General features: G+C 40.5%; 2 protein-coding genes across 3 annotated transcripts; both read left to right on the top strand.

The window, feature by feature from the left end:
* The first annotated feature begins 2,485 nt into the window (after positions 1-2,485).
* ACSL6 (acyl-CoA synthetase long chain family member 6) lies at positions 2,486-80,454 on the top strand. 2 transcript variants are annotated; one of them, XM_054976140.1, is made up of 21 exons: positions 2,486-2,505; positions 23,172-23,392; positions 36,542-36,656; positions 41,632-41,696; positions 44,038-44,139; positions 44,235-44,334; positions 45,689-45,867; positions 46,211-46,243; positions 50,394-50,445; positions 54,097-54,170; positions 58,283-58,360; positions 60,081-60,215; positions 64,276-64,410; positions 64,865-64,960; positions 67,272-67,344; positions 68,247-68,335; positions 69,729-69,845; positions 70,916-71,059; positions 72,137-72,238; positions 73,620-73,691; positions 78,526-80,454. In XM_054976140.1, the coding sequence occupies exons 2-21, from the start codon at positions 23,186-23,188 to the stop codon at positions 78,664-78,666; spliced, it is 2,109 nt and encodes a 702-aa protein (XP_054832115.1). In that variant the 5' UTR covers positions 2,486-2,505; positions 23,172-23,185; the 3' UTR covers positions 78,667-80,454. The 2 variants fall into 2 exon arrangements, with proteins under 2 accessions (XP_054832115.1, XP_054832114.1); XM_054976139.1 differs by lacking the exons at positions 2,486-2,505; positions 58,283-58,360 and adding an exon at positions 58,422-58,499.
* A 12,315-nt stretch (positions 80,455-92,769) lies between these two features.
* Positions 92,770-100,936, top strand: MEIKIN (meiotic kinetochore factor). The gene is made up of 7 exons (XM_054976351.1): positions 92,770-92,944; positions 94,742-94,823; positions 95,138-95,216; positions 95,819-95,879; positions 96,939-97,068; positions 100,313-100,437; positions 100,896-100,936. Exons 1-7 carry the CDS (start codon positions 92,770-92,772, stop codon positions 100,934-100,936), a joined length of 693 nt encoding a protein of 230 aa, XP_054832326.1.
* The last annotated feature ends 35,101 nt before the right edge of the window (positions 100,937-136,037 follow it).

Here is a 136,037-nt window from a genome sequence, read left to right on the forward strand (position 1 = left end):
ATGCGGACTTCATGTCCCGCATGTTTGAGTCTGACCCTGACCCCCACAACTCAAAGCTAAGCGGGGGTGTGTGTCCGGGGTCTGGGTCCCAGCCCCCAGACTTGGTAGGAGGGAACAGCAGGTCAGCCGGGCTGACGGGCAAACAGAGGGGGCAGCCAGCAGACAGCAGGTCAACTGGTCAGCCAGCTGACAGCAGGTCAACCTGTCTGACTGGCAGGCAGAGGGGGCAGCTGGGGGACAGCAGGTCAACCCCTCCCACAGGCAAATGGAGCCAGAACCTGCCGGTGCCAGGGGCAAGGAGCAAAAGCCCAGGGCCTCAGGAGGCAGGGGGAGACAGAGAGAGGCCAGCGAGTCCCACTCCCCTAGGGAGGGAAAGGGGGCTAGGCAAGGCGGAAGGGGGCAAGGGCAGAGGGATTGGGAGCCCAGCAGTCACCCACCCAAAGACCTTACCTGAGGAGGAGAAGCAGCAGCAGCCCCAACAACCCAAAGCCATGCCCCAGCTAGAAAATAGTAGCCTGGCCCAGGAGTTGCCAAAAGCCAAGCCACTCCAGGTGGGGCTATTGGAGGCACTCTGCAGGAAGCCCTGGGCAACCAGCCAAGGAGCCGCAGCTGGACCCACCTTCAGCCATCAGCTCTGCCAGGGAGGCTGGGCTGCTAGCCAGGGGACTGCAGCTGGACATGCCTTCAGCAATCAGCCAAGGCAGGGAGGCTGGGCAGCCAGAGAACAAGGCACAGCTGGTGCTGGTCAGTGGGGCCAGATCAGCTACCCCAGCTGCAACTGCTTGGTGCAGCCCAAGGCCAGGCTGGAAGAGGGGTGGGGCAGTAGAAGGAAGCCCTATAAAAGCTGGCTGGGAAGAGCCCTGTGGTGGTGGGTGTGAGTGAGGAGTGATGATGTGGAGTGAGAGCAGTAAGATGCAAGGGTGGAGGTTTGGAGGAGAGTTCTGGAGGGAGGAGATGAAGGAGGACGCAGAGGGTAAGCAGGCCAGGTTGAGCAGGCCAGCGAGTGGACTGAGAGGGAGTCTGGGTGAGGTATACCGCCCCTCCTTCCACAGAGCAGGGTCCTGCAGAATCCCTGGCCCCCCTGTGACGTCAGGAGCAGACCGCCCAGTGCCACGCCCAGCGGCAGCGGCGGCAAGCCCTGACAGAGTGCATTACAATAGTCTAGTCTCAGTGTTCCCATGGCCTGGATCCAGGTGGCCAGATAAACCATGTTGACACAGGGGGCCAGCTTCCAAGCTAAACTGCATTGGTAGAAGGCATATTTTATAACTGCATTCACTTGCTTCTCTAGTAACAGTGCTGGATCCAGCATAACCCTTAGGTTTTTAACCAAGTCCACAAGGGTCAGCTGATCCCCATTGAAAGTAGGGAGTGCAGTGCCCTTCAAGATCTCCGCTTTTCCAACCAGCATCACTTCCATCTTGTCTGGGTTCAGTTTCAGTTTGTTCACTTTCAGCCATTTGATCACAGCTGTCAGGCAGAGGGTTTGATTTCCCACTCTGCCATGGAAGTTCACTGGATGACACACACTCTCAGCCCAAGCCCAACCTATCTCGCAGAGTTTGTTGTGAGAGGAAAAAAAAACAGAGGAGAGTGGAACATAAATTTAGTAAATGAACAATTAACAATGTTGTAGGATTTTTTTTGTATTGCCAGAATGTAAATGTCAGCAGTCATCATATTCTGGACACTTACTGTAATACAGACCTTTAAAGAAATTTCCATGTGAAAATAAGTATGCCTTTCCGATGATCTCTGCACATCTAGAGAGGCAGAAACAGCAAATGTGTCAACTGTTTACTTGTTTATTGTTGCACAATCATACCTTTGTGCTAATTACTGAAGACAACACAAGGAGACACACATTTTACAATCCAAAATCAAGACAAGAATGAGGAGGTTTAGGATTTTTTAAATTTTAGTTATTAATTTCATTAATTTGACAAATATGTTGTTAAATATTATTACATATTTTGGTTATTTTCTCTTTTTGGAATTTGATTCTAAATAAAAGGCATTGTTTTGTTTGCTGTGGACGTAGAATTTATTTCCAGAAGAGCATTCTCTATAGTCAGTACTCCTCAAGTAGGCAAAAAAATTCAAAATTGGATCCACTGAAGCTAACAGAAGCCTTTTCTGTGCTCGGCAGAGCTTGCCGTTTGGAAGGGGTGTGTGTGGAGATTGGAAGTAGATTCAGTGTATTTCCAGAAGGGAACAGTGGACTCAGAGAATGATGTCAGGACCTCTGTTCCCAGGGAGAACTGGATGTATCAAAGAGGTGATCCCGTAAGCCTTTCATGGACTTGGGAGGGTGGAGCTTCTGTTGTTCTTTCGAGTCTTAGTAACAGCGGACTGATGTTGCAGTCCTGAAGGAACTTGCTTGTCCGCTCAGCTCTGCAGCTGTCTTGCTGCTGCTACTGTTCCGTTATGGGATTGAGGAAAAGGTAGCTCTGAGTCAAAGGATATGTTTGGGTGTGGAAATCCTACAAGCCCTTTTTGGACCAAGTAAGTAACTGCATTTACTCTGTGTGCGTTTTGCAGGCAGCTAAGGACTGAATACATGATCTCTTATACTTGAATGCTAAAGCTATTGCATTGAAAAAATAAAAAGCCTAATCTAGGTTATTAGGAACAAATCTTTTTAAGAAAAAAGAGATGAGGACAAAGTCCTTTTTCTTCTGAGAGGGCACATGTTGTTAATGCCTAGGAGCTGTTCCTAGAAAAATCTTACCTCAAAATGCTCTTGTGTTAGTATTTATCGCCAAGTGTGAGGGACGCACACTGAAACACTTGAGAGGCTGGGAAGGCTTCCATTGGGTATTATTCAGCACGGAAAGTTCCAGGATTCTATTGAAGCACTGTGATGTGTTGTGCATAGTTTTTCTGAAAGGAAAAGAAGATAATATAATCTATAGATGGAGATTGTAAGACATGCGAACGTTAAAAGTAAGTGGTCTTGAATGAATAAATAACTTGCATTAATGGAAAAGGATTCAAGTAGATAGTTTATTTATTTGCCCTACTTTTGGAAAATGTAGTGATAATAGCTAAAAGATCCTGAATGTCCTGTTAATCTTCATCTCTGTTTCCCAGCCACATGCTGAGAGACCTCTATGTATATAAACAATAACTTGAGGGACTGATGCTAAGAACAAACTCCAATTATAACAATGGAGTCAAGCAAATATTCATATTGGCAATACTATTGGTAGCAATAAAATAATATTTTTCCTGCTGCTGCAGCTTGTATTTTTTTTCTCCCTTACAGACCAACACAGTTGTTTATATAGATTTTGCTAACTGGATATTTACTCTTAACTCAGCAAAGTAGTATCAGGCCGTAGCTTTTAAGGATTTGAAAAGCTTAAGCTGAAGTCGAACGTTTCAGCAAGCCAGAGGGCTTCTGGCCCTGACCCCTTAGCCTGAGATGTTTGAAGGCAATAAACACTTTGTTTCCTAAGCTCTACTATATTCAAACATAAATGAATAAATGCCATTGTAGATCAGGGCAGTCTTTTCATGTTTATGCAGCAAAGTGGACTTTGACTTTCTATTGTGTACCACAGGAAAGACTCTGAAGCTTTAGTTGGGAATCTGTGGCAGTACAGAGATTTTTTTAAAGAAATATTTCACCTTGGGGGGGATTGTTCTTCCTAAAAAAAATTGTAAAGTTACAGTTGGTAGGTCAGCATTGCCCAGTAAATCCTGGTTAACAATGGAAAACATTTGAGTGCACTTTATTTAGCGAGCGGCAAAGGCATATTGAGGCATTAGAGTTCTTAATTGAAGTTTGTTCACCATGAAGAATCTGCTCCGGTTTGCCCACAAATATAGGATGTCAGAGAAATAGGATTAGAAATGCCTATTTCGAGATTCATTTTTGAAATAATGTTCCTTTTCACACCAAAATATAAAATAGTATAAGAGAGTTTGTGGGACCTTCTCTTTCAATTGTTTGCAGTTGTTTCACATTCTGTTGGCTCCATTGAGGTTTCTCCTTAACACAATAAGAAGATGGTTGAATTTACATAACAAACTGCTGGCCCCAAGAGTATCCTGGGGGAAGACTGGCTGCAGTGTTATTCAAAATCTGCTTCCCCATCACTGATTCCTTGATTGGTTCATCAATTGAACATGACTTTGAAGGCAGCTTTTGGAGCCAACAAAGGAGTGACCTTCCAAAGTAGCTTTTGTTTAACCTCACAGCTCTGTGCCTGGCCTGCTTTGACAGGGAATAGTCATGAGAACCATCCGGTGAAACTAGATGTTTGCACCTTGCTTGTCCATGAGCCTCTTGCTGCATGTAAAAAAAAAAAGCAGGGATGTGTCCCAGCAAAGTATTTGAGTCCCACTGATTTCCATGAGAGAAATTTAGACTTGCTTACATTTTCTATTGAAATAATGTGGTTTAAAAGTGCTTAACTTTGGCTTGATCATGTGCCAACTTTGGAGTCTCAAGTGTGTTTAAAATTGAGAATAATGTCTAACATCAAAAGTGCACGTTAATGGTGACACTCTACAGGGAAGTTTTAAATGTCTAGGCTATATCTCTTAAGGTTTCTTGTTTAGATACTTAATAGCCTAATCTTAAACGTGTTTGTTTGGAAGTAACTTCTGTTGATTTTTGCAAGGTTAGGAGTGTTTAGGATAGCTGTCTTTGTTTACAGCAACAAAATTCATCCATGGGGGAAAAAAACCCATCACCAACAACTTCCACATAGTACCAAACCGTGTAATGTCAATTCAAGCATACGTTGAATGAACAAAAATTCCAGAAATTAATGTATTTGACCAAGTTTTAAAATTGCATATGTTACAAGCAACCAGTAGATGGCATTACAGAAAACTGGGATTTCCCTGCTTAATATTCAGTCTGGGTGCAGGAAAAAGCCTTTGTATGTACTATTTTATAGCAAAGTATAATGTATATTTGCAGAAAGCTAATATAAATCATATAGGGGATATTCTGGGTAACTTTATGTGGCACCCATCCCATCTAATCAAACTGGTCTGTTCTTTTACATCCTGATGCCCTCCCTTGTAACACCCCACCCACCTTTGGCTGGGATATATAGGCTCAGGGACCTCTTATTTCTGCTCATGTCTGAAGAAGGAAACTCTGACTCTCGAAAGCTTACACTCTGAAAATTCTTTTGTTGGTCTCTAAGAGCCAAGCTAGAAGTGATGAATTACACTTGAATGGCAAGTGAACAGACTCACATGTATTCCTTCCTGTTCATTTGCACTCCACTCGATCTGAGTGGAGCGCAAGTGAACAGGGAGGAATACATGTGAGTCTGTTCACTTGCCATTCAAGTGTAATTTATCACTTCTAGCTTGGCTCTGAGGTGCCACTGGATACAAATCCTGCTTTTGGATAACATAGCAAGACTTCCATGATGTTTAATATTCAAATTTATATCCATGACTGTGATGTTGGAATGTGATTGTGCACCTTTTATGCTGAACGATTCACCACTTTTCCAGGGAAGCCTGCTGGGTAACCTGGAGCCAGTTACACCTTTTCAGCATAACTGGGGGTACAGGGTACCATTCCAAGTCTTTCCAGGTTCCTTATTGCACAACTGGGACTGGCCCTGTGGCCAGCACTACCCTACTGGGCCATACTGTTTCCAAGAAAAGCCTGCCAGGGAGAGAGAATGAGGGAAATCTGAAGATGAGGAAATAAAGGTAGATTGGCTAGTGGGCAGAAAGGAAAAGCAGGAAAAGGGGAGATGATATTGGGTTTTCAGGGAAGGAGGAAAAGGAAAAGTTAATTTCATTTCTCTGCTTCATCCAGCAGCTGCTCTCTCCTTCCTTGACCTGGAGAGAATTCTTTTGATACTGTAATTGTGGCCTGTGTTCCAAAATAGGGCTGCTGACTCTAGGCATTCAAGCTACCTTTGGATATAAAGTCAAGATTAACCTTTACATGTGCCCAGTCAGATAATCTGTGAATTACTGAAATGAAGAAAACAAATTTAATCATATACAATGGAGATGACCTGAAAACTATTTAGAAAGATTCAGTTTTTTTAAAGAGTGGGGGAGGGATGGAATATGAAGTAGTCTCTATGAGATGTCAGAAGTACTCTGTTGTATACCCAATTTTCTCTAAGCTGTCAAAAGTCATCTTCTACCTTTATCTGTGTATACAATTCAAGCTGTTTACTGTATAGATTCTTTGCCAAAATACGTATTTTCATACATCATATCAAAAATTTATTCATAACTGCATTTGTTCAGACAAATTATCCTCTTTTGGTTCCTCTACCCAGCCACCAGTTTGATCAGTAATTGGACAGTATTTCAAACCCCTTATGGAAATCTTAGCTATTCTTTACTTGGTGGATATCACTACTTTACCTTACCTGGCATATTTGGTAATTTTTCTTCCTACATCTATGTAATAGCATTACATCAGAGTAGTAGTTTTAAAGAGTGTTTGATAACAAACTTCTTTCAGATGCAGGCACCCTGTCCAGGGAATATTGTACCCTAAATTGCGAGATACAAATGTTCCTGAATTTGGATGTTTTTATTTTATTTATGTTACTTATACCTTTCTCACTTATACCTTTCTCACTGAGTCAAGGTGGATTACATAGAGCAGAACCACAAGTGACAAAAGGCACAGATTGGACACTTGTCAGCTTCCCTCAAGTTTTGATGGGAAATGTAGGCAGCTTGGTGGAATGTTGGACAAGTGACAGTTGAAAAGTCCATTGGACAGCAGTCAGAGAGCGAAGCTGCGAGACCAGGATGCCTACATTTCCCATCAAAACTTGAGGGAAGCAGACAAGTGTCCAATCTGTGCCTTTTGTCACTTGTGGTTCTGCTCATAGTGTGAGATTAGTACAGTCAATATCAAGGGCATTTCCATAAACAGTGCCATTGGGTAAATAAATACAAGTTTACGAAGAATCCAATACAGAGTTGAAGAAATGCTGAAACAGAACACAAGCAATTCTAGAACTGACATTAAACAACATGAACAGTTTTTGTCCTAAAACTAGAGTGGTTCCAGCAGGCCCCTGCAGTTCCAGCAATCCCCTGCTGGTTACGGGGGGCGGGGAATGAACTTGGCAACCCAAGACATATAATTATGAAATAAGAAATTTTATTATATGGGCCCATCTCTGTGGTTACTTCTAACCAATATATCCTTTAATGCAATGTTTACATCAAGTTGCTAATAGCTGTTTTTGCTTCCAAGGGTTTAAGAAATTTTCAAAGTGCATAGTTAAATCATTACTGCCAAGGAAAGGAAGGAAGCGGCATACTGCAATACATATAACAATTTCAGTAGGAAGAGCTAATATGTTCTCCGCCACTCCACCGATTCTGATTTTTAGCTTATTCTTCTTGAGGTGCCTATTAGCCAGAGCACCTGTGTGCTTCCTGTCATCAAATGGAACAGGACGTAAATAGTGGTCACTTAAACTGTAATTTATAAAACAGGCTGAAGCTTACTGCTAAGTAATGGCTGGTCATGGGTGGTTAAGGTAAATAACAAAACTTCATAAGTTCATCTTAATGTTTGATTGTGTCCTGTGGTATAGATTCTAGCTGATAGATCTTGCCAGTTAAAAAGAAATTCTTCTGTGGGCTGTATTAATATTTGTTTTACAATGTATCATCCATCAACAGATGCTGCATATTGTTCTTGTTTACACAAACTCTGTGGCTTCATTAATATTGAATCTGTATAATAGAAATGTATTGTATGCAATAAAAGAATCTCCCTCACACTTCAGTTTTACTTCACCCATTTCTTTAAAAGAATGAAACTTTATACATAATGCCCTGTAATGTGAAAATATAGAACCAAGAAAATGCATCTTGATAAGTTCAAAACAAATATTTTTTATAACCTGAGATGTGAGTGGAATACCCTCTTACTATATATTTTATATTGGAGTTCTGATACTCAGATACAAAATTCACATGTCCAGTTTCAGTAAAGAAGGGAGCTATGTGTATTACATGGGTCCCCAGCATGGCTGCCATAGGTGCTATGATGCCTACCAACACCTTTCCTGGCTCGTGCCAAGCATGTTTAGAAAGCAGACAGGGCCTGATGGGGATTTCACTCAACAGGGCATCTGATTGGCTGAGCAGATTTTTAAGACGTTCCTTCAATAAAAGCTACTAACACAGCACAATAATCTTCACTATGTTACTTTGTGTGTGTGTGCACGCAAGAAAATGTTTTTAAATGTTGAATAGTTACTGTTAGAGTTATGTATAACCTTGCTCCTTGACATTTTGTGGTTGGTTCTGCTTCCTGCAACAGCCATTTTGTGGTTGTACCCACTACCTTGTATCAAGATAGTCATGTTAGTCTGTCTGTAGCAGTAGAAAAGAGCAAGAGTCCAGTAGCACCTATAAGACTAACAAAATTTGTGGTAGGGTATGAGCTTTCATGAGTCATAGCTTACTTCTTATCTGAAGAAGCGAGGTGTGACTCATGAAAGCTCATACTCTACCACAAATTTTGTTAGTCTTATAGGTGCTACTGGACTCTTGCTCATTTCTACTACCCTGTGTCAGAATTCCAAAGTTGCCCTCTGGTTTGAGAAGATTGATGTATAATGTCTAGTTCCTTTCAAAACATTTTGATGTAGTGAATGAGAGTAGTTTAAGTTCCCACTGGCAAATATTTGCAAAAGAAAATCTGAAAATGAGATTGATATATTTAATTCTCAACGTTATGAAATCTGTAGATACTTAAATCCAGATACTGATACCATGAACAGACAAGACACATTTTTCTACAAACCTGAGAAAGGCCCCAGGTTTACAATTTTTTAAAATAAAAAAGTGGAGTTAACCACCCCCAAATAATAGAAGCGTCACCTGTAGCTTTAAGAAACCAATGCCCTCAGTGGCCATTGCTAAGCAACCACAACAGTATTGTCAGTACTGAGGGAAGGAGGAAAACCTGAAGACTGGGGCAGGTAGATAAGTTGTCTGATGGGTGAGAAAGAGAGAAGGAAACACAAAAGGAGGAGAGCCTGTGGGAACTTTCAGGGGAGATTTTTAGTGTGTGATCTTGGCCCAGCACTCTATCTCCCCTGAAAGTTCCCACAGTTTTGTGACTGAGATGGGATTTGAATCTGAGTCTTCCTGATTTGTAATCTTACTTTCGAACTTCTATATCGCATGGTTCTTGGCAGCCACTGTATATATATCTTTTCTGGTTATAAAATGCTTCTTAGACATACTATACTTCATGTAGTTCTTGTTGCTGTAGGTCTTTGATTCATAAGCAATGTGTGGTCATGCTTAGTTTGTGTTGGTACTTATAAAATCAAAGTGTGTCCATGGACAGGCTGTGCACATGTCACCTAATTCCTGCAAGAGCTGACCATTTCTCATTTCTCTTGTTTATATGTTGGATTGGTTCAAGCCTTTGTATTATGTCCCTTTTCTCACAGTGTCAAATGTGAATAAGGAACTTTGTCACACACCAGCTTTTATTCTAGGGTTCAGCTATTGACTGAGTTCAGTATCCCAGTGATAGTGATAGAGTGGATAAGAGTGGCTGAGTTCAGTATCCCAGTGATAGTGATGGATAAGAGTTCCTGTGGCTGTACCATTTCAGGCTGTAGGCATTTTGGGATGCAGAACTGTTTGAATGTTTGCCTATATTAAAACTATCACTGAGGTGTGAAAACTAGCAGGATGACAGTAAGCGGGGTTCCACATGGGCGCACATCTCTGCCTGGATCCACTGCCACCTCGGAGCAAGCATGCCTCGACAGCCCTCGACTGAGCATGTCCCTGCTGTGCATCACCCTCATGATTCTCCCCAAAAAGGATCCATGTCCAATGCCAAAATTGTCACAAGAGCCACAAAATGGGTGCAGTGTTAGGAGCTTTGGCAGGAGAAGGAGCCCACACCGAAACTCATCCTGAATGCACCTTAGCCAAACATCCCATCCCCAGCTGGACAGATTCACCAGGATAGAAATGCCACCAGCCTACATGAAGCATCTGAGTGAGGGATCGCCGTGCCCCTGGTGGGTTCCGCAAAGCACCCCACAGACTTGGCCACCTCTCTGAGGTCAACATCCACCCCATCTGGGCAAGCTGCCCCAGGCCAGGCACATCTTTCAGCAAGTCCGCCCACAAGAGCTGCATCCAAGAAGAGACCCCAGCTCAGAGAAAATAGAATGTATTAAGTCTAATCTAGAGATGGGTGTGAACCGGGAAAATTCTGAACTGTGCGGTTCATGTTTTGTCATGTTTCACGAACTATGAACTTTTACGAACTTGCCCCGGTTCGCAAACTGGTTTGTTTAGTTCATGAAAACATCACTTCTGGGTCAGCAGAAGGTCTGCAGAGAGCCCATTCTCCCTGTTGTCTAGGAAACTGATTGATCAGAGCCAGGCTGTCTGCAGTAACAAACTGAAATATAAACCAAACAAACTGGGCTAAAATTTGTCACAGTTTGTGAGAAATGAGCTTCCATGAACCACTCGTGATGAACGGTTCATATTTTGGTTCATGCATACCTTTAGTCTAATCCCCTCCAGTGGCCCATCTCATTCTCCATCAGCTGGAGAACCAAGGCATCTGAGCGGGGGTGGGGGGGTGGGGCGGAGATTACCAGGCATGATGAAGAATCATAAGCAGTATCCTCCTGACACTGAACCATGACATGGTGATGGCACCCTCCCAAGCCGGAGGTCACCCTCATCCTGATGCTGCTGCATAGCACCACGGCATGATACTGTCCCCTCTGTGTCCAAACCAAATTGTGCAGACCTACAAAGACTATAGAATGGGAGAATTATAGAGGAGATCCAACTGTGGATGAATGGAAGATCTGTATGATCCCAATTTCCCTCTGCCCATGGTCTTTATGAATGAAGGGAGGAAGCTGAGCTTCATGGTGACAGAGACTGCCCCACTTCAGGATAGTAGCCCTACATATAGAACATCAAAGCCTAGACCTGTAGAGTTGAGAGACACCCAGAACAACCCCTGGCTACCTCCTTCCACACCTCTCAGTAACTCCTGCACTGTGACCAGAGGAAGGCAAAAAACTCCAGGATCCTAGAGCCAATCTGACCTGGAGAAAAATTACGTCCTGACCCCAAAGTGGCAATCTATGTTGCTCTGGTCACATAAGGAAGGGCCATGTGAGTCAAGCCTGGCTCACCCCTCCCTATCCTTTAATAGCAGAAGTCCAAGTGGTTGGGATGGGCTTGAGAACATTCTTGGGAGTGAAGTTCCACTCCCCAAGGTGGTCAAGTGGTGCAAGGCATGGTCTTGGACATCAGCCCAGAGGCTCTACACCAGAGCTAGCCATGAAAGCCAAAAATTAGCAGCAGTACCATGTGCCTGCAAGGTGGCAGTAGCGAATTATCTGGGTGCCTCCTGCATTACATGCTCCAGGCACTCCACAGCTCCTCTGGAAGCAGGGAGACCTGGTGTGCAGCTCATATCTGGGGCCAAGCAAACTTCTCTAGCTGGAATATGTGATGCTGTTACTTGTGCTTGCTACCTGTCTGGCTAAATGAGATGTTAGCAGACAAAGAAACCAACCAACCCAGACTTGTATATGTGCCACATGACCTGCTCTTAGTGTAAATACTGCCTGTTTGAGACCAGATTATTCTTTCTTTTCTCCCTTTTCTCCCCACCCAGTTTTTTTACTGTTTTAACTTTGCCCCCTTGGGGACCCTATTTGTGCAGAAAGACAGCACACAAAGTTTTCAGGTAAATAATAATTAAAATAGCATAAGGCAGGTGAGCCAGCAGTATTACTGTGATTAACTCAGTTCCAGTAGGCAAAATTAGCAACCAAGACAATCCCTAGTGTATAGCTGGCTTCGTGCAATCGCCTTATATGAAGAACACTGCTGTCTATAGTTGTTCAGTGTGAAAACACACCATGCTTTATTGCTTCATTGCTATTGAAACAAAATCTGAAAGACCCCTCAGGCTTAACTCCCCTTTGCTGCTCAGGAATTGCAAATCAGGAAAACTGCATCAAACTGTAGCTGGACGTCTCATCAGAAGTGCACTAAATGCACTCAACCTTTATAGTCCATCCTCCTGGCTGCAGACCAGGATCTCAAACCAAGACCAACTGTACAATCTCAAGAACACTTTCCTGAAAGTAAGCCCCATTGAATAGGGCCCAAGTAGGTTTCTGATTGGATTCTCCTCGGGTTTGTCTCCAAACGTTGGTCCTGAATCAAAACCCACAGGCAGGACAGCTTGCTCTTTCTCCAGTTCCAATGAAACAAGGAATTTTGGGTTGTTGGGAATGTAGAAATCCTCAAGTAAGCAGCATTGAAAGGAGAGCCTGTTAGGCCGACTCTTTCTATAGCTCCAATTTCAAGCCCTGCTTTGATTTAAATCTGAATGCCCAAAATGAAATTGTTTGCATGAAATACCTCACTGGCCACAGGAGAAACGGGGAGATGTCCAATGCCCTGCATCTGTGCATAGTCATTCACTGTTTGATACACAGTTCCATCCTTCAAATGCCATTCTTGATACAGTTATGGAAGTAACACAATGCTTTAACATTAATGACAGAGCTATAACAACAGATATTCTCAAGACAGAATGAAATTCCTGGAGCAAGGATATCATTTGATGGGTGCTGAAGGACATTGTAAGGCCAAACTGTCCAGGATTATAATAAGGATCTTAAGCATTCACCTCTTAGGATTTAGGGAAGTGTATGTACTAAACCAAGTAAAAATGATACTTAAATGTATCTTATTTCCAAAGTCCCTTGCAGCTGGAGAATCCCCCACAGGAGCAGCTATTTACAGAATGCTGATGATTTGCTCACCAACTCACTTATAGAAATATTCTTCAGTGAATAAGAATGTGCTTTAAGCAGCTCTGAATCTTAAACCAAACTAGCCTAATAAGTAGTGCAAGAGCTCCCACAGACAGTGATGATGAAAATGAATTCGACCCCTTCTCTGACCAAAGTGTGTTGAAACTAAGTTGACAAATAGCCAACAGTAGAGGGAAATAGCATAAAACCTAGGCTATGTTCTCAATAGCTAGGAAGTAGAACACACTGCCACCTATGCATCGGCAATATATTGTAGCTTGAGGTGAACTCCAATTGTTGTAAACCACTTTGGGAAATAAATGAGTGTCATGAGTACGTTGTTGGGTGTACTAGCCAACCTGTCAATAGCTTTCAGAACTTTTACTTTTTTATGATTATTATTTTATTTAGCCAGGTGTCTCATTATGTATTAACGTTTCCATATGCTCCTGGATTTCCGCAAACAGTGCAAAACTGAATTATTCAAAAAGGCTTTTTTCTCAGATAGGAGGGCAGTATTGTAGGAAGGGGAGTCTCATGTTTCGCTAATGAGTTGGGAACCATAGACTTCACCATTATGTTGCCTTACATATTATCTGTTGCTTTAAATATGTACTCCTATATACTACCTGTGCTTCATGTTGTTTAATGTCAGTCCTAGAACTGATTATGTTCTGTTTCAGAAATTTTTCAACCCTGTATTGGATCCTTGCTAATGCTATGTCATTGCAAACTTGTATTCATTTACCCTATAACATTGTTTATGGAAATGTTCTTGACACTGTATGGAAATGCCTGCCCTTGTCCTTACTACTGGTTGTACTAATCTCACACTATGTAATCTGCCTTGAGTCTCAGTGAGAAAAGTGGACTATAAATGACAAATAATTTTTTAAAAAAATATTCCATTAAATTTAACTTCCATATAAAACTTTAAATTTGTTTCAATAGCTACCATAACGTGTTTATTACTCATTATTATTTTAATAAATCAAATTTCAGTGGTTTTGTAGCTTCTGGGAATTAGTTACAGTGTATAAGTCAACAGTTTGTTGAGTGTCACCACTGCTTCAGAGAGGAGAGACCAACAGACACCAGGGTTAACCCACAAAACAAGATTTGTTAGCTATGACTGGCTAACTTGAGTATTTCTACTCAAGCTGCAGTTTTCTGATCCAGGTGGTAGCTGGAGAGCTCCCAGAACCACCACTGATTTCAGGCCACAGATACCGCCTCCCTGAGAGAAAATGTCTGCTTTGGAGGGTGGGTTCCATGGCATTACACCCCGCAGAGGTCTCCCCTCCCCTTTTCTAGCCTCTCCAGGAATTTCCCAGCCTGGGCTGGCAGCCCATTTTCTGGCATGAGTCTCCAACAGGTAACCAGACGAGTTCCTGGGAGCCCACCTGGATCAAAAAGAAGACTTAGAAAAAGATGAGTAAGGGACAGGAGAAAATCTGTCTTATCCCTTTAACATTCTGTTTCCAGGACAGAATAAAACTAGATAAGTACCTGGGAGGGAGACTAGCCCAGAAGCTTCTCAAAAGAGAGGATCCATGACCCCCATTCCAAGGGGATGCTGGAATGCAACCATGCCGTAAATCTCCTGAAGAGGATGGCAGGTCCATTCTTCCATTAAACTTGCTGCAGACCATGGCATTACCAAAACCAAATGGCAAGGCACTTGGAATTGAGAGCCCATACATACCCCTCAGCACATGGGTGCTGAAACAGGTCATTTCCACTTTCCTGTGCCTCCCTTGCTCACGCTCCCTGGATTCACAGGCAGTTGCCCAGTGCAGCCAGCCCTGAAACTTTCCTCAGCTAGGACTGCCCCCCGCCCCCGCCGTTCCTCTAGGCACTGAAGCAGCAGCCAATTTCCCACCTGAAGCTGCTCACCATTTTGTCTCCTCTGGGGCCATCAGGCAGGCTACCCCTGAGCCAGCAGTGGGGCCCAGGCTAGCTCTCCCCAGGAGTATCTTCCGCTTACTCATACTCAGCCTTGCTTCACTTGCATCCTACAAATCATAGGTAGATTGCTCAGGCCCTGATCAGCAGCAGAGGTCTGGCCACTGGGTCAACTGCTAGCGCAGCAGTGCCAAGTCTGCCTCTCCACCAGCTGGGCACCTGCTGTCAATGGTCTTCCTGGGCTGAGGTAGCCAATGCCATCTGCAGTGAGACTGGAGCGAACCCAGGACGGAAGGGGAAGGAGAAGAAGAGGGGGGAGAAAGATGCTGGAAAAAGAGAGAGCAAGCAAACGAACAAGCAAGCTGACTGACAGCCAAGTGCCAAGAAGGGCCTGGCCGGCTCCTGAATATAGACCCAACCAGCGGACCAGAGGGAAGACTGTGTCTTTTTGGTCCACTGGCTGAAGGGCACCCTCCAGTACAAGCCCAGCCAACATGCTGCTGATTGGCTGGCAGGGCATTTGAATCACTGGCTGCCTGCACAGTCTTGACGAAGCTGTTGGGCCACATACAATAATGGCAGCCACCATGCTCTGTACCCCTCCACCACCATGAGCCCACAAACTAGGCCCCAGGTAAATCTGGGCCAGGGCTCTTGTGATATAGGCTTCATGTAAAATAAACCTGTTGGCTTTGCGTATTGATTCTGATATCAAGGTGAATATTGATACTGAAGAATTCCTGGGATAGGACAAACAAACTTAACCGCTATGTGTTAAATAACTGCATTCAGTCTTATTGGTGGCTGGTAATGCTTTGTTAAGATATATTTAGTTGCTAAGGCAGGTACACTTAGTTCATTCATAAAATATAATCTCTATGATGAGACTCCTGACATTAGTTATTAGATAGATATTTATGGCCATTAACAATTTAGTTGGCTGCAGTCTTAAATGCAGTTGAATCGGAGACATGATGGGAAGGACCAGACTGAAAGGGTTACCGTTTAAGACCAGTTGTCATCAGTGTGGGTTTGGGTAGGTTTTCCTCAGGGCACAGTCCTGCCCCCCCCATGCTATTCAATCTCTATGTAAAACCTTTCGGAAAAACCATTCATAGTTTTGGAATTGGGTATCATCAATATGCTGATGACGCCTAGTTCTGTATCACTGTATCCAAATCTCCTGGTGATGCAGCAGAAGTCTTGAGCCACTTCTTGACTTCTGTGGTTAAATGGCTAAGAATGAATAAATTGAAACTGACAGGATGGGGATAATGCTGGTTGGGTAGGCTGAGGTCTTGAAGGACACTGTGCTTTCCACCTTTGATGAGGTTCAGCTGACTGACTGTTGCTGTCTCGGTTATGCTGAGCCTAGGGTTTATGCTGGATGTGGTATTACTACCAGAAAAACAAGTTAACGCAGCTGCAAAAAACACTTTCTTCCAACTTCATTTATCCATGAAGATGGCCCTCTATCTTGATTCAGCTGATCTGGACACCTGGATCCACGCCAAAATAACATTAAGACTAGACAATGGGTAATGCATTCTACAGAGTTCTGCCCTTAAAGTCTCCAGTTGGTACCTGGTTTTTATCAGAAGCTAGATGGAGCGGGCATAGTACACCCATTCTGTAGTCATTCCATTGGCTGCTCATCAATTACTGGGTTCAATTCAAAGCCCTTTAAGGCCTTGGGCCCTTCTGACAATAAGGCAGCCTCTCTTGCTATGCTCTGTCTACCATGACATCTCATATGAGCAGGACCTGCAAACTGGCAAGAACAGCAGCAGTCTCTACACATACATTTTCCATTGTGGCTCCCACCTTATGGAATTGTCTGTCTTGAGATGGTCAGAAAGGCTCCCACATTTCTGTCATTCTGCAAACTGTGTAAATCAGGGCATTTTAATAAAGAGAATAAGGTTATTATTACAAAACCATTCAGGAAGGTGCTTTTATATAAGGACAGGACTGTGAACTATTCCGCTGTGTATAGTATGTATGATTTGCTGTATGTATGATTTGCTTTGCTTTTATATATATATATAAAATACCTTCTACATTGTTTAACTTATCATGTCTAACACTTTATGCTTTATTTCAAACTGCTGTAATCCTGATCCTATTACATTGCTTATTAGATGCTTCATCCTATTGATTGCATTTACACTGTGTAATCCACCTTGTGTCTCCACGAGAAATAAAGTGAGAAAACAAATAAATAATGAAAATACGATGACTCATCAAAGATTCAGTTAGATTACACTTTTGCTAGGCCCCTAGGTACAAAATTGAAGTTTTCAAACAAGACAGATTTTGTGGCTGGTGATTGTATTTGGCTTACAAATTGTGTCAGGTTGATAATCAGTAATAAAAAAGTGAAAAGTAATTTACAGGTACTAGTCAATTAGGGATATATATTCCCGGTACTGAATTTCGTGTATGACTTAGCAAAATACAAACTACCTGAAATCTTGATGAACATGTTTCTCAGAATTATTTGTTTTGTTTTCAGACATACTTCTTACCACCACATTTGTAATGTATATCTTGAAAGTGTGACTGTAGGCTGAATCCTGATCAGTGTTTCTCAAAAGCATCACTGTGGGTGCCTCTTAATACAAGGGGATGCTGCCATGGAAACAGGGTGTTACTCAACAAGCATCCATTTGGTCTGCAAAACAGAGAAGGGTTTTGAATATAGAAGAGAGTAACACCCAGCAGAAGCTGCCAGAAGGCACATGGCTGCTGGAAATGGCTACAGACTGGGAGGGGGGGGCAGCTAAAAAGCTTGGTGTAGGGTATCTGTCAGGAAAAGAAGGGGAGTGTCCTTGTATCAGGAGACACTGGTTGGAAGAATAGTTGCAGAAGGACAAAAGGGTAAGAAGCAAAGAGTCTGTGGGTAGCATAGACCTATGAAAATCAAAGGGAGAAATGCATGGGTAGGTGAGACGCTGGGTGTACAAAGGGCAGAAGTGGAAATGGGAGCATGATTGGCAACGATATGGTGGCTAAGAGGCTTTGGATGTGATGATGTTGGCATCATTGAGGATGGCACTGTTAGAGTATGAAACTTAGCTATGACCTTTCTTGACATGCCAAATGGCTTGAATATGATAGGCTTATAAAAGCAAACAGTGAGGATTTTTTCCTCCTTTGTTGCTGTAAAAAGTATACTTTAAAGGTACCATTGCTGGTGTTCTAACATGTTTTCCTTTCACCAAGGATTTCTGCTTGTCAATAAGATGTGTGATCTGTTCCACAGTGTATCAGGAGTTTGTATGTGTCATGATAATAAAAGAGTGTTATGTTGTGGATGTTACAGAGAAGCATAAGGTACAGGTAGCACAAACCACTTGCATTAGCTGTTTCTTCAGCATCTGGACCATCTGAAGCAATCTTGGAGAATCCTTGAAAAACTTATTCTCTTCCATGAGCAAGTATCTTACTTGTGATCACTCCTTGTTGGAATTTTTGCAAGTGTCCTATGCTCAGTCATGAAAGAGTTAAATTGTTGTTCTGTTTGTTTAGTCAGATAGCTAGTTAGCATAGGACCACTTAGGCGTCTTCCCCCCAGAGAAAGTGGGTGTCTTTAGTCCTAATGAGGGAATCCAGGATTGTCTATTGGATGAGCCAGTTTATTGGGGGGCAATTAGCTAGCAACATATACTAAGGTTTTATTGCTCTTTGTTCACTACAGTCTACTACTACTACTACTGCTACTACTACTAATACTACTACTACTACTTCACTAGACCGTGCAGTCTATGCTTTTCTCTCTCTAGTACCTAGTTGAGACTATCAAGATGTAGTCAGAAACTTTGTTGTTTTTCCTACCAAATGTACCGTTTTTACCCTATTACATAGTAAAGTATTTTTATAGAGCTAGAATCACAGAGGTCTGTCTGCTTATTTCCAGTGCGCTATTATCAAACTCTGCTATTCTGCAAATCTCATTGCTGCTGTAACCCCCAACACTCCTAAATGAAGTGGAGGGTCCAAAACATGCATAGGGAGCATGTGAGCTTCTTAATAAATTGACATAGTCACTTATACAAATGAGAGTTTGAATATCTGTAGATGGGCAATGGTTCCAGTGCCTGCCTGCCATTTGTGTCTACACCAAAGGAAGCATCTACACATAGTAAAATTGTAAGAACTATACAGTCAGGCCTTGCTATAAAATGTGCATCAGTGTACTGGATATTTATTTCCCTGAGCTACCCACTCTCTCACACACATGTAAGGATTTCTGTTTTATTTAGTGAGCGCTGTTGGCTACAAAGTGACTTTAGTTGGAGAAAGATAAAAATAAGGCAATTGACAACTGTAAAAATCATTACTCCAGAAAAAATTAATTATTGTATACTAGATTGTATGCATATCTTGAATTAATCAATAAAGCATAGCTATTTTTAATTTAATGCAATAAATGTTCAGCAGTTAATTGAAATGCTTTTCCTGTGTAGTGCTAAAATGCATGATTGCAGTGCCATGTATAGCTAACAAGAATAGCATGAAAAAACTCCAGGTTATACAAAACATAACAAACAGTCTTTCGGCTTAACTCATGAACACACAAAGCTGCCTTATACCGAGTCAGATAATTAGTCCATCAAGGTCAATATTATCTACTCAGACTGGCAGCAGCTCTGCACAGCCTCAGGTAGAGAGGTGTTTTGCACCCTCTACTACCTGATCCTTTTAAACTCAAGGTTAAGGTGACACCTTCTGCATACTAAGTAGATGCTCTTATATCGTTGTCCCAACCCCAAAGAGATTATCTCTTCAGAGGTATTCGGAGCTCTCCTTTGATCGTGCTGTTATATTATTATCATTTCTTCAATTCCATATGTTTGAAAATGAAACCTGTTCATTGGTATTGAAGCAGGCTTTGCGGGGCAAGCTCAAAGGCAGGGTCCTAGTGCGAGAAATAATTACGCAACAGCTTTGTTGGATAAAAATAGGCCACCACTTTATTGGTTACAGGAAGGGAAAAGGAGCGTTGGCAGCGTAGGGCACGGATCCCAGCATTGGGTGACCCGCCTGCCAGCCGATGACTCTCTCACCCCCTCAGCACGCCTGCTGAAGGGGGACACCCCGGGATGACGTTTTGCGGGGTCCACACCGGGCGGAAGCCTCTGGGTGGTTCCCCCATCACCAGAAGCAGGCATGCCCCGGCAGCCCCCCGAGCCGGACCTGCCACTGCCATGCCTGGTCCAAGATCCCTTATGGGGATCCCCATCTATGGGAAATAGTGCCAGCAGGCCCTGATTTCCCCCAAAGGGATCGGTGCCCAACGCCCAGCCGCCTAACTCAAAGTTGTGACAATTTTAACAGGGAGACTGTTCCAAAGAGTCTCTTCAGTTAACACAAATCAAACATTATCCCAAACCATTAACAGAGTACGCTAACCGTATGCTAATACAAAGCCAAACCTGACTACCATGTGTCTTAAGACGCTAACACAGATGTAAATAAGCGGAGGGTGGGAGGGGTTCGCAGTTCCGGAGCCGACTGAAAGAGACGCGCTTGGCCCCAGCATAAATAATTTATGTGAGGACCTGAGGGAAAACCTCTTCCCTCAGGTCCAGCAACGGCCCTCACTTGAATTTCCCAGCCAGCCACTGATTGGCTGGCTAGGAATTGCTTTCGCGCGGCTCGGATTAGAGCCGCGCGTCGTGGAGCCGGGGACGAGGAAGACGCACACCTGCTCGTCTTCCCCTGCCTGCAAGCCCCGCAAACGCCGAGCCCCGGTAAGAGCGGGGCTGGGGGCTTATAGTCGCTGGATTTAAGTTTTTGCGTTTTCTTCACAAGCAAGGCTGTGGCTTGTAGCGTAAAAGGTTGTGAATCTTGGATTTTGTGGATCTTTGTATGTTTCTTTTGATTACATTTCTTTTTTGTGGCCTCTCAATAATAACAACAACAACAACAATAAACATTTGATTTATATACCACCCTTCAGGACACCTTAATGCCCACTCAGATCGGTTTACAAAGTATGTTATTTTTATTCCCACAACAATCACCCTTAAGATGGGGGGGGGGGGCTGAGAGAACTCTGGAAGAGCTAGAGGAGTTAGCCGTGTTAGTCTGTAGTAGCAAAATAAAAAAGAGTCCAGTAGCACCTTTAAGACTAACCAATTTTATTGGAGCATAAGCTTTCAAGAATTACAGTTCTCTTCATCATCTGACGAAGAGAACTGTGATTCTTGAAAGCTTATGCTACAATAAAATTGGTTAGTCTTAAGGGTGCTACTGGACTCTTTTTGATTCTGGAAGAGCTGTGGCTGACCCAAGGTCACCCAGCTGGCTTCCAGTGAAGGAGTGGGAAATCAAACCTCAGTTCTCCAGATTAGAGTCTTAACCACTACACATTGGTGTAATGTACTGGTGTAATGTACTGTAGAGATTGGTGTAATGTACTGTAGAGCTGCTATTCTGTGCAGCCTATTTGTTGTTTTATAGGAAATCCTGTATTATAGAGCCTGTGGTTCATATGTGTTGCGTATTCATCTGAATAATGGAACTGAATCACCTAATGCATCTCTCTTTTGGTTTATACAGGCTGATTCTTCCCACAATGAAGAAAACTATAATCATATAAGGTTTTTCTGCCTGTTGGTAGAAAATGAAACTGGGGCTTTATTAGCCAGTTTGGTGTAGTGGTTAAGAGTGTGGAACTCTAATCTGGAGAACCAGTTTGATTCCCCACTCCTCCACTTGAAGCCAGCTGGATGACCTTGGGTTAGTCACAGCTTCTAGGAGCTCTCTCAGCCCCACCCACCTCAAAGGGTGTTTGTTTTGGGGATAATTATGACATACTTTGTAATAAACCACTCTGAGTGGGTGTTAAGTTGTCCTGAAGGGCGATATATAAATCGAATATTGTTGTTATTAAAATTTGCTTGCTGTAAATATATCAGGAGTGTTTAGATTAGAACCAAATAAATATGTGGCATTACCTGAAGGTAGAACTTTTAAATATCCTCAAGGATGTACAAGCAAGTTAAAACTGCTTTGGTTTTAGGGTACCTCCTAATAATGCAGAGAAAAAATAACCAACGTGGGTCTGTAATTATCTAGAGATGGGCATGAACTGGGAAAATTCTGAACTGTGCAGTTCACGGTTTATTGTTTCATGAACCACAAACTTCCACAAATTTTCCCCGGTTCATGAATTGATTCGTTCAGTTTCTGAAAACTGATTTTTTGGCGCCAGACTGTCTGCAGTGATGAACTGAAATACGAACCAAATGAACCAGGCTAAAATTCGTCACTGTCACGGTTCATAAGAAATGAGCTCCCATGAACCACTGGTTTGTGCACCACGAACTGGCCCAGTTTGTAACGAACTTTGGTTCATATTACAGTTCATGCCCACCTCTATTTTTATCTTGTTCAAATGGCATATTACTGGAAATAATTGTTGATTTTATATTCCTGCTGTAACTGTTTATATTTGATTTTCTGCTGCCACAAGGTAATTTAAATTATTTTTAGTTTGCCTTTGTAATTAGGAAATACCTTCTTTAATATTTAGCAATAAATTCTAAGATCCATGTTGGTTATTTTTTAAAATGAGTTATACCCAGGGCCTCATCTTTTTTGTACAATATGGATATTTATGTTCTTTTCTCGGCTCTAATTCTGTGTATAAATGTTAGTATCTTTTTCTGTTGCGTATTGTCAATTTATTGGCATCAGTTTCATTATTATTCTTTAGTTATTTGGTTGGTTGCACATTTTCTTTGTTACGGTATTTATGGTAGCGCACAATTTTTATGAATATATATCTTACCTAATGATTATTTATATTGAGTTATTTGCCCTTTTCTAAGGGTTCTTAATGTTTTTTTCTTTTTTAATAGTCTGAGGACCTCTCCCTCTGGTTGTAGGCATTGCTAGGTGACAAGAGCTTGTTACTAGGCCTTAATAATATTTCAAATTTAAAAAGACTAAATAAACAGTGAGAACTTCTTTTCTCAGGAAGGGAATGTTGAACGGGCTACACAGTTCCTTCTCTTAGTAAGGGTCTATTTTCAGCAGCATGACTGTTTCAGTGTCTCAGGCACAGCAAACTTGAGATGGTCTATATGTAAACCTTTTACCACAAGGATGCAGTTAGAAATTTCCCACTCCACTCCTGGATAAAGTGTAAAGGGGTATTAAGTCCATCAAATAGTGAGTGTCTTTGTGCCTCCCCAATCCTTGTCAGAGGCATTTGTTTGAGGGGGCAAGGAATGGTGAGTTGGAGATATGAATATCGTGGGACCATTTCATGTTGAAAGTAAAGGCTGGTCAGCTCCTTGACTTCTCTTAAACTACTACTAATTTTACTTTCAGTTGTTCATGGCATTATTGCACTAAAATGCAGGACTATTACATGAAGTCAACTAGGTAGGTCACTGTAAAAATTCTAACAGATGACTTCCTCGTTTCTCCATTCTGCAGAGGTTGCCATTTCAATGTTTGAAAAGATGCAAGCACATGAAATCCTAAGGAACCTGCGGCTTCCAGAATTTGATGACTTCAGCCAGTTTTTCAGAAGTTTGCCTGCTACCACCTTGGTAGGCATTGGTGCCTTTGCAGCTGTTGTTGCATACTGGCTGGCTAGCCGGCCAAAAGCAGTGAAACCCCCATGTGACCTCCTGGTGCAATCGGAAGAAGTTGAGGTGAGACTAATGTTCTTTGCAAAGAACAAAGTGAAATGTTATGATGAATGATGATGTTTATGCTGTGGTTTCTTATTAATAGATAACACGTTGCTTAATTTCATTATCTTCTGTAATATTCATAAGTAACAATCTAAAAACTATGAGAGTACAATTAATATACAATTGACTATAATATTTTCAATGAATTTTCTCTGGACCAGAACAGTTGGCTATCTTCCAAAGGTAAAAATTGATTTCTAAAAATTCAGTGTATGGTAGGTTGTACTTGAATATCTAGACAAACGGTAGTTTCGTGTGGGTAGCCATACTTGTCTGTAATAGAAGAGCAAGATTTGAGTCCAGTAGCACCTTAAAGGCCTACTAGATTTCCAGGGTATGATCTTTTGAGAGTCAGAGCTCCCTTTGTCAGATACAGGAAGCGGATAAAAGAAGAGGTCCTTATAAACTGGGCAGAGAGTGGAGGGTATTGTAAATTAGAGTGTCAGGAAGCTAGCAATAATACATGTTGTAGCTAGTTTGCTAGAGCCTGGATGCAAAGTGCATAAAATTAGCATCTGTAGTGTGAGGAAAAATCTAGTGTCTTGAGTCAACCCTGGAGGGGGGTTGGGGAGTGTCATTGTTCCCAATTTACAAATAAACTCAGCTTCAGCAATCTTGCATTGTAATTTTCCTTTGAAGTTTCTGTGCTTGGGAACTGCTACTGTTAGGTCAGGTACAACATTGGGGAACAAAATGTGGAATAAGAGTCACAGGTGGCATGTCAAATAGCCACATGTGGCTTTCATTTCCAGTTGTAGTGTATGAGATACAAATTAGAATCTGTGGCTATACAGATAATTAGATTCTATAATAACATGCAGGCATTGGAAGATCCAGGGAATAGGGGAAAGTTAAATCTGGATATGAACTGAGGAAGAGAGTATGTGCACAAGTTTTAACATAAGGGGAACAATTCAAGTATGGCCATCTGCCCAAAAAAGTCAATTCTGCTTATAGACTGCTTCTGTGAATGGAATAACATATCTTGCATCTAGTGGAACATTTCTGTGTCTGGAAGGATTTCTGCCCACAGAGCATGAATTTCTTGCCTCCCTCTCCTACTGCAGCCTAAAATGGCATCAAAAATGCCACAGGAGCAGCATGGGGGTACTTTGGGGGCTGCAGCATAAGTGGGGAGGCAAGAAAGATGTGCTCTGCAGACAGAAATCTTTCTGCCTGCAGAGATGCTCAGCTAGATCCAAGCCCATGTTTGAATATAATCCCGTGGTCTGAATCTTGGTATGGATGGCACAAAGCAGATTTGTCCTGTTTTGAGTATGTAGTAAAACCCAGGCTCCATTTCATTAACCTCTTGTCATCTCAGTGGGCTGAAACCCAGTCTGATACTTTTCTCATGCTGCCTTTTGCACATACACTGTGCAAAACAAATTTTGTGGTGAAGTGCAGAAAATCATTCAAAATTTACTTTGAAACTGACTGGTTAAAATTTCCTTGGTGTAAATTTTGAATTTGTATACTAGTTTCTGATTGGCCCAAGAAGGGCCTGTCCATATAGAAGATTGGGGGTGGGGGGGTATTTTGTTTTAGCTCACTTTCATCACACTTGGCAATGAAAAGGACACAACCTGTTTCTCAAGACGGAAAGATGCTTTATATTGGAATTATAAGTAGTTAGCAACTGTGTTTCACCTGTCTAGAGATATAGCCAAAATATCTATGTTTAGTTTGTATGCTTGGAAAATAAAAAATATTAAATATGTATACCTGGCCTAAAAAAAGAATTCCTGGAAAATACTTACTTATGTGTCAGCTGCTCAGTTATTGCTTAGTCTGTTGTTCAGCTGCTCAGTCCTGAGGCAAAGAGAATAGTAACAGCATGTATACATACATAGAAAGATATTACAGTGAATACGTTAACTTGGAGTAGTTTGTCCAGTATTGAGATATTTCTCATATTGATATGAAATACTAATATGTTCTCCAAGTGGTGGCAATAGAAAAACTACAAGAGATTCCTGGGTTTAGGAGTGCAGTGGTATCCATTACAGGATTAGGTAGTGTCTAGTGTTAGAGATTCATCACAAATGTTACCCATTTTAAAAATCGGAGAGATGACTTTAGACCGCCCTTATCATGACTGCCATGTTCATAAAGAACGGCAACTGCATAATATTTGTTCTTGCAGTAAACAGTTCCTTAATACAAATAATAATTGAATATGTTGTGTTGTCTACAATGCAGTCCTAAAGAGAGTTACACCTGTGAAGTGCAATATACTTAAAAGAATGTGACTCTGTTTACGATAGTGTAGGCTGTTTGCCTATTAACAATTAGTGAAAATATATTTCTGAAAGAAATACATTTAGATTCATTTCAGTTTGTATATGAAGTCTAATGCTGTAAAGCAAAATAATTTTCATGCACCACTTACCATTCATTATATTCCACAAGAAAAAAACACAGATATATAGCTGGCCAGATATAATTAAATTTTAAAAAATATTTATTTTATGAAAACATGAATGACGCAGTGAAATTCTCCTGAGCTTGTCCTTGTTTGTAACATACTTTGTGATCCTTGGAGATATATTTGTAAAAGAATAAGGATGGCTAATTATACTATTGAGATTCCATTTATGATTATACCAATTCACACCTCCATCCTTCTTTGTGTATGGTGAGCAGGTGATTTGCTGAAATGTGTCTGTGAGATTTGTAATTTTATTGTTCTGTATTTTTTATCTACTATTGTAACCCACCGTGAGCCTGCTTGTGGGGAGGGCAGGCTATAAATTAAACAAACAAACAAATAAATAATAAAAACCCTTATTATTATTATTTAAAATCTTACTGTTTAAAATGTTTATCAAAAAACCTTCCTATGGAAATGGTGGACTTGTATCCCTGAGGCTTTTAAGGGTTACTTAGTGTTATCCAAATATATAATTTTCTGGTGAACCAAATCAAAAATTCTTAGGTGTTTTAACTGATTATAGGTTAATGGGTATGTGCAGTATTACTGAGTCAAGTGGAGGTTTTCATCAGGCATTTTCCTCTACCAAGAGAACTCACTAGGAAACCACACAGGAAATTTAGAAAGATCTACGAGAAAGAGGAGTTAAGGAAGAGAATACTGAAGAAACAGAAGTGCATGCATTCAGAACAATTTATGTCATGTATTTCTGTCTTGACTACTGCTCTGCTGTATGTTCATAATGTGACCTCATCTGTTCAGGCAGATTAACAAAAAAACCAAACACACAAAACTCAGTATCACCTTCAATTGACTTTGAAAAGCAGAATTACGAATCTCAAAATGTATAGTCTGATTGCTGAAATTGCAGTTTGGCACCTTAATCCCATTATCTGTTCCAGCATGATTTGAGGTGCCTGAATTTAAGTGTTTTTAATCTCCCGTCCTGCTGTGCCCAACCACTGCTGTACTTAGGAAATGAAATAAGGAGTTAAAACAGCCCTGTGGGGGAAAGCATGTGACTGGACCCAGCATGTACTCTTGATCAGGTTGTGGCAGGTCAGAGCACAAAACTTTGCAAGGTACTAGTGTCTGATTCTCACCACCTTTCATTAAGGAGCTCAGGAATGCATGAATGGTTCTTTCCTCTTTCATTTTGCCTTCACAAAAACCTTATGAGGTAGGCTTGGCTAAGAGATGACTGGCCAAAAGTTACCCACTTTGCTTCATGACTAAATGGAGATTTGAACCTTGGATTCCCAAGGCCTAGTTCAACATTGTAACTAGTACAACATAGTATAAAACTTGAGTTTTTGGAAAGATGTGCTTCTGCTATCAAAAGTTCTCAAAGATGACCCTGCCTTGGAAAGTAAGTGTGCTCCAAGGAGTAGATATGCATACAATTGCTGCAAGATGGCCTGATGCCATATAGAATACTTGTAGTCTCAGCTGACTACACATGACTTGGTTATGCAAGGATGAGGAAGATGATTTGCTTTAAGAACCTCTCACTGTTTCTAAGCCAGGCCAAGACTCTGCTGGGAGAAGCTTGGAGTGCATGACACTGAAACTGGGAGAGGCAGCCTAGGTTCCGTTCTTCCTTATCCTTCTTCCATATATACCAACTTCCAAAACCCACAATGTCGGAACAAATGGGTGGGTTGGTTCATGTTGGTTCTTTATATAAGAGTTATCATTTTGAGAAAGATGAAGAGCTCAGCAACCATGACTGCAGGCTCCATTCTCCCTCTGAGGCGGAGGACATCTTGGGGTGTTTCCCACCGTCCAATCGGGGAGGCAGGAAGTTAAACTTTCTTCCTCTTCCTTTGGTGTGTGGGACCACCCTCTCTCCTCAGTTCTTTTCCTGCCTCAGGGGAGAGCAGTGCCTTTTAGGATAGCTTAGCTACCCTGTTCAATCTATTCATCTGTTATTTTCTTCGTGACCTAGTGTCTTAGTCTTCTTGTTACCTTCCCTTTGTCTGTCCTCTCCTGTTTTTTCCTCTCCAGTCTTTGTCTGTTTATTTAAAAAAAAAAAATAGAGAGAGAGAGAGGGAGAGAGAGAGAGAGGATAAAGACTTCCCCAAGAAGTCCGGACATAATGGAGGGACGAGCACGGGAGTCCTCCGACTCTGAAGACTCCTTCCTGGAAAGGGCTGAGGGCTGTTCCCTGGAGGCCGTCCTTCCGACAGCGGGAACATGCCCAGCCGGGTCCGACTCGCCTCAGAGGCTTGCTCGGCCCCCCGGCAGAAGAGTGCCTGAGAAGGGGAAACAGCCCGCCAAAAAACGGCCCCGTCTGTCGCAGACGGTGCCGGGAGCAGCCGCACAGCAACACGAAGACCAAGGAACGAGTGCAGCTGCTCGGAGCCCAGTTTCGGCGGGAAGAGCCGCAGCGGCCGCTTTCCCCGCCAAACCGCGACGACGCGGTTGCCAACCTCCCGACTGGAGAGACGCAGTTTCCTTCATCCATCCAGACACAGGGCTCCGTTTCTGGCACTCTGGAGGGACACGTAAGTGATTACCCCCCCAATCTTCCCCCGGAGATTTTGGCAGCAATCAGATGGTCCCTAAGGAAAGAGCTTTGGTCCATCTGCCAAGCCGGGAGTCCGGGTCCCTCCCCCGCTATTCCAGCCACAACCCCAGACACCGCCCAGGTACTGGATGGCCGACCCGCAGCCTGGCCAACCAAGGCGGCCAAAAAGCAGCAGAGTAAAACGCCTGCCTGGGTTGAGGGGGATTCCTCAGGTGACGAGGACTCTGGAGAGGGGGATTTTCTCTCAGAAGAGGAACATGAGTTAGCCTCGGCATCCTCTGATCAATCTAATAGGCTATTCCAGATGGAAGATCTCAGTTATTTACTGTCCAAAACCCTGTCAGCATTGGACCTAAACGAATCTGATAAAAGGGAGGAGGAGGAAACTGCCCCAAAGGGGGCCAGTTCAAGACCAAAGGGGAATAAGGAATTTTTTCCCAGGGCTGATAACAACCCCAGAGTTTTTCCCTTCCCCGATTTCTTTGAAAGGCAGCTTAAAGCAGAATGGTCACTGCCTGCAGCCACCAAGCAGGTCCCCAATGTTATGAAAAAGCTGTATACATTGCCTAATTTTGCTGACGAGCTCTTGCAGGTGCCGGTCATAGATGCTCCAGTGGCGGCACTCCAGTCACAAGGTCTCCTTTCTGAGGATGGACAAGGCATGATTAAAGATGGTCTCGACAAAAAAGGTGAGGCGATTCTAAAGCGCGCGCATGAGGCCATGGCCACGTCCATAAAGGCCTCAGCCATAGCTTCGGTGGTATCTAGGGCAGCTGTAGTGTGGACCAGAAGGCTGATCCAGTTATTGCCTCAGAACAACAGCAGGTTGTTAGAAGGGGCCAACAGAATACTTAAAGCCTGCACCTTTCTGGCCGACGCAACATTAGACTCAATGTCCATGACTTCCAGAGCAATGGCGTCCTCCACAGCCACGCGACGCATGTTATGGCTTCGGGTTTGGCAAGCTGACCTCCAAGCCAAACTGATCCTGATGTCTTACCCCTTTCAGGGAGGCAAGCTCTTCGGGGACCAACTAGAAAAGATCTTAGTAGAGACTAAGGACAAAAAGAAGGCGCTCCCAAAATCCATCAAAAGACCAGAGAGAAGGTACTTCGGCTACCAACCCTTTAGATCACATCACACATTACCTAGGAACAGACAGGATCAGAAGCGCAACTGGACGCTTCCCCGAACCCAAGCACGCAGGGGTCCCTTTCATTCCAAATTCAACAAGCAACAGGGACACCGCGGTGGCAGGCAGGACTCCGAGGACAAGGGGCAGAGACCCTGACTCGCACGACGCTCCGGTGGGGGGACGACTGCTCGGGTTCCATCAAGCCTGGGTAGAGTCCAAGGCGGATGCCTGGGCATTAGAGATTGTCTCCAAAGGCTATGCGATAGAATTTGCTACCTTTCCTCCGGAGCGATTCCTCCTTTCACCGCTCAAGAAAGACCCCCGCAAGAGGAACATCACAATCCAGGCCATGCAACACCTACTCAACATAGGAGCCGTCGAGCCTGTTCCCGAGGAGGAAAGGGGACAGGGAGTTTATTCCATCTTCTTTACGGTTCCCAAAAGAAATGGCGACTGGAGGTCCATTCTGGATCTCAAGTACGTGAACAAGTTCATCAAGTTGAGAAGGTTTCGCATGGAAACTCTTCGGTCCATTGCAGAAGCACTTCAACAAGGCGAATTTCTAACATCAATAGATCTGACGGAGGCTTACCTACACGTACCGATTGCTCCAGCTCATCGGAGATTCCTAAGATTCTGTATACAAGACAATCACCTTCAGTTCAGGGCGATGCCCTTCGGACTGGCAACGGCCCCCAGGGTATTTACCAAGCTGTTGGTGACACCTATAGTCTGGCTCCGGGAGAGGGGTTACCAACTACATCCGTACCTGGACGACATTCTAATACGATCCCCTTCGCGAGAAGCCGCAGTCAGGGAAACAACGTTCGTTATTCAAGTCTTGGAGAGGCACGGTTTCCTAATCAACAGAAACAAATGCTCTCTACAGCCGTCGCAACGCCTAGAACACTTGGGACTTATACTCGACACCAAGGAGGGCTCTCTGTTCCTTCCGAAGGAAAAGCGGACAAAGCTCATCCGGCTAGCCTCAGAAGTAATCAGGCAACAATCATCATCACTCATGGACCTGTCCAAATTAATGGGGCTGCTGGTAGCTCACTCGGAAGCCATCTACTGGGGCCGGTATCACCTTCGGCCTCTGCAATCGGCGCTCCGACCGTTCCAACTTCAAATAGCACGCAAATCCAACTTGAAAATACAGCTCCCTCTAACAGTCAGGGAGAGCATGAGATGGTGGACCATAGAGAGCAACCTGCGCCAGGGCAAGAGTTTCCTGTCTCCTCGATTTGTCCAGATTTTCACGGACGCGAGCCTGCTAGGTTGGGGAGCGACGATAGAGGGACATCCAGCCCAGGGGGAATGGTCCGACACAGAACGGAAACTCCCGATCAATGTACTGGAGATGAGGGCGATCCTTCTTGCCTTGACGTACTTCAGGGATCGGATAGTCCACAGTCATGTCCTGATTCGAACGGACAACATTTCCGCAAAGGCGTACATCAACAAACAAGGAGGAACCAAGTCCTCGCGTCTTCAACGAGAAGCCAACAAGATCATCGGATGGGCAGAACTCAACCTACGGTCACTACAGGCAGAGCACATCAGGGGAGTCCTCAACGTCCAAGCCGATTGGCTGAGCAGAGAAGCTCTTCATCCAGGGGAGTGGGCCCTGAAGAGAGAGGTCTTCCTCATGGTGTCGGAATACTTCGGCCAGCCGAAGGTGGATTTGTTCGCCTCACATCTGAACAACCAACTGCCGAGATTTCTGTCCCGGTACTATCATCCTCGAGCAGAGGGGACGGACGCACTCCACTCTCAGTGGCCACCAGGTCTTCTGTACGCTTTTCCACCACTACCAATGATTCCGAAGGTCCTGAGGAAGATGAGGGAACAACGAGCGACAATAATTTTAATCGCACCATGGTGGCCACGAAGGCCTTGGTTTGCCACTCTGCATCGTATGTCTGTAGCACCTCCTCTCAAATTACCAATTCATCCGGACTTGCTTCAGCAGGGACCCATATGGCACCCCAAGCCGGTGTGGTGGTCTCTGACCGCCTGGAAATTGAGCGGAGGCGCTTCCTGCTAGAAGGCTATCCGACGGAGATAATAACTACTCTCTTGGCATCTAGAAAGAGATCTACTATCAGGATCTACAACTCGGCATGGAAAGCATTTACTCGCTGGTGTCGGCGCAAGAAGCTTGACCCTACTCAGCCTTCCAAAACTACAGTGTTGGGTTTTCTGCAGGAAGGACTAGATAGAGGTCTGCGTCCCGCTACACTGAAGAAGCAGGTCGCTGCCATAGGTACCGTATTACCGACGTTAGAAGGTATTTCACTGGCCTCACATCCTCACGTTCAAAGATTCCTCAGAGGGGCTACTCTGCTGAATCCGCCAACGGTGCATAGGTTCCCGACTTGGCGCCTGAACGTAGTGCTGTCGGCTCTCACGAGACCTCCTTTTGAACCCATTAGAGACATTGCGCTGCGATGGCTAAAGTTGAAGACCATCTTCCTCGTTGCCATTACTTCGGCACGTCGTATCTCAGAGTTGGGCGCCCTTTCAATTCGGCCGGAACTGTGTATTTTTCATAGGGACAAGGTGGTCCTCAGAACGGATCCTACCTTCGTGCCCAAGGCATACTCGAGATTCCACAGGTCTCAGGAGATTAACCTCCCATCCTTCTGTCCGAATCCCACTCACAAAAAGGAGAGGGAATGGCATAACCTGGACGTGAGACGGGCTCTCAAGGCGTACATAATCAGGACTGAGTCGATACGCCACTCCGATTCTCTTTTCGTTAACATCTCACGTCCTAAGATGGGTCTTCGCATGTCATCTGCCGCTATTGCCTACAGTATAAAGTCTTGCATTCAGGAGGCTTACAAAGCCATGAAGATGGAAGTGCCGTCGGGGATCACGGCACATTCGGCAAGGAGCGCGGCTGCTAACGCAGCCCTCAGAAAGAATGCCTCACTAGAGGACATATGTAAGGCCGCCACGTGGTCTTCGTCTTCTACCTTTATCAAACATTACCACTTGCACACGTATGCTTCGGCAGATGCCGCCTTCGGCCGTAGGGTACTTCAACACGTAGTAGAGGACGAAGGATCCATCCCACCCAGGACATAGGAAACTGCTTTGGGAGCACCCAAGATGTCCTCCGCCTCAGAGGGAGAACGGCCCCTTGGATACTCACCGAGAAGGGTCCTTCTCCTCTGAGGAAAGGAGGACATCTTGCCCTCCCAGGATCCTCGTACCATCTGTGTTAGTTCCGTGTTTTGTACTCTATATGTTCCCTTACAGTTCAGTGTGTTATACACTGTTGTATCTGTCTTGTTTTTTGGCTAGTTTTCAACTGTTTGATGTCGTTAGTTGATGGTGTTCCTTTTTACCTTTTGTTCACTGTGTTCTCATCTTCACCTTAAGAGTGATAGTTGTTTCCAACAGTTTAGGAATTGTGAGAAGGAATACTGCTGAGGGGAGTCACCCGAACTGAGGAGAGAGGGTGGTCCCACACACCAAAGGAAGAGGAAGAAAGTTTAACTTCCTGCCTCCCCGATTGGACGGTGGGAAACACCCCAAGATGTCCTCCTTTCCTCAGAGGAGAAGGACCCTTCTCGGTGAGTATCCAAGGGGCCGATCTTCTGTTTAATTGGAGTGAGCTGAGAAAAAGTATAGAAAAGGGTAACCAAAATTATCATGGGGTTGGAATCCCTTCCTTATAACATAAGGTTAAATTATCTGGGCTTTTTAATTTAGGTAGAAAGACTACTGTGGTGTGATACAATTATACATAGTAAAAAGGAAGTAGAGAAAAATTTTCTCTGGAAGCTGATTCAAATCATACAAAAGGAGGTACTATTTAATACAACGAGGAGTTGACTTGTGGAACTCACTGCCCTGAGATGTGGTGATGGGCTTGCCAAAAAGAGGAGGGGGCTGGAGTTTTTCCAGAATAACGTTGGATCTCCAGACTGCAGAGATCAGTTCCCCAAGAGAAAACGACAGCTTCAGAGGGTGCCGTCTGTGGCATCACATGCTTGTGAGTTCCTCCTCAGTTACCACCACCCAATCTCCAGGAATTTCCCAAGCCAGAGTTGGCAACCCTACAACTGACTTGGGTGAATATAATGGGGAGGGGTCAGATTTGTAGAGGGTAAGTCTTATTATTAGCCATTATAGTTAAGTAGTATCTTTGTGTTCATAGGCATATCTGACTTTCAGTTGAATGGGACCAGGCAAGGGCTTATGTCAGTGGGGCTTTTCTGACTGGCAACTGATGGTGGAATAGACCATTGGTCTGATCCTCTTTTGGTGAGTTGTGTCTGGGTTCCCCTGACTCAACTTGTGTTCCCTGAAGTCACACAAGCAGCTGCAGGGTGTGCCATTTTATATATTATAAGGAGCCCTTTTAGACTTGGAACTGGTGGGGAGGGGTGGCTCCTGCCTTCCTCCACTGTTTTCAGAAGTTGAAATGACCTCCCCAGAGAGGGTTATTTAGATAACTTTTGAACAGCCATGGATATGCCCAGTCCTTTCAGCTTCTCAAAAAAAGTGGCATAGCAGGGAGATGGGCCACAGTTCCAAGCAGAAGACTTGGAACTCCTCCAACATTCCCTGCAGGGAAAATGAATAGGGTCGAAGAACCTAGCACAGCACACCAAAAAACGTAACGTCTAGTTTGGCACTTTCATTTGTCATTGCTTTCATTTGTCCTGCACTAGAAAATTGGAGCTATGTAGTAGGAATGTGGGGGCAGGCAAGTCAGGACAACGTGAAATGTCCTGTCAATTCACAGTCATGTAGTTGCATGATTGAGCTCAGTAGGTTTCCCAGGTCCAGTTTGGAAATTCCTGGAGATTTGGAGGTGGAGCCTGGGGGAAGTTGGAGTTTGGGTGTGAGAGGAGCCTCAGCAGGATATAATGGTGCAGAAAGCCACAGCTCTTTTTTATTGGGAGCTGGGCAGGCCATACATATTACTCTTATTCTGCAGTCACTCCACTGGCTGTGACTATCAAACTAAGCTGTTCAGGGAAAGGAAAATCCATATTGAATGCAATGAACTGCCCATTTATTATCTGTTAACATTTCAGTTTTGCCTCGATAGGCATACAGATAATTTAAAACCTGTAAAGTAAAACTACAGTGTAGACAAGTGTGCCTCAGAGCCATCTAAAAACAGTTCTGTAGCCCATCTTGAGCAGTCTTCACCAGCTATCAAAAGAGTCAGTGAAGAGTAAGCTTGGCAGGCTTTCTTGAATTCCACAATGAAGGGCTAATGGCCCGAAAAGCCAAATTTCTTCTAGTCACCCACCTCACTGTAAAAAGGGAGTGCACTTTGAGCAGCTCTTGCTTGGAAGATTGTGACAGGCCCTGCAGAAAATGAGAATAAAGGAAGCATACAGTCAGGAGTACCTTAGAAGTCAAAATTTATGTACTGTAAAAGATAATTGCTGAAAATTTCTGCTTATGCTCTATTATGTATAAGAACATTCAGAACATTTTAACTTTATTGATTTTTCTGAATACTTGTTTTGTACCTTATGTCTCCAAAATATTCTCATTGCTGGCTGCAGAAATGCGCCCTGTGGATTCTGGTATGGAATTAAATGTATATTTCATGAGTCTTGCTGCATCATTGATGTTATTGAAAAAGCAAATCCCTGGGAAAAAAATAATTGTTCTATACACAGCTGCATGCCTCAGCATTCAGACAGTTATTTTTTCCTACTAACCATCACCATATCTCTTTATACTTTTTACAAAACAAATTTTATAATACTCCTATCTCTTTAATGTCTAGTGGATATTTTAATGGTCTCCTCATTTTATATGTCAGCCAGCTTTTTTCTGAACTAACTAAATAAAACTACTGGATTATTCTTAAGATTCAAGTCCAGTGGCACTTTAAAGATTCTCAGGGTATAAACTTTCGAGAGTCAAAGTTCCCTTGGGGAGATACGAGTAGGAATGGAGATTCCTGAGCCTTTTTATCTCACTCAGGAAGGATGTGGGAGGGGTGTAGCAAAGAAGGGAATCAAGATGCAAAGTTCCGATGGTACAATGCAGCTTGATTAGAGTAGAAATTAGCATCTGAAGTGAGATGAGAATTCTTTGCTTTATTCAGGCCCCAGGGAGGTGGGATGGGATCTAATTTTTTTAAAATTTGTGAATGAACTCAGGTTCAGCAATCAAACATTATAATCTGCCTTCTCTACTTGAGTACTGCCACTTTTAAGTCAGCAGTGAAATGTCCTGGAAGATATTTGTTGAATATAGAGAGTGGAAGGGCATTGCTAACACTTGATAGCATATATAATGTTGGAAGATAAACAAGTGAATGATCCTGAAATGGTATCACTGGTGTTGTTAGGTCCAGTGATTGCATTGTTAGAGTGAATATAGGATTAGAGTTGGCATGTTGGTTTATTGAATGCTCCGGTCTCAAGGTCCATGTCTGTTTATTATTGTGAGTTGGTTTTTAAGGCGTCACTGGACTTGAATATTACTGTTCTACTGCAGACCAACAAAGCTACTGGGTTATCCTTGTTTTTTAATGTTGGGGAAAGGGTGTTTTTTTGTCTAAATAAAAATAAGGAAGAATGATCTTTTTGGTCTTTTAGAATCAGTGCCTTCTATCCAACAATTTCTGAAGATTTAAGGGAACTTACATTTTCTTAAGAGAGTGATTTACACTGATTCCTCTTTCCAGTGGAAACTCCAAGTTTGCTCCTTATACTCTTCCATATATGATAATTAATTGACACCCTCAGGAATAGACATGGATTGTAAACTCTCTTTCTAGGTATGGTTAACACTTCTGCTCACGGATGAGGAGAGGATAATTTTTTGCCAGTCCTCCCCTCTCTGCAGCTCCCTCTCTGCAAGCTAAGGGGTTAATCAGCATAACTTCATTGTCTTGTCCTTGAGTCCACAATTTGAAGGCTTTTGTAACTTTGTCTAAATAGACTACAAGGATCATGCTTTAGGCAGTCTCCTTATGAAATTTCTGATCTCTCTCTCTGTCTTGTTTCTCTCTAGGGGTGGGATGGTGCTCGAAGATCTGTTATAGGTGACACCTCACAATTGTTGACGCACTATTATGACGATGCAAGGACCATGTATGAGGTTTTTAGAAGGGGTTTCAATATATCTGGTAAGTATTTGAAAATGTGTTGGGTCATATATCAAAGTGTTAATTTAATATTTTATAATCCCACTAGCATGTTTGCCTCAATTTCCTTGAAAGGACTGTTGGAAGTTTTTTACTAAAAAGTGGATATAGCTCATTGCTGGTGCATTCCTTTGGGCTGTGAACTCATTTACTCTTTGCCATTGGCCAACATTAGGCCAATCCCCATGATGTCCTTGAGTAATAGTAACATAAAACTAAAGCAGCAGATGATAGTTTTGTATCTAGAAAGACCAGGGGCTTTCCCTAAATTAGAGGAGGCGTGTTATTTCCATCCAAGAATAATACAATGGAATGTAGAGTTGCCAGGCCTGACAATCAGTGGAAGACCCAGGGTGAGGGGACATGGGGGGCTGCAAGCAGTGACAGCATGACACCATGTCGGGGTTCTCCCCAGAAGTGATATCACACTGTTGGCCATTTTTTATTTTTCTCCCACAACTGCTTGGAGCAGCAGTGGGAAGGAAGAGCAACCCTAATGGAATAACATTTTAGGAGAAATATTAAGAGAACCTTCTCTTCCTTTATTAGAGCCTGTAGTCAGCACTGCCACCACACCCCTTACATCAGTTTTCTTCTTCTTCTTCTGTGCCCTTTTCTTTTTAAGGAAAGACTCCCTCACAGTTTCTTACAATGCCTGTTCCCTCATTCCTCTTCCATTACTGTTTAACAAAGAATTGCACATTATATGTAGTTCCGCAATAAACAGGATCTGCCTGTGATTGGTGAGAATGGTGGGAAGTGAGATGGCTATTTTCCCTCTTAATATCTCTACTCAAACTGCTTTTACCCATGCTGGGAAAAAATAGTACTTCCCATGAGTACAAGAAATTTAGGGGGGTACAATTTCATGAGGGGAAAAAGCATTAGAAGAGAGAGTTAAACAGGCCCACTTTCTTCCCCTTTTAGTCACAGCTCAGTTCCGTTAAAAAAAAAAACTGTCAAGAAAAATAATCACCGAAGTACAAGCAGCATCTCTTCCTACTTCAACAGTTTTCAGTGTTTTCCCTTGAGCAAAATTGATAGGAATCTAGCGGCTTCTTAAAGTTTAATGGAATTTATTACAGCATACATTTTGGCAAGTCAGAACTCTCTTTATCAGCTGAATTAAGTATTTCTTCATTAATGTTTATACTAAAAGCCATAAACAACTTAAAGAAACGGAAAAAGGGGGGGGGAGATGTTAAAATAAAAAGTTAGCGTAAAACAAGATAAATCAAATGGGTAATCAGTAAATTTAGTCTAGACCACTCCCAACTGTTGATAGACCAGCAAAGTAAGATGAACATAAATAAAATTGAATCCGGGAAAATGTGGGGTGAAACATGAACAGAACTAATTAAAAATATATAGAAGTACAACTGTAACTAGTTGTGGGATGTTAGCACCACTTGTGTGTGCAAAATCCCGTGATTTTGTTCATATCAGGGAAGGGCAGGGAAATAGAATGATTTGGAAATGAGGGTATGGTGTGCTCATTTAAACAGGCTTTCACCAGACTTTTCAGAATCAATAATATAGTAATAAAGAACAAAATGCAGCAGAACATATGCAGAGTGCATTTTCCCTTTTGCTGAGTAAAGAAAACAAATTTAAAAGTTATTCAGTGATAATAAGCATTTAAGCTCTTTAGTGCTAAACTGTTGTATGGTTCTACTAGCTAATGTAGCATTCTCGGTAAATGCTTTCCATAGCAAGTAGCTCAATATTTGAGATGTTTGAGTGTTGGATGGTGCTTTTTTAGATCAAACATTATAGAAGAAGGTAGGCAATGGAAAAATTATATGCATACTTGATAAAATAAATACAAGAGAACAAGCACACAACGTTTTTTCAGAGCTGCAAACTTTTACAATTTGTTCAGAGACATTAACTGTGTCCTGGAAAGTGCACTGTGTTTGAAACTGAATTCATGCACATCTCATTATGGTGAACATAACCAGCCAAAGGTAGGACTTTGTTTCTGTTTATTTTTCCAAAGCATAACCCTTCATTTTGAAGTGGTTGGATAGGAAGCCTGTCAGCATGGTTCAGATATAATGACAATCTATTGTGTGTCCAGGCTATTAAACCATAGTTTGAGACAGTACTCTTGAAATCATCTGACCACAGATAACATACTGTATGCAGTATGTAAGCAGTATGTAAGCAGAAAATGAAACTGCTCTTGCTGGCAATTTCCTTTCACTTCCAGACTGGCCACAGCTTTATCCCCACTCCCACTACTATCTTCAAGTTAAAGAAAAGGCTACCTAGCCATCAAGTCAGAGGGATGGGAGAAGAAGGGGCAGATCTGAGCAGCTTGGGACATCATTTGAGATGAGCAAGAAGGCAAGGAGTACAAACCGTGGCTTGTTGCATTTATGTTGGAGACAAACCCATAGTACGGAACCCAAACTCTACTTGGCTTCTACCTGGTTGCTTACGTTCAGACAATATGAAGATGAGCTTCTTGTTCCCAGTATGCTAGTGATCCAGATTTAGCTTGTGGCAGCATATGGGGAAAATGCCAAAGAGGTGCATTTCTTCTTTCCTTTTTGTAGGGAAATAGTATTGGCAGAACGATGTGGTGGTCCTGATTGGGCAGAACATTAGCATATAAATTCTGTAAATAAATAAATAAAACAACATACCATGCTGAAGAAGGTCCTCCCCCCTCCCCCCGGTGAATTCAAAATTGGGGGAAATAACTGGTTTCTGGCTAATAACAACTGGCTAATCTAGTGGATAATTTTTTTTACCAGTTCATCTAATTGAAAAGGGTTTTTACTGGTCTCATCAGTGAAGGTCTAGCGCAGAAATTCTTGGCCTTTTCTCTGAATTTGCCTGTTTCATTTAATGCAGCATAACTCAGCAGTAGTCCTTAATGCTTAGGTAAGCCCTGAACAGGTAATAGTGTCTCAGAGCATGTGAAGAGCTCCTTTGTGTTCACTACTGAGTAATGGCAATCAGTTCAACAGACTCTTGGAATCAGGAGTCTCCATTTCCAGGTAATGGATTATAAGTAGATCTGAGTCATGGAGACTCTTTCCGGGATATTAAATGCTGAAATTATGGCCTTACCTCTAATGTGCTTCATGGCTCCTCTTTGTCAACATTTTTCTTCATGGAAGCCCAAGAACTGAGATCTGTGGCAACTCACTGATAAATATTATTGGCCTTACATATTTTCCTAATGCTTTCATTCCACGGCTTATATATGTCAGGAGGATGCTTAACTGCTTGTAAGTCATGCTGGATGTGTTTGCACAGTGGATCACTATGAAACTTGTAAGTAGTTATAATGTATATATCTACTGTTCATATTATAATCTAGCTTTAGAAGCTGCAAAAATGGCCTCTAATTAATCCTTTTTTTCCCTTGAAGCTAGAAAAGCTTCTGTTCCACTTTGAATTTTATTTGACTTTGCTTTTTTGGATGAACAATAATCTGACTACCATGAAAATTCACTTTTATCCTAGATCAACAAAATAGGTAAATATGCACGAAGACTTGAGACAATATTATTAACTCCAGGCAGGAGGAATCAGCATTAAAATAATGCTATAATTTATTAATTTAACAATCTGATGACCCAGCAGTCTTGGACAGAACCGGTCTTACTGTGGAGGATCCCACCTGGAATCATGGGTCAGAGGAAGCCTACCCAGGGTCCACCTGTCCAAACAAATAGTAGCCTGCCACTAGTTCTCTTCTAAGTCTAGATACTGGGGTGGGAACCAACCTCAGGCATAACTGGACAGCAAGTTGAATCCCAACCAAAAATTATAAATGGTAGCACGTGCCAAAGTGGCCAAACAAGGTAAGAGGGATTGACCTATCAGAATACAGCAGTGGCATAAATGCTTGATTCTCTGCAGCTGAACCAAGTCCTCACACCAGCGCCCTTCCTCCAGTGAGAATCAAGGTGTTTCAAGATAAGCTAATGAGATGTAATGTGACATGGCCATGGTGACTCACTTTCTTAGCCGTTTCAAGGGGGCTTTGTAGCTGGCACTGATAATACTAACACGGCTCAAGATGCCACAGACTCAGACCAATGTTTTTTGCCCAAGAAGCTCTGCAAACTCTGGTCAAGCAGGCATAAATTAAACCTGCAACAGGGCTGTTCACCACGCTTACAAATACCACCTCTGCTTCCATCCTCACATAGAAGACACTGCTGCCAGAAATTTAGGCACCACCAAAGTAATGCCAGAATCAATATCAGCTAGCAGGAAAGACACAGGAAGAAACAAAGAAGATACCACTACCTGTATCCACAGATCTCTAAAAAGGGTGACCAACACACAATCAAAGAAAATATATGATAAATTTCAGTTGTCCCTGATAATGCTATAATAATTCTAGCAACTGGGGAAGGTGGACAAGTCTGATACAATAAAGCCACCTTTAAGCCACATCTCCTATAATTCTTCCTCCTTGTAGAGAAGAATGTTGGTTTGTACTTGTCTCCCACTTCTCCTAAAAACAAACACAAGTTGATGATGACTATGAGGACAATGATAACAACAATAAATTCACTCTTCTGGTACAAAAGGAAAACCAAACCAAAGGGGTGGGATAATTTGAATGGAAAGTATTGATCTAACAATGGTACTCACAAAATTAGAACTAAGATATGTTAATAAGGGACTGGAAGTGCTTAATGTCATGATCACTTTCTGATATTTAAATAAAAGCTCCAAATGACTCTTGAGAGAACTTATAAAATGTGACTTTCCATTAGGCAAGATAGCTTCCCTTTTAATTTGATGACCCGGGTGTGAACTCTTCTTGCATTGCAGAAGCACACACTGCTTTGATAACAACAATGGGCTTATTTTTAAGCATGCTGTCCTACTGGGGAGCACTCAAGGTGTCTGAGGAAATGCATTATTAACCATCTTTTGGGAAAGGATTAGGTACTTATCATTCCTGTTGTGTCTTTTTCTTCAGAGAATGGTCCCTGCTTAGGATTCAGGAAACCCAAACAGCCTTACCAGTGGTTGTCCTACAAAGAGGTGAGGTTCATGTTGTTGTTTTCTCATTGGAACAACACAAAGAAAAAAGGAATAATTTTAGAATAATTCTTCTGGCAGTAGATGAGGGCTGTTGTGGTGTGCTCTTATGAAACACAAAATCCACACCAAGAAAGCCCAGTTTTCCCAGTTAGAGTGAGCCATGCAAACTGAGCAAATCTGCATCTGTTTCTCTTGTGTATAATAAGATGTCCTCCTTGCCAGGTGCTTGTGAAGCAGTGCATGCTGCTATTCTTTGCTACTGGCTTCACCTTTTGAGCTGCTTCCACATGGGGAGTGTGAAAAGGTGCCCCTGTAGAAGTGTACCCCATCATTTTGCCCCCTGCCACTGTCCCTTCCCACTTCCATCTCTGTCCCTCCATCACATGGGAGTACCTGTGTCCCAGGAACCCGTTTCTACTTGAACCATGGTTAAAGGTGCACCATGGGTCAGCTGGGAGTAGAAAAAAGGCCGGGGCCGGGGGAGAGTGGAGCTTGGCTCTGTCATTTTGAAGGTGGAACATAGTTCCTTCTGTCTCCCTGAATTAGCTATGGATAGAGACTCTACATGTCCTGCTCTGCAGCTAGTCCTTACTTCCTTCTTTGAATTAGATCCTATTTAAAGAAGAAAGCCCTGGGAGTTCTATGAGTCTTGCTTGGAATAGCATGTAGAAGCGCCAAGAAATGTGGGTGTATTCTGCATTCCAAATGTGGGGAAAGCCCTGTGTCAAAATAGTCCTTGTTTCCTGAAAAGCTTTGACGCTTCTAGGATTAAAACCATTTATGGATGTTGGTGCTTTGCAGTACTTACATTAATCTAGAAAGTTTTCCTTTTTCATATCATATGCATACTTGAATTGATGCAACCAAGTTTTGACCTTAAATCATGGGAAAAGACCATATTCTAGCTGTTTGGAGGAACAGAGCAGTTTGAAGGACACAGGAGAAACTGTTTGAATGCAATTATCTAATCCATTTACTGTCTTTGAAAGACTACCACTTAGAGTCTCTCTGCACAAAACATCTAGGTGTGTGTTCGTCAAGTGCCAGGAGTTGCGATGTTAGCCAGGAAGCTTAGTTTTAAATGACAGAGCTAGCAGAGATCTCTCCAGAAGGGATAGATTCTCTCAAAGCCCTCCACCGCGTCTCGCATGCTGGATGGTCTCCCCTTCTGGATTCTTTGCCCTTCTGCCCTCACTGCTTAAAACTTTGAATTAACCGGGCCTCAGTTTATAGCCTTTCTCACTGAGACTAAAGGCGGATTATACAGTGTAAGTAAATATGGTCAACAGCTAGGACCTTAGATGAACAATACAAAAATTTGAAAACATCCAATTACAGAGATGAAACAATCCTGAAACAAAGCATTCGTAATTAAACATGACATATTTAACCATGTGGAAACCCAGTAGGAGCATACTTACCATCAACAGACACTATCCACTAATATAGTCCACAGTTCCTGTCCCTTTAATAAATGATTTCTCTGAGTTATTTCTTACAGCACAGCCCATTTTTCTGAGCAAAAAAAAATCCCTCCTGAATAATTCAGTTTTATATAATTTGCCAAAATCAAGAGAGTGGGAGGTTTCCTGATCTCTTCAGGGAGGCTATTCCATAAGTTGGGAACCACCACAGAGAAAGTGCATGCATGGGCACATTGATTTAGCCCAACTGCAGGGTGGTACCTGCAGAAGGCCTTGTTCAGATGGTGGAGCATAGGGAAAGAGGTGCTCCTGCAGATATGAAGGGCTTTGTATGTGATAGTCAAATCCTTGAATTGAGCCTGGTAACTGATGGGTAGCCAATGGAGTTATTGCAGACTGGGAGTAATATGCATGCTCCCTCTAGCTCCTGATAATAAATGAGCTGAAGCATTCTGCACCAGCTGGAGTCTCCAATTTTGGGAGAGACCTTTGTAGAGTACATTAAGATAGTTTAGTCTCAGTGTTACCATGGCGTGAATCCAAGTTTTCAGATCAGCTGTGTCAAGGTACGGGCCATCTTCCAGGTGCATCTGAGATGGGAGAAGGCCTTTTTTGTTGTTGCATTTACCTGTTTCCCTAACAGCAGTGCTGGATCCACTAAAATCCATAGGCTCTAAACCAAGTCAGTCAGGATTAACTGAAGTCCATCAGAATTGGGGGGCACAATGTCCTTCCAGATTTCTGCTTTCCCAACCAGCACCACTTCCTTATTGTCTGGGTTCACTTTCCCTAAGGGTGCCTAAGAGTTCAGCAACTTGAGAAGCACTGGTGAGAAGGAGCGGTAATGTGGGCTTATTCCAGTCTGTTGTTGTTTGTGGGAAGGACTGTCACTGCAGTAGGTTTTCTTTCACTTTCAGGTTGCTGAAAGAGCAGAAGCATTGGGCTCGGGTTTACTCCAACAGGGCTGTAAACCATCACCGAGTCAGTTTATTGGTGTCTTTGCACAGAATCGGCCAGAAGTGAGTTTTTTTTTAAATGTAGTTTAATTCCAACATCAGATTTTGTTCATGTTTATTGCAAACTGTGACTTATTCTTTTCATAATCTCCTTCCAGTGGATCATTTCTGAGCTGGCTTGCTATACCTATTCCATGGTTGTGGTTCCGCTGTATGATACTTTAGGCCCTGGAGCCATTCGTTATATTATCAACACAGGTAAAATAATGTATATTCATTTGAGAAGAAATAGTTTCTTAGAGAGCTGTTCTTGCTTTGTGAAACAAAAGTTCATTTGGCTATTCAAAAAAAAATTAACTCAGAAATGAAAATCCCTTCACTTTTGAATCTCTCGTTCTAGAGTAGTGCTAGAAGATGGAATCAGAGTACCTTGCCCCAATAAATTTTGATTCATTGTCTCTAGATGGCTGCACCTCATACCTGGTAATCTCTTGAGGCCCCAAATGTTTTTGAGCCTGTGGGCACATTTGGAATTCTGACACAGTGTGATGGGTGCAGCAACAAAATGACTGCCACAAAATGGCTGCTGCAGGAGACAGAGCAAGTTACAAAATGGATGCTTCAGCTTACTTTCAGTCACACTGTGAATATCCTTGTGCTGTGGAAGCAGCTTCTGCCAAAGCAATGTTTTTAAAATATGCCCAGCCAATCAAATCTCCAGTGGCCAACCAGAAGCCATGCCTGGGAAAAGCCATATGGCCCACCTACTTTCTAAAAACACTTAATGGGCACCATAAAAGGTATTGGCAGGTACAGTTGTGTCCATAGGCACCACATTGGGGACTCCTGCTCTAGGTGCTCGCTAGGTTATCAAACCACAGTCAAGATAGATTATATTTGAAAGATACCTTTAAAATACATTTTGCTAAATACCAAGTAATAATTTTCTATTAAAATTGTTATAATTTCTGCAGGAAAATCAGATCTAAACATACAAAAACCCATATATCCAACAGAATTCACCTCAGAAGATATCCAAGATGGAACACTAGTTCAATATTAAACTGTTATATATGGTCTCTAGTTTTAGCTTTGTATAGTGTTTATAGGTTCAGGATAACTCTTGATCTGTAGTCGTCTACTGGCAATATGGTACCAGAAAAGTCCACGTTTACATTATGTATTGGCTTTCTGCTTGCAACAATAATTTTATATCAAATAAGATCAATTTCTGTCTTTTTTTCTAAAATGCTATAACAATTGAAACTGCCAGCCAGCATTTCAGGTGAAAACAGTAATAAACAGTTACACTATTTAGAATTTATTTTTGATTTCTGTTCTTCTGTGCTGCTGAAGTTCCCAAATCAACTTTCTTTATAGTAAAATTCCATCCTGAAGTCTTATAAACCAAAAAAAAAGGTACCCATAAAATACCAAACACATGCACAAACTGAGGCTGTGTTGGAAAGGAATAAGGAATTCAAGAATTATTTTCCAGGGCTTTTAAAAAATATATAATTGTCACAAAGAAATGTCAGTTGAGATCAATTATTATTTTAAGATAAGTGTATTAGATTTAAATTAAATACTGGATTTTTGTTTGTTTGTTTAGCTGATATCTCAATGGTACTTTGCGATAAGCCTGAAAAAGCCAAAGTTCTATTAGAGCATGTAGAGAAAAAAGAAACCCCAGGCTTGAAATACATTATTTTGATGGACCCTTTTGAGAAGGATATCAAAGAAAGAGGACAAAGATGTGGAGTTCGTATCCAGTCTATGCAAGAAGTAGAGGTGAGATTCTTTCGTGTTGCTTTAATGTATTTTATCTTATAACTTGTGCACGAACAGCTAACTGTGTTGCACAGAATAAGCATTACACAGTATAAGCAAAAATTATTGCTGTTTTTTCATATTTTTCATTTTTTGTATAAAGTGAAAGCTAATGCAACTCATCTACAATACTGTTGGTTCCATCATACTAACAATGGACCATCAATGATGGCCAAAATAACAAGAAGTAGGTGGTAATTTTTATTACAGTTCTGATGCACGACAGCTCTTCTCTCATTTACCTTTGTTGCTATTATGATGTGACAAGTCATTAAATTGTTACCATTTTATTACATTCTTTTAGGATTGTGGTCGAGAATGTCAACAAGTTCCTGTAGTGAGTATAACTGTATTTTTTCCACCTTGAGCATGTGTTAAACATTTGGCATTGTGGTCACATCTGGGTACTTGTGCATGCCCTGTCTATTTTAATGTGGTATTTGCAGGAATCTTGGCAGCTTTATGTGTCAAGTAGTTTCCAATATTTGCCCATGAAGTAGGTCCTTCTGACAATAGTTGTCATAGATCCCAGTGTTGGAATGGATAGATGGATGGATGACAGCTTCTCAAGAACAGGGTTAAGGAATCAGCATCTTTGGCCATAATCCATCATATTCTTAATGCATGTTTGATGCACTGGAATTCTTTTCAGCATAATTCTGCTTCAGCTCTCATCACCTATCTGAAAAAGCACAAAAGAGTTTAAATGTGTTTACTTGAATGAGATAAAACCCCTCTGATCTACCAGAGACCTTTGCTACCATTGTCTACATTTTGTTGTATTGTTTTTGGAGTACACTCTGTGTAGAAGTCAGATGTTCATTTGTGCTGAGGACCCAGAGAGGCTAAATATGAAATTATTGGCTGTTATTGGAAGATCATGGATTGCTTGTGTCATGTGTACTTTGGCCCTGCATCAGTGCTAATTACATAACGCAGTAGTCAATTAAGAAAATCTGCTGTGCAATAACCAAAATGCCAGCATTGCTTGTAGTATATCAACTTGCTTAGAGAAGGTAAACTTGTAGTCTAAGATGTTCAGTTCCAGGAAACTATTACTATTGCTGCAGCAAGCACTCAAATAAAAAGAGGGAGGGGAAAAGGATATCTGACTTGGGGGGCAGATGACAAGTCAGGCAGCAAATACTGGCTGTTATGAGAAAGCTCAGAGCCAAACTGTGCTTGACTGTGTAGTCACATGTAATACTATCCTAGTGACATCTTCTCCATTGTATGCTCCTTTGCAGCAAACAAGAGATGGGAGAAGGAGGATATTCTTCCCTTGTCAGCTATTTTCCCCCTTGAAATTCATCCTTCCTCCTTTCCCTCTTGCTTTAGAGTTTGGAGAGTATGATGCAGATGAACTGGGGCCAGTCAGAGAATAGAAACATTGTGCAAGTTAAAGGCTGTTAGAGTTGCCACAAGCATGCAAATCAAGGATCTCCATTTTTTCAAAATTAAATTTCTGAATATAACAACATTTACACTCTATCTTATATTCAGTAGTTTAATTTTTTTTAAAAAAAACTGTATACATCATCAATATATCTAATTCTGAACATGGCCAAACCTAAGGCCCTCAGTGGACATTGCTAGGCAACCATGCGAATACTGCCAGCCTTTAAGCCTTGGTTTCTGTGAGTAAAAGGCAGGGACAGACAGGACCCTTTGCAGTGCTGTTTTGCCCTTTAAAGGAAGACTGATTAGGGCCATGCCAGGCAGCAACTATATGGTACCTTGATACCACACAATCTGCATAACTCACCAGGACTGGATGCTTGCTGCTGTCCAACAGTAGGCATCTCACAAAAGCCAGTCTGGTATAGTGGTTAAAGTTTCAGACTAGAATCTGTGAGACACAGGTTTGAAACCACACTCTGCTGTGGAAGGTCACTGGGTGACTTTGGGCCAGTCAAACATTCTCAGCTTAACCTATTTCACAGGATTATTGTGAGGGTAAAATGCAGGAGAAGAGAATGATGTGAGTTGCGTTGGGTCCCCACTGTGAAGAAAGGCAAAATGACATAAAGAAGTATCTCAGTCAGTCTTTATAATCTTGCTATTTTATATAATCTTGCTATAACCAACATTCTTGCTGCAGAAACCTAGTATCATACCTCTATAAACTTTAGGGATATGTTTTATTAAAAGCCCCAACAATAACAAACATCCTAGGTCTTCTGCGACTTCATATCTGTTATTTTCGTGATTTCCTCAATTACTGTTCCCCAAAATTGTTTAAACTAGTGGACATTGACAAAACATAAGTTTAAAATTCTCTTCTAGACACACTTCCTAATTGCTAAATTCTGTTTAGTCTATGTGGTATCGAATACCTGTTTTCTTATAAAAATTCTCATTCATTTTAATACATACTGCTCAAGCATCAACCATTCCTTTATGGAAATTGTTTCATCTACCATATTTTTCCATTTCTTTAGTGTTACAATTTACTTCTAATTAGTTATGCAGCAAAGACAAATAAATGGCTGATAATAAGCTTTTTTGACTGCCATTTGTATACATTAATCTTTCAAATGTAAATTTTGTGCATAGTTGTTGTATTGCTTTTTTAATAAGATTATGTATTTGAAGATATTAAAACCATGTATCTGCTGCATTTTTGTGTAATTTCCATATATGATAAACTCCATTAGAGATAACATACATTAATCTTGTAGTTTTCATTAAGCCAACTGGTCCATGAAGCCATGATAGTATACAAATATTGTATTCAAAAGACTATAACAAGGAGATTTCTGGGCTCAGAAGGTTTCTTGTACTGCTGCAGACATCAGTAGCTCCTTCAGTTAAAGTGTTATTGTAAAGCAAAACATTATAGTTACGAACTCTTTTTATCTTTTTTTTTTTAAAAAAATTTTATTGGATGGTTAACATAACATACATAATGTTATTACATCTTACTTACTAATTATCCCCTACAGATATAGTGTATGCTCCCCACCCCTCCCCTCCCCCTTTCCTCTATTGACTTCCAATAGCACTACAACCCCCGTTTCTTGTTACAAATACTATCTCTTAGTTGTCATTTTAAACTTAATGGTAAAGATTTACATTATGTCTTATCTTACTTAATAACACTCAGAAGACCTTAATTGTCCTTTAACATCCCATCTTTTTTCTAAGTATTTTTTCAATTTCCCCGTCCTCAAAAAATTCCTTTGGATTTTGCTCTCTCAGTTTCCTTGTTAATTTGTCCATTTCCGCCATATATAACATTTTTTGTATCCACTCTTCAGTTTTCAGTATTTCTTGTTTCTTCCAATATTGTGCATACAAAGTTCTTGTCACCGTTATCATATAGTACAGTATTACTCTATCCCTTCTATTAATGTCCTCTAAATGCAAGGATAACAATAACATTTCTGGATTCTCAACTACATTATTTTGGAGTATTAAAGACATTTCAGTACATATTTTAGACCAAAAGTCTCTAGCCTTATCACAAGTCCACCACATATGAAATAGAGAGCCTTCATGCTCTTTACATTTCCAACACTTGTTGGATAGCTGCTTATTAGCAATGGCTAACTTTTTCGGTGTTAAATACCATCTATATATCATTTTATAGCCATTCTCTTTAATACTGGTACATGTTGAAATTTTTAAAGTATTTTTCCACAACTGTTCCCATACATCCATCATAATCTCATTATTACAATTTATTGCCCATTTTACCATTTGAACCTTATTCGTCTCATCTTCACTATACCATTTTAACAATAATTTATACATTTTAGAAATTATTTTATTATTATCCCCAATAAAAGTTCTAATTCTGAGTTTTTATTTCTAAAGCCTGCCTTCCTTTGATCTGATTCAAATAAGTCTTTAATTTGTCGATATTACAGCCAACCGTATTTAAATGGTAATTCTTCATTCGATTTAAATTTCAACTCATTGGTTTTGGTTTTTAATAATTCTTTATAAGTAAGCCATTCATCTCCTTTATATTCCAAATTCGAGTTAATTACTTCTGCTGGAACAATCCACATTGGTTTCTCTTGCTCTATAAATTTTTTGTATTTTAACCAAGTTGACAATAGATTTTTGTTATCTTAACACATTTTTTATTATCTTAAATTTTAATTAATACCTCAGTTTTTATACATTCTTTTTAAAAAAGTTATATGCTTAGTTGTAAATATGTAAGAATTACTATTGCTTAGGGCCAATCTTGATGTTATGTTTGAAATGTGACTGCTACAGAGGGTCTTAAAGTCAGACAACGGCTGTAAGTTTCCCGTGGGAACTGAGTTTCAAAGTGTACAAATTTGTATTCTGCTTTTCTCCCTGGGTAGGAACTGGAAGCAGCTTTTCACATCGTTCTGCCTTCCTTCACTTAACCTTCACAACAGCAACCTTGAGAGGGTAGATTAGTCTGAGAGATTGTGACAAGCCCAAGGTCATCCACTGTGCAAATAAACTCAGTAACAGGTTATTAACTTTTCTTGTGATTTCTCTAGCCTCCCCAACCAGAAGATCTATCAATTGTCTGTTTTACCAGTGGCACTACAGGTAAATCTTAATGTTTTGTGACACTTTCCCTTGTGCAGAATGCTATTTTAGTTCTATTAAAATATGTGAACAGATATCGCATTCATGTAAATGGAAGGAATAATGTATACATTTTATTTTTATATGATCTAATGCATACCACAGGAGGTTTGAAAGACAATTTATATGCAGATTAAAAATTGTGGTGCACTGGAATTTGTACTGAACATCAAGATCAATTTATAAAAAATGCATGTCTGGTTTGTTTGCTTAAATGCATGCATTAGGTTTTGGAAATGAATCAAAATGTTTATAATTACTACTCTGACAATGCCACCCTTTTGGTTTAAGTCAACTTTATTAAATTTTAAATTATTTTAAATATTATGAGCTATAAATTTGCTCATTTTTAAAAAGTCAACCCGGCAGACCATTCCAGCTACTGACAGTTTGTTTTTTGCAGGTTTTATTTTATAATGTTTATTGATCTACATTGCACATGTTGTTTGAGGTGCTGATTGGTGTCAACTATGTGACAAAGTTGTATAAAAATATATAGAAAAAATGTCCAGCCTGGCAGAATGGACACTAGTGTCATATTGCCTACTGAAAATGGATGCCACTAACCAAAGTAACACCACTGGGATACTATGCTTCCTCAAAAACAAAATCGAAAACAAAATAATGGTAATTGAAAACTAGTGATAAAAAAGCACAGTGACAGCCTATTCTGGAGTATTCCTGGTAATTTTGTCACCATCCACCAGTCACCAATGATGCTTTCACATTGGCTCTCAATGAAAGTAATCAATAATATATGGCAATGGCAGGAACCCTGAGATGACAACATTTAATCTATTTCACACTCATTCTTGCACCAAGTACACAAACAGGCTGCCAGGGAGTTCCCATAGCATCTTCCCTTTTACAGAATTCTGTAGCCCAGTACTCAGGAGGCTGCCTATAGGTTACATATTTCCTAGGAGAACAGTTTGTTCTTACTGTTGAACAAAAGCTTTCACATAGCTAATGTTTATAATGCTGTCCAAAACCTATTACTGGTACAATTATGCCTATTATTCCAATGGTCAGCAGACAAAGATACGCGCCCCCCCCCCTATGTCAAACTTGCCTCAGATGTCTTCCCAACAGAAGGGGACAGCCAGACACCAGAGCATCACACCAGACTGTCTGGCCCACTGTCTTATCTCATGAGCATCTTAAGGGTGGTAAGACAAACCCCAACAGCTGAATGTCTTCCTGATGTTCACCATAGCTTCTGATATTGTGATGAGCCAGTCTGTTGTATCCAGTGCAGGGGAATCAATCATAAAGAAAACAGGACTGTGGGATTAATCAGCGGATACTGTCAAGCAACCAAATGAACATGGAAGATATGTTTTGATGAACAAAATTGATTTCAAAACTCTGTGTTTTGGATATTAAATAAGGTTTTATTTTTAAAAAAATATTGCTAAAGCATTCTAGTTTAAAGATAGGTCAGGACTAGTTCAATATTCAGGCCCGTTGAGCATCTAGAGTCCTCCCCAGGCATATGTATTGTGTCCCAGTTTTGATTTGAAGCTGATGCAAGGTAAAGTATCCAGATGGCAGGCTGCCACCATCTGTGCTGCAAATGGAGCCGTGTCAGCGTGCTGTGCTCTTCTTTGCTCTTTTTTGAGATGTATTGTGATGTGCTTTGTTGAAGTAGCAGCGCTGGAAAATGCAGATCCAGTGTAAATCTGCATCACATGGAAGTCAGTGGCTAAATTCCTGTGGATTTTCCATGGATTTAGATTAACCTATAAGGTTTAAAGGCTTGTAAGGAGTTGAGTCACTATTTACTAATGTTACTTAAAATATGTTACACATATTCACACACACCCCACAAGAACTTTTTGTTGTAAACTTTTTGTTTTATTTCAGTAAATAAATTAGGAAACTGATAGGTGCTTGGCCTGCTGCATATAAAAAGTTGGATGAAAATGGTATATATTGGGTTTAAGGGAACAGAGTGCCTTCAGCTTTGTACAGTATTGCCTTTTTAAACCTTGATCTGTGACTGCTACTGGAAATATTTACTACAAAATGTCACCATAATTTCCACATCTCTTCACTTTGATGTATATCACTTTCAATCAAATGGGTTGCAAAATGTCAGAGACATACAATCAACATGCCTGATACCTGTAAGCCAGTATGGACCCCTGGTTCCACCATTTTGATTGCTGATAGTCTGAATGGTGTCTGGGGGCTTGCAAAATTAAGGCAGGACAGCCAAATTGTTGACTATGGATCCAAGTCCCTGAGCTAATTGGTAGTTCGTGGAGATGCTTTCTCCTCACTTTGGTTTATGCCACAGTTGCTTACTGGCAAGTTGTTGCCTTAGTTATCATAGTATCTCATGATCATCTCAGCAAATTCTCTTTGCTGCCACTGTGTTTACTGCTGTGAAACTGAATACCTCTGAACAGCCAGATTTTGGGCTAGTTGCTGCTGCATTTGCACTGTATCTGTGTGTGTCCTAAGCTGTACTGTAACAATACTTCGAGTTAATTTATAGAAATGTCACATAAATCAACTGAACATTATGTCTTTAAAGCATTAAGGGCCAAATTATGTTTTCCAACAGCACTGGGTTCAGACACCAGGAAAAGTTGCAGGGGGGGAGACCTTTTTCCAAAAAAAACCCTCGTCCACTTGTAATAATCCAAAAAAGAGGCAGCAGATCTGATTATAGAGCTCCAGTGACTCACCTACACTTCTCTGGGTAGTTTTGAGCAAGTGTGCTAATATGGTAAAATACTGTAAGTTTATACCTTAAATACTTCCAAATGAACTGCTCACAGGAAATACTACTATCATAGCATGTTTGAGCACTGTATAAAAAGTATTCACAGGGGAACAGCAAGTGTTAGGTTGAAGGTACCTTTGGTATTTACTTGAAAGGATTCTTTGTTTCCTCCTTAAATGAGAAATATTCTCTTTAAAGCAATTTTAATGAAAGCATTTTAAATTGTTTCAAAATACAAATAAGTACTAAACAAAATCTCATTTTTAATTGGACACCTTCTAATCCAGAGATGATTATGCTGCTGTTTTCTGTGTCATTTTTTCCATGTAACACCTACTCCACACTACTACATGTATCTGCTCTGGAAGAACCACTGTGTGGAATATCAAATTTATGTTATGTGTTGCTTTTAATTATTTATATGTAAATATATGATATTTTTATTTTTGCATAGTTGTAAGTTAATTGATTAGATGTAGTGTTTTTAAATGTTTTAAATGGTATGCGATGTTTGTATTTCTGTTATCCGCCCTGAGCCTGCGAAAGCGGGGAGGGCGGAATACAAATGTAATAAATTAAATTAAATTAAATTAAATACATTTATTTTCCTCTTTTCACTGAATCGCAAACTTTTTTGAGAAATTTGTATTCAGTTGGCGCATAGAACATTTTCCTATATTTAGAAATTCAGAGACATAGATATTCTGCTTTGACTACACTTGCATCAGTATTGTATTTTAAATAAATGTAACAGTTTTCCATCCCTCAGGACTATGTTACAGTCTAGAATGGGAAAAGCAAAGAATTTCTAATTCTGTGGCTTGAGAAAATATGAAGTGTTGCTTTGATGTGTTTTTTTTTCCCCTTCAATTTTCTAGGTAACCCAAAAGGTGCTATGCTGACGCATGGGAATGTGGTAGCTGATTTTTCAGGCTTTTTGAAAGTAACAGAGGTGAATATTCTATATTTTTAGCAAAAAAAAATGACAGAAGCCTGTTTCGCATGAGGTATACATTTTGACGCAGAAACTGCTACAAGATGGGTGATATATTTCTTAGGGGCCAGCCTGTTCCAGTGAATGCAGTGGTACTCTTGTGTGATTACAAAATCTACCTTTGCTCTTCCTCACTTGCACCAAAATTACAGTGAAACTCCAGTACAACTGAGGAACTGGCTAAATGAATTGAGAAAAGGAACAGTTTATAGTCCTGGTCTCAACATTACTAAAGACGATTGGAAGTACTATATTTCAGATGGGTTCTTACGATCACTGTAATTTTGATCTGCCAACCACTTAGCACACTTTAACCATCCTTTTATTTAAAAGGGTAGGTATATATCTACTACTCTTCAGCACATTTGTTGTTATGGGCATACGATTTTACGACTGTTGATGTTCTACTTTAATCCTGTTTGAGAGTCCTTGTGACTAATGTGGATTAAAATCACAATATATTTTGAACAAAAGAGAAGACAGTAAGACAAAAGGAAGACTGTTTCTTCTAAAACACTTTGTGATCAGGACAGGACAAGTTTATTAGCTAACAGGATATATTGTTTAAACTAAATGACTAAAATTTTAATAGGCATCTACAACCTCAAGACTGCAAGATTAGTTCATGAGATTTTCAGTTGTTTATAGTTAAATTCTTGTGCTCTTAAACAGCTGTTTGATACTCTGTCCATGGAGAATCATGTATACAGATGATTTTCTAGCATGTCTGGGGAATTTTTATGGTGGCTTAGGCTTAGGCATTGGGAAATGACCCAAGCAATGGATATGATCACTCTGAGATACCCTTTTAGATTAAAGAAGAGTTTAAACAGCGTTTGGTTTACTGAGAAGCTGGGGGGGGGGGGGGCTGAAACAGCAAGGATAACAGCTTCAGTATTGATTCCCCCCCCCTCCAAAAAACCTGTCAAGACAAATCCAACAGAGCTCATATTAGAGTCTGCTCTGTAGCAGAGATGGCAGAAAAGAAACTGTTTTGTATGGTTAGAGGCCTGTTGCATTCTGCCCACAGGAGGGGAGAGAGAAATCACTGATAGCTCACTGTGACTGTTTTGCAAAGGATTTTGCAGATAAAATTGCTCTTATTTCAACTTTGATTCCATATTGGTTAAAATATGTGGGTCCGATTTTCTCTTTGATTTTTTATTTATTCATTGGATACTTTTCAGTTTGTATAGCTGAAAGAATGTGGACAGAATCCTTGGGGAGCTTCTTGAATGGTTGATACTTGTCGTTCCTGGCTGGTTTTAAATTACTCCATAGGGCAGGTGGTAGTTCTTGTAGACTTGAGAGAAGCCTCGGTGAGAATTCCTTGAAAAAGCTTGCTTGATCCATATATTGTAACATATAGTTGTTAAATAGCTTGTGGGACAAGATGGGACTTAGCAGTACCCTGTTTACCACAAGCAGCAGGTTAGAGCAATCATTCCTGAAACAGTACCTTTTGAGATTTACCTTCCAGAAAGGACCACTGCAAAACTATGCTCTCCAGCTCTCATGCAGACCAGAATCATAGCTAATGGTATCAAAAGTCGCTGAGTTCAAAAGAACCAACATGGATGTACCTCTCCTGTCTGTTTGCTGCTCCCCCATCACTCTTGAAAGCTTATACACTGAAAAATCTTGTTAGACTTTAAGGTTCCATGGACTTAAATCCTGCTGCCACTATATGCAGCTGAAACACCTTGTGCAGCTATGGAATACTGAAGGCCAGTAAATATTAATCCCATTGACAGGCCACCAGAGGCCATCAATAAGTTGATGACACTCTGTGCACTTCCCATTTATTTCCCTTTCTCATTTCCATCTGATCCTAGAGTAGGTGGCATGGAAGTCCTCATCTAGAGCCTGAAATCAGCGATGAACTGGGTTGGCATGAACAAACTGAAGTTTAATGCAGATAAATTTGTTTAATATGATAGTAGGTATCAGCGTGTTGAGGGGCGGAACGGCCTTTATCTCCGCCCCTACAGCGTTCCCCAGATGCCTGGGAAAGCCCTGCTGCTGCCACCTCCTTCGGAGAGGCAAATCCCACCCCCCAGCTAAGTGGCTATTGCTGCATTGTCTGTGTTGGATTGGGTTATGAGGGGTCACTCTTGAATTCATTGTTGTTCCTCTATAACCAGGCAGTGCCTTTTCTGGCTTGATTAGTCTATAAGCTTGTTTAAGCCTTTCTTAGTCAGAGTAGTCAGGCCTCAGACATCTTAGAGAAGATTATTGTATGCAGTGTATGTGAAGCTGCCTTTAAAGACCTTTTGGAAGCTGCAGTTGGTCCAGAATGTCAGCCAGGATGCTGAATTATTTGAGGCATATAACTACAAATTTGTATCAATTGCATTGGCTTACAGTAAGCCAGGGAATAGCCCCATGGTGCAGAGTGGTAAGCGGCAGTACTGCAGCCTGAGCTCTGCTCACGACCTGAGTTCGATCCTGATGGAAGCCAGGTTCAGGTAGCCAGCTCAAGGTTGACTCAGCTGTCCAGCCTTCCGAGGTCGGTAAAATGAGTACCCAGGTTCCTGGGGGTAAAGTGTAGATGACTGGGGAAGGCAATGGCAAACCGCCCGGTAAAAAGTCTGCCAAGAAAACGTTGTGATGCGACGTCCCCCCATGGGTCAGGAATGACTCGGTGCTTGCACAGGGGACTACCTTTACCTTTTACAGTAAGCCAAATTAATTTCTGACTCCAGCTGAAACTACTGTTTTTGAACAGCATTTTTACAAAGCCCTAAACTGTCTGGGACCAGAATATCTCAAGAACTGCTTTTTCTCACACAAATCTATCAGGGTGTTTATGTCATCCTCAGAGGTTCTGCATATGAAGGGCCTTGTTTTGCATTGCCATGTCTATAGAATGTTCTGCCAAGGAATGATTGTCTCTCTTTCTCAGTATTTGTGTTTGGATATTAGATTAAAATGTATCTGTGTACATTTATATCCCCTTCTCTCCCTATCAGGGGACTCAAAGCAGCTTACAAAGTAATGCAAAAAGACATACAGGCAAACACACATGATGTTCCAACATCCTGGGTAGTTCTGGTTTCAGTAGCCTCGCTCATTCTGAGCCGCAGGTGAGATGAGCTATGGGACAAGAGCTCTAAAGTATCCTGCTAAAGGATCAGGCCTCTGGCCCTGTCCAGGCTAAATACCTGTAACAGGAGAAAACAGCCCTGGTCTTCTTCAGCTGGCCCAAAGGATGTTCCCAACAATCCTCCTCTGCCCTTTTGGACCTGCTTGCTGCTGTTGTCTGACATAATTTTCACTGTGGTCTGGTTTTCTTCATTGTGATTTGTACTTTCTGCCTCTCGTTTATATGTTTTTTATTGTACTGGCTTGCTTTACTCTTTGATTGTTTGATTCCTCAGATAGAAGGGTGGAATAAAAATATGTTAAAAAGTGTCCAGAAAGGTATCTCCTGCTATATTTCCATTTATTAAACAGGTGTGTAATGGCATTGGAAGCCTCTGTGGAGTGGACAGGAGGGGGGGAGCTGGCAAGCTTATGATCTAATCTTGTATTCTTGTGAGTGCCTTCTAATGCTTTCAAACCTACTTGGACATCATGGTAAAGCCATAGGCATATGGAGCTTGCAAATCTATGTAGGGTTAGGCACATTTGAATGCCTGGAGATTGGACACCTCTGCTGGAGACACCTTAAGTCAATGAACTATGCCTTGTTTTGGAACATCACTGTCCAACAGAGGTGTCAAGGACAGACACCATAATGCTACCTGGAATGGAAATTTTGATTTGGCAGCCCCAGCACATCGGTGAAAGGGCTTACTCATAGCCCAGCTCTCAGAACACACATTATATGTGATGGAGAGGGCTCTCTACATACATCCTTGTGTTTCTCACCACTCCTGCTAACATAGTTCCATTGGTGTTGTGGCCTAACGCATTACTTCAAACACTGTTCTCTTTTCTCGCTTAATAATCTTTACCCCTTTTGCTCCTCTTGGTGCCATTTTTCTTTTTATTGTTTTATGACTTTCTTGTTGTGTCTTCCTGTCAGTGTTTCTTTCCTTTCTGTCTCCCATGCCCTTCATCTGCAGAAAGTGATCTTTCCGAGACAGGACGATGTGCTCATCTCCTTCCTGCCTTTGGCTCACATGTTTGAAAGAGTGATACAGGTAAGAAACCTGTCTGGACTGACCCGGGCCTTGCGGGGCTCCTTGTTGTTTTTTTTTCCAGAGTCAGTGGTCTCCTACATATGAGGATGTACACATATCCTATTTGCCTTTAGCACACATGTTTGAGAGAATGGTACAGGTAAGGTCTCAGTGTCAGTGGAAGTCAACTTTTTATCCACTGATAAATAAATCTATGACACTACTATAAAAATAGAACAACTTGTACTTTACAAGTTCAATGGCCTTTATATTCCTTTTAAGTTTCTACATGGGAGGGGGACTATTCATGTCATAGGCATAATATTTCTTTATAGTACTAAAACAAAGTACTTGCCTGCTAGAGACAGTCTTCCTTAAACATATAGTTCTATAACAGGGCTACACCAACTTCTGCAGCTCCCAAATGGCCTGCTAGACCTGTAAGGGGCTTCACAGGTTGGATGTCATCTTGCTGTCCCACAGATTTCAACTAGTAGTGAAATTTCATGTGGAACAATCCTTTTCCCCTCTAAATGATGTCAATAGAAAATAGAACCTTAGCCCATTTAATGGTATCTAGTGTAATTCCAAAACTATATACAAATAGAATTGTGTGTGGAGCTTTGTGTAGTCTTTTGATTAGTCCAATCTGGGTATGGTCCAATCTTATTAAACAGTGAATACATTTCTGAGGAAAAAGTATTGAAACTGAATAATTTTAGATGAAGAATTCAAACTTTCACATAGCTCACATTTTTGTTTAAGTCGATATTCTGTTGAGGGATACACTCTGATGCCCTGTCTGCCAAATACACAGTTTTCTTCAGTAAATATATTTATTTATTTATTTATTTATTTATTTATTTTATAGCCTGCCTGTCTTGTTGAGATAACAGGCCATATGATATCAGACAGCATAAGACAGCCAATAAACAATGTATTAGGACTTGGATTACAACAATTAGAAAAACATTTACCATGGTTCTTATATACAAACATGGAATATAGGCAAGATGGTTGTATCAGACATTGCCTATGAAGTGTTCCTTGGCAGCAAGTATCACATGATTGTACAGATTGGTCCACTGACATAATAAGGGCACATTTATTCTGTAAATGTCATTGGAAATTTGACAGTGTTGTTTAATTCAATATTTTGTTTTGTTTGACATTGTTTCCAGCGTCATTGGAAAATCCAAGCCTTTCAATACTAATATGTTGTATTTCCATAAATACTACCCAGGACTCATTCTGCTCCCTCTGCAACAGCTAGCACAGTAAATCAACTTCATAGAAAGCCTCCTTCTTCCCAGTCTACTCAAGTATATGGTCTAGGAGGACCAATATAGGCTGAATCACCCTGCACATCTGGAATGTGGGGATCAAGAATGCTGAAGCATTATTCTGAATCTCTAAATTAAATCTATAATGTATTTCCGTATAATGCTTTCATTGCCACAGACTACTTACGTGCAGAAGCCTTTGGGCATGTACATAACAGTTACTGTACATAATCTTGGTGGTGCTTTTACCAGACGCCAAGTGTGTCCATAAATCTCCTTTTCATAGGCTACATTATCTACACAAATGTGTTTATGAGGAAGGGGGGGAGCTTTTACTGAATTGTAAGTAACTGAGAGATTAATAAATAACTGTATCGTTAAGAATATGGGCAAGAGGAATTGTAGCAATATATGTAATTAAAGCCCAGAAATGAATTTCTTTTCCTTCTGCATCACAGTCTGTAGTATATTGCCATGGTGGAAGAATTGGATTTTTCCAAGGGGACATTCGTCTCTTGTCTGATGATATGAAAGCTCTGCGTCCAACTATCTTTCCAGTTGTACCAAGACTACTAAACAGGATGTATGACAAGGTAAGCTTTATTATTGGTGATTACAAGACTCAGTGACAATCTAAAGAAATTACCTGTATAGAGAAATGTGTTTTGGAAAACTTTCATTTTTGCTGTGTGACTTCCTGTGGTGCTGTGTTCCATAAACCAGAGAGAAGCTTGTTCAGTACTGAATGTTACATCTGAAATGCACAATGAGCAGATACACTGTAGCTAATTTGCACATACTTTCTACACATAGTAAAATAGATTATGGTAACTGGCTGGTTGGAGAGGTTAAATGTATGACATAGCCCAAGGAAAAACTGATGTCTGGGTTCAGAAATCACAAGAGTGAGAAAAGAAATAATTAATTCGGTCTCCATCATATTCACTTCTTAAATTAAGAAAATGGACAAGGATTCTTGAAGTTTTCTGAGAACAAAAAAAAGCTTGGTCATCTGATTCATCTTAATAAGTGGAACAAAGATTTTACTATATGTCAGGTACAGACGTGTCACAAAATGTGCAATAAACTAGTCATCTCAGTTCACATATTTGTGGGCAACATACAAATGCTTTGAGAGTCATACTTGTCCCTGGCCCATATGGTGTCACTGCCTTTGTCTAAATTTAATTCTAAGTTTGGACAGAATAAAATAACACAGACTGTGGGACCTGTGGATTCATCTTCTGTTGTGTTCAAATTCTGTGAGTTTAGAGCCTTATTATACTTTGGGAGGGTATAACACTCATAGTCTGATTGTAATTGCTGAAAAGTCATGGTCTGATAGTATACTCACGTATTTATTTAAAAAGAAGGTAACTTGGTAACAATTATACTATCCAGAAGTTACCCGGCTGAGCTGACCATGTTGTAGGGGGTCAGATACATTGGAAAGTATCAACATCTTGTTTGTTACCTTGCCACTGGATCACCATCAAAGGGTATCAGGGCATACATAGCAGCTTAGGCATGCTAAGCCTGTACTTCTCCACTGAACTGTGATTCCCAACAGGACCTGTTTGGAGCAGGCCTATTGAATTGGGATCCCTGGGATTCCATGCATGATGCAGGAGAAGAGAGAAAGGGAAACATGTCACAGGACTGATATAACCAAAGCCTGTGGCGGTGAGGTCAGGGTATTGCTCTGTTTGGTAAGATGCTTGTGGTTCAAGTCCTTTCCCTTTTTTATATAAAGTGGAAGGCAGTAGGAAAAGAGGAAGACCCAAAATGAGATGGCTGGACTCAATAAAAAAGCCACGTCTTCCAGTTTGCAAGATCCGAGCAAGTCTGTTGATGATAGGACATTTTGGAGGTGTTTCATTCATAGGGTTGCCATACATCAGAGGCGACTTGACAGCACATAACACACAAATATACAGAATGTATCGGTACCTGCAGAAGCCTCAATATGTAACCTTCCGCTCCCTTGCAAAAAGAACCAATGTGACAATGTTTGCATTCTCTTTGTTCAATCATTGGTTTTCCAGCAGGATTCAGAGCAATCTGGGTGGCCAGTTGTTGTATAGGCAATCCCCTCTACTGCTGGGTCTTGGGTGGCCTCTGATGTTGGGAGGTGGAATCATTCCTGGGAGCATGATTGTTCCTTGTATGGAGAAGGGGTGTGTTCATGAGCTGGATAAGGTGACATCATTCCTTTGGTCTACTATCACATGTCGATTAGTGCCTTTATATAATGTCTCCAGATTCATCCAAGGTTAGATGGCAAATGATACAGGCATCTCACTGAAGCAAAGGAAGATTGAAGGACTTTGTCCTATGGAAAATGGTGTTAATGGTTGATACACTTTAGAAGTGTTTTTGAATTTCAGTGGATATTGTTGTGCCTTTGAATGAGCTATATTGTCCTAAATGGAATCGTGGATAAAGGCTTATAGTTGAAATGAGGAGTAACCCAGGGCTACCCATTAACTGAACAAATTGGACAGAAACTGAACAGAAGTTCTAAACAACAGAAGTTCAAGACTGAAGACAATTTATACTGAAGTTGGAATTTACAAGTTATCTGCTTTAGATTATTATGGACCTTCTTATTCTTTGTGTGTGGCTATTGTAAATATTGGATATAGAACACTTTATCCTATTTTGTTATTGTGTCTTAAAATTGTTATAATTATCTACTTGTGTAGGAGATATTGTATAAAAGACTTTGTTTAAGCTTTGGTTCTAATTAGTCTGTTTTCACAGTGGTTTGATTATTTTGCTACTACTGCATTGTGTATCCTGTTGGTTATTAGTCGACCCTGTGATAACAACAAGAAGTGTCCCTATTCTGGAAGCAGCTGAGAAGAACTGCTGGCTTCCAGGTAGCTCAACGCGCAGCCTCTTTCAACCCAGATTTAAAGGAATCCTTACTTACAGTTAGAGCCAGTGAACGAGACGTGGTTCAATCAGAAGCAAGATACATCTTTATTGGTCCAGATTTATTCGTAGACTAGCGGTGAATTCATAATAGCTGTTGCATCCTTGCTTGAGGGGGTAAGATGCCGAACAAAGGGAGGAAGAGGACCATCAACTTTTAACACCTTCACAGGAAGCCTACAATAAACTTCTATATTGGAGGGGGGACTACAATTCCCATGAGTACCAATTGTTAAATTGGTACCAATTCTGACTACGCAGATACTGAGGCTTTCTAAGCTGTGGTTACAGTACAGTCCCTGTTTGTAATAAGCCCCGGCTCAAGACTTACCTATGGCCATTGTTTGAGGCTTGCAGGGAGTTGTATTTTATATCATATTTATTGTACTGACTGATGTTGTTGTAACCTGCCCTGAGCCTGCTTTTGGGGAGGACAAGCTAAATATATAATTTATTATTTTTTTAAAAAATGGCAGGGTGGCCACCATTGCCAGGTCTTGGCAGCTCCCAGCAGCCTCTGGACAGGACAGTGTGAGGGCCTTCATTTAAAGCAGCCAGCTGCGTAGTTAAGGCTTTCCTAATGCCCGGAAGGTAGGCCAGGAAGGTACAGTCTTCCTTTGGCTGCCAGCTGGGAATAAAAGAGCCTCTGGTTCTTAGCTCCTCACTTGTAATAATAGCAACAGCAGTTCATTTGTATACCATTATTCTGGACAGATTAGTGCCCATTCAGAGTGGTGAACAAAGTGTTGCGATCCCCACAATGCAGCTGTGGAGCTGGGGCTGAGATAAGTGGCTTACCCAAGGCCACCTGGTGAGTTCGCAGTGGTAGTGAGATTTGAACCAGCAAAGTGCTGCATCACAGCTCACTATCAAACTACAATGCTACACCAACTCTTAATATGTCATATCAACATGCTTATGTTGTGTTTCAGCATTTTTTTCAGCATTGTATCAGATTTTTGCTTGTTTAGTTTCAGCATTGCTTTTTAAGCTGTGTATCAGTTTTTTGCTTGTTTTCAAATTTGTTATCCTTACCCTATTATATTGTTCATTGAATGTGCCAGCTGTTGATTGTATTGACTTATTCCATGTAATCTGCCTTGAGTCACAGTGAGAAAGGCAGGCTATAAATAATGTAAATAAATAATAAATTAAAAATGTGAACGGTCTTTCTGCACCTGTTCCCCCCTGCCCATTCTTGTATAGTTGGCTTGACTTGGGTATCTGCTATATATAAAATGCTGCATTTTGTATTTAAAATATAAACATAATTTATTAAAGAACTAGGCATTTCTCATCAGATGTTACTGTTAAAAAATAGTTGTTCCATCGTTAAAATAGCCCTAAGAATGTTTTTTAGATAGATAGGTAGGTAGGTAGGTAGGTAGGTAGGTAGGTACACACACACACACACACACACACACACCCCAAGCTAATTGCACAATGTAAACTCTCTGGATACTGTAATTTCTAAAGGCTTTTAAGTATTTTGTTTTCTTGTTCACATTTCCCTTAGGAGGGAGGAAAAGAGAAAACAATTTGAAATGAATTGTAGCCAAAGAGCTTTTGTTAGCACATAGTGTTGTAGTTATGATTAATTCAGACAATTAATTATAATGCTGGCATCTGTGGAGCCATTTCTGCTTGTGCTAGTGATAAATTTATCTCCTTCCTTTTAGCTGTGTAATCTTTCCTCATCATCTTGTATTCTATTAGATCTTTAGCCAAGCAGACACCCCACTGAAACGCTGGCTCCTGGAATTTGCTGCCAAGCGTAAAAAGGCAGAAGTTCAAAGTGGGATCATTAGAAATGACAGTCTGTGGGATAAACTGTTCTTTAACAAAATACAGGTAAGGATCTGGAAAAAAACTGATTGTTGTGTGGTAAAACTGACTCTGGAGGTTTTGTAGGGTGTTTTAAAAGACTGTGCAGCTTCTGTGAAATATGTTAAAGCTGTTAGCAGCACCATCCCTGAACAAAAAATAAAGGACCTGTGGGAAACTGTTCTCTGTGACATTCTCTATGCAATGACATCAACATGTTTTATGGACCTAGGATAAATCATCAATATATCTAATTCTCACATTGCTTCATCTGCAGAGAACTTAAATCTGTGGATGTGTGTTCATGTGTGTGTGTTGAGGTGAAATATATGTTTCAGGGGCTCAGATCTTAAAAGAAAATCCATGTATTTGAATCTTGACTGGGCCTTTCTGGTGGGTTGATAGAAAATGCATCATGTGGATCTATACAGTATGTCATTGTTTCATTTTGCTGCATTTTAAAATACTGCTTATGTCACAGGCAAGCCTTGGTGGTTGTGTGAGGATGATTGTAACAGGAGCAGCTCCTGCTTCTCCCACTGTTCTAGGCTTCCTTCGAGCAGCCCTTGGATGTCAGGTATGTTGCACCTGTACTATTCTTTAGAGATATTTTCTCTGCAGGTAGAAATTTACTTTTTTTAAAGAAAAGCCAGATGTGAAATTCTTTCATCAAACATTATAGCTTATTTGAGACTAAGGACCAAAGATGTAAGAAATGGAAACAGTCAAACAGCTATATAAATGCCAGAGCCCATAACAATAAGTATTTCATATTCAACAATATCAGTCCCTTATACAAGTACTAAGCTAAGGATAAGTATCAGTCTGTATCAATATAACTTTTAGCTAAGATTTGTGGAGATGAGCATCAAATAATTAAAGGGACTTATAATCTACCTACCAATTTGAAAGGAGTCCCCATAATTAGATGTCCCTCCTGAATGCATCTTTTTTCCGAGTGTGACGTCATTCTTGTTCTAGGGAACATCCTGAGTCTCTCCTCCCATTTTATTCTGTCAGTAAAAGTTTCCTGCAGCACTGGGAGGAGCACTATAGGACCATAAGCTGTAATAGGCCCTTGCTAAGGCTTTTACTGAGTTACATGCTTCTAAATTTGTTGAATAGAGTTACATGCTTTAAAGTGTTGGCAGAGTATCTACACAAAAATAGCCACACAAAATGATTAAAGAGTAAAGAAAGTTTATTTAGGAACTAACATACTTGATAGTAAAGTGGAGAGACAGAGCTAGATGTCTAGCTATCTATCTAACTGAGAGGGTCTGAGAAGAAGCAGGCTATTGCCCTGGGAATGTCAATCTGGAGACAAGACAAAGAAATTACACTCAATAGAAAGAGATGTGCTGACCTCACATTCCTATCTAACTAGCCCTTGTTGCCCCCTGTAGGGTCTTCTTCTCTTTCTCTTTGTACACCAGACAACATAAAGATCACTAAGTCAATGGCTTAGAAGGATGTTAACTTTGGTTAGGATGGCACTGTTGATGTCTTTCCCAAGCCCTCTATTTTTCATTCTTCTTAATCAACATGCTCTTTCATTCATACAACAATTAATTTGCTACTGTTTGCTATGCCTTGACTATTTCAAATGTTTTCAGATCTGGCCAGGCACCTTGCCCCCTATCTCTCAACCCATGACCTAACGACAGTGATCCATGCAGTGGTCACCTCCAGATTAGATTACTGTAACTCGCTCTATGCAGGGCTTCCCTTGGGCCTGACCTGGAAACTGCAGCGGGTCCAAAATGCTGCTGCTCGTGTCCTTACAGGAATTTCTTTCAGGGCACATGTGACTCCAACTCTGCAGCAGCTGCATTGGCTCCCCGTGGAATTCCGGATCAGGTTCAAGGCTCTGGTTCTGACCTATAAAACCCTAAACGGATTGGGACCAGCATACCTGAGGGACCTCCTCATATGTACCTGAGGGGCCTCTCCCCATATGTACCTCACAGAGCTCTTAGATCTGCAAGTAAACACCTACTGGTGGTCCCTGGACCCAGGGAGGCTCAGCTGGCCTCGACCAGGGCCAGGGCATTTTCTGTCCTGGCCCCAACCTGGTGGAATTCTCTGTCGGAAGACACTTGGGCCTGCCAAGATCTTGTATCTTTTTTGCGGGCCTGTAAGACAGAGATGTTCCGCCAGGCATATGGTTGAGGCCAGCACTGGATCCATCTAATTAGCCTCCCTGCTGGTCTCCTGCCATTGGGGGGGGGAGCATATGGTCCATCTGCTTCCCCATGCTTGAGGAGTTAGAGGTTCACCAACCCACACTTCCACCCTTTTCTTCCCTTGTGTATGGTGGGCAGGGGAAGGGAGAAGGGTGCCCCATCTGGATGTGGATATCCATGTTTGCACTGAGATGCTATTTTATTGGTTTTACCTATTGTATCTGAGAGCAGAACCACAAGTGACAAAAGGCACAGATTGGATACTTGTCAGCTTCCCTCAAGTTTTGATGGGAAATGTAGGCAGCTTGGCGGAATGTTGGACAAGTGACAGTTGAAAAGTCCATTGGTCAGCAGTCAGAAAGCGAAGCTGCGAGACCAGGATGCCTACATTTCCCATCAAAACTTGAGGGAAGCAGACAAGTGTCCAATCTGTGCCTTTTGTCACTTGTGGTTCTGCTCTTATTTATGATTGTAACCCGCCCTGAGCCTGCTTGAGGGGAGGGAGGGCTAAAAATCCAATAAATAAATAAATATCAAAATGTCTAGACATTATCCACAGGATCACAGAACTCATCAAATTTTGTTTGCAAATTATGCACACTGACATTACATACCTGCTGAGCTTATTGTTTATAAGTCTTCCAAGTTCAAATAAAATTCTAAACTATGTGCCATTTTTAAAAAATGATGTATGTCTGACAGGTTTACGAAGGTTATGGTCAAACAGAATGCACAGCTGGTTGTACCTTCACTACTCCAGGAGATTGGACATCAGGTACTAACTAAATGGGATGCATAACTTAATTTTAAAATGCATGTTAACTAAGTGATATAAACTTCAGTGCAGTTGGACACTTAGGCTACAGCAGTAAGAATTTATATGTACTTGTGTTGGAGAACTCCACGTACATACAAAGCTTGTGTTTAATGGTCTTGGAGCAGTAGTGTCCTTTTTTTCTTTTTTCCCTTTAAATGTTTTTAAAATTAATTTTCCAAACAACAACAAAAAAGTCAGCCACCATCTAAATAACAAACGTAGAAAATAAGATTCCAAAACGAAGGGGGGGAAAACACGAAAAAAAGGGGCTCAGATGTTGATTTTGATTAATTTTCTGATTTGTATATGAAATAAAATCATGCCATGTTTCATAGAAATCTGACATTTTAGCATCACATTTAACTAATCTACGCTGATAAGCCATAGCTATTTGCCATAACTTAGAGTACTAATGATGTAATGATAAAATTGTGGCAGATTTCCAACACTTTGCTATTACCATACTATGGAACCTGGAGCAGGAGTTTTCTGATCTGTGTCCTGTGTCTTCTACATTAGGAGCTGCAGCAATGCTAACATTAAACAAAACTTTACCTGTATGTATACCTCTCGGTTATACATATATAATTTCTTTGTATTGTTGCTTTAGTGAGAAATTGTTGGCCCTATTTAGATTTTGTTTTTTTCTTGGCCTGAGGGAAAACTCAGGAGCAGACTTCACGTTTATGTACTGCTTCCCTTATCTCTTTTATTGCAAGAAAATATGTCAATAAAGTGAAAACTGCTAATTCAATGGTGCTCAGATAACTATGTAATGTACTCAATAATTTGCTGAGTTCTTTTTATTTTTATGCCTTTTATTCTTTAAAAAAAGACAGTTGTCTCTTTGTGGTTTGTAGGTCATGTAGGAGCACCTTTGCCCTGTAATTTAATCAAGCTAGTGGATGTTGAAGAACTGAATTATTTTTCTTCCAAAGGAGAAGGAGAGGTATTTTATCAAGTAGTTGATACTCTTTGCTACTTCATTTGTAGCTAATAAAAAGCAGTGAACCAATTGTGAAGGGCACGGTCTGTGTTCATCTGTGCTAAGGTACATTGCTCTATGATATCAATAAAGCGAAAAACAAAAGGGTAAATTTAGTCCCATATAAGCAGGTAAACTGAGCAAGACAATCCTTTTGTACAGTTCTTATAATAGTCCAGTATCAGAGCTCCATAGCAGCAGGAATCTCTAGAATCAACAAGATTGCCTGGCTATATGGCATCCTAATGGCTTTCCAGCCCCATACAAACATGGGGTGATAATTCTTCAAACAGTGGCACCGAATAGAACAGAACTTCTCCTGCTGGACAAGATTAGATCCTGCATCTATTTAACTGCTTGAGAGATTTTTCATTTTCTACTTTAAAAGCGGTCAAAGCAATCTAGGCCAATAAGAACTGTAAATATCTAATATAAAACAGAAATAATAAAACCAGCTGCAAAACCATACATTTCAGAATGCGGTGGCCTCTATATTTGATTAAAAATTGCCTGTTGCTAATAAGACATTTGTATATGTGAATCTGAGTACGGAGGAAATTCTGCAATCAGAGGCCCTCTCTCTGGGACACATCCTCCTAGCTCAGGCTACTCTTTGCATCACTGCTCCCTAGAGTTGTGGGTGAACCATTTGGTTTTCACTATAGGTTGTGTATAAGATAGAGATACTGAATTTACTATGTTATGTACTTCATTTATCATCTACCTTTCTCATCAAGACACAGGGTACGTTACAGAATTATAAAACAATGCAATTAAACCAGTATGACACACACAATAACAAAAGATTATGACATTGCTTCCTATTTGCATGTATAAAGGGCAAAATATGGATTTCTCAGGGCAGAAAAAACTGCTGCTGACAATCCAAGAATAGTGATCAGAAGCTGTGCGCTTGTGTAGGACTAACTTGGTGTTATCCCCGTTTTGTTGTTCATACACATGTGCAGCTGATCATAGTATAGCATGGGAGGCTGTTTCTGAAATAGGCCCCCTGGCCTATAAGACAGTTGCATGCCATTTTCCAGGACAAGTAATTATTATTAAGACTTCACGATGTTATATCTATACAATTAAGAGTAAAAGAAAAAAGAAAACAAAAAAACCCACACCTAAATTACTGTGTTTTTTTTCTTGTTCTCTGTGTTTGTTGTTTATTGTGTCGTGGTGTGTAGTTTATACTTTCAATAAAGAAATTTTAATTTAAAAGACTTCATGATGTTGACTCGCACACACATTATAGTTCAGAATCAAAAGTAATTGCAATTGTAGTAGCATATGTTTATTCTGAGAACAGAGCTTTGGTGTAGAGATTACAACAAATTTATCTCTCTTGCAGATCTGTGTGAAAGGTCCAAATGTTTTCAAGGGCTACCTGAAAGACAGAGAAAGAACAGCTGAAGCATTAGATAAGGATGGATGGCTTCATACAGGGGATGTTGGAAAATGGTTGCCTGTATGTACTGAATACCTGCTAACATTGTGTGTAAAATATTGAACAACAGTGCAGTTTACGAACTTCATCTTCTGAAACAGTTCCTTTAACCTTTCAAGGACACTGAAGGAATACATTAGTTGGACATTGACATAAACGTTAAGTTTCTATGCAGGTAGGGCTGCCAGGCCTCTTGCTATGGTGGAAGGACTCCAGGCAGCAGCCCTCATTGCTCAGAGCAGCAGTGAAAGAAAAAAAAATTGAAACTGGCATCACTTCCAGGGGAAACCTAGAAGAGATAAAGGGTAGCTCTAGGTATCACTGGAAGCTTTATGGTTTTACATCTTTGTTTTTCATGCTATGATCTCTTCACCCCCTGCTGGTTTCCAGGCGTGGCCTGGCAACCTTGTGAACCACTGATAACACTAAAAGTATAGTGGGCATGATACTGAACAATGCTGACAAGGTGTGTGATATAGTGGGTAGAATGTCAGACTTGAAGGAGGGGGGGCTTTCCTGATTGTCAGTATAGCTATCTCAACTTAACTTACCTCACAAGGTTGTTGTATCTTCTTTGGGAGAAAGGATATGACTATTATAGATTAAATAAATAAATTTAAAGATCATACATCTTTCTCCCTTCTGGTAGATTTTAGAAATCACAGAAAGTGACTTGGTCTCTCTTGTAAATCCTGCGTTAGAGCATTTTGGGAGTGCGGACTGGCATGTCAGTGTCATGCCAGCACGCTGACCTCACTTCTGGAGAAAACTGGAAGTGATACGGGATGCTATAGAACTTGCAAAAACTTTATGCTACGATACCAGAGTTTTCCACAAATGCTAGAGTATTCCCTGATGACACTTCTGGATTTTGTTGGAAGTGATGTTACACACTGGCATGATGCTGGTGTACCTCCCCCCAATGGCTGCCATTTTCTCCCACTGGTCTTTCAGATGCCAGCAGGCAAAGGCCAGGTTTATTGAGAGTTGTCCTGCTATAGTGGAATGTCGTAAAGTGCTGTGCAGGGCACTTGAGCCTTCCTATCATAATGGAATTATTTTCACTGTAATCTTTTCTTTCCTACTGACAGAACGGTACACTTAAAATCATTGATCGGAAAAAACATATATTTAAACTGGCTCAGGGAGAATACATTGCTCCAGAAAAAATTGAGAATATCTATATTCGTAGTGAACCTGTGGCCCAGATATATGTACATGGAGATAGCTTACAGGTAACTCTGTGTATTTGTATACGTTTCCTTGTAATTTGGTCAGGCATTAGAGACCAAATTTGTAATTTTAATGCCTGAACTGCAGCTTTTTGAGAGTTGAATTTGGGGGGAGGGGGAAGCCAGGATTAACGTTCATTCCACATCATATGGCTTCAGACTTTATGCCACTTTTATGCTGCAGTGTTTTGCTCAGTTGTATGCATGTCTGAAGAAATGAATGCATCATTACTGTGCTTCATCTTGCATAAAAATGTATAAATAAGTTCAGCATGTATGCACTTGTAATTGCATCATTTGTATGTACAATGTAATGTACAAAATGGATACAGGCTGCTGCTGATTCCGGTCATCTGCCCAGAAACTCCTTTCTGTTCTTAAAAATACAATTAATGGGAGGTAGATACAGATACAGATAACTTTATTGCTTCTGCACAGCCATAGCAATCAACAAAACACGAAAAGAAGGAAAATACAATCATATCGATACCAAATTACAATATCAATACAAATTATCACATAAATTGATCAGTGGAAGGAACATTTACCAGCTTGCATTCTCTCATTGCCCCAGGTATGACGCATTCTGGGAGATATAGCCACCTGTCAACTAAATTGGAGCTGAGGATATTGTTAATTATTCGTACATACATTCTGTAGTATCTGCCTGGAATAAGCAAATCACTGTGTTCAAGAATCAAACAGTACACATTCATTCAAGCTTTATTGCTAAAATGTCTGAAGCCATCCTCCAGATGGTACTGAAAAGAGGAGGGTTGTGGAGAAAAAGTCTAATCTTTTTGCAGAATCCATTATAAGGAAATTGTTATCAGAAGTTAGTAGGTCAACAGAGGAGTGCCCTTTGTCTTGTGCTCAACCCCCTTCTACACACATGGCCTCATGCACATACACACTTGGTGATCTGACAGGGGTGATAAGAGGGGGAATGAGAACAAAGGGCAAAGAATGGTGGTGGGCAGCATTCACCTTTAGAATCAGAGCAGGGCAATTTTCAAGTTATCAAACTGGGCTGCTATCTGATAAATGAATATGTCTCTACTTTTATCTACCTTGTTGCAGGCCTTCCTGGTGGGAATTGTGGTACCTGATGCTGAAGTCATGCCAGGCTGGGCCAAGAAAAAGGGGTTTGATGGAACATATGCAGAGCTCTGTAAAAATGTGGTATGTTTTGTTTTCTTACCTGCAAGCACATGTGCATCATAAACATACAAGAATACTGATGGTCTGGAAAAACATTACAATAAATGAACACAGATTAAAATTATAATTAGTCAGTGCTCTTGGAGGTAGGTTTGTTGTACGGGCCTATAGTAGCAAATACTGGAGGAGGTTGTCTAGTAAGATAAGCTTCAAAGCAACTTCTGTATCAGGGTTGGGATGTTTATTAGGAAGATCCCACCAGATAAGCACAGTTCTGCATTATGACTGAGAGGAGACAGTAATGTTCTGTTCCTCTTTTTTCATCAGTGCCCTTTCAGTGCTTCCTGTTGCACTGCAAGCCCCATTTTCACAGAAAAACTATGGGATTTCTTTGGCAGTCAAGACCCAGGGGGGAAAGCAGCAAAATTGGCAGAGCTTAATATTGACCAGAAATGTTCTAGCACATGTTCTTTGCAGCAGCAATTTGAATGACAGCTACTGTCAAACTAGAACTGTTTCCCAGTATATAAGCTCTAGATGTGTGGCAGCCAACTGCAATTTGTATTGCAGTAAGCCTCATTCACCTATATATGCCAAAGTCAGGCAAGGCACTGTCACCTGGGCTGAGGGGATGGTATCTGTTGAGTGGCCAAGTAGTGTTTCCTGCCGCTAATTAATCATCCATTGTAGAAGTGGGAGGAAATCACAGGAACAAAAGGCATGAGATGTGATATAACTATTGCTGTCTTTGGAATGATTCTTTTATAAAGTAGCTTCATTTCAGAAGTGGGCTCATATTTAATTGAAAACCAAATGGATCAGAGAGTATTCAGATCTCTGAAGACCAGAACTAAGCTCATATGCCAAAAGAAGAATTTAAATTTCCTGTGAACATACAGATATATATATTTATTTATTTATTTGGTACATTTTTATTCTATCCTTCTTCCAGGCAGGTTAGGATGATATACATTGTTCTCTCCTCCTTTATTTTTATCCTCACAATAACCCTGTGAGGTGGGAGAGGCTCACAAAGAGAACAAGAAAACCCAGCAAACTTCCATATGGATTTCCTCAGATATGGATTTGAAACTGAGGCTCCCAGATTTAACCATGACATATCACTAGCTGGTATACAAGCTAAGGAAACTTTTATAGTACCAGAATTATAGTACCAGAGCCTTAGCTGATACCTGCAATGTAAAAGTACAGTTATGTTTATGCTTTGCAAGTACAAGTTTATTTTCTTTTATTAAAAAGCTCTTTTAAATATCTGACTACTATTAGAGTCCAAATAAGCAATTCTAAAATATGGAATTATTTACAATTTAATAGGGTTGTTTTACTGCTGTGTAAGATAGCTTCCTGGCTGTAAATAGATGCTTCCTGTATTTTGATTTAGGTGCTGAAGAAAGCAATAATGGAAGATATGGTGCAGTTAGGGAAGGAAAGTGGACTTCATTCGTTTGAACAGGTAAACCATGAACTCTCATGATTATTAGGATCAGACGAACCACCTCTTTGCGATGAATAGGGAGGAGTTTTAGCATGCATTATATAACAGTCCCTGTACCTAATTCCATTTTGTGGTTAAACTGATACTATCTTTTTACCTGTATTAAAAATATCTTGTCTATTTTAAAAAAATGTATGAAAAGTATTGTTAACGAAAGTCTCATTTTGACAGATAACACAATGAATGTTTTAAAATATCATTCCACTCAAGCAGAGAACAGTATTGGAAAGTCAGCTCAGACTCTTAATTACCATTCTTGTAGCTGACCTGGAAATACAGCTTTTCTGCTTGTTCTCTATGCGTAGACTAATCTCCTCTTGACGTCCTCACAGATATTTTTTTAAACAGATCTACAAACGTCAAATTGGGAAAGGTTCAGATGAACAGATGCAGTATCCCCCTCCCTTTCTCCCCCCTCCAACATACGCACACAGATACACAGAATAAATCCTCATTAAGTCTAATCTAAAATAATATTGCATTGTGTTTCTATTGCAGGAAGCTTTACTACTATAGCTGTAATATCCCAGTCATGCCTTAATTTCTTGGCATGCTTATATGAGGTTTGTTAGAAACTCTTGTAAATAGGATTCTAGATAATGTGGTTTCCTCCTTTTTCCAAAACTGGTCTTTGAATTCTATATTGGAAACTAGTTTGTTTTTGCCATAAACTTTATGTGCTGTAATCTGTTAATCTACTAGTTGATCTAGCGTTATCCTTGGGGTTATGGAGGAATGCTGCTTATCACCAAAGCGTCTCTTTCTCAAATGGCACAGGTCCTAGCCTATAGGTTGTGAGCTAATCACAATGGACAGCAAAGCAGATTTGCCCTCCTCCCCTTTAAATATTTTATTTTCTATAATTTGTTTATTTACTCATTCTTTAAATTCTCCTCATGTCTCTTAAATGCAAGCAAACCAAAATAAATTTCACTACTGGAACTCTAATAGCTGGATCAAAACCACGAAGCAAAAATGGGAGCTTTTTTGCTACAAGCATGTTTATGTCAGGTACTAATTGATCAATTGTGTTCTAAATTGCTTATATCTTTGACAAAATAAAAAGACATGCTCCATAGTTTCAAATAGAACCATGCTTAGAACAGGGCTTTTTAGAATAGCAGCCACTCAGAATGGCAGTAGGTAGTACATTGAATCTGGCTAGAAAGAAAGCTGTTCTATAAACTGGAATAGTTACGAAATCCATATATGAACAACAAGAATTTGAATATGTAAACCCGAAAAAAAGCAGGCGAGCACACACAACGGGCACAAAGAACAGTGCTATTTAGGTTCGACATCACCAAAGCATCTAAACATTGTAGAGTTAATATATTTAGCTTTGAAATACAAACTAAAAATCACAAGGAAGAAATGCTGAGAGTATAAAGAAGATGCCAAAGACAAAAGTTACTGGCTGTAAACTCGTATTAGGAAACTTGTATTGTCATTACTGATCGCTGAGTCATGTTTTATAATCATTTCCCATCTTGGCTGAAGTATTTTCTAGATGTTCCTAGAGTCCTGACTTAATTAAGGCACCCATCAACCTATATCGCTTATGTATGTGGCATAGAGAAGACACTAGAGTTTCTCCCTTATCTTAGATTTTTAACATTTAGTACATGGAGTCTGGATCTCAGAGCAAAAGTATAAATCTGCCTTGTTATTTTCTGTCACAACATAACTACAATGTGGCAAGCTGCTTATGTCAAAGTTCATCTTTTAAAATTCATGTAATAGCCATGTTCCACATAGACCAGAGCACCCCTAAGGTCCCAAATAAATGTTATGATCTGTAATATGTAGTGTTGCAGTCCCCTGACTGGGCTTTGATTTTGACACACTTGAAATCAGGGATCAAAATCAGGGGCCCAGATTCAAATAGGGATCATGGCACAGGGAGAGAAAGGACTTTAGCTTTCTCCACCATGCTGTTTTCCTGGCCCCAAATAATCCTGAGGCACATCATTTGTCTTGTTCAGCAGACTGTGTATATATTGATGGGCTACACATGCAGACCATCAGCGGAGCAAATAAGACCATTGGTACCATTTTTGATCAGGGAAACTACACAGAGGGAAAGATTACACCCCCTTCTTCCTCTGTGCTGATCTAAATCAGGGACCTGAGCACTTGGGGAAAAAGTTCCTCCACTCCTGGTTTCTGATCACTGGCATCAAAAGCAGGTTAGGGGAACCCTACAATTTATAAACCATAATGCATAGTTTGAGCCTGAGCTACTCTACATTTCCCGTCAAAAAGCTTCTAAACCCCACAAAATGTTTGGTGTCTAATAAAGATCTTAAAATGAATCAATGTATTTCTTGGGGTGTTTGGATCCAAGCCATGACCTCTGCTCTCTGAAGGACACATCTTGCTTACATACATTTCAATATTATGGAGAGGGGCACACACCTTGTCACTGATGGTTCCTTCTCTGTTGGTGCTGCAGACAAAGATAAGCTGCTTTCTGTCTTTATTTCCTGCAAACTCAAAGGCAAATCCTTCAGATAAGTGGAAAGTAGGGAAACTTGGAGAAAAATTGCCAGTTCTTTTAATAGAGACTTAATGTGTAGAAATGGGCAGCTGAAGCTTTTCATGACATGAAGGTAAATAACATCCTGCTCAGTCTCTGTTCAAGGGACAGGACATTTCTTTCTCCAGGCAGTTGGCATCCTTAGCAGGAAGAATCCTTCTCAGCATACCTTCTGTTGCCTGTAGCCTGACAGCACACCTCTTCTGTCTCTCTCCATCTCAGATATAGTGTGTTCCTCATGAACATATCTTGAAACATTCATACATTGGCTGTTCGTGCTACTTCTGGGTGCTATTGGAGACCAGATATCCTCAGTGTGGGAATTATCTTGCGGGGTTATTTAATGACTTTAGGAAACATCATTTTTAGATTTGGAATTGGATGCCATCAATATGCAGATGATACCTAGCTCTATATCTCACTATCTGAATCTCCTGATGATGCTGTAGAGATACTGAGTTGCTGCTTAACAGCTATTGAAATTGAACCCAGACAAGAAAAAAGTGATGCTGGTTGGAAAAGCAGAAATCTTGAAGGACATTGAGCTTCCAATCTTTGATGGGGTCCAGTTGACCCTGGCTGACTCAGTGAGAAACCTAGGGGTTATATTGGATCCAGCACTTGGTTGCTGCTCAAGAAGCAAGTAAATGCAGTGGCAAAAAAGGCCTTCTCCCAACTTAGACTAGGCTGGAAGATGGCTCCTTACCTCAACACAGCTGATCTGGCCACCTGGATTCATGCCACAGTAGCATCGAGACTAGACTACTGTAATTCACTCTACATTGGTCTCCCCTTAAAGTCAACAGAGACTCCTCCTGGTGTAAAACTGTGGCTTGTTTACTTTCAGGAACTAGAGGGAGCACGCATATCACTTCCATTCTGCAGTCACTCAGTTGACTGCCCATCAGTTACTGGACTCAATTCAAGGTCATGACTATTACATTCAAAACCCTTCATGGCTTAGGTCCCTTACATCTGCAGAACCGCCTCTCCTCTCATGTTCTGCCATGGCAGCTTTGCTCACCTGAACAAGGCCTTCTGCAATACCACCTGTACACAATTGCTTGTACACATGCTTTCTCTCTGGTAGCCCCCATCCTGTGAATGGAAGCATGGTACCCAACACTTCTGAAAACCAGAGAAAAACTTTCTGAACAAAGGCCATGTAATGGCCAGTTTAGTCATTCTAGTCTACTCCTCTCTGTAGCCTACATTATACGCATGTCTGTACTTTTCAGTTAGCAAAAAATAATAATAATTGAAGTATTTCCAGAATTAATACTTAGAGAAACATATTTTTAATATTAAAATGAACTTGGCAGTCTTTAGAATTATGAATGAAAAACAACCATTTCCTTCTATCAGTTATTTCTGCAGTTTAAAATAATGCTGAATTAAAGGGTAGGAGAATCCCCATATTTCCTGATTGTGTCAGGAAATATGTCAGGAAAAATGTCTTTTGATGCTGAAAGTTTATTTTCAAAATTATTTATAAATATGCATTGTGTGCATCATTTAAACACCAAATGAAAACAGGAACTGGTTTATTTCGTGCTGTGTCTTTCTGGTTCTTAATAATGTAGAACTTTGTTTCAAGATGAAATTGTAGATAGATATAACCAAATTACTTAATATTCAGTAATTTGTTGAGAAAATTTAAAAAAAAATTAAAGACTTCTCCAAAACATTAGTGGTGTTATGTGCTGTATGAGAGAGTATAGCTCAGTTGAAAAAGCAGTGGAAACTGGAACTGATGGAGCCTGAATTCTCTGCTGACCGAATCTGAATAGCTTGAATCCATTCAGTTAAATGAGACTTCAGAAAAAAAACAGTAAAATTTATAAAAGTCATATTCTGTGTCCTTGTCAAAAAGCCAACACGTTGGGAAAGTATAGGTCTTTTAATGATGGATCATCATGATAGCTACAAACTAAATCTTAGGGCCAAGCTACACATGACGAATGACACTTGAACAGCAAGTGTATTTCTCCCTGTTCACTTGCCCTCCACTCAATCCACTTGCTGTTCAAGTGTCATTCGTCATGTGTAGCTTGGCCCTTAGACAGTGTGAATGCATGCGCATTTTGTAGGAGTGGGCTCACAGGAGAATACTTAACATACATTAATCAATGCTGGGATTGTTGCATGTCTAAATACCAAGTAGGCAGAGCATCATTACTTAAGCAATGCCACTTGGTTCATCATTACAGTCCTTTTAAAAAAACACTTTTTTAGATTGTTATTTATTTTCAGGTTAAAGCGGTTTACATCCACACTGAAATGTTCTCTGTACAAAATGGCTTGTTGACACCTACATTAAAAGCTAAGAGACCAGAGCTGAGAGAATACTTCAAGCAACGGATAGAAGAACTTTATTCAAGCATCTCCATCTGATACCACGGGAAGGTTCTTCAGAATAATGGACTCTGTAGTGATATTAGGATAATACTGAAAAGTGACAAGTTAGAAGGATGCAGCTGAAATGAATAAGCATCTGTTCTTTTTGTAAGAGCTTTCTGAGGTCTGAAGACACCATTGCTGAGTAATTCCTTTACCATCTAGTTCTAGTTCCTCTCATTGTAATGGATGCTCTAGAAGATTGTTTTAAAACATACTGGACAGCTATTAAGTTCTTTACATTGTACTCCTTAAAGTATTTTACATTCACATTTTTTATTAATGACCACAGAAATTCCCTATTAAACGGGAAGGCAAAGCAGAAATAGATCTACCTATTTTATATTACACTCCTCTGAACTCCTGACTGATTCGATAATATGATGTAAAAGGTTTCCAGATATCTCTGTGGATGGTTACCATTATGAACTCTTGAGAAAAAGGAACTTCTTGCCCTGGTTCACAGGTTGCCATTGCATGCCCATACACCTTCCATGTGCTTGTATAGGCTTCCCTTTCAGTTGCAGTGGAATGCATATATGGCCCAGAACTCACTGCCACTAAGATGTTACAGGATAAGTGAGACAGAGACTAGTGGTCTACCTCAAACGTCCTTTTGACTGACGATCAAATCTACAAATAAGTCTTTTACCCTGATCTAGAACTGAAATTGTTGATTGTTCTTAGAGGCAGCTGTTATACTCTGCAAAATGTACATTGAATTTACTTTGCTTAATCAATCCATGAAAGAAAATTGATTTCAAATGTATTTTGTCTTAGACCATGAGACATGCTGGATTAATTGTAATTTAGAGAAATATTTTAGACATTTATAGGCCTTGAATTCTTCGTATTTCTTAGGGAGGATATCTCCATTGCTAGACTTAAGGATACTTTTAAAGAGAGAGATTGAGGGTTGTGAAATTAACAGGGCAAAGGCTTGCTCTTAATATTGCATTTCAGCCATATTAAGAGAAGAAATGGAGTTCTGACAGAGTTTCCTGCTTGGCCCTATCTCAAAGTCAAGTAGTTTCCAGACATTTAAGATGCCAAGTCTCAAAAGCTAGGAGGCTAGCTTGGAGCCTAGAGTGAGGCCTCTTCAGGCTTCAGGGCTCCTTGATGCCAGTCATGGGAGCATCAGCTGCTACTTCTGCTGACAACTTTCGCTTGTCACTGCTTTCCTGACTGGTCCTCACTTTTTAGACTTTCCAATGCCCTGCAAATTGATCCCCTAGAATATCACCCTCAATAATTGAGCTTTGATCATTGCTTCCGCAGTGGCTTTCCTACTTTTATTGTATAGATCTCTCTTGTGCACCACTGACATTTCCAGCCATCAGCATTTTTCCTTGTAGAACTGCTTCATCTGCATAGGCACATCTGAATAACATGAAGCCCAAGCTTCAATGTATTTAACTTTAAAATGGAAATTTGGAGTTGGGTGGAGGTGGAGGGACTGTGGAGGCACTAAATGCCTGGTTTTTGCTTTTGCACATGTGTGATATGCAGTAAGTTTGATCCCTGATTTCAAGTGTGAAGCCCAAGTCTCCTAATGTCATGTTAAGACAACAAATCCGAAAGTTCCTGAATGGTATGGTTGGACTGCTGTGATATAATCCTTGACTTGCCATGAGATATTTCCCCATTGTGAAACGATTGCTTTAAAATGCTGTCACTAGTTTCTCCTAGACTTTTAAGCTTCTTAAATGTGGCAACAGAAATTGGTGCCTTTCTGGTGCACCCATTTAATAATTTACTTTTGCTAAATAAATGTTCAGGGTCTCAGTGTGGAAATGAATACTTGCTCAGGCCTTTGTGTGATGCTTAGGAGTTAATATGTGGATGTAAAATTAAGTCATTGCCTATTCTAAAGTAGTTGTAGAATCAAGGTTTAAAAGTATCTGCATATACAAGGAGGGTTTGTGAATGTATTACCAGAACTGTATAACTATCAAAGTTAACCCCCTCAAAGGGTTTATTCTGTGCTTGAAAATGGGTCACACACACCTAGTTCTGATGCTTTTAAATCTTCCACAAGGAACAACTTATGTGGACCATGTTGACTGGTGCTGCCATCTGATGGGGTTTCATGTAATAGCACAGCTAACATATATGCGACCATACTCTTGTGTATGGCTACCAGGAAGCAGTGCCTGCAAGTGTAGTTGGATGGGCTCGTGTTTCTAATCCCATGTGGCTGTACCTATATTACTTCACATGGAAGACTTTAGAGCATCTGTTCTAGGGCCCACGCTTTTAAGAAGCAAGCACTTTGAACTTCTTACACTAGAACTGCAATCATTTCTAAAATCATCTATGTATTAAGTATACTTTTTCAATATCTTGCCTATATGGAGATGCTGTATCAATTCAGTGTAGAGTGGAGGCAGACATTAATTTCCTTTCTTATATAACAGCCTAGTGCAATTTCTAAGCTAAAAAGACTATAAAACTATTGATCTAAATTCTCCCATACATGTCCTGAAACAATGCGTCTCAACTTCAACTGAAGAATTAAAACAAGAGATTAATTGATCAAGATTTTTATGTAAATCCTAATTTTATTAATATTTGTTCTGAACAAATATCATTTGAAAAATGATTCGATTTAGTAAATTCGATTTAGTATTTTTTGTGGGTATAAAATGAGGTGCTGTATTTTTCAAATGCCTCACGTGATTTTCTATTGCTCAGCTTTTCTGTAATAATCAGTGCAAAACAATGGAGAACGAACTAGTTTAGTGTCTTTGTTCTATCTTTTTTTAAGGCCAGTAACTAGATCGACACTTGAAAACCAGCAGATAATATAGCAGATAATGAACATTCTAATTTACGTATTGTACCGATGGGATATCATATGCAAGGCCCCCCCCCATGGTTTATGTAATGTTTGGGAAGAATGATTTATAATGTACATTTTTCAGAACTGTAAATAATGGGGAAAGGTGGCATACAAATTAAATGAGTATGTTAGCCTTGTACAAATCGGCTGTTCTAAAGATGTTCTGTTTTAATCTGTACAGAAGATCATTGGATATTTATAACAGCCTTTAATTCTTTAAAGCAATCTGTAGGGACATGATCCAACTAATAATCCATCCAATTGACATGTTAAGAATTTACAAATTCCTTATAGTTGGACAGGGAAAAATGTGCTTATATTGATTTTTTTTTACATTTCATTTTAAGACTTGGAAGGTTGTAACATTGACTGGATTGTGATTGTTGTAACATTTTTTTCAGTTGTACTTTTTTATCTTGAACAACTGTAGTTACTGAGCCCATGTAAGGAAATTCCCAGTAATTGTAGTATTTCTAGTCTTATCTGTGTGTGCTGTTCATAAAGACGTACACTGGGACCTGGGCCGTTTCCACTGCCTTAAAATAGCGGCAGGCTCCTGGAACGCTGGCGGCTTCTTTGTGCAATATGAGCTGAAAAAATGCTCCACATCTGTTTTAAAGAAAACATCGCCTGAAGAAGCTGCCAGCGTTTCAGGAGCCTGCTGTAAATAAGGTAGTATGGAAGGTAGTAGTATGTTTAAGGTAGTATGGAAATGGCCCTGGTGTTTGCAACAGGAAAAAAGAACAACTTAGAGATATTAAGCAGTGTAAGATGTTGTCATGGCAAGGCAAATGTCAGGACTATTGGCTAGATAGATTGCTGACTTTATTGTCACTTGTTTTCCATCCCTAGAGATAGAGAATACTTGAAAGCACATCTCATTAAACTCAGTCACATGGCATGAATGCAATTTAAAAGGTTTTTTTCAGACATTGGTGATTAACATTTAATGTATATTTGGTCAGTGCAGTTCACACTATTTCTTCCCACCTTCACATTGTTCTTGACCTTAGCAAGGCAACAGTTACATGGAAGATACTATGCAGTTGGCTTGAGGGATGAATTTTGAACCTTTAAATGTTACAGCAACCATGTGAGATGAAGCCTTCTAACTCCTCTGTTGCACCCATAAACTATGTAAGGCATCATATTTCCAGGTAAACATGCATAGGCTTGATGTTGTTAGAAGGATGTATATGAATGCACAAACAAATAAAGCCAAAGGACTTGAATTTAAATTGACCTTAAGACTATCTGCACTAGGAAGTAAATGCATGGGATAGAATGTATTCATTCTTACCCAAATGGAATATCATAGACTATAATGTTACATAATTGAAGGAGGATAGAATATTTAGGATCTAAGAGTTTGTCCCAGCATGCATGACTGGAGAAGTTAGTATGAACTTCTCCAGTGGCATCAGGTCCAGTGGATCAAGCCATGAAGTTATGCCAGCAGGCAGGTAAACCAGCGCACATTCAGGATCAGGGCACCAATCAACTCAAAGTTTGAGCAAAATCCCAAGTTAAAATGGAAAAAAAAATCAATTTAGCATCAATATCACTGAAATTAAACTGATACAAATTCAGATAGAATCAGAATTTGGCTTTTAAAATTTCGAAAGGTACCTCTTCAGGACATAACTATTATCAGAAATAAATTCTGAACCTTTCAATAGTTTCTATATCCTGATGATAAATGAAGAAACTCTGACACTGCACCTGCCTCTTTCTGAAGCCCATTAAGCACCATGCTTCAGCTGGTGAGAATGTTAAGGTCTTGATCAGAAGAACCAAAAAGTAGTCATCTTAGGTCTTCTGTTTACAAGACAGGACTATCAAAACATCCAACTAGATGGGGGAAGGGAAGGTGCTCTAGAACCTGGCATGCTTTAGTTGGAAGAATTATTTTGAGAAAACAAAATTTTAAAAGTCTAACTGAAAAAAACGCACAGTATTTCTAACTTAGTTATGTGCCCTTGTAAGAAACGAACCAAGTCTGGTTCACACATGCATGTGCATCATTAGATTACTTTCACTCAAATCTGTGAACTTTGTCCACAGCATGATGTCTCAACTGAGATAAAGCAATATGAAGTTTTATCTGTTATAGCTGTTTCATACATAAAGGATCACCTCAGTTTGCAGCCACTGACTGGGGAACATACATGTGTGAACTTCCCTTGGTACTAATAAGTAAACTGTAGATTATGGCATTCTGTAACAAAATGCAGGCATTCCTACAGAGTAAGAGAATGTTGCATAATTTTACATTATGATGACGCTGCTTTACTAAAAAAATATCCAGTATAATATAAATGAGCAAAAAGTACGTAAGAGATTTTTAAAAGCAGCATAAGGATCTACTATTTGAAAGATAAACCTACACTGAAATGTGAATTATCTGGATACTTCATGTGAAAAAACAGACAGCAGTTTTGCACCTGGTTGGCAATATTAATGGAAAATTGTTTCTGTTTTAATGTCTTGGGCTTTATTTTTATTGCATAGATCAGAATAGCTCCTATCGTCTAACACTTTTCTTGGAATTAAAAAAAAACAACTTGAAATGATGATCCTCAGTTTTCCATGTGTGAAAAGCACAAATACGTGATTTCATTGTAAATAAAATGAATGTATACTTTAAAAGAATATACTATTTTTGCATGAAATTTGACAACTTAAAAAATGTGCTGATGCCTCATAGAAAACTCTGGAAAATGTTTTGTTCAGAAATGGTAGTTTAATATTTTTATTTTTTAATGTGAAGCAACCTGTGCAGAATGATTTCCAAAAAAACCCCAACTAGATATTGCACATATTGTACAATTTATTGAATGCTGGCCAGTAAGCATAATGGATGGTATCCATCCATAATGTTGACAACATGGTATCACTATATAGGTAGATTCAGTGCTGATGGCTTAATATGTAGTCCTCACACATTGGATGTTCTTCAAAGAAATAGTGATACTAGGAAAATTTTTCCCAGCTTAAACTGCCCACAGATTCTGTTGGTAGAAACAGAAGCCGCCCTGAGCCCATCTGCGGGGAGGGTGGGGTATAAATCAAATAAAATAAATAAATTGAAATAAATTGCTGCTCTAGATAGAGTAAAAGTCACTGTCCCTTTTAAACAGAATTCCAGCTAGCTAATCCTTTATCTGCCTGGCTTTGTGAACAGAATATATATTTAATGTTTTTAAAAGTGAAATCAATAACACACAGCAGTTGCTATACAAAAATTAAATGAAATTGACAAGCTATTTGTCAATTTTACCTCATTGTGCCTTGAAAGTGGAATTGGCTGGAGTTTCAACTCCATAGCAAATAAAGGAGCTATTTTAGTACAAATACTGGTGAAAGGGAGGGTTAGCTATCTCCAAACCAGGTGATAGAAGAGCTTGAGATCAGGGCCATCGTCACACAGGCCCTTATTTCGTCAGTTTTGCACTAGAAATCGTTTCTTCTGTTATCGTTATTAGAATGGATTCTCCCATCTTTTGACGACTGTTTGCGCTTCCAGTCAGTCACATTAAAAGGGAAAAGCGCAATTTGACGGTCAGTCAAAGTGCCTCTGGAAACGGGGCCCTAAAAATCCCGCCCCCTTTAAAAAAAATTTTTTTTGCATATTTGCGTTATATAACTCTTCTATTATAATGTTGTGCTGGGCCAACCCAAAAGCCAACCGTGATAGGTAGCAGAGGTTTCCCACCCATGGCAGAATAGCGTTATAGCGCTATAGCGTTATAAGGCTGACGTTTTTTTAAAAAAAAATTACTTTGAGGCTTAATTGCGGGTTGCACTGGGGCTTGTGGGAGTGTAGGGCAGGAGAATCAGTGTTAGGTGAGACAGATTATCAGGGAGAGTGAGTGTTTTGGTGTTGCAAAGCGTTCATAGTCGATCCAGGGCATTCACATGGAAGTGGATAAAGACGACATAAAAAGTCACAAAGGGTGAATTGGGGAGAATGGCGAAATCGCAAGAGAGCTGGAATAAGGTGAGAATTCAGCAGGAGATGGCACTAGTTTGGCGCTAAATTTATGGCCGTGTGACGACGGCCCAGTTTGCACTTGAAAAGATTCTAACACAAATTGCAAGGGAAGTTCCAAAATTGACTATAGTTACCGCTTTAAAAAAAAAAAACAAGCAACACCTGGGCAAAAACAAGAACGAATAATTGAGCAGAAATGCTATCGGGAGTCTCAGGCATAATCGAGAGGACCTGAAGGGATACCTGAAGGGAAAGGCTAGTGTGGAGGCATATCTACGTGTACAGATTTCCTGCAGAGCAATGGAAGTGACTTCTGCATTACTGCTATTAGGCCTAATCCAGTATAGAATGAAAAGAGGGAGCAGAATGGTGTGGAAATGAGGTCCTTACCTATTTTATTTTCTGGATAGCATTAGCTTCCCTTCCAAATCAGTGAAGTAGTAAAGTTGATTACAAGCCACTTCTGCTTAGATCAGTTTCATTTCTAAGTAAAAATGGAATGCATGATCTCAAACATTGATATGCATGGTATTCATCCTTCCACAGGTATGCATCCTTCCATATGCGGTTTATTAAAACTAAAACTTAAAAACAGATTTAAAAGCGTCTCTGGCTTTTTCTGAATAGATTTTCATTTCATTCAGACACAATGCTAAACTTCCATAGAATCCCTACATATGGTGATAGTTACCCTCTCAGTAAACACATGGTGATAACAAGGTAAGGAGTTGATCATCATTGGAAATGGCAAAATAAAGTTATACCATTATTCCATGCTTCTAAAAGAGTAACAGCTGCAGTACACAAAACCTGTCAATATGAACTTCCTGAGTAATTTGTGAAAGTATTTTTAATTTCAGTGGGCTTTTAAATTTGTTAATCATGTTGAGTTTTGTTTACGAAGAATAATTGGTATTATTTATACTGTGGAGTTGACAGAAGATGAGAGGTTAAGCAATAAATATCCTTTTAAGGAATCCTGATACAAGGGAGCTCACCTCTGCAGAAAAGAAAATTTTGGGCAAACGAGCTTTTAGTAATCCTGTTTCCTGCTTCTGCAAGAGGGTTAGAGGCATAGCAACCCTATACTCCTTTGTACTGAATCACACTAACTGCATTACAGCAAAAGCTTCTTATAATTGCGAAGAAACCCCAAAGTCACACTTATTTCATCCACAACTGTCACCAATTAGGGTTTTTCCTTAAGACAACAGTACTTCAGTACTTTATCCTTTCTGTCATGCAACAGCACAATGTACCTGCATTCAAATACAGCAACAAAGATATACTCAAAATACCATTTTTGTACATATAGTTTATTTTTTTGCTGAAGAAAAGTGAAAGGACTGAAATCTATAAAGATTTTTTAAAAATGATCTTCACTGCAATGAAAAGTGCCCCCCCCCAATTTTAGCTTATCTACCTGTATACCTAAAATATATACAAATCTGGAAAAGTATTTTGTAAAGAACAGAAAGACCACCAGACTTCTCAAAATCTGTCAGCGCTCCTCTTAATTGACAAAATATTTTTTAAAAATTCTTTATTCCTATGTTCTGTATGACCAATAACCAGTCATTCAAAAAAAAAATGAGTGCCTATACTCATGCTAAGTTTTGTTTTCTAAATGACCAAAGGAATAATGGAATCTTAGGTTCACCGCAAAAATCTTCAGCAAACATTCTGATTCAAATCACATTGAAGAAAGTTATGCAGGAGCTTGTAATGATTTGAACTTACTCTTGTTATGAAATCGGCAGTAATTACGTAACCAAATGTATGAGCTTGTTTAACACAAACCTGTAACTGGAAATGCATAGTATTTTTATCAGACCATGTGTTTAAAATAATAAACTTGAGATAATTATTCCGCTTATTTTTCCACTCTGTGTATGTATTTACTCTCTCCAGTTAACAGGCACATGTTGTTGACACATGGCAGCATTTCCACGTGGTCAGATAAACAACATTAAAAAAGACCAGTGCTTCTAATGCTGCAAAGCACAAGTGGCTGGAACTTTTATGTTTTAGTCATATTATGTTGCAACAAAAGCAGATTTCTGTCTCTGCCTCCATACAGAGATGGGCATGAACCAAAGTTCGGCATGAACCGAGCCAGTTCGTGGTTCACGAACTGGTGGTTTGTCAGAGCCCATGTCTGATGAACCACCACGAACTTTAGGCTGGTTTGTTTGGTTCATTTTTTGGTTTGTCACTGCAGACAGCCTGGCACCGATAATCATTTTCCTAGGCAACAGCGGATGGACTTCCTGCAGACCTTCTGCTGACCCAGAAGTGACCTTCTGCTGGCCTGGAAGTGACCTTCTGCTGACCCAGAAGTGACGTTTTCGCGAACCGAACGAACCGGTTCGCGAACTGAGGCAGGTTCGTGAAAGTTCATGGTTTGTGAAATGCGGTTTGGTTTTTTCCAGTTCATGTCCCTCTCTCCCCTCATATAATGTAACAAGGATATCCAAGAACTCATCAATTTTTATTATGTATGTCTAAAGGCATGTTTTACTTTAATAAAGCCGTTATTTATTTATTGCATTTTTAATTCCACCCTCCTTGCAAGGGCAGCAGATTTTATCCTCACAACAACTCTGCAAGGTAGATTAACTTGAGTAAAAATTACTGGCTTCTCACACATTTCTTGGGCGGCACCACTTTGGAAAACAGATACAGAGATGCATTATAATACTTCTTCCCCATGCTGAACATTCTGCTTATGGAAAGCTAGTATGTCAAGGAATGTGATTCTAATCTTATCTCTTTTCTTTGATGGACTACTTTATGTGCAAGAAGCATTGGAGGAATTGTTCAAATACACAATCCTTTACCATTATGTCTTCAGAACAGATGTGTTTTCTGAACATGTGGCTTGACCTGTGTATTACACTATACCAGGGGTGGCCAAACTTGCTTAACGTAAGAGCCACATAGAATAAATGTCAGATGTTTGAGAGCCGCAAGACAGGATGCATTGAAGTGACTTCAGAAGAAGAGACATGTTTGGGACAGTGTCCTAAAAGTGACATCACAAGAAGGGGTGGGGTTTTGCTGCAGTAGGCTGCAAGTGACATCATCGGAAGGAGTACAGCTTGGGAAGAACCATCACCTGACCTTTGACCTGGAAGTGACAACACAAAAGTGATGACACATCCTTGCTAGGCTTCACCAGGTATTTTCTGAGTCACACCTAGCAACCCCAACATTTTTATTGAAAATTTGAAAGACATGGAAAGAAATAAGGAAGGAAGGAAGGAAAAGGGAGAGAAAGACACGGAAAGAAAAAAGGAAAGGGAGGGAGGGAAAACATGTAAAGAAGAAGGAAAGGGAGGGAAATAAACTAGACTAAAATAAAATGTATGGCCATGGTGATATTCAGAGACCTCCGGGAGCCGCACAATATGTTTAGAAGAGCCACTTGTGGCTCCGGAGCCACAGTTTGGCCACCCCTGCACTATACAATATAATACAAAGAATGTCTTACACTAAGCTGAAGACCCAGGAAACTTGTGGAGGGAAATCCCCCCATATTCTGCACCTCTCTCTTACTTCTTTCTCTATTTCCTTTTATTATCCTGTTTTTCACACCCTCTCTTTTATGCTTGCTCACTACTTTTCCTTACCCCATTTTCCATTCTCTCTTTCCCAAGCTCTTTAACCGTTCTCCCGCCCCCACAACTGCTTTCCCCCAATCTGTAGCCATGGTACGGTTGCCTAGGCCTCAGTTCCAGTGCCTCGGTTGCTAGGCAAACCCACAGTGATTATGAACTTTCAGAGATCTCAGGATTCTCCATTTTAAGATTTTTAACCCCTCTCCCAATAGCTAAATTTAGGGACTTTTTTCCTGCAAGCCTGGGGATTCCCCTAATTTTGCTGTGGATTACATGACCCCACTGTGCAGATTTTTTGATCTTCAGTCTAGAGCTATTTTTCAGAATTAGATATATTGATAACAACACTGCATCATGTGAGGGCTGAATGTGCAGCAATGAATATTCATAGAAGTACATAGAAATGAGGATATTCAAAAGTGGGAGTCAGAAGATGTGTTTGATACAAAGCACTCTGCCTTGGGTGAGGGTACATGAGAAGCCCATGTATTTCTCCTCCATATAGACACAGTGGCGTGAGCAAAGTCTGAAGCCTTCCTCTAGCCTAAGGAGACTTCAACAGAAAGGTCACTTAAGTTGAAAGAAATCCTCCACCCTAAGGCTGGATACATGTGATCAAAATGAATACTTTTTTAAAGCACAGAATCATTTGTGTTCCTTGTTTTCGCAGACCTCTGAGTATCACCTTTTACTAACCAAGGTTTAAAGAAAAATACAGTGTTGTTCTCAATTGCTCATTGAGATGTAACGCATTGTATCTGTGTTTTTATCCCACCACAACTAATAACTTTGTAGGGGTGAATGGAAAAATTTCTATTGGGGAAAGAGTCCCTAGGAAAGGTTAAACTCCCCCCTCCCCCACACACTATGGCCAGAATGGCACATTCAGGAAACGGGAGACAACAACTACAAGAGTGAGATTAAAATTTTAAAACAGCATCTTTGGATTGCAAAACTAGCAACTCAGAAAAGAGGAATTTCCATTTTCAACACATGGTTCAGAGCAAACAAAACAAAAACAGCCATGAACATCACTAAGGAATATTTCAGCATATTCACCAACAGAATTTGAAAATTCTGAAAATTTGAAAAGTCTATTGAAAATTTCGCATTATTCTTTCTAATTATGAAGTTAATGGTCAAGTGCCTATAAGTAGAGAGGCAAACTGGGAGCACCCACAGACTATGGTGAAGTTTCTGTATGCTCAGTGGACACTTTGGATATGGAGAAAAATATTCATTTTTAAAAAAGCTACAAGGAATTCTCTGCCACATCCCCATGGCCTGATAAAAACTAAGCCATTTTAGAAGTCTTAACAGTGCAACCCTAGAAGAGGCCTTAGACTGGAGTAACTGCTTAGGATTGCACTGAAAAAATATTAGGGCATACTCAAGGGAAAAGGGGGGAGAGGAAATGGAGGAAACAAAGGACAATTTGCTGACTCAGCTTTTATAGTAGTCTGAAATGGGAAATTTGCATTTGATCTCAATAGTTTATCCCCTCATAATGTTTTTTTGGTCCTCAGGTGGGGAAAGCCGTAACCCTCTCAGGTTTGCTTAGCAGCCACTGCAGCAAAAAAACACACAAAAGAAAACAGAGGTTCAGGGCTCGAATGCCCCAAATCGTTTACGAGAAAAGGATTACAGAGCTCAACAAACTTTGAGCTTCTGAGGAAATTTGGCAAGCAAAGTGTTACAGGGTCAAATTGCCCCACTTTAATTGTCTGAAATGAGTTGAATGGGTTCCTTCTTCCCAACTGCATTGTGAATTGCATGTTTTATACAGCTTTTATTTCTTCATTCTCTGATTGTGTGATCCAGTTTTATTGCACTGTTTATTGTATGTATTATTTTGTTATTGTTCTGTAATCCACCTGGAGTTCCAATGAGAAAGGTGGACAAAAAAATGAAGTAGGTGAACAGGAACCCTCTGAACTCATCTGTCTTGCCCTACTTTGCTGCTGGATGGGTGAAATTCCTCCCTTCTTTCACAACTCCTTGCAGATCTCCAACTTGCTGAAACTATTATTCACTGTTCCCTTTAAAATCAAACCCGATTTAAGAGCCAATACAAACGACAATGGTAAGAATAATGAGCACCAATGGTACTGTGAAGCTCTTGCTGAACCACATTCTCAATTACATGACTACCACATGGAGCATGCACCAGAGAAGGGTGGGGAATGGTTGCAGAGCAAGCATGAAGTCCACAGGTTAGGGAGCCTAGCAGTTTACCACCCCCTCTGTTGGTAGCTGTTTCAAGCTGCGAAACACTAGCCGATTACAAGCCCAGCAGTGCAGGGCCCCAGCCCAACTTACTAGAACATGGTGTGGGTGCCACATTGAGGAACGGGACACAGGTGGCACATAAAAATAAAACTCCTATGTAGCTAACCGAAATACTGTGTATAGCTGCTGTAATGGAACGAGTGTGTTACAATACCTATAACAACAGCATAGGATTTCAACGAACGGCTTTCAGTACTAGACATGACTCTTCTGTCATATTTTGCCCCCGCCGTTAAAAATGTTTTCAGTCGCTGCAGATATTGAAATGCTCTGCTGTCAGATGAGAAAAATTTGGAGGTGGTGGGAGCTGCAGGTTGCTGCTCTGGTTGACACACGAGACGAGCGTGATGCGTAAGTAAGAGGGAAGAAATTGAGAGAAAAGGAGCCAAGGGGTTCGGAGAAGAATGGAGAGTTTCAGAACTGCCTTGTAAAGTCTTACGGTACGCAAGTTTACCTAGAAACAAGTATCTCTTTAGCCAATGCGACTTACTTAAGAGCACAGCACAAGATTAAGCAGCGAGCTAAAGAAACCGCAACGGCACAGAAAGGGCGCGGCTGGAAGGCAGTTGCGTTGACCGCAGCTGGAAAAGCCTCGTTCCCGCAGGGGGTGGGGCTAATAGGTTGGAAGACCGAATGACGTCTGGGTTGTTATTGGACGACAGGCTGCCTATCATAACGTCTGTCCTCTCACGCCTAAGGCGAGGCGAGGCTCCGGTTGGTGCACTGAGGAATTGCTTGCCGGAGCTTTAGAGGAGATGCAGTGCTGATTCCCTTTTTCAGCGCCGTTACATTCACTGAAAACCTTTAAAATAATTTACAAATAAGTAATTTAAATCATCTTATGTAAATGGATGAAGGAGCCAAAGTGGGACCAATTGGCAGGTGGTGCCTCAACAAAGGCACTTTAGTATTCGTCAAAGGGGCAGAGGTTTGGATAGAACAGCCCTCTTGGGATTTATTCTCACTTTACAGAATAAACCAGAAGAGGGTAAGTGGGACAAATAACCCCTAGCTGGAGCTCCCTACCCTGAGTGATAACAAAACTCTATGATGGGTGTAGCTCGTAGACCCGAAGAGTGCCAACGAGGGACTCCGGTTCCTCATGTGTAAAAGTCTGGATTTGGCTTCCCTCAGTAAGAAAGCTTTAAGAGTTGGTAGCCTTCCATTGTTTCCACAAGCTTTTGGCAGGGTAGTCTCCGTGTTTTATTTTGTGAAAGCAGTTGGCCTAGGCTTCTGTACCACCAAGGTTTGGGGCTCCCTTCCCACCCCCCACCTCCACTGGATTTATACGGTTCTTACGATGCCCTCTTTCCCCATTTTAGGCAGTGCTGTTCTAGAGAGATAAAGCAAACAAGATGGACTGGATCAAATTGCGCACCTATTCTGAGAAAAGGAAGGCCCGAAAGAGTGTACACTGTGCTTCTCCTGTGCCAGGCATGGTAGTTCCTGCTATTGTGAGCAGCAGGAGGAATGCCCCTGGGCAGTGCTTAGACCTGCTTTCCAAGCATAGAAGGCAGCCTTGTGCCAGAAGTAATAATTTCTGCCCTGTGCAACTCACTTTCCTTCCCACTTCCATTCCTGTGTGACTGGACGAAATGTGTTTCCTCATAAATAATGCTATAGGCTAGCTATGTGTTATATATGAGGTGAGACTCTAATTATAGGTACTGCCCAAATGTTATCTTAATCTCTGTTTTTGATAGAGGAGTGGAGGATGGTGGAGTGTCAGTATGCATATGCTTGGACTCATGTGCAAAATCTTTTTAACTAGAGTTTTAATTAGAGGCATAAATCAAAACTGACCAGGTCTGCCATTTATTGAGGAATTTCATAATGGCCTATTTGAATCATAATGAGTTGGAAGATTGAACTATTCCATTTTTGGTGGTCTTTAACTATTTCTTTCAAAATTAGTTTGGCTTTTTTGTTCAATCTATAGCCAACTGAGTTATAAAGATTCTTCTAAAAGCAAGATGTGTTGGGGTTACAGGTTCATCTCAGTTATATGTGGTTCTTATCAGTGGATCACTGCTGGCATATTTACTTATTAGTAATCAAGACCTGGTGCTTTATCCAGAGATTTTTTTAGGGGAGTCTGGCAATATTCACTTTAAAAAAATTACTTTTAAAAAAGAAACAAGATTTTCATGAATTTAGATAGTTTAAAGTGATAATGACGAGTTATGTCTATGTGAATTGGGTATGTTCAAGTGTACAGTTCATATTTTGTTGGTGTTTGTATGGCTTATGGCTTCGGCCGGAAAAGCAATAAACATATTATTATTAAAAATTACTTTACAGGGTCAGAAACAACCTTTTTTAAAAAAAATGGGGGTAGGGGTGGATCTGACTAAAAGAAGGCTTGTTTTCTGGGTCACTAAAATAAATTGCCCCGCTTGAAATGTAAAGAGCAGATGGCAAAGCTTACACAAACACAAAGTCCTGTTACACAAAGTCCTGTTATTTTTAAGGCAATTCAGGGCACAGGCAACCCTTTTTAAAGTAGAGGAATTGCCATTGCGTAGCATGCTGTTCTAAAATGATTTTCCCATGTGAATGCTGAGTGGAAAAGTAAAGGATCTCTTTTACCTCAAAAATGGCCATGTGAGTCAGCCTTCACAGTACCTATACTAAGAACACCCCCAAAGGTTTTTAATTATAGAGTGTTCACAGTGCATAAAATTGAATTTCCAGAAGGGGGAGTTTGTACCCTTTGGAAAGATGTAAAACAAGTTGGCTTCACATTTGTAATAAACTGATGTGGAAATAACAAAAGGTGAAAGAGTTGTTTTTACAGATCTCTGTAGAGAGAAAGATCAACAGTTGTCATAATCCCACAGTTCTGTTAGAATGATCTTTCAAATTGTTTTCCTTTGAGAAGGCAAATTCCCTCAATAGCCTTTTTCTTGTTCCCTTGTCATTTGCAGGAGCTGTATTTCCATTAGCTGATTTCCCACCCCATGTAGGGTATTTAGAATTTTATTACCTTGGAGAAAACATCTTTTTTGTGCCAAAGTGTGTGTGTTTGTGTTGAGGGTATTTTGTAGATGTACTCTCTTCCCCACCCCCAAACAGAGTCATTTACAAAGGGATGCTTATCTGTGATTGTTTTAATGATCATGCTAGTGAACAGCAATTTGATTATTTTTTGCTGGTATGATTTCTGTAGATATGGTACCAAAATGCATAGGGTAGAATTGCTTGTTCTCTTTTTTTTTAACACAGCGGAAACCAATCTTTGCTAAAATGTAGGTTCTTAAAAGTGCACAATTTTTTCCACACAATCTTGGCAATCTAGTTTTTGAGCAAGTGTTTGCTTTTCTCCAGGCCATATTGGAAATGTCAGTGCAAAAACGTTACCAGCAATTCAAGAAACCTCTACGGTGGACTGCTTTTCAGCTGAGCAAAGGTATAATATTACACTCACATGAAATACCGTGTAGATTGATCTTGAGGAGGATCTCAGCATGATGGTGTCAGTTCATACAGTGTATATTTGCAAGCACTATGGACAGCCCTTCTCCTTTTTTGGTATGACTTGCTCTTTTGGTAGCATCTCCATAGTAGCCATAATGTAACCTCCAGTTTGTGAGGGTGTTGGATATCTGGATTATGTTCCAAATTAAGGCTATTTGCCAGGAAGAGGTTCCAAATAGTGGAGAGGGCTTGAACTGTTCCATGACAAATGTAGCCCCATAATTTTGTTATTTACTTTTCATATAGTGTTGAACCAAATTATAATGAAAACAGAGGCAAGGAGGTGAATGAAAATATCATTGAAACGGGCAGTAATACATTACAGGTATGAATGTTGTTGTTAAATCTCTTAATCCTTAGTAAGTCTGAGCAGTATGTGGAAGGCAGGCAAAAAAAAAAGGAATTACCACCTACATCCTGTCAAAATACATGTAAGAAACTTTGTATGCAACTAATGGTGCAACGGTGTGCTCACGAATATTTAGTGATTATAAGATTACTTTGGGAAGCCATGTAAACTGGGAATGCAGGAAATACCATGGGGAGGGGGATCAGAACAACATTTCAACAAGTTAATGTTGAGGGGAAAGATAATTTTTTCCTTCTGACAAATGATTCAGTAATTCAGCCAATTGTTCAGCTTTGTATTCAGTACCACTCTGTATCTCAATAATTCTGATTTTAAAGTGGGCGTCTTTTCTCCCGCTGTTAAATAAGTGGTTATCAAGGCAGCTTGCAATAGTTACCAGTATAACTGGTGGTAAGAATATATTGGTTTCTTAGTCAAAATTAAAACAGTATCGCTTCAATTATTGACCGTGTAAAACTGTGTGTTAAAGGGATATATGTCCAGGTGATTCTTTATGTGAATTTTGTGTAGTAAAAATTTCATGCTTTACCATCTAAATCTTCCACTGTTGACTTTAGGATTCTCTGCATTTAAACTCTGGAAGCAGAGAGAGCTTGGAAAATAGTGAGGCTAGTTCAGGTTAGTATGCTCAGCTGTGGTGTGATCAAGATCTTTACTTCTAAGTATGTATTTAGATTTTACTCGCATGATTAATATTCATGTAAAGTATTGCTAAATATTATTTTGGTTTCCCATGTCAACTCTATTGCTTATACTGTAGTGTTTCTAATGCAGGCTAATTTACATTGTTAGTTTTATTAATTAATTAATGGCATAAAGAGGGGAAGAAATTCTGGAATAAATCTAGAAGTACTAATGAAGTATTTTCAGAATATTTGTAATGCTGGTAACATAATGTGCGTTTTGTTAGTGCTCCCAGTTAAGTAGATTTGGATCTGCTGAACATTTAAATTAGTGTTGATGAAAAATTCAGTAGACCAGGATTTATCTGTTAATGTCTTGAGGGTGTGAATGGACCAGTAAGAGAGATTATAAATTAACAATTTGATCCTCTATTTTGTGCACTTGCTACTCACAGTTCTTAGTTCTCTTTTTCATGATTGTATAATGCTGCCAGGATTGGGGCATTGGCTACTTCTAGAAATAATAGAGAATGGTAAAGAGATTTCTTGACATAGGGAAATAGCAGGGATTAGGTAATTGACTGTTTAGCTCAGTGAAGTCTACTGTCCTATTCTTCTGGTTGTTTTGTAGATTAGAATAGCTGAATCAATTTTCTTAAAAGTTAAATATTCTTAATTAACTACTGTAGCTACATGAGTATATATTATTCATACAGAATGTGTTTTACTTGACATAAAGAACAAAGATTCAGGTTTTTATCATGGAACCTGAATAATGTGGTTTCTGCATGGTAACTATGAGAATACAATATGTACTTTATTAACTGTACTTTTTGCACTTACTAGCTTTGTCACACACACTTTCTATTTGCATTCTGTTTTGTAAAACCTATACAGATATAGTCTGAATTGAAGATACATAGCTTTTGACAAAAAGAAAACCCAACCGTAAAATTTTGTAACCTTGTGTAGGAGTGGCTTTCATGTTTGCGTAGAATGACTGTTTTCAAATGTTAATGATTCAAACATTTCTACACGTTCTGTTTAATTACAGGGATGACTCTACCAACAGGTGTTTCATACTTTCTGCTGGAGTGCTTGGATTCTCGTATAGATACTAATATAGAATCTAGTGATGGAACAAATAGTTACTCATCACCTGAAACATTCAGGGATGAAAACGATACTATTTATACTTCATACATTGAAGATATGGGTGAGAAAAGATACTTATAAGAGCATATCTGTATTTCTCTTTCAGTGAATCCCGCATGTATGTTGTATTATTTTGTGCACGATATGCATTAGTACAAGTAGAGCCAGTTTGGTGTAGTGTTTAAGAGCGCGGGACTCTAATCTGGAGAGTCGAGTTTGATTTCTCACTCCTCCACTTGAAGCCAGCTGGGTGACCTTGGGCTAGTCACAGTTCTCTGGAGCTCTCTCAGCCCCACCCATCTCACTGGGTGTTTTGTTGTGGGGATAATAGTAACATACTTTGTAAACCTCTCTGAGTGGGCATTAAGTTGTCCTGAAGGGCGGTATATAAATCGCATGTTGGTGTTGGTGTTGTTATTATTTTAACTGTATTCTTATTTGCTGAGTGAGGCACCTGGAAATAGTCATGTGGGAAAAAATTGTCCTTCTAGAACATTACTGTTTCTTATTTATACAAAGATATTGTTCCTTTAATCAAACTGATTATTTCACTACATCCCTTATTTTTAATTTTTGGTCTGGCAGTTCTTGACCTCTCTAGTCCTGGGACTAAAGTAAGCCATTCTGTTTTGGCAGTTTCACCTTTTCTGTATCTTAGTGCACTTTCACTTCATACCTTAATCATAGACACATTTGTTAACTCCCACTGAAATCAGTTGGATTTGCTCTAGAGTAATTAGTTTACAAATGCAATGTTAGTATTGGTTATCGGGTTGTCACAACAAAGAGGAAAGGCTGAAGAGCCTAGAACTTTTCTGACCAGAAAAATACTTGGGAGTTGAGCTGACTGCAAAAAATATAGATTTGTTCAAGAATAATTATGAAAAATTATGGACTCAGATAGAGAGAGACTTGATCAAATGGAATAGACTGAATCTGTCATGGTTGGGCAGGATTGCAGCAGTTAAGATGAATGTGTTACCAAGAGTAATGTTTTTGCTACAGACAATACCAATCATCAGAGACTCTAAACAATTTGAAAAATGGCAGAGGAAAATATCAGATTTTGTTTGGGCAGGCAAGAAGCCTCGAGTGAAAGTAAAAGTTTTACAAGATGCAAAGGAAAGAGGCGGAATGCAACTGCCCAACTTGAGACTTTATCATGATGCAATCTGCCTAGTTTGGTTAAAAGAGTGGATGACGTTAAAGAATAAGAAACTATTAGCCCTAGAGGGATATAAAAAAATTTTTGGATGGCACGCATACCTATGGCACGACAAAGTAAAGGTCAACTCGATGTTCCTACATCATTTTGTAAGGAGAAGTTTATATACAATCTGGAAGAAGTACAGAATTTACTTACAAGAAGGAACCCCCTTGTGGGTGGTTCCATACGAGGTGATAGATCCGAGAGCTGTTGATAATGAACAACAATGTTTAACATACAAAGAAATAACTAAAATTGAAGTATCTAAACTTAGAATAAAGACGCAAGAGGAACTATCACCTAACTACGATTGGTTCCAGTACAGACAGATTAGAGATTTATACAATTCGGACTCTGTAAAAGGGGGCATACGAACAGAGAACTCGGAACTAGAGCAGACCCTTCTTAAAGAAGACAAGAAAAGAATATCCAAGGTATACCAAGTACTGTTGAAATGGTATACTGAGGATGAGATAGTTAAAACACAGATGGTGAAATGGGCTATAAATTTCAATAAAGAAATAACAATGGAGGCATGGGAATACTTGTGGAAAACTACAATGAAGACAACGACATGTATCAATATTAAAGAGAACATTTTCAAAATGATCTATCGTTGGTACATGACACCAAAGAAGATTGCGCTAGGGAACTTGAATACTTCTAATAAATGCTGGAAATGTAAGAAACATGAGGGCTCCCTCTATCATATGTGGTGGTCGTGTGAGGTAGCTAGGCAGTTCTGGGGGGAAATAATAAGAGAAATGAGTGAAATTTTACAGTTTCAAATAAATAAGAACCCAGAACTCCTGCTGCTAAACTTGGGAATGGAGGGAATTCCAGCCCATCATAGGACGTTGATTTTTTATATGACTGCAGCAGCTAGACTTTTGTATGCGCAGAAATGGAAAGTACAAGAAGTACCAACTATTGAAGATTGGATCTACAAATTGCTGTATATGGCTGAAATGGACAAGATGACAAGAAAACTGAGAGATCTGGACTCAGGGCAGTTTAACACAGACTGGGAGAAGCTGAAACAATATCTGGAGAAGAAATGGGAGGTGGGAGGAAAACTGTGGCAGTTTGAGAACTACTGAAGTATAATAAAAGTATAAAAGAGAGGGGTGACTTTACCGGGGGAGGAAGAGAAATGTGAATTTATAAGCAGTTAGATTAATTGATTGAGATATATATAGATATGTATAGGTTAACTGATAGAGAATAATTAATGATAAGGTTTAAACATGAGGATTGACTAACTAACAATATTTTCTTTCTTTGACAAGATTTATATGCACCAAACTGAATGTATAGAAGAGTTAAATTGATTGAGTATCTGAGGAGTTATATAGAATTACCATAAAAAGATGAAATGAGTAATACATAGAGAACAAATCAAATTGTTTGATTTAAATGTGGGAAATTTTTATGGTTTATGATATATAGGTTTATATAGAAATATTCAAAACTGGAAAATGGGATAAATTGTTTATCTAAAGACGTATAGTTTGGGTGTATAATAAGTAAGGGAGTTAAAGATGTACTGCTTAATATAATGGAGAATGTATATCTGTTTTAGATAGAGGAATTTAATAGAAGTAAGGGAAAAGGGACAGAGGGTGGGAAAGCTGTTGGAAGTCAACAAAAGGGGGGGAAAGGGAGGGGGTTAGAAACGGAAAATTAGGGGAAATTGATTGTAATGCAAAAATAATAATGTTCTAACCCAATAAAAAACTTTTCAAAAAAAAAAAGAAAAAAGGCAGCAATGGGTGGATGTGCTAATAGGTTTATACAACTTTGCATCATTTTTTTATGTCGCCTTTCTTGCTGCGACTCAAGGTGGATTACACATTGCAAGACAATTTAAATCTACAGGAAAGGGATATTCAGTAAACAATATAATAGAGGTCTGGATTGCGGAAATATGAAAAAATGAGCAGAAATATAACCTGAAACAATATAACCTGACCTGAACCACTGGTCTGATCTAGCAGAGCTTTCTAATGTTCTTAACTTAGTGATTTTTAAGCTGTGGAAACAACTAATGTGGTTTGTCATTTTTGTTTAGAAGAAACCTGTACTAGTCTCAAAGGATATCTTGGATGCAAGAACTCTACCCTCCTTGATACCAGCAAAGCCAACAATATAGACAAGATAACACCACTGCCAAATTTTTCAAAGATATTCGGTAACTTATTGCATGTTATAGAAGCGTATACATCTGAAGTTCATTCCTTATCACCTATTCTGTGGATTACCAGACTGTTAGTGTGGCAAATGTGTCTGGGAATAAATCATTTGAGTGGGGATTGGTTGAAGGAAGTATGGGAATGATTAAGCGTTTCCAACTTTCCATTTTTCCGTTGCCAGTTGCTGCCCTTTCAAATCAATTGCTGCTGCTTTACAGTTGGAAAGCAGTGTCTTAGTCTCCTAGATCTGTACCTTTTGCCAAATACTTGAAGACAGATTAAGATTATCATTAAGGAATACTTACTCTATGTCACCTTTTATTTTTAAGAACAGCATGCATTTTATTTTTAAGAACAGGACTTCTGTCAGTCCTACCTTCTCTGTAGTTCAAAGCAGCATTAATATGTAACACAAAGCTTTAATGATACTCATATTCTACACTTACTCATTTTTTAGAAAACACATTGCAAGGTCAAGATGAGCGCATTCCAAGGTAATATAGAAACAAAATACTTTGTGTAATGTCATAATTTGTTCAGGATGTACCTTTCACTTTTAATTTTCTGATCTTCATTTACCATTGGTAGTTTCACTAACATGAAATGTGAAGATGAATTCTATAAGTTTATATAATTATAAGCTACTTTTTAGGATGGCTGAATTTATCATTTCTTTTCAGTTAAATATATTATCAACGCATTGGTCTGTACATACATACAGTGTTGTACAGGAGGATCTGTGCATGTTCACTATTATAAGTTGTGCTTCATGAGCCAATAAGATTTGAATTCCGTGGGGTAGTTTTCTAGCTGGGAAATGGCAGTTGGTCTGGGAAGTGAACAATTGAAACCAGAGTAATTTGTAGGCTCAGGTTATAGGTTTCTTAAATAGTTTCTTAGACTGCCAGGAAAAAGTTATAGAAATAGATACTGTATGTTCAGCTATGGGCTAGATTACTTAGTGCAATCCTAAACAGTTATTCCCTTCTAAACCCATTGATTTCAGTGGACTTAGAATGGTATAACTCTGCTTGGAATTATGCCATTAAATACTTCGTTTCTGTTTAGTAACTGATATAGCAGACCCGGATTCAAACAAAAAATGTTGTTAAAACAAACTGGCCTAACTGGCCATCCAACAACAGATAGAGCTGGATGTCATCTGCATTCTGGTGACAACCCAGCCCAAAGCTATGAAGCACCTGGCAAGGGGGGCGCATATAGATGTTAAACAATATTGGGGAAAGAATCGCCCCCTGCGGGATGCCGCACACCAAAGGATGGACAGCGGACATCTGTTCCCCTAGTGCCACTGTCTGTCCCTGAGTGTGGAGAAAGGAGTTCAGCCATTGAAAGGCTGTCCCATGAATCCCCACAGTGGCGAGGCAGAGGGTCAGAAGATCATAATTGACTGTGTTGAACACAGCTGTAAGATCTAAAAGTATCAGCTGCACTGACCTGTCCCATCCAGGCAGAGCCGCAAATCATCTGTTAGGGTGACCAAGGCCTTCTCTGTACCATAGATAGAGGAATCATCCAAGAATACCCATAGTTGTTCTGCTGTCGCTTTCTCAATTACCTTGCCCAGAAACAGAAGATTTGAAACTGGGACATAATTGACTGGATCAACAGGATACAGCAATGGTTTCTTTAATAAGGGCTGCATCACTTTCTCCTTCAGTGAGTCTGGGAAAAACCCAGAACTCAAAAGATAGATTGATGATGTCAGCCAAAGGATCCCGGATCCCGGCATTGACATCTTTTACCAGCCGTGATGGGCATGGATCCAGGGGGACACGTGGTAGGCTACAGAGCATACAGGATCTTGTCCACCTCATCCTGAGAGAGTGGCCTGAACTGATCTAATATCAACTGTGAAGACAGCCAAGGGGCCTCCAGTTCACCCAATTTATCAACTGTCATTGGCAGATCCTGGCAGAACAACAAGATTTTGTCCGCAAAAAGCTTCCAAATGCCTCGCAGCTTATTGCCGAATTAACATTTTCAGTCATCCTCTGAGAAAGGGATGTTAAAGTCTGAATCACTCTAAACAATTGTGCCAGGTGACAGCTAGTGAATACAATGGAAATTGTGTAGTAATCCCTTTTCATGGCATTAACTGCCATCTGATAGACCTTCATAAGGATCTTGTTAGATGTTCTTGTCACTTCATGGATTCACAGCCACACTCACTTTAGCCATCTCAGCTCCTGTTTCAACTGCCATAGTTCCTTGGTATATCAAGGGGCCACTTTGGTCCAGGAGAGGAGAGGGCGATGGGTAGTGATCTCATTGATGGCTTCAGAGAGACGGATATTTCAGTCCTCTACCAGTTCATCCAACGAGCCATCTGGGGGCATCAGATCACGCAGAGTGTTCCCGGAATCCATTTGGATCCTTTAGACTGTGGTGGGGGGTCAAGGGGCCCAGACGAACCCTCAGAACGGAGTGCTCTAACCATGGCACTGCCACAGGCATATCCAGTTCCACTTGTATCCCCAGCCCAAAGATCAGATCCAGCGAGTGTTCTGCTCGATTCATGGGAGTTGATACAAATTGGGAGAGTCCCAGTGCTGCCATGGATGATGCTAGATCCATAGCCTGCGAAGAGGCAGCATTGTCTGCATAGACATCAGAATCACCCAAGACCAAAAGCCAAGAATATTCCAAGGTCCAGCCGGCTACTGCCTCCAACATGTTTGGCAAAGCAGCTGCCAGTGTGCCGGGCAATTGGTACAACAGGCAGATAGCTAAATTTTCCTCAGCATCCTGCACCAGGCTCACACAATCAATGCCAGCAATCTTTGGTGCAGGGAGCGGCCTGATGGAGAAAGGCTCTCGAATGATAACTGTCATTCCAATTCCATGGTCACTGTCCTGGGACTGATGAAAGACTGAGAATCCTGGGGTGGGGAGAGCTCTCTCAGGGTGATAGTTTCGCCTTCCCGTACTCAAGTCTAGGTCACGCACATCAGGTTCACCTTTGCAAAAAACTGCTGGAGAGCAGTGGTCTTATTATTTATGGACCTGGTGTTGCATAGCAGCAGTGTCAGGAGAGGGCATTTAATCCTAGCCCTGCTACCAGCTTCCCTTGGGATGGGGCAAAGGTTGGAAGGAATCTGAGTATGACCATATCTCTGACTCCTTCTCTTACACGTCCTAGCCCCACCGCCATACTTCCCTCGCCACATGAGCATTGGGATCCCCAAAGCCATGCTGACTGCCCACTTTGGAGATTATTGTGCCCCTAGCACAACCATCCTACAATACAGGCCATGCTGTAGCCCAGGCGCATGTAAAACAACAACCCTAGCTAGTAGGTAATCATTCAAACTCTTACACCCTAATCTAATAGACAAGTCTCATCTTCCCTAAATCCCAACCAGAACAAGACCTATTAAGCAAACAGTAAAGGGGCTATACCTACTGCATCCTGCAACCAGATGATACAAATAAGTAACCAACCCAGCCCTAGCAATAAAAAACCAGTCAAAGGGAAGACAAGACAACAATTAAGGCTGGAGTGCAGAATGCAACAGAAACAAAAACAGAACAAGTCTCAGCAACCAGGAGCCAAGAATAGTACAGTAGTCTTGCTTTCAGTCCAGCCTCTGCTGTCAGATGTAGATCCCAGCCAGAGGCTTCTTATGTTAACCAGAGCTGGTGCCACAGTCCAGGCACTGCTTCCATGCACATATTCCACCACTCTAAGAAGCTCTGATGGGAGCAAAAGGATCTGGGGAAGCCAGCAGCAACCAGGTCACTTCAGGACTCTCTGAAAACACCAGTCTCTCCAATGATCTCATCTGGCCAACACACAGGCAGAGGGTGCTGGGCAGTGGCATTAGAGCCTTTTTGATTGTCATAGAGCCTTTTGGATTGTCCACGTTGTTACCTTGGGCATCAGTTGCGCCGGTTGAGCTCTGCCAACTCCTCCACACTATGCCTGCTGGCAACAGCAGCCAAGTCATCCCAGACCCAATAACAGCCTTGGCAGGGGCTCCAGCACCTCAGTGGACGCCTCAGTGCAGTGAACGGGCTCCTCAGCTATCTCGACAGTGCAAGACGCCAGCAACAAGCTTGTCATTTGTCCATGCTCCACAGATGTTCATAGTACACTGCAGGTTTCCCAGCTCCCAGTTTCAGTCAGCATTGATTTAACTATGGCTGCAGCCTGAACAATTGGGCCCTCAACATTGAGAATAGCCAACAGGCAGCTTTCAAGCAGCTCTCAGGTGCAGGTCCACGAGCTATAGCAAACAGCAGCTGAAGCAGCCCTCCAGCTTCTCTGTTCTCAGCTCTCTGGCTTCTCAGCTCTGAGTTATGTCCAGTTACAATTTTCTAATGGCTTAGTCATACTTGCCATATATACTTGCTTTAATTTAGGGTAGGATCACAAAGGGAAGAACTACATGTTATTTCTCTAAACTTGTATGTGTCAGTCAGCAGTAATGAGGCTTTTACAGAAGATCATCAGCAGGTAGGAGGGGTTGCTTAACCTTCCCTGCTGACTGATTCTGTTGCTCAAAGCTCTTCTTTTTAGACCCTTTCCCCACCTGACATACTTCCCTGCATGAAGCTGTCTGAGAGAAAAATGTCTAGTTGGAACAATTGCTGTGGAGAAAGGGTTGAGCACACCAGCCACTGATTCTCCTGTTAATGTTTTATAGCTTTGGGAGGTAAACATGGTGAAGGATGGTTGTTGTGGGTTTTCCGGGCTGTACTGCCGTGGTCTTGGCATTGTAGTTCCTGATGTTTCGCCAGCAGCTGTGGCTGGCATCTTCCAGCCACAGCTGCTGGCGAAACATCAGGAACTACAATGCCAAGACCATGGCAATACAGCCCGGAAAACCCACAACAACCATCGTTCTCCGGCCGTGAAAGCCTTCAACAATACATCAAACATGGTGAAGCTTAAAATAAATAAATAAAACAGTGGTACTGTAAAAATATTTTTTGGTGTAGCTACTATTAGTAGCACAGTTAGCTGAATAATCTGTGTGGCTAATGCTTTCAGCATGTGTGTGTGTGTGTAGTTGAATTTATAGAAATGAGTTTTAAGTGCTAGTTGTATAATAATTACATTTTCCCATGCTTTTCTTAACCATGGTTACTATATGCCATCTAAATAAAATAGTTTTGCAGTGGTTCTAGAAAATGCTCAGACTTGACAATATTCCCATAAGTATTAGGGTATTCTCCATGAGTGCCTCTCTTTATATCCTCAAAGTTCATATTTGTCAAGAAGATATGGTTAGCAAAACCTCTTCTTATTCAGTGGCTGTTCAAAATATGCTACTATAATCAGGTACAAAAGAAAGACTCATAAATTATTAAAAGTGTGGGCTGACTCTTAGCCATTTTTGTTGTGTACTGATTTGAGTGATTCTTATTTAGATCACTTTTAGTCATGAGTGGTCAGTATCTTGTGCCAAGATCATTTGTGAAAAATACCACATATGATCACAAAACAGACACTAGCCCATCACTACTCCAACATCAGTCTTAAAAGGAAAAGATTATGATGTAAGATACATCAAACATCTGAAAGAATGGCGCGCCTTTGCTCCCGAGCTGTAATCTCAATAAAGTTGTGGCCTCTTTACCTCCAGCACTGTGTTTGAGTGTTTCTTGTCGCCGTGCCCCCTCCCCGCTCTCCTCCCCCCATTTAGCACTCGCCTGCAAATAACGGCTCCCAGACTCACCTGGGGGCCTGAGTTGCGGGCGATGCGGGGGGAGGCGAGCGGGGAAGCAGCATGGTGGCCGCCATGTTGGGGAGGGGTGGGGAGTGTCCAGGGGCCAGGTATCTCCGCCCAGGCACATCCGGTGCAGGCCCCTGGTCAGATGGCTCTTCCCCACCCCTCAGCACTTGGCCCGTGGCGGCATCCCGCCCAGCCCTCCCTTTTGTCACAACTTTGGACTGAGCAGGCTGCGGATTGGGGCATTGGGCACCGATCTGTTTGGGGGGAAACAGGGCCCTCAGGCTCAGTTTCCCTATTATGGGGATCCCCATAAGGGGTCTGGGGAGTGAGGAATGGCCGGTGCATGCCCAGACGGGGGCTGTCAGTCCGCCTCACTCCCAGGTGACAGGGGATGATCCACACAGGGGTGTACACCCACCTGGCATCCCACTGACTGTCATCCCATGGTTCCCCCCCTCAGCAGGGGTCTGAGGGGGCGTGTGGTTCATCGACTTGGCAGGCGGGTCAGCCGATGCTCGGATCTGTGCCCTATGCGCGCCTTTGCTCCCGAGCTGTAATCTCAATAAAGTTGTGGCCTCTTTACCTCCAGCACTGTGTCTGAGTGTTTCTTGTCGCCGTGCCCCCTCCCCGCTCTCCTCCCCCCATTTAGCACTCGCCTGCAATGGCAACCCATCAAATGTCTGACCAGATACAAAGCAAAGGCATTTTGGCTGAGTATTCTAGGATTATCTCACATAATTCTGTAAAGTAAGTAATTGTGAATTTTTTTGTTTTCCTCTGTTTCATGCATTCTGAGATATGGCAAGTAACAGACTTTGTGGTGCACCAGGAAGCCTCTGGTTCAAATCTTTATTTTGCTTTGAACACCCTCCATGGCCTTAGGCAAACCTCTCGGCCCCCCTTTACTTGGCTGCTTCAGTAAGATTATAATAATTGTGTCCTGCTGTATGTCAGAATTATTGTTATAAAGATTGCTGAGAACGTTTATAAAGCATTTTGGAGCTAAAGAAGTGTTGCCTAAATGTTCTATGTTCCTTACTAAAGTTGGTTTTGCAACAACATTTGTCTCTTGGTATTACTATAGCTTGATGATCAACAATCCAGAAACATGAAGCGCAGAAAGAAGGTACATTTCAGAAGTTTTCCAGAAAGCACAGCGGCATCCTCCTATTCTGTTGCGCTTTCTTCTCCATCTCATGGAATTATAGCTGGAGAGTTTGTCTCAAAAGAGCCAAGTGCTGATATGGTAAGTTGGTATAATATGGTAATCCATTAACCTTTAACGTGGCAGGGAGTGCAGGGATTGGAATGAGATGAGGGTGAGAAAGTTGTTGGTAGGATTAGACCAGAAGTGTCTACACCAAAAAGTAAGGATCAGTGGAGTACTCCAGCTCTATTTTTGCAGAAGCTTGTTGAGCAGAATCCCACATCTATAATGAGAATTGTCCTTCCTTGTTTCTTCTATGTCCCTGGATATTAGGGGAGAGCAAAAAATATTTCTCTTGATGTGTGCGTGTTATGTGTATGTTATGTGACGTCAAGTTGTCTCCGATGTATGGCGACCCTATGAACGAAAGACCTCCAAAACGTTCTGTCTTTAACAGACTTGCTCAGATCCTGCAAACTGGAAGACGCGGCTTCTTTTATTGCATCAAGCCATCTCGTTTTAGGTCTTCCTCTTTTCCTGGTGCCTTCCACTTTTCCTAGCATTATTGACTTTTCCAGAGAATCTTGTCTTCTCATAATGTGACCAAAGTAAGATAGCTTTAGTCTTGTCATTTTAGCTTCTAAGGAGAATTCACGCTTGATTTGATCTAGTACCCACTTATTTTTCTTTTTGGCTGTCCATGGTATGCGCAAAACTTTCCTCCAGCACCGCATTTCAAATGAATCAGTTTTCTTCCTGTCAGCTTTCTTTACCATCCAACTTTCACATCCATACATGGAAATGGGAAATATTATAGTTTGGATTATCTTGATCTTGGTTCCCAGAGAGACATTTTTATCTTTAAGATTCTTATCTAGCTCCTTCACAGCTGCTCTTCCAAGTCTCAATCTTCTTCTGATTTCTTCATTGCAGTCCCCCTGTTGGTTGATGATTGAGCCAAGGAATAGAAAACTTGAACAACTTCAATTTCCTCATTGTCAACTTTAAAATTGTGTAATTCCTCGGTAGTCATTATTTTGTCTTCTTGATGTTCAGTTGTAATCCTGCTTTTGCGCTTTCTCCTTTAACTTCATCAGTAGTCATTTTAAGTCTTCACTATTTTCTGCTAGTAATGTGGTGTCATCTGCTTTGCTGTAATCTATAAAACACAGGCTGATTTTCTTCTGAAATTCCCTAGTATGTTCCATTAGCCATCATAAATTTCCAATGTGATCTCTGGTGCCTCTTCCTTTTCTGAATCCAGCTTGAAGATCTGGCATTTCTCGTTCCATATATGGTAAGAGTCTTTGCTGTATAATTTTGAGCATCACTTTGCTTGCATGGGAAATTAATGTGATCGTCCAATAGTTGCTGCACTCCTTGGCATCCCCTTTTTTGGGGATTGGAATGTAGACTTGAGCATTTCCAGTCTGTGGGCCATTGTTTTGTTTTCCATATTTGTTGACATATTCTTGTTAAGATTCTGATAGACTCCATTTCTGTGGCTTGAAATAGCTCTATTGGTATTCCAGGTGCTTTGTTTCTCTCAATTGCTTTGAGTGCAGCTTTTACTTTACTTTCTAGGATTTCTGGTTCTTCATCAAAAGATTCTTCGTCAAAAGTATGTCATCCTGGGGGGCGTGGTGTCGATGTCGGGAGAGATGGATGCCTAGAGAGCGGGCTCCGTCTCAACCCTACCATAAAGCCCATTAAAAATACCCTCAATCACGTTCCAATTGATCTAATATGAAGGGTAAGCATGAACAAAATAATAAGAAACAACAACAAAGGTCAGTAAAGAACTTACAAAGCTATTTTGCAGCATCGCAGAAAGAGGCAGATATAGAGGCAGAGGTGGTAGCGGGAATAAAAATGGCGGCCGCGGGAAACGCTAATACACCTACCTCAGATTTAATGCTTAAAATGCTGCTGAAAGAGCTGGAATTAAGCATTTTAGATCGAATGTCAGATCTGGTGAAGCCATTAACTGACCAAATTTCAGAGCTCAAAATAGCTATGGACAATGCAGTTAAAAAAACAGACAATGTGGTAGAGCTCAATGCAGCAATGCAAGACGACATTCGAGTGTTGCAAACAAAAAATGATCGTGTACAAACTAGAATTTTGAACCTGGAACTTCAAGTGCGCAGTCATAATTTGAAATTTAGAGGAATGGATGAGACTATGATGGCTAAACGAGACCTTTCCAATCCTCTATTGGTTTGGTTGAAAGAATTATTGCAACTGGAAACTGATGCTCTGATGCTCTGATAATAACCAAAGTACATAGGATCGGCCCTATCAATTCTGATACACGAAAAGGACCAAGGGACATCATAGCAGTCTTTTCTGATTGGAAAATGAGGAAAAGAGTCCTAGAAATGGCCCGAAAGCAGAAATCTCTTAAATATAAAGAAGCATTGGTAGCTGTGTTTACAGATATTCCTTAAGAGATCCTGGAAAAACGGAGGCAATTCAAACAGGTAACTGAAGAGCTACAAAGAGCAAAAATAGAATACAGATGGATAAATCATAGCACACTACAAATTCACTCTGATGGAAAAATATATCATGCATCTGATTTGGATGCGGGCTTTAACATTCTGCAAAAACTGGGCATATCATCTCCCATGGATGTAGACTCTTCTTCCCAGAGCAGGAAATGGAGCATGCCCATAACTCCACAAAAGAACAGTAAAATTCCAGTCCGTAATTGAAGCTGAACTTATAGAAGCTATGCAGAGGGACAGCAAAAAGATGACAATACTGCATTTATGGAATGTGATTACATGCTTATGTTACTAGATCTTGAGGGCAGGAGGGTGGGGTTGAGGTGCTTAAGCCTTCCAAATAGCCCTAGATTGAGACGGTCCTTTATAGTGTAACTTACGGTAGCCCAAGTGAAGAAGTTAACTCTGGGCTACTAAGGACTGTTTAGCGATTATATTTTTACATAGTTTATTAGAAAATATAACTTTAAAATAGTTAACTATTTAGATATTGGTAGAATTCATTGGTAGTTTAAAACTTAATAGTTAAATTGATAAGAATTTTAGAAGGATTTAAAATCTATAATGAAAGTTTCATTATATAGTAAATATATTAGTGTTAATTTAGGAAATTGTTAAAAAAGTTATTAGATTGTTATTTTAGAGATATAGTATCTATTAGTTGTTTACAACAAGTTGTGAAGTGATAGTTGGTTCGTACATATTGCTAATATACATATATATAGATTAGGATTAATGTTAAATATATACTGTTGTGAGATTAGTGTTGGCAATTAAAATTGATTGAAACTTAAATGAAAATTGTTTATTAGAATATATTAGAAAGGAAAAAGTTAAAAGATTGGCTGATTGCATATACTAGAAAACACACACATATATATAAGATAATTTCATTATATTTTATTTTGATATATCTGTGTTAGGCTACAATGGCATTGCAGACAAGTTTAAATATACTCTCTCAAAATGTGCGTGGTCTTAACAACGTAATCAAACAAAAAAGAGTTATGTCCAATTTAGCAAAACTTAATATAGATATTGCAATGTTACAGGAGACACATCTTCATGCAATACAAGAAGCAGAACTTAAAGCGTCATGGATGTTGTATCAATTTCATGCCAAGTGTTCTTCTAAATTTGGAGGGGTGGCGATCTTATTACCAAAAAAGTTACAGTTTTCACAAAAAGCTATACTAAGAGACCCAAGGGGAAGATACTTATTTCTTAAAGGGCAACTTAATGGTCATACATATACTTTAGCTTCAGTATACGCGCCCAATTATAATCAATTGAATTTCATAGAAGAAGTGATGCAAAAGCTTCAAAAGTTTCAGGAAGGTTCTGTAGTATTTGGAGGTGATTTGAACTATATAGCAAATTATAACTTGGAAATCCCACTTTAGTAGTAGCAAAAAAATTAGGAAATCTAAACATGATACTAGATTGCCTGCACTGTTTAACAATTTCATTTGACGGACATTTGGAGAGAGAAAAATAGAAAAGATAAGGTCTTTACATACTTTTCACCACGCCACAATATATACACAAGAATTGACTATGTCCTAGTATCTGATAATCTGATTGATCACACTCAACAAGCTATAATTGGTAACATAGAGTATTCGGACCATGCATGGGTTAAATGTGTCCTAGTACTAGAGTCAGAAAATAAAAAAGAAAGATATTGGACATTTAATAAAAGTTTGATGTTTAATGAAAGTAATGTTAAAACAATAGAGCAGTATATTATCCAATATCTTGCAGAAAATCAAACAGAGTCAATTTCTCCCCAGATGGTTTGGGATGCGTTGAAAGCTGTATTAAGGGGTCAACTAATAGCATTGTCAGCATTTCTGTATAAGCAAAGAAAATCTCAGAAACAGAATATTCAAGATAAAATTCAAAATCTAGAACGTTTACATAAAGAAAAAGGCAGCAAGAAAATTTATTGACAACTTTTGAATGAACGTAAATTATTAGATTTGTTAGAAACCCATCAAATTCAAAAAAATCTTCTTTTTTTAAAATAAAAGTATTGGAATCACTCCCCCAGAACGTTACGCAATATTTCCTGGAAGGTAAAAGAAAAAAAGATAGACATATAAGACTTATACAAGATGCATATGGGAAAACATATACTAAGACAACGGAAATTCTACAGGTATTTAAAATGTTTTATTCTAAATTGTATTCCTCTAATAATCCTGACAAACGGAAAATTTTATAATATATTCAAAACCATAAAGAGATAAAAAAACTTGCTGTGGCCCATTGACAATTAATGGATAACCCAATTACTGTCCCTGAAATATTAGCATCTATTAAAAATCTGAAAGTTAATAAAGCATCAGGGCCAGATGGGTACCCTGCAGAGTTTTATAAGAAATTTGCTGCCATTCTAGCTCCCCCACTTTTATTAGCCTGCAACAATGTCTTTGAGACAGGGACACACCCGCCATCTTGGGCAGAAGCGACAATAACCATGATCCCTAAGCAGGGAAAAAATACTTCTAACCCAGGCTCATACAGGCCAATCTCTTTATTAAATGTGGGCTATAAAATTTTTACGTCAATCTTGGCTAAACGTCTTAGTTTGTTTATAGGACATTATATTCACACAGACCAAGTCGGTTTTATACCTAATAGAGACTTATCGGATATCTATAAGGCTTTAAACATAATAGCTCTTAGTAATTACCACCAACTGCAAACGGTATTTTTGTCACTAGACATTGAAAAAGCCTTTGATTCATTAGAAATTTCTTTTTTGCAAACGCTCCTGAATTTTGGTAATAATTTTATGCAGGCTATAAGAGCTATATATGCTAATCCAAAGGCTAAACTTAAAATCAATGATATGTTATCAGATTCTATTGAACTCCAACGGGGCACGCATCAAGGCTGCCCTTTATCTCCGATACTTTTTGCACTGGCTATAGAGCCGTTGGCCGAAGCAATACGGAAAAATGTCCATATTCAAGATATAACAGTTGATAAAAAAGAATTTAAGTTAAGTTTATTTGCGGATGATATTTTGTTATATATAACACATCCAGAAACATCTTTACAGCCTCTACATGAGGAACTCACAAGATTTGGCCAAGTCTTGGGACTACCAATTAATCAAAATAAATCCAATTTATTATCGATTAACTTATAGGATACAGTATCTAAAACTATTCAACAGCGATATAAATATCATTGGGTCCCGGACTTACTTTACTTAGGCATATCAATCTCATCTAATCTGACCCGGCTACTCCGACTCAATCATCTGCAAAAAATGAAAGAGATTAGGAATGCACTTTACAAGTGGAATAGGTTACGCTTGTCAATGTATGAAAGGTATAATTTGATAAAATCATTTATTCTCCCTAAATTAGTCTTTTTATTTAGAACAATTCCGATTAATATCCCTTTGAAAATTTTAAAGCAGTGGCAATCACTTTTCAATAAATTTCTATGGCAATATAAACAACCTAGAATTGCTTTTAGGGTATTGAGGAAACAACTACAATATGGTGGTTTTAAATATCCGGACCTGGAATTTTATAATATTGCCTCTAGGTTATCTAATATCATTCAGATATTACAATATAAAAATCAAACAGATTGGATTGAGATCCTATACTCATTTCATCACTCTAGAACGATTCAAGAAGTGTTTTGGCTTTCACAGGATCGTCGCCCACCATTAGTGGTTCAAAAAAGTGCTTGTGCTATGTCTTGTCTCACTATTAGAGCAACACCTTTTCTTTTGAGTTCATTTCAGCAGTAAAATACTGTATGATTTTCTGACTGAAAATGTCCTGAGTCGGTCCACATTAGTTCACTCACACCCAGGACTGCAATGTTTAAACGTTCCATTTCTTTATATTGTCGAAGGCTTTCACGGCCAGAGAACGATGGTTGTTGTGGATTTTCTGGGCTGTATAGCCGTGGTCTTGGCATTGTAGTTCCTGACGTTTCGCCAGCAGCTGTGGCTGGCATCTTCAGAGGTGTAGCAGCAAAAGACAGAGATCTCTCAGTGTCACAGTGTGGAAAAGATGTTTGCAGGTCATTTATATCTACTCAGGAGGGGTGGGGTTGAGCTGAGTCATCCTGTAAGCGTTTCCCAGGGTGTGGAATGCTAATGGAGGGAGGCTTCACTGTATCCTGAGGAGGTTCTTTTGCATATGGATTGGTGCTTGATGTACTAATCTTCTCTGCAGGGCTATTGTCGGGTATAGAGTGTTTTGTTAGCCTGGTGTTTTTCAGGGCCGGAACCCATGCTCTATTCATTCTTAAAGTCTCTTCTTTCTTGTTGAAATTGTGCTTATGCTTATGAATTTCAATGGCTTCCCTGTGCAGTCTGACAAAGTAGTTGGAAGTGTTGTCAAGTATTTTAGTGTCCTGGAATAGGATACTGTGTCCTGTTTGAGTTAGGCTATGTTTCATGTTCTTTTATTCTTGTCTGGATGCTACGCTTTGTGGTCCCGATGTAAACTTGTCCACAGCTGCAGGGTATATGGTATACACCTGCAGAGGTGAGGGGGTCTCCACTGTCTTTTGCTGAACGTAGCAAAAGTGGGTCTGAATACTGTTTGTAAGCTGTACTTTTTCATAAGCTTTCCCATCTGATCAGTGATTTCTTTGATATATGGCAAAAACACTTTTCCTGTGGGAGACTGTTTTTCCTTGTTTGATTTATCCTTGGTTTACTCGCTCTTCTGATTTCATTTCTGGAGTAGCCATTTGCTTGAAGTGTATGGTTTAGATGATTAATTTCCTCGTTGAGAAAGTGCGGTTCACATATCTGTCTTGCACGGTTTACTAATGTTTTTATTATGCCTCTTTTCTGTCGAGGGTGGTGATTGGAGTTTTTGTGTAAGTACCGATCCGTGTGAGTTGGTTTCCTGTAGACCCTGTGACCTAACTGAAAGTTTGCTTTGCGGATGACCAAGGTATCTAGAAATGGAAGTTTACCCTCGGTTTCTTTCTCCATGGTGAATTGTATGTTCAGGTGGATATTGTTGAGGTGGTTTAAAAACTCCATCAATTCTTCCTCACCATGGCTCCAAATGATAAAGGTATCATCCACGAACCGGAACCAGACTGTAGGTTTATCGGGTGCTGATTCTAGAGCTGTTTTTTCAAAATATTCCATGTAGAAGTTTGCTATAACTGGGCTGAGAGGGCTTCCCATGGCCACCCCATCCATCTGTTCATAGAATTCGTTATCCCATTGGAAGTAACCAGTTGTCAGACAACATTGGAATAAGGCTGTTACATCCTCTGGAAAAATCTGATTAATAAGTGCGATTGTGTCTTTTACTGGAACCTTGGTAAATAGGGATACAACATCAAAATTGACGAGTATGTCCTGTGGATTGAGTTTCAGAGAACTGATTTTGTTGATGAAATGTTCTGAATCTTTGATGTAAGACGTGGTTTTTCCGATGTGGTCCTGTAGAAGATTGGCCAGATGTTTAGCTAATTCATATGTTGGTGAACCAATGGCACTCACGATGGGTTGGAGTGGGACTGAATCCTTATGAATTTTAGGGAGTTCATATAGTCGTGGTGGCTGTGCTTCTGTCTTGCATAGTTTTCTGTGCATGTCGGGATGAAGTGAGGAATTCTTGATCAGCACATTAGTTACTTATGGTCCCTGACCTACACACCTTTTGCCGTGCCCTTAAGATGCTATTATTCCAACAAGCGGGGCTGGCCTAAATGTGTTTTAATTGAGTTGTCCTGTTTCTGAGTTAAATTAATATGTTTATATTTTATATTCTTATTGTTTTATATTTGTATGTTTTATCTTTGCTGTACACGGCCCTGAGTCCTTTGGGAGATGGGTGGCATAAAAATTCAATTAAAGTAAAGTAAAGTAAAGTAAAGTAAAGCCTGACGATTTTGCAGGTTGGATCTTGTTTTAGTTTTTTGTAGGTGGAAGGGTCCAGGAGTTCCTTAATCTTCCTTTTGTATTCTTCTGTTTTCATGATCACTGTGGCATTGCCTTTGTCAGCTGGTAGAATAATTATGTCTGGATCCGCATTGAGGGTTTTGATGGCGTTCCTCTCCATGCGTGTTATATTGCTGGTGGGAAGTTTTGCCTTACGTAGAATCCTGGCCGTCTCTCCTCTTATTTCCTCAGTTTTCTCTTCAGGTAGCTGATGAATGGCAGCTTCCACATTTGCAATGATGTCTTCCACAGGAATTTCGGTGGGGGTGACTGCAAAGTTTCCTCCCTTAGCCAAGATGGTTTCTTCTGGTGAGAGTTGACGATCCGTCAGATTGATGACAATGCGTGCATGGTCGAGCATTGGGTTTGTCTGTCTTTTTTCCTGTAATTTGTTAAACTTCTGCTTCTGTCTGGAAGTATGGCTGGTAAACACAACATGTTCCATCTTTCTGTAGGTGAGATTATCGATCTTGTCCTAATCATGACTTCTCATTTTGTGGCTGGTGTTGATATGCAAGGAGAATAGCTCCTTGTCTGTGGCAGCAAGTTCTCTGTGGGTAGTATGGATTCTCTCACGTAAGAGGGCCTGTTCCAGACGGTCATAAATGCAGTTAGCCTGAAGAGTTTTAAAGATTCTTTTTGTTCTGAGAAAAGATGGAATGGTTTGCATGTCCCTGCAGCATAGGGATACACATTTCTTGTTTTACGATTTCTAGCTTACCTGTTTTCATACTTCTCACGTTCCATGTTCCTATTATGTATGTCAAACAGCTTTGGACCTTCCTTTTGCATCTATTCACGTCTGCAACTGGACATCCTTTTGGTTTTAATCCAGTCCCATCATTATGAATAGTGCTATTCGTACTTGTCCTTGGCTCTTCCCCAGTAGCCAATTGAGTGCCATCCGACCTTGGGGGTCCTGTCATCCAGCACTATATCTTTTTTCATTTTGGATTGTCTCATCATAGGGTTTTCAAGGTGAGAGATTAGCAGAAGTGGTTTACCATTGCCTTCTTCCACATCGCAGTACTAACCAGGGTTAGTTGAAGTGACACTGCCGTTGTCTATGAAAGATCCTGCACCAATGTTACCTTCCACTACTGCTGCTGCCCAGTAGAATTCTTCCGCTCCCATCACCACTGGAACATTCAATTCTCTTCTGCTGACGTGACCGTTGATTCCTGAAGGGGGTGGATACATCTTAGCCAGCTTTGACCCTTCTGCCTTGAGTGACGCTCCAGAAGTTTAGACTCTTGACCAAGCCTTTGCTCCTGACGGTGTTGCTTTCAGCACTGACACACTCAGACCCCACCGTGTTAAGGTGTGTATCTAAGAAGGGATATTGTAACCAAAATCAGTCCCTGTATACAGCCAGACATGCCAGAGAGTGTCTTACAATTGTACAACTCACACACAAGATTTGGGGGAATTGTTTCTATTTATTTTATATGTGACTGTTGTATATGTGTTTATGATAATAGGAAGGAATTTCCTGACCAATATGGTATCTGAGAGATGGCTAAATGGTCCTACCTAGATTAATTCTAAAGTTCCAGGAATTGCTTTTGTAAAGGAAATCTAAATAGATTTGATTGTTTATCTTGCAAAACCAATGTCATGCTTTAGTTAATGCTGTGCTATGATCAAGAATATGAGAACAGAAATTAGTTTAGTTTAGTTTATTGTTATTACGATCTGGGATCAGAATTTGCGTCAGCATATACAGTAGTATCTAACCCCTTTTTCTGATCCCCTTGTCCTGTTGTCAAGAAACTGGCCTGTCTTAACCCCTTTCTTTGCTTTTCAAAACTGTGGTTCAGGCTTTTGGGCCTAGCTGGGCCACAGAAGAGAAATCTCTGGAAACTTACTGTAACTTTGAGCTAGAAGTTCCCAGATAGATGAAGTTGGAGACAGAACCATAGCGCACAGGTGCAGATGAGATTGTGTAGACCAAAAGCCTTCCAGGTCAGGTACCTGAGGGAGGCTCTTTGGACACTGGTGGGGCAGGTTACTCTGACTGGGAACACATTTCACCTGCAGAGGGATGTGGTCATGTGTCTGAGCAGTGCCCTGGTTGGTTCAGCAGGATCATGCCATGTTGCAGGCAATATGAGATAAAGAAAGGTCTTCAGTTTGGTTTTTACTTCCAGGCCATCCTGAGCTCTTGAACTGGCTACTGGTTTAAAGTGTCAGCTATAAGCCATTTTGTTCCTGGACTTTACTTGGATTTAGTCCTATTGTTTTCAGAGAAATCTATCTCCATGCAAGATCTTTCTTTTATCTAAAACCTGTTGTGCAGGAGCTACATCTACTCTATTGTTCTGTGCATTTCTCCATGTTCTGTGACAGTTATCCTCAGTTGGATCAAATTATTATTTCCATTTTTCCAACAGCAAACTAAAACCCATATGTCACAATCCAAGACAATATTAAGTGCACTGCAGCTCACTGAATAATTGGGCTTCAGCATGGTTTATTCTGCATTGGATAGTGGCTGGTGACTTTCTTGTGGCCACGTGGTATCTTTAGAGATGGCCTTTGAGGCTGGATCTTGTTGAATACAACCCTCTTCATGTCTGTGGGACCATAATGACTCTTCCCAGCTGTCCCATATAACATGTGCAGCCCCAGTCTACATAATTTCATTGCCTAAATTCTTAATTAAGAACTATTTATGAAAATGGCTGTATGATCAAAAATTTTCTCTGCTGCCCTCAAAATGAATTCAATTTATTCCTGGTTAGATTAACATGTGCTGTTAGAGAAGAATGAGTATCAAAAGGATTTTCCTCCTGTGAGGGAATTCAATTTAGAAACAAAACTAGAAACTGAAACTGCAGGTACAGTGACATTTTCTGGAAAGGAAACAGAATAGCTGATGAGCAGCAGAACATATTGGTATTTGCTTTGATAAAATGTTATGTCTGTGTGGGAGATGCGTTCCAGTGCTGCAATCATGGGAAAAATTAAAGCATTTCTGAGAGCCTTTACCTCTGAACACCAGAGCTGGGAGGCAGCATCAGGAGAAGGCTTTGGCCTTTGTGCCCTGTTTGCTGACCCTCTTGGGCAACTGATCCACCACTGTGTGAAACAGCATGTTGGACTAGATGGCACACTGGTCTGATCCAGCATAGCTCTTTTTATTGCTATTGAATTCAGCATTCCTACACCCAGAAAATTTAGAGGTAAGGTAAATACATTTAACAGAAATCTTACCACTTTCCCTCAGTGTAAACAGTAAAATGAAATGAAATGTGTTGCTCATTAGTTTTTAACTATCTTAGACTTCTCAAAACTCATTTCATGAGCTGCTAAGAATAATATCCATGTAACTACCTTACATCAAATGTTTCTCAGGGCATTTATATAACTAAAGTAGAAATTGTGGGGCCACATCAATTGATACTGTTCTTACATGGGAGATACCAACTGTGCAGGAAGCAAAATATGAAGCTGCATGATACTATGACAGATAATTGGTTCAACATTGTCAGTCAGAGAAGGCAGTATGGTAGTTCTCTAGGGTCTTGGGCAGGGAGATGTATTTCCCAACAGCGCTACCAGAAGTAGTTTAACTGGGGAACTTAGGGACTGAACATTGGACCTTAGTGATGGCAAAATTGATGAGTTACATAAATAGAAGGTGAATTAAAGAATCTGAAAAGAAATGGAGAAATTATTTTGCTTATAATGGATAAAATTTATAAGATATCTCAGTCCTGTAAATTTGAATATGATTGCACATTGATATATTTTATAATTTAACTGTAAGATAAAGATAATTGGTAGACTAGATCTTATGGTAGATAATATTGAAATACTGGTAAAAAGTTAAAATGGTTAAGTAATACATAAGTAAAAGGTAGGGTGAGATAAAAATGAATCAGTCTAGACCCACATATCAGTTACTCAACACTGGTTTAGAATACAAGATCGCTGTTGTTGCCTTATTGATAAAACTAGTGAATCTGATATTCTGGGACTGTCAAATCTTTCAGCATTTTCACAAGTGACCCTTGTGTCTTTTTCTAAAAAAACGAACAATTGCCATTATACCTGAACCATGTTGAGATGAGTTGGGGAGGGGAAACAGTGCCATCCTAAGCAGAATTACATCTTTGTAAGTCCATTGAAATCAGAGGGCTTAGAAGAGGTGCTTAGGATGACTGTTTCAAGGAAGAGGCCTATTGTCCTCCTTCCTTATGACTCTGTCAAAGTGTTCCTAAAAGGTACTGGCAAAGCTGAAATAGAAGGTTTCCCTAGCAGCTTGCTTCACAGAGTGTAAGGGAACATAGATCTGTATTAATTATAAAGTTTTGTATGTTTGCTTTGGTTTTATATAGGTCAACTTGTCAGTGCAGAATGTGGCAGCCAATGAAATTCTTTCAAACACAACTAACCCGAATTTGGAAGAACTTGCATCTTCAGAGAGCACTGTTTTTCAGGTTATATTATTTTCCCTTTTGTGCTGATGGTAACCTAAAATACCTTGAGAATACTTTTGCATAATGGAACTGCATGAAAAGGATTTAAACACTCAAATCATTTGAATTGAGAAAACATGTAAAGGTTAAGAAGACCCCACAAGTTCTTTACTTGCTACTCTCCTTCAGTTTATCAGACTGTTTCAGCCATTCATAACATTCCTTTCTCCCTCCTTCAGTTAAGCTGCCTGACCTATCTTTTCAAAGCACGTGCAGTATTCATTCATCCATCCATCCTTCTCTTTATTTATTTCTTTTTTTAAAAGAAGCATTTAAAATCAGTTGCCAAACTGTTACAGAACTTTGTGGAGAATTGCCTCATTGAAATTGTAGGTGCTTATTGTAGGTAGCACTATCCATAACTAGTCTTGGCCACAGTTTTTCAAAAGTCCCTCCACCCACCCAAGCGTGACCCTGGAGAAGGTATGGTACATTAATATTGAACGTGCTGAGAGGAGCCTCTGTATCATCCCCACTACTCTACCAGTGTTGCATCAGTCTTTAACCAAAGAGGAATAAGGCAACACACCAGGCTGAGACCCTTTTCATTTGATGGCTAAATGAACACTTGCAAATATTTATTTTGGGAAGCTTAGAAAGTATTTAGGATCTCTTGTTAATGTGTTGTCTGTGTATGGGTATTTTAGAAATGTTCTTTGTGAATGGAACCAGTACTACTTAAAGTGGACCCAGAGTTTACACAAAATAGGCAAGCATAGGAAATAAACCTTTCTGCTATCCCTCACTCCTATCCTAGATGGGAGTGTATATTTAGATTCTAACACTTGGTTAGAGGGCCATGTTGAACTCAGATTACACACTGTAAGGACTTGTGACAAAGTGATAGGGCTCCAGAGCAAGTTTGGAAGGAAAAACCATGGTTTTAATATGGTAGGGAAACAGTGATTATTGAGTAGAATACCAAATTACAATGATGAAATAACAATAATATCAAGCATGTATGTAGCATCCAATACTAAAAAGCTAGAATAAAATGCTCAAGGTAACATCCATACACTTGTTCAAACTCAGGAGAGATGTTTGGGGTGGGGGACTGTAAGGGTCCCTGTTTGTCATAACAGGAGTGTACAGGTCCCTGTTGTATCAGTAGTAGCAGAGAAAACAGGTTATATTACCTCTCCTGAATATTCAGGTAAGCGCAAGTGCAAGCTTTCCCACTGGGTGGAGGTATGATAGAAAGTGTTCCTGACATGGGAAAACTTCTAAATAAGGAAGGCAGGGAGGACGTGTGCTAGGAGTTGGACTTGGTTATCTTACTGAAGTGTCAGGGGGCAGGTGAGAAAAGGGAACTTAAAGGTAGATGTCACCAGTTCACTCTTGTGGCAAGACATGCAGTCAGACAAGAGAGCACTGTGCCTAAGAGCTCCTTGTTCAACTGAAACACCTTATACAATGGTCTTCAAACCTTTAGTTAGTTTTTTTCCCTCAAGACTACTGTTAGGGGCATTCTTTCTGAGTTTATGGCATGCCTTCTAAACTAGCTATTGTGCTTCCATGGCTGTGATGAAATCAGGCTAGCTTGCAGTTCCTACCTGTTATGCCAACTTGCTTCCTATTATTCTATAAGCAAACAAAGAAAATCCTTAGGCTCACAGTACTCTGTGACCAGAGACTGGTTGCTCATAAGCCCAAAGACATGGAGAGGTGAGAGAGCATCCAACACGTCACAACACTGCTTAGATGATTAGGTGCTCTCAGACCTACCATTGGGTCTTTTTACTCTAGAGTAGATTTTATTGACATCAACCAACCTGTAAAATATAAAATTATGAATAGTAAATAAAATCACCACTGAGTGCAATATGGTTACTTATACACTGCTTTCCCATTATCCTGAAATCTCCATCCTAAATTGAAAAACCATAAATGAATCAAGGATTTTCTACATGTCCATCATTTGTTAGAGTAGTCTCACCTGTCGTATTAGCTGTCGAGTACATTTTTATCCCATCTTTTTTTCTACGGAGCTCTCTGCAGCATACATGGTTCTCTTCTGTTTATCCTCACAGCAATCAACATGAGAAGGGTTAGGCTGACTGGGCCACCCACCAAGTTTCATGCCAGAGTAGAGATTTGAACTTGTATATCCTAGATACTGGTCCAGACCTATAGCCACTATACAATACTGGGTCTTCATTTATTTAAAGTATTTTTATTGCTTTCCCTTGCAATTTAAAATAGTTTTGTTTGGATTTATACTCCTGGAGTCTTCCCCCAAAATATATGTGTACTTCTTCTGAGGTGGAGGACATCTTGGGTGTTTCCCACCATCCAACCAGGGAGGCAGGAATTTACATATTTTTCTCCTCCTGTTGGTGCGTGGGTCACCCTTCCCTCCGTTCTTTCCTGCCTCCAGGGAGAGCTGTAGCAGCAGCGCTTCGAGCTGCTTCTTAGGCCTACTTTCACTTTGAACTCCAGCCTTCTTTCCTCAATTTTTTCTCCATCTTATCCCTTATCTCTCCTTCTCCCTTACCTACCGCTTCTCTTATCCTCCCTCACTAATTTATTTCTTAAAGCTCACGGATCTGCCCCAACCTTCGGGGAATGGAGTCAGACGTTAGCTTCTTGGAAGAGGAGGAGGAAGCGGTACTTCCAGTAGCCGGAGCCGTGGCAAATCGCCATCCATCCAGTGCCGCCCTGTCTTTGAGTCAGGAGCTGGCTCCCGGCAACGATACGGCTCTGGAGCTGTGTGTGCCTGCCAAGAGGGCAAAGACGTCGGTTTCGGAGGCGGCAACAACGGTGCGGCTCTGCAAGGACGTTGAGCGTGGTGCCTTGAAACAGGCAAGCAAAAAGGCAGGAAAGAGCAGCAGTAGACGCACCATTTCCTGCATGGGCCAGATTGTTGGCCATTCCAGCCTCCTGGTGGGAGGCTTCTGTTCTGCCCTGCCAGACTCGAAGCAGGAAACACCGAGCTCAGAGATCGAAGCCTGCAGGAGGGGTAATGTACAACCCGACATGGGGGGGGGGGGTCCTCGGTGGAGCTATTTACTATGATCAGGCAAGCCATGAGGGACGAGCTAGCAGAGCTCTTGCAACCCATTTCCCAGCCCAGCAGTGAGATGTCTCCCCCCGCTTCCCCCCACCATGACAAAGTCAAGGACAAGCCTAGAAAGGCAGCAACATGGCCACCAAGGCGGCTCAGAAAGCCACTCAGATTAGAATGTCCAATTCTGAGTCCCATTGGGCAGAGGGGGACTCTTCTGATAGTGATGAGAGGGAGGGAGGAGAATTCCTCTCAGAGGAAGAGGTCTCTATGCCAGAGCAGCCTAATAGACTGTTTAAGTTTGAAGATTATCAGTGTCTCCTCTCTAAATCCTTATCAGCACTAGAAGATAGGAAAACGGGGGAGGAGGAGGATAACCCCAAGTCAGATAAGAGGGGTATCAGACCTAAAGGGAGTAAAGAATTCTTCCCCAGAGCTAATACCTCTGAAAGAGTTTTTCCATTCCCTGAATACTTTGAGTGACAGCTCAAAGCCGAATAGGAAATGCCTGCTGCCAATAAACAATGTTCCCCTGCAGCCAAAAAATTATATGCCTTACCTTCTTATGCAAATAAGTTATTGCAGGTCCCTTGGATTGATGATCCAGTGGCCGCTATCCAGACATCAGGCCTTTTTTCTGAAGGTGGACAAGGAGTGTTGAAAGACAGCCTAGACAGGAAAGCAAAAGTTTCTCTCAGAACATCTCACAAGGCTGCGGCCATGGCCATCAAGGCCTCAGCCACGACATCCATAGTCTCAAGGGCATCCGTGGTCTGGGTGCGTAAGCTGATCCAATTGATTCCAGATGGCAACAGACGGTTGCTTGAAGGAGCAAACAGGATTCTTAAAGCCAGTTTCCTTTGCAGCGGATGCGACACTGGATGCTATATCTTTCTCTTCTCTATCTATAGCGTCGGCAGCTGTAGCCAGATGATTGCTGTGGCTCAGAGCATGGCAGGTGGACATCCGATCTAAGTTCATCCTGATGGTGTACCCTCTCCAGGGATACAAGCTGTTCGGGGAACATCTTGACAAAGTCCTGGTGGAGACAAGAGACAAGAAAAAGGCGTTACCTAGAAGCCTGCAGAGGACAGACAGATGCCCCTTCATCCAGCCATTTTGTTCCTTTCACTCCTTGGCTAGACCACGACAGGACTCAAAGCACTCATCTTGTAACCCGGCAAAGGGCAACTTTAAAAGGGGCTCCTTCACCTCTAAGACCACCAAACACTTTCAGAACAGAGGAGAAAAGCGGGAGTTCGAGAACAAAGCTCCCAAGTTATGACTCTCCTCAAATTCCAGTAGGGGGAAGGTTACTTCATTTCTGCCTAGTGTGGGCCGACTCGGGAGCAGACAGTTGGACCCTAGAAGTGGTCTCCAAAGGCTACTCTCTTCCTCTGGATCGTTTCATCGCTTCTCCCAACAGGAAAAACCCCTACCGGAAGCAGATCACCATGCAAGTGATCCTCCACCTGCAGGACATTCAAGCTATAGAACTAGTACCTGTCAGAGAGCGAGGCCAGGACATGTATTCCCTATTCTTTATAGTGCCAAAAAGGAGCGGGGACTGGAGAGCAATTCTGGACCTGGTTTGTGAACAAATTCCTGAAGATAAGGTGCTTTCGCATGGAAATCCTTTGATCCGTGGTGGAGGCTCTCCAGCCAGAAGAGTTTCTGACATCAATAGACCTCATGGAGGCATATCTTCACATACTGATCCTTCAGTCACATTGATGCTTTCTCTGGTTCAGCGTGGGCAGCAACCACTATCAGTTCAGAGCTCTTCCCTTCAGCCTCGCAACGGCCCCAAGGGTCTTCACCAAGTTCCTCATCAATCCCATTGTACGGCTCAGAGAAAAGGGAATACACATCCATCCATACCTAGACAACGTTGATCAGGGCCAGTTCACGGGAGAAGGCGAACCAGGACACATGGATGGCTATTCATTTCCTGCAACTACATGGCTTCCAGATAAACCTGAAGAAATGTTCACTTCTGCCCACCCAAACGATACAACACTTCTTCAGGTTTATCTGGAAGCCATGTAGTTGCAGGAAATGAATAGCCATCCATGTGTCCTGGTCCTAGATGTTCACTTCTGCCCACCCAAACGATACAACACCTAGGCATGATAGTGGACACCAAAAATGTTGTATCTTCCTCCCCAAAGACAAAATTCAAAAAACCAAGAGTCTGATTGGATCAGTAATCCACAGCAAGGTGATTCCTCTGATGACCCTATCCAAGCTCATGGGCACCCTCATGGCGAACTGCGAAGCCATAATGTGGGGCCGGCTGCACCCTTGGCCACTCCTATCCTTTTTGAGGCCTTACCAGTTCCTCATCATGACAAAAGAGGACTTGCTAATACAAGTGCCCAGAAAGGTCAAGGAGAGCCTCTTATGGTGGTCCAGGAACAAGAACCTGAATCAAGACAAGAGTTTCCTGACTCCCCAAGCGATCCAATTATGCACGGACGCAAGTCTCTCAGGCTAGGGGGGCGTCCCTGGAAGGACGGCCTGTCAAAGGTCTCTGGTCTCAAGAGGAGTTGACCTTGCCAATCAGTCTCCTTGAACTGAGGGTGATAAGGCAGGCTCTGACGGAATTCTCAGACAGGATCGTGGGGAGAGACATCCTCATTCGTACAGACAACATGTCTGCAAAGTCTTATATCAACAAGCAAGAGGGTACTCGTTCATCTGCTCTGCTCAAGGAAGTGCTCAAGATCTTGTCTTGGGCAGAATCTCACCTGGCATCAATCCGGGCAGAGCATATCAGGGGATTGGACAACATTCAAGCAGACTGGTTGAGCAGGCAGTCTGTCCTCCCGGGAGAATGGTCCTTGAAGAGGGACGTGTTTCAAGCTGTAACAGAAAACTTCAGTCTGTCAGTCTTGGACCTATTTGCGTCCCACCGAAATCATCAGTTGCCTTGGTTCCTGTCCAGATACTATCACCCTCAAGACGCTCTCACATCGCAGTGGCCCCAGGGCTTTCCCACCTATTCCGATCCCTCCAAAGCTTCTGAGGAAGAGAATAGAGCAGTGAGCCCTTACCATTGTGGTTACCCCCTGGTGGTTGAGACGACCGTGGTTCTCAACTCTTCAAAGATCAATGGTAGAACCTCCTCTATTTCTTCAGTCAGCTCTGGACCTCCTGTCACAGGGTCCCATATGGCACCCTCATCCGGAGCGCTTATGTTTGACCGTTTGGAAGTTGAGCGGAGTTCATTGACTGGTCTGGGATACCTCCCCAAAGTTGTTGACACAATGATGGCTTCCAGGAAGAGATCAACCATAAAGATCTACAATACATCTTGGAAAGCATTAGTTAGATAGACCAAAAGGAAGAAGGTAGACCCTCTTCACCCATCTTTGAGTATGATCTTGTCCTTCTTGCAAGATGGTCTAGACTCCAGTTTGAAACCAGCTACCTTGAGAAAACAAGTTGCAGCCTTGGCTTCTGCCCTTCCAGTCACCAATCGTCTGAAGTTTTCAGGGCACCCTCATATTCAGTGCTTCTTAAGAGGGGCATCGTTGTTGAGCCCACCAGTGATACATCGTTTTTTGACCTGGAGACTTAATGTGGTGCTCCAGGCATTAACTAAGCCTCCTTTCGAACCTGTGAAGGAAATCCCACTGAAATGGCTGAAATTCAAGACCCTCTTCTTAGTGGCCATAGCCTCAGCAAGAAGGATTTCAGAAATCAGCGCTTTATCACTGAAGCCCCATCTGTGTGTGTTCCACAAGGACAAAGTGGTCTTGCGCACAAATCCCACGTTTCTGCCAAAGGCATACTCTAGATTTCACAGATTGCAGGAGATTAGTCTTCCATCCTTCTGCCCAGATCCAAGGCATCCCAGAGAGAAAGAATGGCACTGCCTAGATGTGAGAAGATCCCTCAAGGCGTATCTAGCTAGGACGGAGAACGTCAGGAAAACAGATTCCATTTTTGTTAATGTAGGTCCTCCCAACACGGAAGATGTCCTCTGTGGCTATAGGTCAGAGCATTTGATCCTGTATCGCGGAACCATATAAAGCGTCTATCGAGATTCCAGAGGGAATCACAGCTCATTCCTTAAGAAGTGCGGCCACTAATGCAGCCTTCAGAAATCAAGCATTTGTGGAAGAAGTATGCAAAGCTGCCATTTGCTCTTCAGTGACTACCTTCGTATGACATTATAAACTGGACTGGTACGACTCAGTGGATGCCGCATTTGGAAGACAAGTGTTGCAACACACAGTTCAAGACGAAGACCATGTCCCACCTAAGGGGATATAACTGCTTTGGGATCACCCAAAATGTCCTCCACCGCAGAGGGAGAATAGGCCTTTGTACACTTACCGTGATGGGTCCTTCTCCTCTGAGGATTGGAGGACATCTTGCCCTCCCAGGTTCTTCGTCTTTCTTACCTTTCTGTTCTTGCTGTTGACTTTACTACAAACGTTTGTTCTTTTGTTGTGTTCCTCCTTCTGCATTAATGTTGTTTATTCAATTTGATGGATTTAGAGTACTGCTTCTTGGAGTCATCCAAACTGAGGGAAGGGTGACCCACGCACCAACAAGAGGAGAAAAATATGTAAATTCCTGCCTCCCTGATTGGATGGTGGGAAACACCCAAGATGTCCTCTGATCCTCAGAGGAGAAGGACCCTTCACGGTAAGTGTACAAAGGTCCGTTCTCAGCCTTTTGGCTAAGATCAAGTGTGTAACATACATTTTGACAGTAATGGGTGTGTAATGCTGTATCTATTGGAAATGAGGGGAAAGTCCAGCTTTTCCTATTCTTTCACCATCTAATTACATTAGACTGTAATGTGAAGGCCTTTGTAGGCCATTTTGATTGTTATATAAAAAAATGGCTGTACAGTTTGTTCTTGTATATTGCAGTGGACTTTCTTCAAGGAATCACTTCTAGTTTGGGGGTATCTAATTTTCCAAAGTCAGACCAGTATACTCTTTTGCTTATAACTCAGACTTGGCATGTGGCAATCTTGCCAAAAATGTTTAGTGACACCGTCTTAAAACTTTAGCCATGGTGAAACTGACTTCTCCTGTGGACTGGGGAAGGCAATGACAAACCGCCCCATAAAAAGTCTGCCAAGAAAACATTGTGCTGTGACTTGGTGCTTGCACAGGCGACTACTTTTACCCTTTACCTATCTGTGATCTGATTAATTTTTTCTTTCTTCTCTAATGACTACATTATTATGCAGCCTTTAAAGGCTGCCTAGTGACAACAGCTGTAGCAATACCAATAGTGGCATGATATGCATACCACGCTACTGCTTTTGGCTCAGATCATCTAGGATCTTTTTAAGTACTAAAATGAGGTAAAGGCAAGCCTTGAACTGATTGGTTAACTATGTAATACATCTTTCTCAGAAATAAAGATTTTATCCCCAAGTGTTTATATGATGGTGGCCAGCTCCTCTTTAGCATTAGGCTAAAGTACTTCTTGAGTGTGTTTATGTTTACATAGGATTGGGCTGTTAGCACTACAACCTTTCTGCAATTTTTATTTTAGAAGCTTTCCTTTAAAAAGATCTACAAATGAATAATTTCCCAGTGGTGATCCCTTTTTTCCAGTGTCTGCATCATCCACCAGAAATCTGCTGTATCGTTAAAGCTTCACCAGAATTTAGATCACTGAAAGTTGTCCAGACTCCACTAAGACCAATACTGTTACCCCCAACAGAAGTAACAACAGGTAAAGGGAAGTTGTGCATAATTTTCCTTTTTATGTCATGGCTGTTTTCTTTTTGCTGAAGATGCTGGAATTGAAGAGCAAATTTGTTTTGATCCTCTTTTTTGCCTTTTTCACTGAGATGTGTTTAATAATGAGGCATGAACTCATTAAAGTGCCTTTTGCTGTTAACAATTGGTTTCACATTTCAATATTTCACTTAATTCCATAGATTCAAAAATGCTAATAATGAGATTTTGGATAATATGCATATTTTTCCTTCAAAGCCCTCGGAGCTGATGGGTGTAGCTTTATTGATTGTAACTTGCAAAGCATTGAAAGTCTTGATGCATTTTGAATAAAATCTGGCTTCAAGAATATTACTTTAAAGACTTCATTCCCCAATGCAAATTTATTTTTCAGATATTATTACCAGTGACAGAAACTGGATCTACAGTGATGACAGATGAACACTTCCACTGTTTCTCAGAGCATGACAAAAAAACAAGATTGGCAGGAAAGAAGAAGAAAGAAAGGGGAGTACCTTATGAAACATTGTACAGTTGCTTTGTATGGGCAATAGAGTCAATCATGAAAAATAAAGTGCCCTTAAATCATATTTGAACTCATAGAGTTTAGATTGTTAGCCATGTATTTGTGTTCTGTTGATTTCAGTAACACATTTAACTCCTTTGAATTTCACTCAAAGTGTTTGTCTGTAGTAGCTGAGATATAAGACATTGCATATTTATTTGTATTACAGAATCTTCGAAACAATTAAATGATGATCAGTTGAGAGATATGGAATCTTCTGTTTCCTTGCAGCAAAGTATTTTGGTTCTCTAAGTGCACAATTTGAAACCTTTATTTGGTTTAATGAGAAAAGAGAAGTATGAAAAAAGTGAGACTGAACTAAGACTTGTTTGGATTTTGCTTTTGAAGAAAATTATGGAAGAATAATTTAGGATTCTTTGCAGGCATGAGGATTTCTGAATTCTGATAGGTGAGAATATGTTCATGAATGTTGTAAATATTCTAGTTTGTTTTTTATATTTGATTTTCCTGTAATGCTAAGAACTTGGTATTGCTTTGAACATTTCTTTATCCTCTTGTCAAATGTGTACTGAACATAAATCTGTTGATTGATCTCAGCAACATTTGTCACCAAGGAAGGACAGCCGTGTCTACTTTTCAGTCCTAATATTTCCCCTTAACTTGGATTATGAAATTGTATTACATATATATACAGATTTGCATAATGAGCTCTAAGGTCCCTGTACTATGAACACTTATACGTAGTTAAAACTATACATGTTCTATTAGTTTCTTAAATATTAATCAGCTGTTTCTAAAATGAGGTTTTATCCCTTAACATTGGACTTAAGAATTTCTCTGTTCCTGATTACTGGCTGTGATTTAGTATGCCCTTAAATCAAAAATACATACTGATAGGTACCTATTGGAGTAGTGTACCAAAAATCAGGAGGGAAGATGTTTTCAAGTTCTATATTGAAAACAAGATCTTTAAGTCTGCATATCAGGGACCCTTTGACTATTTTCATTTTGTCTTAAAACTGCACAGCTATTCCACGTGTATTTTTCCTAACGTGCATGGCTGCGGTTACAGTCAGTGTATATAACTGTTATGCAAACTCACACAGGAATGAAGTATCTTCACCCAACTATTTTTTTTAATCAAATTTCTGAAGTTCAGTGAGTATTCAGAAATATCGTGTGTTCTGGTTCTGTGTTAAGGAATGCATTTTCTGGTCATCTTTCTTTCTAGAAAATTAATTTTCTGAGACACAAATAAGTCAAAAGCAGGAAAGTCATCCTTGCTGGGATACAGGTGTGTTCATTTTGTACTGTCTTCCTCAGGTATTAATATCCTTGGGTAAGAGACCATAGTGCTTTAAAGGCTACACAGCTTCCTAGGTGTTTTGGAAAACAACAAACTTTGAGGTCAGTGCGTTTTGAAGTTTCACCTCTGATGGAAGATGGAAGCCTTCGATGCTGTTGACATAAACACAGCAGCATACTTTGAATGACAAGCTTCAGATTACAGCCAGGGACCAGAGGAGGAGCCAGGAACCATCTGCATGACACAGCTTTGTCAGTGCAAACTTCATGTTACATGAAATAAACCTCTACAAGAGGGGGAGAGGCAGTTCTGAATAATTTTAGTCAGGCCTGATTCAGATATAGGTGTGTACTTAAGAAGCCTTGAGTGTCTTGTTAGCTTTCCTATATCGAATCATTTATTTCCTAGCTAGAGGTACATCAGAGATAATGTTCTAGGTTCGTTACTAGGTATTGTACACAAGTAAGACTATTACGGAGTCTCTGTGTCCATTTTAAGCCTTTATTATTACAAAATAATTATTCAGTATTCTTAATAGCAGCTCAATCAATAGAAAATCATGCCATCCATTATAACTACATAGATCATTAAAGAAGAGCAATTACATGAGCCCCCAAAAGTATCTTACCCAAAGATATGAAGGTCACAGTCAAGGAGCCCCTTCTAAGAGGAAGCTCACAATCAAGTCCTGTCATATTTATAGGGATTCAAAATCTTCTCTTAACAATAACTTCAAAGGCTCAAATTCTTGGCTAAGTTATTATCTTATGACTTCATACACAAAACAAGGTTATCTATGGCCGTTTCCACACACGTTGAATAATCCACTTTCAATACGCTTTAGTGCACATTTGTAACTGATTTTCCATGTGTGGAACAAAAAATCCACTTCTAAAGGATAACTAAAGTGCATTGAAAGTGCATTATTCAACGTGTGTGGAAACGGCCTATATTTGAAATACCTTCTTGAAGTGTAACAATAGTAATTTCATTCTCGCTACTTTTTTCTTAACGAAGGCTATATAAAATTAGTGGTTACAAGTTTCTCATGCATCTGAATAACTTTTGGCCCTCTACCAATACATCTATCCTTGAATAATGTTGCCATTCTCAATGAGCTTAGCCATTCCTGTCATTCTCAGATACTCTATGCACTTGGGTCTTGGTACATTGTATATATTGATGTGAGTTAGAGATGGCTCTATATGGCAATACAACTGTGTAACTATTGTTTTGTGTGTCTTTCCAAGGTTGTTAGATCTAGGATTCTAGACTCCCTTTGTGGCCTGTCATTACAGGGCCTGGGCTAGCCCCTTTTTCTGTATGCAAAGGTATCTTGGATGACTTTCTTGGACATATCCAGTAACTGTTCTCCTGTAGTTTTAGCCATATCCATGACAATGTTCCTGACAAAAACCTTATTTTTGTGTGTCAGGAGGTGGTGGAAACAACACCACACCCCTGTTCCTGCTCCGCTCCCCATAGGGGCAAGCATGGAAGCCACCCAGCCCCGTGAGTTGCCTGAGGTACCTTATAAAGAGTTGTACACCAGCCAGCTAATCAGTGGCCACTGGCTCTTTAAGAGTCAGGAACCCACTAACAAAGCTGGCCTTTTGACAGGCAGCCTTCTGACAATCAGCTGTTGGGAAGCTCCACCCTGAGGGCAGGGAAGGGGAGTAACAAGACAGAAATTGCTTCCAGTTGGGTACACGCATCTAAGCCGTCTGTGTAGAAGGCAGGGTTGCCGGGTCCAAGTTGGGATATTCCTGGAGATTTGGGGGGGGGAGCCTAGAAAGAGTGGAGTTTGGGGAGGAGAGGAGCCTCAGTGGGGTATAATGCCATAGAGTCTACCCTCCAAAGCAGCCATTTTCTCCAGGGGAACTGATCTCTTTGGCCTGTTTATATGTTATGAATTGAATAGATATTTATGTTTTGATACACTTGCATTTTGAGAGCTTCTTTACTTTTGTATTGAATTTTGTTACATAGTTCACTGATTTTTTCCGGGAACCGAGTTTGTGGTGCTACAGATTCTATTCCTTGGGACCGCCTCTTTTTCTGATACCATCTGGAGGCTGGCAACCTTAGTAGAAAGAGGCCATTGGGCATGTGCCAGGCCTGGCTAAAGCCTTCAAAACGTGTGAAAAGGAAAGCCAAGAGGGACAGACCATCTCTGGCTCCTAGCTCATAAGGTGGTTGGGTTAGAGAAGAGGTGGACAACAGTAATATCCAACCCCCACCCTTCTCTGTCTGAGGCTAAGGAAAGGTATTTCAGTTAAATTGGGCCCTAATGCATAAGGCCCAGGGCCAGGATGCCTACATTGTACTAACCTAAAGCAGCTCCTTAGATTCTAAGCTGAGATGTATGATCCATCCATAAGCATCTTCAGCCATGACTGTTCATCACTTGAGGTCTGCAAGTGGGAGTGATGTGAGATGTCACAGATTAAACCGCTGAGAGATCTTTCATATCTCCTGAAACTCAGAGAGTCCTCCATGTAGTTGCTTTATATATCTAGCTATAAGCCATCAAATACTGAAAAATAAGGTAATATGCCTAGGTTGGCCTGGAAATAGAAAATGCTTCCTTGGTGTTAGATGGTTAGATGGTTAAGACTAAAAACAAAGTCTTATGCTTGTATATGAACAATATACAGCTGAGTAGCTGTTTTCTGGAGTCAGTGGAATTGCTCCATGAGAACTGTGGGTCTAAAATAATCCTTTGAAGGATTTTAATGACATCATCTCAGATGAGTCACACAGCTTCACTAACATTACTAACTGGTAGAAAATGTGCAGTACAGATTTATGGCTTGATCATGCATATGTATTACAAATGTCTTATGGCTGTATAATCCAAGTGATTAACAGTGCAATCCTATGGAGAGTTACTCCAATCTAAGCCCATTGACTTCAATGGGCTTAGACTGGAGTAACTCTCCATAGGATTGCACTGTTAATAGGTCACACAGTTGTGACTATAGTGTATTCTTAAGTGTTTGCAGAACTTGAGCCTGGGTATACTTACATAGTATTTTAAATATAACTATGAAGTATGGGGAATGTTAAATGGAACGCACAAGGGTCTTTTTTTTACTTAGCATGATAGAGAAATAGGAAAGGAAAAAATGCTTCATATGAGTGTGAATTTTAATGTCTGTCATAATCTGCTAGGGCAAGTCAATTGATTTTTTTTTGGTTACTTCATAGTTATCCCTTGCGGGGAGAAAGAGACCTTTGGTTCTTGAAGACCTTTCCTGAAGTCAAGGATGTAGTTTTGCTGTGGGAAACAAAAAAGTACTTGAATGTACTTTTACATCTTTCCATTGTGTCCAATGTATTTGCTTGATGAGCAAAATAACTAGTTGTCCACTGTTGTGGAAATTAGTATAGCAATATGCTAAGGAAGAAGTATAGTAAAAGCATCCGTATGCTTTCAGCTGCAATTTAGATCAATTTGGACAGGTTAAATGCAAGGATAACTCCCCCCACCCCCCAGCATAAGTAACTTTTGCCAGCTGACAGTCCCCCAGCTCTCCGAAATACTGCCCCTGTAGTGACAGGAAACTCTCAGGAAAGTGTGGGTAGCAAAGTCACAGTCTGCAGCAGGAGATGAATTCAGTGATATCGTCGCATTTCTGCTGGTTGATCTTTAGATCCAATCCACTGCATTTAAAGATCTTTTTGCACTACTATTAGAGGGACATGTTCAAAATACCAGATGGAGCTTTAATTCAAGATATACCTACAGTTAGCGGCTAAGAAAGAGTTCCTTAAAACAGTAAGAGAATGTAATATCCTTATGGTAGCCCTCCCAGACCCAGGCTGTACAAAACTGGGCTGGCACAAGGTAAAGTAACATTTCTTTGAAGGGGTTTTTCTTTTAGTCCATCTATCCAAAAAGTTCAGAGCACTTTTCAGCTAATACAATCATATTTTTAAAAATGCTGTATCAGGTCTCACCTTTGGAATTTGTCACCAGAAATACAGCAATTTTTGAAATACTAGTTATAAATCTTCAGCAAAAAGCTTCTCAAAAATGTTTTGTGTCTTCCTAAAATCTGGAAGCTTCTTCTGAACTACCTTCCACAAGTCTACAGGAACAGTGATGGAAGAAACCCATGAGTGAGTCTGGGAAGACTGCCATCCCTAGCACATGCACCACTAGGAGGAACTCTTGAGCTGAGCTGAGTTGGGATGCAGGTAGGTATACATATTTTGTATGTATATAGGTATACAGGAGTGGGATGAGTGACAGTCCTTCAAGTATGTAGGTTCCAGGCCATGAAGGGCTTTAAAGTCAAGTACCAGCTGCTTGCATTCAGCCCAGGTGCAAAGAGGTAGCTTAAATTGCTATTTTAATGTTCATGTTATGTGGGCATAGTGACCGATCCAACAGCAGATGGACTACCTCATTTTGCACCAGCTGATGTTTCTGAAGTTTTATTTAATGTGTTCACAGAAAGCACATAAATCCAGATTAGTGGTCACAGAAATATGAATTAGCCTAGCCAGGCCAGCTGCGTGTAGAGTAGAAGACTACTTCCAGAGAAGATGAACTATTCCAACCTGTGTATCCCTCACAGAGGCAGGTTCTAGGTGGATGCCCTAAAATCTTCACCTGAGAAGCCAAATTCCATGCAAAATTTACAAGTCTCATAGATAAATTTATCAGTTTGTGGGGGGTGGGGCCAGGGGCCAGGTATATCCTGATAAGGCTTATGAGGGATCCACCAATTCTCAATAATTCCATCCATTCATTTGAAATGAAATAATTTAATAAAAAATTAATTCATGCTACATTTGCAGTTTTCACTTAAAATTATTTTGAGCTGAGCTGGCCTTAATATGATTAGGGTTGTGTGTGTGTGTGTATGCATGGGGATGGCAGGGTGAGTGTTCTGTATCCTACAGTTGTTAGTGGCTGCCCTATTGTACAGCATTGTATCATTATAACAGTGACTGTATATATTATCTGTCAGTTGACTGAAAGTGGAACCAGTGTCTTTTGAGTGCTCTGGGGAACACCCTGGGATAGCTCTTGTGTCACACTCACAATGATTATGATGCAATAAATATCTCTTAGTAGTCTGGATCACATAAGATCTTGGATATGGCTAGTCCAATATCGTGTCAGAACTTGGAAGCTAAGCAGGGTCAGTACTTGGATGGGAGACTACCAAAGAAAACTGGAGCTGCTATTCAAAGGTAGGCAAAGGCAAACTACCTCTGTTTATCCTTTTGCCTTGAAACTTCATG

The sequence above is a fragment of the Eublepharis macularius genome, chromosome 4 (assembly GCF_028583425.1).
Source record: "Eublepharis macularius isolate TG4126 chromosome 4, MPM_Emac_v1.0, whole genome shotgun sequence".
In the NCBI taxonomy this organism is placed as follows: Eukaryota; Metazoa; Chordata; class Lepidosauria; order Squamata; family Eublepharidae; genus Eublepharis; species Eublepharis macularius.

What these genes read in the sequence shown, in the direction of transcription:
- MEIKIN (XM_054976351.1), top strand. Translation starts at nt 92,770, where the DNA reads ATGGACTGGATCAAATTGCGCACCTATTCTGAGAAAAGGAAGGCCCGA. An exon ending in CGGGCAGTAATACATTACAG is followed by an intron (nt 95,217 to 95,818) that starts GTATGAATGTTG and finishes TGTTGACTTTAG; the next exon opens with GATTCTCTGCATTTAAACTC. An exon ending in AAATAGTGAGGCTAGTTCAG is followed by an intron (nt 95,880 to 96,938) that starts GTTAGTATGCTC and finishes GTTTAATTACAG; the next exon opens with GGATGACTCTACCAACAGGT.
- ACSL6 (XM_054976140.1), top strand. Translation starts at nt 23,186, where the DNA reads ATGTTTGAAAAGATGCAAGCACATGAAATCCTAAGGAACCTGCGGCTT. An exon ending in TGTTTGAAAGAGTGATACAG is followed by an intron (nt 58,361 to 60,080) that starts GTAAGAAACCTG and finishes TCTGCATCACAG; the next exon opens with TCTGTAGTATATTGCCATGG. An exon ending in CTTCCAAAGGAGAAGGAGAG is followed by an intron (nt 68,336 to 69,728) that starts GTATTTTATCAA and finishes TCTCTCTTGCAG; the next exon opens with ATCTGTGTGAAAGGTCCAAA.